At 33.2% G+C, this 121896-nt stretch overlaps 2 protein-coding genes and 1 long non-coding RNA gene across 4 annotated transcripts; all 3 read right to left on the bottom strand.

Annotated features, from left to right (window-relative positions):
- Nucleotides 1-21525: 21525 nt before the first annotated feature.
- Nucleotides 21526-75059, bottom strand: LOC118203428 (uncharacterized). 2 transcript variants are annotated; one of them, XM_035375705.2, is made up of 9 exons: nt 74522-75059; nt 68102-68384; nt 60738-60872; nt 54069-54344; nt 46525-46830; nt 39212-39335; nt 36014-36267; nt 35751-35846; nt 21526-27347 (listed from the first exon to the last, which is right to left on the bottom strand). In XM_035375705.2, the coding sequence occupies exons 1-9, from the start codon at nt 74897-74899 to the stop codon at nt 27049-27051; spliced, it is 2151 nt and encodes a 716-aa protein (XP_035231596.1). In that variant the 5' UTR covers nt 74900-75059; the 3' UTR covers nt 21526-27048. The 2 variants fall into 2 exon arrangements, with proteins under 2 accessions (XP_035231596.1, XP_035231597.1); XM_035375706.2 differs by lacking the exon at nt 74522-75059 and adding an exon at nt 72134-72284.
- Nucleotides 75060-88848: 13789 nt separating this feature from the next.
- LOC146999171 (uncharacterized) lies at nt 88849-109668 on the bottom strand. Its single transcript, XR_015041628.1, has 3 exons — nt 109503-109668; nt 95085-95172; nt 88849-89383 (listed from the first exon to the last, which is right to left on the bottom strand). It is a non-coding gene; the product is annotated as an uncharacterized LOC146999171 (long non-coding RNA).
- A 3202-nt stretch (nt 109669-112870) lies between these two features.
- On the bottom strand, nt 112871-114178 carry LOC118187651 (uncharacterized protein F54H12.2-like). Its single transcript, XM_085811814.1, has 2 exons — nt 113626-114178; nt 112871-113538 (listed from the first exon to the last, which is right to left on the bottom strand). Exons 1-2 carry the CDS (start codon nt 114176-114178, stop codon nt 112871-112873), a joined length of 1221 nt encoding a protein of 406 aa, XP_085667940.1.
- Nucleotides 114179-121896: the final 7718 nt, after the last annotated feature.

The raw sequence follows: 121896 nt of genomic DNA, 5'->3' as shown, positions 1-121896 counted from the left end.
TAAGAATAAGTGGTTTTTAGAGCTGAAGATACGTCTGGATTGTCTCAGATATTAAAGTCTCCTTCGGCTTGTTAAATTCATCTTCACTTTTTTGTCCACAAAAACTTTTGTTTGCTCTGGGTCAGATTATGAAGAGGTCTCGCTATGGAAGAGAGGTACTTCAGAAATCTCCTGTAATACGTGCAAAGCCCCAGGAAATTTTTTAGCTGATGGGTATTTTCGGGGCGTCTCCAATTTTTAACTGCTGACACTTTTCTGGATCCGTACACATACCTTCGGCCGAGAGGACATGTGGAAGTAAGTCAATTCCTGTCTGAATAATTTATATTTAGCACGATTTAACTTTAGTTTGGCTTCTTTTCTTCAAAACATTTGCCGACGTTTATGTCATCCAGTATATCAGACAGGCTTTCTAGGAAAGACGTTTTAACACGGTCTCTATGAGGAGGTGTTCCAATGTTGCCGGTGCATTACATATCCAAACGGCATCACCTTGAACTACCAAAGTCCTTGTCCGGTCGTAAAAGCCGTCTTTTCTCGGTAATCACGATGTATCTCTACCTGCCAATATCCACTATCTTAATCAAGCGCCGAGAACAACTTGCATCCAAAACAGTGTCCAGAATGTCATTAATTCTAGCAAGAGGTTAACCGTCTTTCTTCGTAACCTTGTTCAGCCGGTGCTAGTCAACGCAAAATCTAGTTGAATAGCCTTTCTTTCTGACTAGGACGATGGCAGGTGCCCTTGGACTTGTCGAAGGCTCGATGACGTCACTTTCTTCCATGTCCTTTAGAAATTTCCCTACTTCTTCCTGTTTAGCAATCGGTAGATGTCTTGTAGGCTGCATTATTGGTGGATGATGCCCGATATCAATTCTATACTGTATCAGAATAGGAGCGGAAGAAAACAACTTGAAATTCTTGAACGATACGTTCGGCAGTACTTCTCTCATCATCGCTTAAATGTGCATTCCGTAATAACTCGGATGTAATGCTTTCTGAAGACTAGGATTCTGGAGGGTTACAGTTTCGTTTAAAGCTGGTCACTGGAGTATACATACTGTAGCCACATCACCTTTCTTAAAATTTTCGCTTTATCACTGACGTTGGCAACTCTCAACAGGATAACTATATTCCATAAGTCGACGAATGCTGAGACTACTAGTATTCCTCGAGGGGTGTTACAGTTCTTAGGATATTCCATTACACCGTACGGAAATTTTTGTTTTCAGCTATAGTTTCAGGAAGTAAAAATTCTGCTCTAGCTGGTACGGTAGTATCCTTTTGAGCTATGATTTTATGGAGAAGTTTAACTGCATCATCATTTATTCCGAATACGGCTATGCCCTCAAAGGCAAGATAAAGTTCATTAACGTCCAAGGGAAAATTGTATTTCATTAGAAAATCTAATACAAGTATGAAAGGATCTGTAACATCTGCCAAATGTGCCATGTGATGGTAGGCGGCATTTTCAGACATGTTGTTAAAGTTTAATTTTCTGTCGATGTCGATCATTCCCCCGGATAGTGATTTAACGCAAGAAGGCGTCCAGATGAGTTTACCTTCCAACTGTTGAGCGAAATCTTTTCGGCTGATGGTAACGGTGGCTCCTGTATCGATGATCATATTATAGGGAACTGCATTGATATGTCCCATGATGAAGAATCCATCGCTGCCGACACTCTTTAGAGAAATATGAAGCGCTTTAAAATGGGGCTTCTCATTATTTGACAACCTTCGCCCCACGAGATGGCCGTTAATGAGTTTTCCCTCCTTCTTGCAGGGAACGGTCTTAACTTCCGTGCCCTTGGGTGTTCCGCAGTTCCTTCGTAAGTGGCCATTAGCAAAGCAGTTCAAGTAATGTAGGGCCGGTTTCTTGTCACTCCTACCGTATCAAGGCACTGACTTGTCTGTTCAAACCGGACAGACGAGCGATCACTTGATCCATTGGCTCTTGGATTTGAGCAGCTCTGACTGCGTCTCTACCGAGTTACTTGCTGGGCTGTCTCGAACTTCACGGCGTACACTAGAGTTCTTTTTAAATCCTTGACATCCGCCATTCGCAGAGCTTTCTGTATTTCAGGATCCCGGATGCCATCGATGAAGTACTGAGGGAAAAGGATTTCCCTTGTATCTGCCGGAACTCCGAAAAGGCGAGATAAGACAGCCTTTCATCAACCGCGGAAAGTTCCTGGAGTGTTTCCGTGGCCTTTTGTTCACGGGATTTTAACTGAAGTCTACTATAATCTTTTAAACACTTCTCCCCAAAGTGCAGCTCCAACGCGCTGCCCAGAACTTCGAAATCTACCCTTTTATTTTCGGGAAGAGTCTGAAGGATATCCGCTGCGTCTGCTCTCAGAGAAGCGGTGAGATGACAGGCCTTAGCTTAAGAATCTCATCCATTCGCGTCCGCCACAATAGAAAATTGTGTCTTATACACTTGTCAGGAGGCCTAACCATTATATGAGGATAGCTTCAGAGAGGGACGAGAAGGCATGAGTACAAATTTGAAACCATCAGAATTGCTTCCTGCTATCGCTATGCATTTCTTTAAGATGTCAACTCCTTTGGCGACGGCAGCAGAAACCTTATCATATGTTTGCTGTCTGACTTGTTGGTGGACTGCAGAAACACTTTCTTCGGTTTTCTACTCCACAGAAGAAACTTTTTCTTGATCTTCTCCAACTTTGTCTTCAGCCGTCTCTATTCTGCCTTCCATAGACTCGATTTTGTTTTCTATTAAGGCAGTAATTTCTCTTTTCATTTCGTCTTGACCAGCTTCAATCTCTTCTTTAACCCCTTAAACACCAGCGCCGGGAGAACGAAGCACAGTCACCGAACCCGCTGAAATGAATCGTCGTCACCAGCCCGCGTATTTTCAGCAGTTAAGCCTATTTTACAAAAAAAAAAAAAAAATCGTATAAAATCAGCATTTTTATATTATAATTTCACTTTTGAAGTTGCGTATTAAATGTACTACTTGTTTTTAATGTGTATTAATATAAAGAATATCACATTAATAGAAATAAATTAAACAGGCAAAATGCTAAAATCATAACTATACACACAGAAAAAAATACTATAAACATAAAAAAGAGGACAAATACGAAATTAAAATAAAAAAAAAAACTAAACAAGAATTACCTGTAGGTAATTAAATTCCAATTTAAAAATTCTGCTGTGTGTGAAATAATTCAAAACAAGGATCGACACACAGTCCTACATTGCATATTTTGCACTCAAAATACGTTGTTTGCTTTCGCTTTTTCTTGGTTTTAGGGTATACAACGCATCTTCTCCTACTTTTATTACTTTTTCCGTCAACGTAAATTTTCGGAAATTGTCTTCCAGTTAGACGGAAAGGTGGAGTGTCCGGTGATTTTGAACAAATTTTTAAGTTTTTAAGTAAGCCATAGCTAACGAAATGAAACTGAATACAACCCCAACACATGTCCCAAAATTTCTTCAAAACACACTCAGAAATATTTTATCCTCAAACCCTGTGTGACATCAGATTTATATTAGAAAACTTCCTGTTTTTCTAAATCGAAAACAGTGTCCACGATGACCGGAAAGTGATCAAGGAAAGATCCCCACTAGCGAGATATCCGTTACTGATCATTATCTACGGAATCATTATTATCGTTACTGATATCCGTTACTGATTATATATAATGACCTATTAAATCGAGTAAGAAAAATAAAAACGCTGGCTCTTGCCTGAGAAATGCGAGCGAGTAAGACCCATTACGCGTCGAGAAAGCTGGTAGTCTTTCCCCTTCTGTAATAATAATATAATGTTACTTTTAATTAACCAAGAAAGCTAAGTTTCAAAATAAATAGAAGAAAAAAAAACCCTAACGAAATAAACAAAAACACCTGTGCCTCTTTAATTCACAGGCGCACTTATAAAGAGCTGTGATCCCAGTTTGTTTATTTCCTTAAATCTATCAAATCCAGAAGCACAAAACATAAACTAATGCCGGTACATGAAGGTCAAATGCCGTATGAATCAGCCCATGTGAAAACAGTTACCACTTAGCTCCATCTACTGGCTTTTAAAAATTCAAATAAATCGTTCCATTTTAATGTTACGTATACGTGACGCTGGGCTGATAAGAGTGGAATCGTTGCGTCGCGTATACGCGACGCTGGTCCTGAACGTGTTAACGGAATTTACTGCCCCTTCTATCTTTTCTAGGCTCGCTTTCATCTCTTCTTTGACCGATTCTTGTCGCGCTTTCATGTCTTTTTTGAATGCAGCAAAGGCTACCACAACCTGTCTTAGTTGCTCATCCGTCGCTCTTGTCAACGGCATTCGATCCCACTTCTGACATCAAAAACTGCTGCGTGTGTACGGGGTACGGTTTCGCAATAGACTGGATGCACGCAGGCCCGATGATAGGGTAATAAAATTTATTTTATATAAAAAAAAGCTTCAGAGTTTTAGAACTTTCCACAGAAATACTTGCACCGGTGTCCATAGTATCATAAAGTAAAATCAGCAGTCACACTTCAAACTACTAAGAACGTTACACAACGCAAGCAAAGCGCAATTTTCGATACTCCGAAGTCGCTCTCAACTAACAATTCCGAGCAGATGCTCTCTTCGGCCTTATATAGTTTTCAGCCGGCCGCCGCGATATTTTTAGTATTTTCTAGTTCTCGAAATTACTAGAAGGCAGGCACAGTACGGTTACAGAGTAAATATTGACGAAATACATATATTCAATTGCAATACCTATTACGGTGATACAGGGTCCAGGTTAGAATGTCAGCAAAACCGTTGCCAGCTATGCGATATCCCGCCAATTTAGCGAGGTAGCCATTTACTAAATGTTAAGTAGACTTTTCCCTGTATTCTTACCTTTCCGGCAAGCTTCGCTCCTTTATATTTTCATGTTATATTACACAAAAGAAATAAAACAATTTCACATAAAATTTCACTAAAATTAACTATCTATGTAGAGAATTCGTAAAAATACGTTGCTAAAAACACTTCTACTGTCAAAAAGTTTTTTAACTTACGAAGCAGTGGAGTAGCTAGGGTGGGGCAAAGTGGGCCATCTGTCCACGGGCGCAGCATGCAGGGGGCGCCAAATTGATGGTACGAAATTTTAGAATGAAGTGTTTTCCATCCGTGGCACGCAGAGACGGGCGCAAAATCTTTAGTTGTCCCCGGGCGCTGAAATCCCTAGCTACGCCTCTGCTACGAAGTTACATAAATTTAATGGTGAACAGTGGCGTAGCTAGGGTGTGGCAAGGGGGGACATTTGTCCTCGGGCGCAGCATTCAGGGGGCGCCAAATTGATGTTATTAAATTTTAGAATGAAATGTTTTCCGTTCTTGGAACAGAGAATGTGTATGTGTATTTTAATTACGGCAAAGCACACTAGGGCTATCTGCCTAAGGGGAGGGATGCCTTTCGTGGAGGACTTTCTAAGGGAAACTGGCTCGTATACACGTTACACATGGGGAAAACCACGAAAACACCCATGCAGCCAGCCCGTTCGCGGGATTCGAACCTCGGACCGAACTACCAGTGTTCAGCGACTTTACCGCTCGGCCGCTGGTGGGCCTTGGAACAGAGAAACGTCTTCAGTTGTACCCGGGCGCTGAAAACCCTAGCTACGCCTCTGATGGTGAAAACCACAATTGTTCTTTTCATCAGTATCTTTAGATCGCACAGATTGAAATCACACTAATAGACACTGTATTTTTACCTGAAAGTTAAATACCTTGCCAACTATCTTTATGAAAGAAATGAGTCACACCTTTTAAGAACTGATAAATTCAAAATCCATATTCTTATATTCAATGATTTTTCTATACAACTGTAAGATTTTAAATAAAGGACACTACTGAACATGAATAAATAAATAGGAATAACTATTGTTTAAATTTGTTGTCGTTGATAATTTGAAATGAAAAATGAGCATGCCCTCGCCGGGACGCATATAAGCATTTAGTACCGCGCCACCCACATAGGGGACAATCCCTCCTCGTGATTGGATATGGCTTCCGATGACATCATTTCCTCTACGCTTAAGAACGCCTTCACTTTGCTTGGGCTCCAGGGTACACCTTCATACAGTTTGTTTGTATTTTGGTACAAACAACTTTTGGTAGCATTTTTGTACAAAACTTTTGGTAGCAGTACCAAAAGGATTTATTACGTGCGTTGTATTTTTGTTGCTATGAGATTACAACACTATAGAGTGTTAAATTTAATATAAAAAATGTTGCGATTTTTTCCTCTAGAGATAAAAAGTATTATTTCTTCTTGTGTTAACTCCGTAAATGTATATTAAGTGCACAGATTTTTAATAAATGTATTATTAATTTAAAACCCTTCATAGTAAAGCTGTTTTGATTATTAATTCGTTATTTCATGTTCATTATATGTCCATTCTCTGCAGCTAACATAGTACACGGTAAATTCACAATGTTTATAAATCAGTGTGAAAAGGTAAAATTTGCTAAGTTAGACTAATATAGATTTAGAACAGAGAAATAAAGATAGCTACTTTAAATTGAATAATATTACTTTATGGATATTGCTCATTTTTTTCAATGTGTAACAACTTTTGCACCTTTGCATAAAGATAGTGTTTGTCAGAAAAGGAAATTTCTTTTCTTATACACGTGTATTAAATTCAGCCACAATGCTGAATGCACCTTTTCTTTCATTTAAAGCAACAGAATATTAGAAATCTAAAGACATGGACATTAACATGGAAATAACATTCACAAAGGAAATATTTTCTGCGATATGAAAGGAACAGAATGCAACAAAATCGCAATAACTATAATATACCTACTAGCACATAATGCCTTTACAGTTGAATTGAGAACGTCACGTTTTCGTTTTCGCACTAAATTCATGAACTCAGTTATTTATATAATCTAAGTGCTTAAGAATGCTTCTGATATTAACAACATCTTTGAATTTTTTTTTTAATTTTATTGTTCCATGAAACAGGAAACCATCTGCAGAGCGGTGCAACTAATTTTTTTTTTTTTTTTTTCCAAAGAAAACAAACGATAATTTTCACGCTTCCGTGTAACTCATGCGTGTCATGAATGACACGCACGAAAACAAAACCGTAAGAAACCTGCCTTAAGTTCATTACGCTGAGAGAAAATGATGTCATTCATTCGAAAGTATGCCCAATCACAAGTACGGAGTTTTTCCCTATGCGCATGGAGGCCCACCAGCGTCCGAGCAGTAAGGTCGCTGACCACTGGCAGTTCGGTCCGAGGTTCGAATCCGCGAACGTGCCGACTGCATGGGTTTTTCGTGGTTTTTCCCATTTGTAACGTGTATACGAACCAGTTTCACTTAGAAAGTCCTCCACGAAGGCATCCCTCCACTTAGGCAGATAGCCCTCGAGGCTTTGCCGAAATTAAATAACCTAACCTAACCTATTTTCAAACTAAGTTAAAAATTTTTCCTCCCCGATTGACTATTCCGATTATCTGATTCTCCCTATGCGCATGGCGCGGTACAGAATGCTTATATGCCGCCAGGACTCGAGCTTTGGACCCCTAGAATACACGGCGAATGTGCTAGTGTTACAACACGAAAGTATGCTGGAAGGAGGGAGAAAATACCTTATAAATTATTAATTTTAAACTTCACAATACATTATATTTTTTATAAATTACAACATTATCCCATAAAAATTACGTAGCAAAATTTCAGAATATTTTCTTTAATTTTGAGAACTGTTTATATATTCCATCTGTAAACTTTGCAATATGGAAAAGGTATAAAATAAAAATTAGTTTTAAATTTTATACATTTGTGATGGGAATGAGATGCAGTTTTCAGAATTATGCACACCATTATTCAATAACTATAAAATTTTATTCTGCATCCTTTAGCACTTTTCTAAATCAAAATAACTGTCATAGTACAAAAAATTTATATCGTAATACTTTTGAGTTCAAAATAACTGTACATTCATATCAGAAGCAAATTCAACATTTTAAAAATCACATTTGCATCATCAAGTATACTTCAAAGAAAACATTTAAGTTTTTCTTATACTGAAAACATAACCTGGTGTTATACAGACGCTCTGCAAAATCAATCCATACAACATAAATACAGTATGTCTCTAAGAAAACTTAGCTATGGTGTTAGCTTTTACATATATAAAACAATACAATTATCTTCCCAAAACAGCACTGTTTCAGAAATTTTAATAATCTGCAAAATTCAACCTTTATTTGATTATAATTGCAGGGGGTTTACTGAACGGCATGTCATGCCCCTTCATACAGAAGCAATTTATGACCTTTGAGCTTTCAGCCTCCTTTATTATTTATCTTATTGCATTTATAATGTAACTTGATTTAGGATCCGAATGCTGGTAAAACTGGTTGCTTAAGGACTTTTACACAGGGTTGCCACTCACACAGAAGAATAAAATTCCAGCTTTTTCAGGTGTGTTTTAAGAGAATTCTAGTCTATCCGCGTAGTGCGCGTTGGCTGTGTTGAGAAGTGAATTAATTATGGTACCATTTGAAAGCACAAAATTAGCCAATTACATATGACTTATATATATATATATATAATCTCCAAAGCTGTTATTGCTATTATAACTATAATAAGAATTGTTTCCTCCACTGGAGACTGAGATGATCTGGGCAAAAAAAAAAAAAAAAAGTCTTTTTTTGCAGACATTTTGCAGCTAAACTAAAGAAAGAAGTCTATTTAATTATATTTTTATATAAATTCAGGTATTTTATGTTTATTTAGCAGCATACATAAGCAAAAAGTATTAAGTGCATTAAATTCCGTGATAGTAAACTGCATCATACTGCTAGAATAGTTTCAGGCGATGCCAAAGAAAATTGCTTGAAATCTGAAATATTATTAACTAATAATAAATATATTTAGTAGGAAAATACCACATTAAATGACACGAATAACATTAAAACAGAGTTAATTACTTAAAGATCAAAATTTGAATTACAATTATGGGATTCTCACTTGTGTATTTCTCAGTTACGGTAGAAAGTGAACAATCTTAAGAACTGCTAAGCGAATAATCCCTTAAGTTCGTGTGATAAGAAGCAACAAGATGGAAGGGTAACTAACCCTTTATTATTTCAATAAGATTTAACAGAACTCCGTCTTGGATTGCCCAATAAAAAAAAGTCGACACTTCGGCTTGAACTTAAGAGGCTAAGAAATAAACTAAAACTAATTTAAACTAAAAAGAGATGTAGTCGAAGCTATCAAGATTCTAACCGAGCTGGCTCCTTAAACACGAGATAACTGCGAAGCTATCAAGGGCCTGAGTACGACCCAGCGTAATAACAGCACTGAGAGAGAGTAGCCCAAAAGGCAGACGCGCGCAAATCAGAAACTCTGATTCTGTCTCACTCAGTAAGTAGAACTTCGCGGTTAAATATCGCTCTTCCTCATTATGTATTCAGAATGATTCTAAGACTACGTTCTGGTCGGAAGTAGTAAGTTAAAGTTAAGAATTTGACAGGAAAGGAACTTTAACTTAAAATTTAACTGTTAATAAAATTAACATAATCCTTACACAATAATCAACGATATTTTGGCGAATACAGCTATATTAAATGGTTAACCTAGACAACTGGTAACTATTTTTTTTATTTTACTGCAAAATGACAAATAAGGGATTTAACGATTCTGTGGTAAAATCCTATAACACGGTAGGGCCTTGGCACGATTTTTAAAATTGTCACCAACACTAAAATGACCCGTTTGCTGCTCATTATAATGTCGCCAAATCCCGTGTGTAGCGCATATTAGGATTAACCCTTTGCACTCGAGCGGTGCCGATTTGAAGTGTCAACTCGAGCAGCGCTGCTGCTGCGCCCGAGTTATTTGAAGTCTTAAATTGAGCGATGCTGCTACGACGCTATGGTCTTTTGTATCTCGATCTCCTTATTTACAGTGTGCGATCAGATATTTTTTTGGAAGTACTTTCGTAGACTAAGCTCCGCTGACGTTGTAGCCAAATTTTAGCTCAGTTTAGTGAGTCTCAGCGTAGCATTCGCTTGAAACAGTCTTGGCAGTAAATATAGCAACTAAAATGTGTTTGAGCTCTAAAAATACGGATCAGATCAGCTCGAGTTCGGACGAATTCGATTTTGCCACTTTAGATGATGAACTTACATCGATTTCCGATGGATTACGCCGCGAAACGAACGAATCCAGTGGATAAGACAGTGATGCAGTAAAAGGTGTGAGACGACAGAAAATTAGAATTATAAAGAGCTACAGTAAAGTTGAGAGTGATGTTCAAAGAGAAGCTGAAAGTGAAACTGTGGAAAGTGCAAGCAGTTCAACATGGGTACTTCGCGGAGACTACGACGAAGTGCCGCCACACGTACAATTTATACCTGGCCAAAACCCCATAGCAACACGAATAGTTTTTAACATAAAACTACCAATAGATTTTTTTTAAACTGTTTTTCACTAATGACCTCGTCCAAAAATTTATTTTTGAAACAAATATATATGCAAAAAGCAAATTGGAAGGGAAGACGCTATCTGCAAATTCGATTTGGTGAACCTGGCGTGATGTGACCAACAAAGAGTTCTGGGCATTTCTTGCTGTTATAATCAATATGAGGACGATGCCGTTGGCCAATTAGCAAGAATATTGGTCGAAAAATGTCGTCAGTTATATTTCTTTCTATTCGGATACATTTACAAGTGACAGATTTATCCAAATCTTCTTCTGGATGCTTCATCTGGAAACTATTCCAACACGCAACACCAATCCACGAACGTGTAAGCCCAGTTTCCATTAGTGCAATGCGAATGCGTAGCGTCATTGTTAGAAAGGCATACACAGACGGACGGCCGTTTACATTATTGCGTTGGATTTACGCGTACGGAAGTTCGGCGGTTGAATTCATTTGTTGCAACCAGATGTCTCTGTATTTAACTTACGGGATGCATATTTCACAAGTGCACATCAGCGTAGCCACTGAGAGAGGGGTTTGGAAATTTGGTTTTTAAAGTGTAAGATTCAGAATACATATTGTGTTTGATCTAATTATATCCATTGTTAATATTAAAAGTTATATGTAAATAAATCGAATATATTCGTTGTGAATAAGGTAAATTCATTCTGTTTGATGAGTATTCCTTGTGAAAACAGTACATTTTAGAGTGAGCAGTTATTAAATGTGAAATTTAACACACTAAATGAATACGAATGCAAATTAGCAAGGTTTACTTTGAATAACATTCTGCATTGGCTATTATTATAGAACATCTTTTTCATATAAACTGCAATAAGAAGTGCTGACTTCTGTTTACATATATAATTGGTGTAAATATTTTTCTCACATGCATACTTTTATTTAAAGATAGCATTTGAGCTCAGATGTTTATCACATATTTCTTTCTTCATTTTATTTACCACTTATTAAGTAATATATCACATGGATACTTCTGCGGAGTATCCAACATGTGTTTGTATTTATTTAAAATTTTTTCAACCAGGTAGTGAAATCTTCACAGTTGCTTATATTTGATCTACCATCGCAATGAAAATTTTCAGAATAAATCAACGATGTTTTTGTACAAAAAATTGCGTGACAAAATATTTTCAACCATCTCGCTTGAATCTTAAAAAGCACGCGAAAGGTCATGTGACATAACAGAAATATTACTGTGTAGCCACCGAGGGAGTGGCTTCTAGGATTACCAATGAATTCCCATTGGTCCATCCTAGAAGCCACTCCCTCGGTGGCTACACAGATGTGCACATGTGAAATATGCTTACGGGATTCGGACATTTACGATAAATTTGATGTCACTGGAAAAATTTATTTCTGCTTATGAACTGTGAAAATAAAGTACATTAAGAATTTTTTGATAAGTAAGGTAATAATGTACATTATGAACATCTCTAATTGCATAGAAGCTGAAGGAACTTTTAAAAATTTCTTTTCGTTTCTAGAAGCCCTAAATATTAACAAAATAATATATAATTAAAACTAAAATGTACTGTTACTGCAAAAATAAATAAATAAATAAATAAATAAATAAAATAAATAAATAAATAAATTAAATAAATAAATAAATAAATAAAATAAAATAAAAATAAATAAATAAAAAATAAAAATGGTTGGTACTTTAAAAATACAGAGCAACTGCAAAGAAAGATTCACAATATTTGCACCAAATTTGCCATGCACCAAATCAGCCATACATGTGACTGCCACGTGAGACTGTATATTTTTTAAATATGCCCACATTTTGGGAGAAAACAGATAGCACATAAAATTTTAGCATCGATTTCTTCAGAGTCATAACTGGATAATTTATTAGAAATCTCATTTGTTTTAAAATGCATTAAGCACAGTTATATTATATGCATAATCCATAAAATATTATTTTAAATTTATTAATTCTACATTCATATCTTTTTATTGAAGAAGTTATAAAGATAAGCTTTTTTCTCTTCATATATGTATACATACATAAGGTAAAGAAAATGGAAATATTTAATTAATTAATTCCTCTGCTTCAGCTGGAGAGGACTGAATTTTAAAGCAATTATTATAAGTTTTTAAAAAAAAATTTAGGGCATTAAGAATGTCTCACATTAATTGGAGTTGAAAGTTTAGAGCTGGAAACATCACAGAGTCTCAGCAAATGTATGTACATTCACATAAAAGTGAAAAAAAAAAAATAATAATATATTAAACTTAATTTTTTGGTCTGTTCTTCAGCTTCTAAGACATTTCTTACAAAAACATAATTTTTTAAAGTGGCGTTCCAACTGAAGTTAGACGGACTGATAAAAATATATCCAAGTGAAAGATGTGCTTACAAATATATGTTAGCCAATAAGGCATATTTATAAATAGAGAAATACAAATTTAACATACTTATTAATGCAGTAAAATATTTAAAAGGATATCAAATTTAATTTATAAATAACGTTATTAGTTTTTACCAGTTTCAAAAGAAAAAAAAATCTTTAATGCCTTATCTGATTTGCTATAACAGTTTGATATAGTCAGACGTTCATTTTTATTAAAGTAAATGTGTATGCAGAACTAAAAAATAATTATAACGACAAATCTTGCTATTTCATGGTCTTGAAATTAAACATTTTGCACCAGATTTTCTTGACAGTAATCACTGCTCTCTGAGAACTACTGCTGTAGTTGCAGTGGTAGTTTACCCCAACGCTTTCGCAGACATACGTATAGAAGTTGATCATTGTTGAACTCCATCCGTACGTCATCCGTCACCGCACATCGACTGGATTGCAGATGGCAATCGAAGTGAATTCGTTCATTGACTGGAGAAACGCATGTGCAGAAGTGGAAACGGGCCTTAATATTTATCAAACTTCGTTGTTTTTGACATATAAATGAATAAACTGGTGAAATTTTATTATTTGTATATGTTTGTTTGCTTATAAATATTTTTTAAGTAGTTGTAAAGTGTTTGCCGAATTTAGCCGAAATCATCTCGAGTTGCTGGTTCGCGCAAGTGAAAAAGACCTCGAGTGCAAAGGGTTAAACCGATTTTGCTTTATACGAGAATGGGAAGATATTTTCTTTCGTTCAACATGCACTGCACATGGGAGTATCTCGATTATTGAGGTTACTGGAAACTTGCTTTGCCTTTCTAAAAGACAATCTGATTGGAACTGTGAAAATTAGCTCTACACCAGCTGCCCAAATGACGTTCACGCGACATTTAATTCGCCAAGAAAGGGATCGCTTACAATGTTGGTGCAAAAATTGCTCTTTTTTAGGGGGAGAGGGGATCGCCGTATGAAATTGCCTGACTTTTACAGATTTTTGACTAATATATTTAAGTTCTCTGACTTTTTTGGTCAATTTTCGAATTCCCTGACATTTCCTGTTTTACAGGTAGCGTGGCAACCCTGTTTACAGCTTAAAACAATTATAACAAAATAATTTTTGTCTGGTAGACGGGAATTACTACAAAAATGGAATGCATGATTTAATGTAACTCCTCCCTGTAAAGATTACATTTTAAACTTTCATATACTGTATATATTTTTAGTGAATAAAAATATTAAGTACCACCCTGCACAAGCAACTAATTCCCTTTGACAAGATCTTTATATATGGGGAGAGAACATTAATGTTCTTGAAATCTTATTTTATACACAGTATATAAGTCTAGAAGTCCCCCCCTCCAAAAAAAATCCAGTTTTGCAGCATACTAAATAACTTATTAATAAATCAATAAATATAAAAAAAATTAAATATTAAAGTAAGAAAGAAACTTTAGATGACATATTATGGCTTTTGAAAATCAAAAAATATACACTAACTTGGCAAGTATTCAACATTTTTTTATCACAACATGATACTCTACAGATTGAATAAAAACTTGCATGTCTATAATAAAGCAGAATTTTCTAATTAAAAGGTCATTAAAATTTAGTAGTTGTTAAGATTTGAACTTTTAATAAATTCATCAAAAATTTTTGTTACTCATAAATAACTTAAATTGGATTAAAATTAGCTAATAACCATAAAAAACATTAGCCACAGCTGAAATTAAAATCATTAATTGATCAGTCTACGGGAAAGTTCTGTCCGTTTCTATGACAACAATTTTCGACACGCAAGCACACGTTTATTTGGCGCATGTTCGGCTCTCTATTTTTATTGCTTAATGTATACTGATTCACGTTAGTCTCAAGTGTGAAGCGATAGTGTACTTATGGATACTGGCAAAGTTCATTCACGCAACTGTATTTTATATGAATTTCAACAAGGAAGAAATGCTAGAAGCATGTAGAAATTTATTGAAAGTGTTTTGTGAACAGTTTCCGATACGACATGCAGAAGATGGTTTGAAAAATTTGAAACAAGTGATTTTGACCTTTCTGATAAGCCATGTTCTAGGCGACCATCTTTGATCTACGACGATGTTGTTACGACCATGTTGGAGCATGATCCTTTTCTGACTTAACCGGAGATCGCAGAAAGGCTTAATTCAGCTCAGCAAACCATTTTGGGCCATATTCGGAAGATAGGATTGGTGCAGAAATATTCCAGATGGGTGCCACATGAATTAAGTCAGAAGAATTTGGATGATTGAATCGTCATATGCATATCTCTGCTTGCTTGGAACAAAAATCAAGCCCTTCTTGAACCGGATGATAACTGGGGATATCACCGTAGAACCGGATGATAACTGGGGTTGAAAAGTGGATTACCTACAAAAACATTATAAGGAAAAGGGCATATTGTGAACCTGGAAAACCTAGCCCTTCCACCACTAAACCAAATTTGATCTGAATAAGAGAATGTTGTGTATATGGTGGGACATTTGAGGACCAATAACTGAACGAAAATCTCAATTTGGAGAAGTATTGTCAGCAACTGGATAATTTAAAGACAACAGTCCAAGAAACGAAACCTGTGATGTTCAATAGGAAGGACATCATACTGCATCATGATAATGCCAGGCCACATGCTATTTTGGGGACTTGTCAAAAAATTGCAGAACTAAGCTGGGAAATTCCGTCGCATCCACCATATTTCCCGGACTTAGCACCCTCCGACTATCACTTATTTTTGTCCTTACAAAATTTTTGAAAGGCAAAAATTTCAAAAATAAAGAATATATCAAAGAAGCATTGGTTCAATTTTTCGCATCAAAAGATACAACATTTTCCAGAAATGATATGTACAAATTGCCCTCACGCTGGCAAGAAGTCATTAATAATAATGCCAATTACCGTAATTTCCGGAAGAAACGCCGCGGAATTTACGTGTTTAAAACTTAAATTTTCAGCGGGTGCGGCGTTTAGGTGCACTAAAAATAAAATGTTTTCTATGATGGTCATTGCACATAGTTTGGATGGCCTTGTCATTGTGCATAGACTGGTGCTGTTCCCACACAAAAGACCACTCAGTTGCTTTTTGCGAACGTTATTTTGTTTACATTCTTTCCCTTGAACGGACCTACATGCCTTATTCACCCTAAACGAGAGAACAATAACATTCTTCCCCCTTTCAAATCAACATTCTCATCAGTTTAAATAGTTTCTCTCCTCAGCCATTCGATGAATCTTCCAGGATCCATCCTCTCCCCACCCCTGCCTTTTCTGCAATTTTTTTCAAAGGCAGACACGACTCCACCTGCCTCGCAATAAGGAACTCTGACGTTTTTCCCCTTCAGCATGAATCGATTTTTCTTGGCATTCTGCCAGATACAGATCCCATCAGTTTGGGTACAAGTACTTGTTGGATAGTTTTTAAGTAAGAAAGGAGCGGAAAAATTTTGAAAATGTCACCTAAACGGCACAGAAGCTATACTGCTGGTTTTAAGCTTAATGTAATTACATGTGCTGAACAAATTGGAAATCGAGCAGCAGCTCGAGAGTTTGAAGTGGACGAGAGATGTATTCGACGTTGGAGAACTGAAAAAGAACTTCTTAAAAATATGCCACAACAGAAACGACCCAAAAGAAGTGGTACTGTAAGGTGGCCGAATCTAGAGGACGACCTTGCAAACTGGATAAAGGAGCAACGAGGAAAGGGAATGGCAATTTCGACTGTAAAAATTCGCTTACAAGCAAAGTTTATAGCAAAACAGATCAACATAAATGATTTCAAAGGAGTGTAGCAGATTTATTAAAAGAAAAAATATTTCTGTGCGTACTAGAACAACAGTCAGGCAACAATTACCAATGGACTGGCAGGATAAAAAGGCATCTTTTCTAAAATATGTGACAGATATTATTGTTAAAAAAAAATCTTCGGTCACAGATAATAAATATGGATGAAACGCCGTTAGCTTTCGACTCTCCTGCAAACAGAACTGTTGATGAAACTGGTGCAAAAATTGTATCTTTGCTTACGACGGGGCATGAAAGAAAGTCATTTACATGTGTGTTAGCTTGTGCCGCAAATAGTGGCAAGTTAAAGGCCAATGATCATTTTTAAACGAAAGACTATTCCAAACAGTGGCGGCTCGTAATAAGCACTGTGGAACTGCAGCACCCCTATTTCCACTTATTATTATTTTTAATATTTAATACAGCGGGCCCTTTAGTCTTTAATTCTTTCTTTATATTTTTATAATACATATAATCCTTAAGCTTAATGTCAATAGCCATCCCCCACACAAAAAAAAAAAAAAAAAAAAAAAAAAAAAAAAATACAAAAATACAAAAGTCTTTGTTTGGAACTGCACACTTCACAGTTCCAGCGACGTAGTGTTTGGCTGTTCTGCACATGCGCACACAGAAAGCAGCAAGCGAGCCGGGTAGAGAGAAGAGTACTGTCGCTCTTGCAGTGCCGAAAGTCTGGCATCTTGTTGGAAACGTGATTTCTTTTTACTCCGGGCGTGTGGCTTTCCTCCAAAAGGTGGAACTTCATCATACGGACCATAAACAGAGTTCATAAAAATTTGCAACTTTTAAAAAACTGCCTTACTAAAATTCATTCAACATCAAATGCAGATCAAACTATTGCAAAAGCAAAAGGAATTTTAAAATATATAAATGATGATAATTTCAAGTTTTGCTTAGAGCTTTTTTATCAGATTCCTCATATTGAAATAATATACAACTAAATGCAATCCAGATAAATTAGTGTGTTTAAAGTTAATGAATATATAACAAATTTCAAAACTGCTATTTTAGAATTAAGAAACTCAAAGTACTGTGAGAATTTTTCAAAGACACTGATGGCAGAAGCTAAGGAAATTTGTAACTTTATACTATGTATTGATATAATGCACAGATATTCTTCTACTAAACACTTAGCAGTTGCTAAATAGTTTAACAAGAAATGCTGCACTAGTTTTAGGAATGAACATTCTACAGAAGAAATAGTACTGACCACTGAAGCATATCCAATGACTGACAAAGAAAAGCTTGAAACTGAACTAAAAGTATTCTACTGTAGGTCTGATATCCTTAATACTGCAAATTAATCGAGCTTCTGAAATTTATCTTCTAAAATAATCTAGGTAATGTTCTTAGTGAAATTACGAAACTGATAAAAATTCTCTTGAGAGTTCTCATGACTACATCAGAGGCAGAATGCTGCTTTTCAACATTGAAAAGAACGAAAACTTTTCTAAGAAGCACTAAGAATTCGAAAAGACTAAATGCGCTGGAATTGCTTTCAATAAAGAAAAATTTCCTCAGTTGTCATCCAGAGATCAAGGAGAAAATTATTGATCTTTTCGCACAAATTAAAACAAGAAGAATGGATTTCATTTTTAAATGAATAGACAAAGATTGAACTGTAACAATTTTGGTTAAAGTAATTAAGAAATGTTTAATTTTTTTCCTGTAAGATTTCATGAAGTTTCAAAATAAATTTGCTTTTTATACATGTTTGTTTCCTTTTACACAATTTTAAAACAAAGGCTAAATTTTTTTGGAACAGCACCCCCATTAATTTTAGCCACAAGCCGCCACTGATTCCGAAGCGAGATTTTCCTAATGACGTAATTATTTGTGCAAATGAGAACGGCTGGATGTGCAAAACAATCATGCATGAGTGGCTACAAAAAGGTTGGCAGTGTCGTATGGGATCTTTTTTCCAACCAAAAGGGTTATTGATAATGGATTCCATGTGTGCTCATTTACTAGAGTCAGTGAAAACCAGATGTCAAAAATTGTCTACGACCGAAGCAATAATTTCTGGTGGTTTGACAAAAATCTTACAACCGTTACATTTGTCAGGTAATAAATCCTTCAAAGCTGAAGTCCGAAAGTGGTGGGAGTGTTGGATGAGTGAAGAATTGTATATGTATACCATGCATAGAGCATCTTATGAAGAAGTTGCAAAGTGGGTAGGAAGTGCATGGAAATCGGTAAAAACATCGTCAATAATAGCAGGGTTCAAAGAAGCTGAAATTATATCCTTAGATAAAGAGACTGTAAACCAAGAGGATGAATGTGACGATCTGGAAGACTTAGATCAGAATTTACTAAATCTTTTTAATTCAGATAGTGAAGAATCAGATTTTGATGGCTTCATATGATGTATAGTTTGCTGTAATTCCTTTTGTAAGTAAAATTTAAAATTTCCTTTTGTCATCCAAATTTAATATTTCGTTGTTGCAACATTTTTTATAATATAGGCTGAGTATTACAAATATGGACTTCTTTAGTGGGTAAATATAAGTATATATGTGAAGGTAAATATATTTTCCACATTTCTTACCTTTAATTTATTTTTGAGTTATGGTTTCATTTCATGCATTTTACCTTAACTGGTATGTCATATATCAGGACTTAGGTTGAGATTTTGCATCTATATGGCCCACGACGATGTCACGCGCAATTTAATCTATTACGGTGTTTACGCTGATGCAGCGTTTCTGTGTAATTTTAATTTTTTTCCGCCATTTTTCTCGAGTGTGGCATTTACGCTGATGTGGCCTTTTTTCCAGAAATTACGGTATATTATTTAATAAAGTTTATTGACGGTAAGAAAAATTTGTATTTTGTTTTATTCCAAAAACAGACAGAACTTTCCGGAAGACCGAATAATTAAATTTAAACAATAATTCCAAGAGCTTAGGGGAGAAAAAATATTAAGAAATAAGTAGATGCAAATCTACAGGTAATATGTTTAAAAATGAACTTAGCTGTAAAAGAATGACTAGAAGTGATAATACGAAGAATGTAAGCATAAAAAATAAACACACAAACAATGAATAGGATGCTAGGCTATGTATAGCCAATGTAAAAAATAAGTGAGTTATCATCTGCCATTGCAGAATTGTGAAACCAACAAGTTCATTAAAACAACAAGTCTGTCAATACAATAAATCATATTAACTGTACAAAGACATTTACTTCATAATGGTATCTATAACATAAAATTAAAATAAAGGAGAGTGAAAAATCAGATCACACAAAACAAACATGAAAAACAATAAATAACTATTTAGATATAAAATGTAATACAAAAAGTAAATATACATTAGTATGACTAGAATAAAGTTCAATAAAATAATAGGTTACTAGAAGTCAAAGAATACAGTAATCAAACAAAAATAAAAAATGATTTGATATAAATCACAAAGAAATTGCACCACTATCATACAAAAACATATGCTGCAGGAATCATAAAAACATATGTTTACATATGTGTATGCATATATATATATACATATATCCATATACATATGATCTTAAATTCACTTAAGGTGAATTCGAGTTATTCTACTACTTGCGCAATTGCTGCAAAGTAAGTTAATAATAATTTATTTACTAAAGAATATTGATTATATTATCTCCTAAGATTAATTTTAGTAGAACTATCTTAAAAGAGTGAATCCATACTTAGTTCAATTTCGAAAAATGTTTTAAAGTAACTTAAATGTAAATTGTTAAAAATGTTTAACGGGGACTTGAATTAAATCATGAATAACAAAATTTCAATTGTAAAAAGAAATAAATTAAAAGTAAGTAATTAAATTAAATGCAAGTAATCATTGTCATTGATCGGAAATTAGTTGACTTTTCAAGGGGAACAAACCAACTCCCGTTCAATGAACAATAATTAAGAAATAAATACAAAGGTGTTTTGTCCTTTACTTAAGCAATAAGGCGATGCCAAACCGGCAATTCAAGCTAGGCCAAACATTTCCGTGAATAGAAGGGATTAAGAACCAATGCAGAGAACCAAAGAACTCAGTCTGATTAAGCATTTTAGCTAATTCAATTTTGAGTGTAAAGCAATTTCTGCTACTGCAGAAATAATAATATAATTTATTTCTTTTTACAATTGAAATTTTGTTATTCATGGTTTAATTCAAGTCCTCGTTAAACATTTTTAACAATTTACATTCAAGTTACTTTAAAACATTTTTCCAAATTGACCTTACTAAGTATGGATTCACTCTTTTCAGATAATTCTACTAAAATTAATCTTAGGAGATAATATAATCAATATTCTTTAGTAAATAAATTATATATATATATATGCATATATTTATATATATAATTATTTTAAAAAACTCAATTACTTTAATAAAATTTGGAAATAAATCCATTCATAAATATTTTAAATATACATGTGACTTGCTGAAGAAGGAGTCTTTAATATAGAATTAAAAACAGTTAAAATTATGCAAGTATAAGAAATGAATCAATTCAAAAATTTTAACAATTATTATAGGCAAAATGTACAGAGCCGTAGATAGGGTTTTCAGTGCCTGGGAACATATGAAGACTTTGTACCCCTCCTGTTTGCCAAGAATAGAAAATATTTCATTATAAAATTTTGTAACATAAATTCGGTGTGAACTTGATGTATCATAAATTCGATGCCAACTAGGGACAAATATCCGCTTTTGCCCTTCCCTTATTTACACCACTGACAATGTAATCGGACATACTAAAAAGCTGTGATGATGCAATTAATAATTATCAGAAAAAAGTGCAAAAACTAGAGAAACTTATTTTGATTTCAACATAGCAATATCATAAAAGATATCAATAAAACTTTAAGGATAAAAGAAAAGCACTGTAAGAGAAAAGCTTATGGCACTTTTAAAACAAACTTTATTTGGTTTTAACAAAATTCATACATATCTGCAAGAACATGATATGCAATGAAATAACAGAAATTCTGTTCAGAATTTTTTATAACACAAGACTTTTATATTGAAACTAAGCATGAATGAAATCGAACTCTTCTGTAACAAGCTGTCAAATAGAATATTGCCTTGAAAGACAATAAAAGAAAACATGGTTAGAAAGAAATGCTTAATTTCAAATGGAAGTAATGCAATTTGAGATTAAGAATATGAATCCTTCTTGATTTACTACAGCAATAAAACATGAATGATGAAAAATACTGTCTTTCAACATACAAAAGAACTGCAACACAGATTAATCAGTATGTAGAACAAGTTATATGCAATTTTTTAATCTTTTATTACGAATTTTTTATTCATTTGTAACTGGTTTTTCAGTTCTGTTTTATATGTTAATGTAGATATTCAATGCTGTTCTTCTAATCTGATCAGCAGCAGAGCAAATCATATGATAAATTTAACCTGTTTTGTAATAATTATTAATTTGTGGTGTTGCGTGGCCCCAATCTGCCCGCAACAATAGTAGTGACTGCTATGAACTCTAAAATACACAAACTTTTAAGAAGGGTTTAACTCCCTTTGTATTCCACTTTAGCAGTTACAGATGCGTTCACTTGACGCTCACAAACTATGCCAACCCAGCGGTTAAATAAAAATAAGAAAGTACAACTAAAAATGAATAATAACAAGTCACTACCTACGAGGCTCTCTAATCGTGACTAACTTAACCGCGTTCTAAGATACAGCTGAGATTTCAGCAAACTTTCTGAATAAAAAGTTGAAAGATTCAACTAACTGCCGAAGCAAGCACACAGGCCGAAACGTGCGGTTCTTAAATTTCTACCTAGCAACCTTCCCGCTCGTGAATCAAAAAAGCACACCTACAAACTCGTTTCCTTTCTATTTAACTTAAATTACTTCCGCTGAAAATTTGAATACTTTGCGCGTTCTACTAAAATTTACATACTCTGGCATTGGCAATTCCAGGGGAAAGTAAGGCTTGACAGGAAAGATAGCTTAAAATAAATGTTAGTTAAAATAAATATAAACCCTACAAATTACCATCATAACTTTTATTCTATTCGCATCCAAAATACTACAATGATCACAAATTTGCAGCAGAAACCAGGTATTAGATTTCTAAATGTATGTCTAATTTCTACTCCTTTGATGAAATAAATAAATCAGCAGTACCCTAATTTTGCAGCCACACACCCTTTTTATACAATTTTACATATATGCTGAGCTTGTACTTTTGCTTTTTTTTAGCCAATTTTAACTTATTTTATGCAAATGTTTGATCAGACACTTTTTATTTGGTTTTTATGGCTCTTTACATATTCTATGTCAACATGTTCATTCAAATTTTAATTCTTCATTGATTCTATTACCATCACAGTTTAGATTTTATATTTGGTTTTTCAGTTTCTCTCTATATATATACATATATACAAAATCAGAGAGTCCAATTTTATTACTGAAAATGATATATACAATTTAGCATCAAACAGATATTTATTAATGCTAAATAATTAATTAAAGAATTAAAATTTATTTGAAATTTAATATTATAACAAAAAACATCAAAAACAAGCAACAAAAGATATTGTTACACTTTTTATTTCCACCTAGGAAAAGATTCCCCATGGTAGTTCTAACAGACTAGACAATACAGATCACATATATTAAATGCATAATAAATTTATATCCCTATTCTTATCTTAGATTTAACTAGTTCTATGGTACTCAAGAACAAATATTGCAAAAAAAATTATATATAATGTAGAGAATAAGAGATTAAAAATTACAATAAAGATACAATAAAAGAGGATTCGAGTCGTGGTAATAATTCATATGAATATAATTCTTGCATTAATTTTATTCTATTAAAAACATAATATCAGCTGTAGATTAGACATATGAATCACATATGATTAAACACTCACACACATAATATATAGAGAGAACAGATATATAAATTCTTTGAAGAATTTAAATGTATTAAAAGTAATAAGGAAAAACAAAGAAAAGAATTAAAAAAATACACCATTTTGGCTGTAATCATTATTTATAGGAAACTTATTTTTTTTAGTTATTTATAGGAAACATTTTATAGAAGCTCATCTGGCTGGGGAAAAAAACTTGTATGAAAATTAAAATATATGACATAAAATGAAAAACTCATAATTTAAAGCTACTTACAAGATTTTCCTAATTTAAAAAGTATATACTAAGAGTTCAATAATTAATAACATTAAATCACATTAAATTTTTTTCCCTTCATTTGAAAAAAAAAGTATTTATCAAACTATATTATTATTTCTTTTCTTTTTTTTCTTTTTTTTTTTTTAAATTTTTGCTACTTTAACTATCATTGAAAGCCTGAAAAGATCATTTTATTTATTTAATTTACACACTTTCAAAAATAAACCTCTCAGATCCTAACAGAAATCATGGCAACTTTTTCTAATGAAGTAAACAATTTATTATGTGGAAATACTGAAAACTGCTTAATCATACAATGTGGTTCAATTTGTCAGTTTTTCATATACTGTGTTTAATACAAAATCTCTGCAATTTAAAGTAAATCATATAAATCTGATTGATGAACAACATTTAAATTAAAAACAGCTGGGCATTACTCTGTTGAAAATCTGCACAGAACTTTTGGAGTCCTAAAAGCAACATGATCTATGACAGATCAGATACCTTGTCCATAACATTAACAGTAGATCAGCACATGATTTTTTTATGTTTGTGCAATAGATACTACAAAGTAACTACGTAAAAGTAAATGTTACTAAAAAAATCATTAGGAATTTAAAACATTGTATTATATTTAAAGACAATCTAAGTTATGTCCACTATTTATAGGATTTTTCCCCCCCTGTCCGCACTTATATTAGTACTATATGGCAGGCATTTACTAACAATAGATATTGAAAAATTAAAATTTTTCAGGAAATGCCCAACTATACAGCTTTCAGCTAACTGGAAAGCTCAACCAGAATACTTTAGAATTTTTTTAATTCTTCCCTGTCAAAAAAGTAAGCCAGCATATACAGGATACTGTTTCCATACAGTACGATTTAGTGCTAATAATGGATAAGCATCACATTACAAAAAAATCTCAAGATCTTCACCATGATTTTATGTAAACCCATTTGGCTACTGAAAAGCCAGTTTAGTTTTTTAAAGAAGGATATACGTTATACTGCTATTTATCTGTTTGTCCCTTGAAAAATTGATTGAAATTTGGGAACTTCTCTCTGAAGTTCCCAAATTTAAAGCTCTGAAGAGCAGCATGGAGTGTAATACAGTACAAAGTCCATAATCCGGGCTCGTTGGGACTTCGGCAACTCCGAATTAGGGGTTTTTCCGGATTATAGATCATCAATTTAAATCTCGTAAGATGGCATGCAGAAATTATACAATTAAAACTATGAAACCGTAGTTTATGAAATAAAGAGCAATTATGATCTAAAGGGTATTAAAATTTACAAAAAAAAAAGCTTAATATTTATTTGTTTACTTTATTAAACATTCATCACTTTGTCATGATCGTCACTTTTAGCATAACGAACCCTTTTTCTGTTAGTCATTGCAAGTGGGGTGTTGGAATCCACACAATATTCAAAAAGTTCCTTTTTCTTATGTCACATACAGTTGACTTTCCATGCCATACTCCTTGCATAATTTTGAGACAAATATGCCTTTATCCATTTTTTGTAGCAATTCCACTTTTTGTTTGATGGACATCGAAACATGCTTTCGCTTTGTAGATCCTTTGGCAGCTCCAAAATTTGAAACTCTTTTTGACATAATCGAAAGTTCAAGCTTACTTTTTATAAAATTGCTCTAACATTCTGCAAAAAATAATAAGGCGGATCCAATTAGAAGATTAAGGAACAGTGCAATCTGCACCATTAACTGAAATGCCTTAGATAATTTTAGCCTAACTTATACCATCTGTTATACATTAAACGGGCATGTGTAAATGCATTATACACATGCATAAATGCATTATGCACATGTGTAAACACACATATCTGCATGCGTAAATGCATTATACGTTTATGCATGCACATAAAGTTTGTAGCTTTGAGGTCCCGGATTATGGACGTCTGGATTAGAGACTTTGTACTGTACTTTCAAAATAATGGGATCTTGGGATCAAGACAAGTGTTCACATGCAGTTTTATATGAAAAGAGATAATACAATGTGAAAATTAATGACAAGTACTTGAAGTCTTTTATACGCTATATCCATAGCTTGTATTTGTTGATTATGTAACTACATAAAAGAACGACCTGTTCAATTATACTTCTGCTAGAACGATTGCTACAAGTTTGGTGGCATCTCTGGTAACTTTTGTGGTTCAACAAGATTTCATTGTTGGATAAGATATTTTAACTTTCAACAAAAAAGGCCTACAAAATAACTCATTTTACATATGAAATGTACTTTCCCTTCCTTGTAATCTTACATAATTTTAAATGTAATGAAAAAAAATTTTGATATTCAAACTGAAAATAAAATCAGATGACTTTATAATTTTAGACCAGAAGTTTCTTCTTCCATTTACTTGGCTTTCCTATTGAGAATTGCACTTTTTAATTTGTTCAACTATCTAAAATTTTTACTTCATTTGGCATTTCCCGAACCTTCTGGATAGTCAAGCTTTTACTGCAGTAAATAATAAGATAAATTAGTATCTAGATGTATTTTAAGAATTCATGATGCAATTTGCTTTCAAGTTTTTTAGTTATTAAAATTCTTCAAGACATTTTCTATGGCATCTTTAATGAAAAGATATAGGTATGAAAGTAGAATCTCTCATTTTAAACCTGCATTGTTCAAAAGTTAACTATAAAAATAAAAACAGCTGATGGCTTAGTTATATAAATATTAAGGGTATATCAGCAATTTAATTTTCTTAATTTATTATCTATTATTTACAGTTTCTGTCTTTCATTTTATTTAAGCATAGAATTTAACATTTAAAACATTGATAAAAAAGTCAAACAAATCTAATAACTACTTACATAAAAGCCACAGCATATTCATGTGACAAGACTAAAACTGATAGTTTCCATACATAAAATTTAATTTTATTTATTCTGCATAACAGCATAATTTAAAGGAAATCAAACTATTTTTCACACAAATTTCATTATTTTGAAATAATACCAGAATCTATGTACATTTTACAGAATTCCAAAAGAGTTAACGTATTTATTTTACACAAGACTATTATAGCAACAGCTGCAAAAACGAACAATGAAATGATAAATAGAAGACGACTAGAAATATGCATTACCTGAAACAATAATAGGAATAGTCATTACCTTTACAAGCTTGGAATATTATATGTGATTCTCTTAACAAGAAAATCACTTATATTTCCAAATACAGCAAAAGTAGTAACAACTATCTATTTCAGAGATTTTCTGCATTATTCATTTTATAAATACATGCCATTGACTAAGTAATCTGCATCATGAGCAAGACCTCTACCTTTACGTGACATTCTCCGACGTATTGTTTTCATGCGACAAGCAAGAAGAATAAACAGTAAAACTGTTGCTGTTAGTCCCATAACTAAAGCAAGAATTGCACTGTTAGTTTCTCGAGTGTGAGTTCTAGTTGACTGGTATAGTTCTGTCACTGACATTTTAAAATCTAAAACAGTTCTTTGTATACCTTTAGAATGCGAGGTGGGTTTGACTATAATGAGGGAATCATCTTCAGCAGAATTCTTTCCTAAAAAATATTAAAGCAAATAAATTAGAAAAAAAAATTAGCCAATATTTCTTCTTAATAGCATATTTTATATTACATGAAAATTTACCATCTTTGCAGATAAAAATATAGCGAAAATACGTAATGCTGCTATTACAATTTTTATAAAAAAAATCTGATGTGTACACCTCATGACTTCCTTGTATGGAGTATTAAATTATATTCATTTTTTCTTGCATTTCATTTAAACTTATTGGATTGAATTAAATCTACTTTGTCGATAGCACATAAACCATAACAGAATAAATGCACTCTAAAATTCACTATATTTGTTTACCATAGCGACATTCTGACACTAGGTTCACTTAACAGCATTATATTTCGTTCATATTATAACTCAGAATGCACAAAATTTATATCATTTGAAGAATTATCTAATCATGCCACATGTTCTATTCAAATACTCTAATATATCTAGAATGATGTATAAAAGAAATTAAGCAAACAAAACAAAAAAGAAACAGTTTTTCACAGATGACTGAGTATTTCTCATTTAATTAATTCAGTTCTCACTTCGCGAGAAGGCAAAAATACATAAAAACTCAAAATATCTATATTAAAAATTACGAAGTAAATCTCAAACACTTATTTCCTCGAAAAAATTCCAGAAACGATTAAGCATGATTTAATTCGCAATAATAAATGAAGGTGTTATCTTTGTTGTTGTGAAGATTAGTCTCTCTAGATTGGCAACAAATCTACTATTCTGCTGTTTCAAATTGAAACAAATATGTCCGCCATGTTATTTAAAACTTAACGCTTAACCGCACTTAAACAGCTTTTAGACTGTTGATAATTGTACAAATATTGCTTGCAGATTTACTAAAGGCATAAAAACCTTAACCAGAAGATAAGAACAATATAATTTAATCTTTTTTAAACCAAAAATGCACAATTTACAATCATATAAGAGTAAAGAAACTGAGATCACTGAGCCGGGTAACAAAGTGGATAAATATATATATATATATATTTATATACGTTTGGTGCGGCCGATTACAACCAAAATACGAGGTGCACATTCACATGTTATAGCAGTCCTGTATATAAAATTTAAACGTTCTGAGGCTACTCATTTTTGAGTTATGCGAGATACGCACGTACATACGTTCGTACAGACGCCACAAAAAATTCTCTTCAGAATTTATTTTAAAGCAGTTTTATAATTTTTTTTTTTTTTTTTTGAAAGAAAAGAGTAAACTCATACATTAAAATAACGAATATAGAAAAAAATATTCAGGAAATAAGAGACTTTTATTAAATTAGGGTAAAGAATGGTTCAAACTGTTCATTTATATTTTGAATGATAAGATGAGGCACATAAAGTACGCAGAATTAGGCAAGCATTGGCGAACAGCATGAATTTTGAACAGGCATCTTAAAAGCTTGAATTTAAAATGTTGTTGGTCAGATAAACTGTAACCAGCTGGCTCTAAGCATACCACAATCAGTTGGGGGAAAAATTGTGGCTAAATGTAAATTCTACAGGAACATATATATTGTGTACTCAAATTCTGAGCACAGGTTACCATCCCAATGATTCACTGAATTCAGGTGTAGATTGCAACTATTGTACATGACACAATCTGCAATAATACACACATGAATAACTAAAATCTTTATTCCAACTAAAACCTTTCTTGCAGTAGTACTGGGAAAATTGTATCAGATTTTAATGTATTTAGAAAGTTTTAGAAATAAGATCTATGCATTAGATGGGTAGTAAATTGTGCATTTCTAACCTCACATCAGAAAATAAAGAGCTTGAACTGGAAAAGAGAAAACAATGCGTGAAATGAAGACAAATAAAATTTCTTACTCCATATATATGAATTCAGTTACACTTTACAGCAATTCACAGTATTGCTAGATTTGGAACTATTATCATTTAAGCAAAATATGTCAAACAAACCACAATCATAAACGGAGTCATACATGTGTATTTGCTTTGGCACTCTTTTTTGGGAAGGGGGGAATCTTATTACATGTATATAAAAATATTCTGAAACCATATAAACATTCTTCAGGGTTCGTACACATTTCCTTACATGAAAATTAAGGACTTTTAAGGACCATCAAAGAAAAAATTAAGGACCTATCAGCAAAAAAAAAAAAAAAAAAATAGAATAAAGCAATTATCCATACAATCGACTTCATGCTTGTAATTTCACTTTAAGAAACTAACAGAAGTGTGTATTATGCACTATTATTAAATTCAATTTAATACTTACCATAAAACAATTTTGAAAATTAAACTAACTCCCTACAAGTTATGAAGTAGAATAACATTAAATTAGGAACATAATTTCTTTAAAAACATGTATAAGTGTATTTTACACTAATAAAAGTCACTATTTTAGAGATTTACATGATTATTATTTAACTTATTTGATATTTATTTAAACACAGTCAGCTACTATTATAATCACAATGTAAGAATATTTTGCAGATTAAAATAACTGATTCTTGCGGCATTTATCATTCATTAACTGCTCAGCAATGAATCCCAAATAAACTTTACTTTTATCATTATAACAATTTGTATCATAAAAATTAAATTTATAACAATTTTCTGCTTTACTTATTTTTGAATATTCTAGTTTCAAAATTTTAAAGTGCTGAAGGCAATCATTTACAAGTTTTAAAATATCTTCAGCAAAAAAGGGAATAAGTGGTTTATCACTTTGATAATATTCAAGGAAAGGCAATAATATTTTCGACAGAGAGAGAAAAAAAATTTAATTTTATAAGAAATGTTTTATCTTTACTTGCCTCCAAAATATTTGAGAAGGATTTCGATGAATTTTTTTTAAACTTCCCCATTTCAACTTCTTTAATGTACAGTAGCAAGTCATCCCATATTTCAATGGCTCTTTCAACTGCTGGGACATTTTGCAACCATCGGTAAAAGCAGAACTTCACAGGTAGCTTTTTTAAGCTAGATATACTTAAAAAATCTTCACGTCTTGCAGGAGAATCTTTAAAAATCCAATATAAGGAGGATAAGAATGATGGAATGTCCCAGCCAGTGGATGACATCCTATGCTTGAAAGCATTGTTAAGCATGTGTAAACCGCATGTCTCTAATGTCAAGCATTGAATGTTATATTCCTTTGTCAAGTCCTGTTGCAATTAATCATAAAATTTCCAGTTTACTGCAGGACCATCCATCGATATTTGTAAGAGTTTTGACAAGTCTAGTTTTTCAACACATTCATAAAATTTGGATAAAATAATTTCACTTGTTGCATGCCCTATAAATGCAGAAGTAAGGTACTGAGTTCTGACCTTATTTTCGTGATGCCAGTACCTCACATAAATATCTAGTTGCTTCTTTTGATTTGTCAGATTAAGAGTCTCATCAAATAGTAATGTAAAAAACTCAGCATTTTTACAATGCTTTAGTAACAAAGTTTTAAAATAAGGGCCAAGACCAAACTAACAGATATAAGCACATTCCTTTTCACCACATGAAAACTATTTTGTAATGGAACTATCCGGGAACATTTTAGTGAATAACGGCCCAATATCATCGCACGATTTAAAATAATAGTGGCTTTTGATGCACTAGCCCACAATATTTCTGCATCTGTAACTTCAGATTTGAAAAGAAAAGAATTGATTTTATTATTTTCTACACTTATTGATGTTGAATTAGCAGTTACATCTTTTCCTGAAGTAGATGGTTCGTCTAACTTCATGATACTGACAAAATTCATGATACTGTTAGAAGAAACTCGGCAGTTGAGAAGGGAAAGATGTTTTGCAGCTAAAAGGGGCATTACATGCAAGGCATTAGTAAAATTAAGTATCGCATATATATGTGTGTATATATATATATATATAATTTATTTCCTAAACAGTATTGATTAATTATATTATCTCCTAAGTTTAATTAAAGTAGAATTATTTTAAAAGTGTGCATCCATACTGGTAAGTTATATTTTGAAAGATGTTTTGAAGTAATTTGAAAGCAAAATGTTAATAATGTTTTAACGGGGACTGAAGAAATCTATATATATAATAAGAAATGTATACTGAAAATATACATTATTCTTAATCTCAGTTTGGTGCTAAATAAAATATCTCATTATTGAAGAAATAATTATTTTAGCATAAATTTGTGTGATTAGTAACTTGACTCCATAGCTGCGTATCTGCTTGGCATAATCTCATACTGAAACATTTGTTAATTTTACAACAACTAATATTTTATATCCTTGATACCGAAATCGCAAATCATTATTTATTGTATTTTGCTTTCATCACCGCATGTTTATCAACGGATGACAACTTAAGTGATGACTCATGCAGCGACGCGAAATAACAGAGTATTATATGATTACAGATTTAAGTTTAATGCGGTAAAATGTTGACAAGGGGAGATTTAACAGAAATTTCTTTCCTTATGCTAAAAATAGATTTTGTTAATGATACTCATAAGACAAATGATTATATTTAGTGCTATTTGAATTAAGAATAACTGATTTGTTATTCACATAAAACCAGAACCAGCGCCAGAGCTCGCATGACCGTATTAGGCGGCAGAATTTAGGGAAGTTAAACAGAAGTTTTTCATTGCGATGACAATGCCCCAATCATCAATCAATTAATGGAGGGCGAAATTTGTAGTATGGTTCTAAATCCAGAAAATACAGCTACCGATAGTGAAGAAAGTAACAGAGAGGTTAATGAACGAGAAAAAATTTTGATTGACAAGTTATTCGGAATTCTCAACACAGTAATTACAGGACTTGAACAATGGCACTTAATAACTCAACAAGAAATTATATGTCTATAGTATTAGTCTAAAGTATCAGCAGAGAAAACAAATCAAACACCTTACATTGAAAGAAATGTTTAATAAAGTAAACATATAAATATTAAGCTCTTTTCTTTTGTAAATTTTGATACCCTTTAAATCATAAATGCTTCATTATTTCATAAATCACGATTTCATATTTTCAATTTTATAATTTCTACGTGCCATCTTACTAGATTTAAAATTATCTAATATCCGTAAAAATCTCAAATCTAGGATCGCCGAAGTTCCAACCTCGGACTTTGTACTGTATAAATATATATATATATAATACGGAATGTATATTCTCAGTTAAACTTCTACCCAATAACTTTAGTAATTCATGAAAGTGAATTTTGCGTCTAGATAATTCAGGAAAATTAGTTTCAATTAGTTGTTTTCAGCTTTAAAAAAATTAAAAATTTTTTAATTAGTTAGTTGTTTTCAACTAATAAGTGTATCGCCATTAGCAAAAATAATGCATTACTATCAACAGCATAGGATTAAACCAAATACTTAATTGTGTATTGAAGCTTCAAAACGTATTTCCGAACTTCACTTTTTCTCGGCTAGCGTTACCGAATTTGCCCTTGGCGACAGAGAATAAACTCCATAGAAGGTGATAAAAAATTAATTTATGGCTTAATTGAAACAAACACAGAAATTAAGCTAAGCAAAACCGTGTAAAAACAAACTGAAATGATAAAACAAAACTTAATTTTCATGTGAATTTTCAGCGCTGATTCTCCCATTATAGAAATTTCAATTTGTTTCAGACAAAGACCACATTTAGCTTTATAAGGATTGTCATCCATCAATATCCAGTCTTTGTAGTCAACTTGATGAAGCCACAGTTTATTGAAAATGCACTTTCCAGGCATCTCGTTCCTATTAGCGTCGGAAAGGTCGTGGCCTTCCAGGTTGGGATTGCTCTAATTTTGGCAAATATTTTCAGAATCCCCCCCCGCTTTTTTTTTCTTCTTGAGCACCTTCATCATCACTTTTGCCTCTTAAAGAACTTCTGGCTTCACGCTTTCGTCACAATCTGCCTAAATTTATGGATAACACCTGTTTCGAAAGATTGGGTGAATAGCCAATCAGACACCAATACTTTCGTTCGGGTAGCTAATTTTTTTTTTTTTTTTTTTTTTTTATTGTTTGCAACGCAAATCCGCCAACAGATTGGTTAAGAGCCGTGCAATTTTAATTCCATATTCACGAGAAATCGCAATTCACACATAGAATGGCAATCATTAGAAATGATAAGAAATCTCAAATGAGCAAAATTAAGGACCGTTTATTAATTTTGGCCAAAATTAAGGACTTTTAAGGACCAAAAATCATTTTTGAAAAAATTAAGGACTTTTAAGGACCGTACGAACCCTGTTCTTAGACAATAAGTGAAACATTCAAATGACAAGACGATAATGCAGTAGAACAGAACAGTAAAACACATAAGAGAAAAAGCATTATTTCAAATTTAGAATAGTCAATCTCAATAAATACATTTGGAAAGAGATGTCCCATACACATATGTTATAATCCTCAGCATCCCATATGATGCAGAAGAGGGCTTTTAATTGCTTAGAAACAAAACAGTCAAAATTCTAAGCTAAAAGTTGAGAGTGTTAAAAAAAAATTGTATGGAACATAATCCTCTGACACATAATGCTGTAAGGGGTGACTACATTCCATTCTGAAATACTAATCCGCTTTTTACAATGCATTCCTGAAAAAAATTCCTATTTCTGAACATTTGAATATGCTACAGCAATATATCAGAAATGTTTACTAACAGTTTAATAGATATACCAAAAAGTCCACTATGCCAATATTTTTCATAATAATGTATTGGTTATTTTAGATATAATGATAACTTTAATTAATTTAAAGCTATTTTAAAACATCCTGTTAAATTAATAATAAATTTGACAGTTAACATGCCATAATGAGAATTAAAAGCAGAATTAAAGCAACATAACCATATCATTAACAAGCTATTGCATCACCACCATATGACTAATTAAATTAATTTAAAACAATTATGAAAAATGAGAAAAATTAGATATTAAATTTGATATGATAACAAATTGATGATTATAAAAACAATCACAGATAATCTCTTTTATTCTGATGCTAAACATATTTATAAATATTGACACTTCACACAATAATAAGAGAGGAACTATTGCTAAATATCAAGTTATTAGCTAAACATTAAGTCATAAAATTTGTAAGTTTGCTTTCAGAACAAACTTTATTAAGACTAATTAATGATGATTATGAAAACAGAAATTATGCACTTAGTTAAAAAGAAAAAAAAAAAAAAAAAAAAAAAGCACTGTGAAAGAAATGTAGATTAAAATTTACATTTCTAGAAATAATATTAACAAATGATTTTACATAACACAGTTTTGATATCAAAAATATCAAATTTAAAAAAACTGAAAGGTTTCAGATTTTAAATTACGTTTAAAGGGGTGTTTTTTTACCGTTTTGCGTGTTACTTTTATTTATTAAATACCATGTTCTTTGCACTTAAACCATAAAATTCAGTTCAACATAAAATAAATTTAAAATTCAACATAAATTTAAAATTTAAAATTAAATTAAAAATGCAAAATAATTTTAAAATGAGCATATCTTTAGAATTTCCGATACACAGTTCTGCACGCTGGAGATAAAAAGGTCCCCCCCCCTCGGTACGGTGTTGCCATTGCTCACTTTTAAATCATAGAGTTTATTAATCAAAAATTCGTTAAAGTTTTACAAAATATGAAATCAATAATAAAACAAATTTAAAATTTGGGCTTTCAGATGCCCATATTCGCAATAGGATTACGTCATTCAAAATTGGATGGCTCTAGGTACCATTATTTATCAACAATGTAAGAAGCATATATACATTTATGCAGATTCTTCATTATTTAATATACATTTATGCAAATTCTTCATTATTTAATTTCTTCAAATATAATGCAGGACTTTAACATTTGGTGGCAACATTTTGAAAAGTGATATGCCATTTATAGTGATTCAATGCAAAATCACAAAACGAAAACAATAATCCTTCAGGAACAAAGCCCCTTTGGAACAAAACAAAACAAAACAAAACAAAAAAACTACTTTTTAAAACAGCAACAATACAATTATTAAATGCACTGTCACAGTAACAACATAATTTTATTTGCTTTGAAGGCATAAAAAATTACTGTTCTAATCAAAATCTGATACTGCATTTAAAAAATGAAAGCTTCTTCACAAGCTAAAAAAGACTTCCATTCAAAAATAAGATCATGAACATTTGATAACTTTATTTTTATTGCCTGTTAACTTTCACATATTAAAATATTTGACTACAGATAAACAGTATTACTTGTAGTCAGTTTCCTTTTCAATTTATTCAGTGCATTATATATTACAATACTTGATTATCTTACTTGATTATACAAATTATTTACAACTATTCATGAACTTATGATATAACAAAATAATAAATCAGTATATTGCTATAGTAATTCTACAAGACAAAAATATGACACAGAATGTTAGTAAAAACTTACTCTCTGATGTTTTCTCTTTAATCTTTTTATGAATATGAGGCATAGGTGTATTTATTATATGTTTCAAATTCTGTTCATGGCTATGATGATTATCTTCTAAGGACAAAATTGGGGGAAGGAGGAGGAAAAAGAAATTCATTTAAACAAATATTGTAATACACATTACAGTTCAAAGAGAAAATAAAACAACAGAATTTATTTTATATGGAAATAAAAGAGAAACAATATACAGTCTACTCATATTAGCAAAACTAAATGCAAACCTGTTTGAATTGGTAGCTGATTAACAATACTAGCTCTAATGAGGTCATCATTACTATACATAACATCATCCATATTTGGAGCTGGTTCATAATTTTTTGGTTTGACTTCAGGATAATTTGCATATGACCTCTGCAAAGATTCATCATAATTTAAATAGGGCTGTTGCCTTTGTAAAGGAAATCTTCGAGACTTGTAGTCTTCAAGTTCAGACGATCTACTTTGTTGAACAGCAGGCATAACATCTAAAGGTTTACTGTAAATGAAAAGAATAACATGAAAACAGAAATAGAGTAGTTACACTGTAGGATCTAGTTTGTTTTGCTATCATAAAATGTAAGTAGATCTACCTAAACGTTTATCCTTGTGACTTCTTGCAAAGGCTTGAAGATAAACACAACAAGGGAAGGATATTAAAGAACCCATTTATTGAACTTAAACAGACCCCATGGACTTATAAGCTCACGGACACCAACCACTTCCAATGAGAACTTAAAAGAGATGTAATATTAAATTTAGAGGTAAGAGTACACGACTACATAATTCAGGTTAATCTAACAGCCTGACTCAGAACTTAGGCTGGCAGGATAGTAATTCCGCTGACAGAATGCATAACCGATATCTAAGGTTAGCAGCTGGAAGAATGAGCAATGTGCAATCACAATAGTGAAATCATGCTCTTAAACTTTTTGCCCTAAGAGTTTAAATACTCTCATTCACTCTAACCCATTTACATTCTGACGAGGAAACGCTAGGGGAATAAAAAAAAAAAAAAAAAGAAAAGGTTTACAAATTAAAATAACTATAAGTCAAAATAAATGAAACCCTACAACACAACAAATAAAATATTAATTTTTTTGGTAAATTCTATCAGACACCAACTGAAAATGTGAGTTATGTGTCAAATATTGTTTCCTAATAAATTACTACTACTATACTATGAATTAAACGGGTGCCAACTAGTGTCTCTTTAATTGAAAAGTAATTTTTTTTTTTACATCAAATATTCCTTCAGAAACTTCATTAAAGTGACACGAATTATCCACTAAAGTTTCTGAAATTTCTCCTCAATACATTTATTAATTTTTTCAGGGCAAAACTACATCACAAGCATCTTATTATTTTAAGAATAATTTCTAAATAGGTTAAATTTAGTGATATTATTGAAATAAAATATTATAACAAGAAAAATTTGTGCTCTGTATTAAATGTAAGATACAAAAATATTAAACTAAAAAATTATGTAAAATTTTAAATTTACTGATATAAATTTCAAAATATATTTTAAAAAAAAGCAAGAAGATTTGCAATTAACTTGCACATTAAACTGCTAAAAAGTTAAATTTCAAGCTATTCCAACAATGGTAATTCTCAAACTCAAGCTAAAAATGGAATGATTAAACAGAAATTTGGTAATGCAACAAAGAAATCACTGTCATTTAGTCAGATGGTGCAAAGGAATAAGAGACAAATTACAAACAGATGCAACATTAATATATCAATAAGCATAACTTCATGTACATTTAATTATTTACAACACAAGTATATAAAACTGAAAATAAGCTGGTGTGCAAAACTTAAGCAACAATGTAAAAATTTAGCAGATAGCCATGAAATTGCAGAAAAGGAAGTCTGGAGATCAGTACAATGAACACATAAGTCAGTAGAAACGTCATGCATGTGCAAATATCAGGAACGAAACGTCAGAGGCAATGTGAGCATACACAAAACGCGTGATACCGGCGCGCGCAGCTCAAGAGTAGAATAAAAGGAAGGACGGAGACGCAATTCAACATATTCGCTGCAAGTGCCAGTGAGTCAGTTCGTGAAATATGGCTAGAAGAAATCACTTGGACGACTTCACACGTGGAAGAATGATCTGAAAGCTGGAGGAGGGGCATACTGTCACCAGTGTAGCTGCAGAGTTCGGAATCAACAAAAGTGTTGTTTTGCGCACTTGGAAAGCATTCCAAACCATAGGTACAGCTGTTAGAAAGGTTGGTGGTCGCCACCCAAGGACAACAACTGCAGGGGATGACTGATATATTGTCTTGCAGGTGAAAAGAGGCCAACAGCAGTTAGCAAGCGCCATTGCTTAGCAACTCTGTACAGCAACGGGGCAACAAGTGTTGCGGTTTACTGTGGCCAGACGCCTTCATAAAGGGGGCCTATTCGCCCGCCGTCCTGAACGCTGCCTCCCGTTGAAAGTTGGCCACCGATGCCACCATTTACAGTAGTGCAGAGAGCACAAAAACTGGACAACTGATCAATGGAGTCGTGTTCTCTTTACGGATGAGAGTCGGTTCAGGATGAGAGTATGTTGAGAATCCAGAAGGGATTTTCAACATATTTTGATTTGGAGAGAGGTCGGGACCCGGTTTTATCCCAGTAACATCAAGGAAAGACACCGTAACAGTGGTCCTGGAGTTCTTGTCTGGGGAGGCATTATGCTGAACGGGCAAACTGAGCTCCACGTTTTCGACAGGGGGTCTGTAACCAGGGATCACCATTGTGAGGAGGTACTCCTTCCCCATGTGCGTCTGATCCGAGGAGCCATTGGCCCAGACTTCATTTTTATGGATGACAATGCACGGCCACATTGGACTCTTGCTGTTGAGGAGCTACTGGAAAGTGAAGATATCACTCGAATGGATTGGCCAGCGTACTCCCCAGATTTAAATCACATTGAACATGTGTGGGATGCTTTGGGGAGACACACTGCAGCACGTTTACATCCTCTGGAGAACACACAACAACTCAAACAGATGCTGATTGAGGAATGGGCATTCCTACCGCAAGAAAAGTTGCACCAGCTGGTTCTGAGTATGTGGAGACGGTGCAAAGCAACCATTGCAGTGAGGGGAGGGCATATCCCGTATCAAGGAACATCTGCTTGTTGTTCTTCCTCTTGGATAGACAAACATGAGTCACGATATTATGCGTTCAATAAAGCTTGTTTTAGTTTGATTCCATAACGTATGCATTGTATTCCTTTTTCAGCTCCGATGCTTTCATCATCCTTTACGTACATAATACTCTCCTTCATTTCTGCATTTCATGTCTCTCAGTTGATTTCTCGTGGAGTTATGGCAAAAAACCCTGCTGTTGCTTAAGTTTTGCACACCAGTGTATATACCAAATAGAATAATAATTCTTATCTTAAAAAGAAAGAATAAGAAGAAGATAAAAAAAAACCTTACTGTACTATATGATGCTTGGGTGAAGCATACTGATCAGCAGCTCTGGAAATTTGCTGGGTGTAAATGTCTTTATCAGGATAGCCATTTTGCTTATTGAGTGAATGAAGCCCAGGTTGTGGGAAGTCTTTAATGGGAAATGAAATGATTACATAATGTAACACTTAAAACAATAATTAGCTACATGTTTTTAAAGATGAATTAGAATCCGTTAAGCACACATAAAAATAAGTCAGTTGTTTTTGCCATCAAAATATGAGTAAAAAACTATAATTGCAATAAATGGTTTAATAATCTACTTGATTATTATAAAATAAATAACTTTGTCCTGTTTAATAGAAGAAAGGAAATTTTTTTAAAAAAAATCGAAGTAAAAATTAGCATAAATAACGCTTATTTGTACTAAATTTCAAGTTGAATTTCTTTATTTGTTTAGTATGCTTACTCATTAAATGGGAGGGAAGATTGATAAGTAAGGTCTCCAACTATATAAAATAAGCCTGTAATAAAATAAATGATGAAAAATTCTATCAAAATTAGAAAAAAATATTTTTCTTGAATATTATACATTTATTTTCAGTCCCCATCATATGTCCCCTCCCCATTTGTTGCTACAACTTTTTCTACATGTGATCTACTTTTTCATTCCATTCACGAAAAAAATTTGCGATTTCCTTTGAAGCTACTTTCACATAGCAACTTGACTTTACAACCCACCTTTCGGTTCAGGGATTGATTAGAAATTGAACAGTGCTTTTACAATAGATTTGATATCAACTCTGAATTTCATAACATCACTAAAAAGGACTATACAGTCAAAAGTCGTTAATTCGGACACCCATAATCCGGAATGATCTATAATCCAGACCTCAAAGCTAAAAACTTTCTGCGCATGCGCTGCATTGACACATGCGCATAGGCGTTTACGCATGTGCGTAAGACCTTTACGACTGCGCATATGCATGTGCGCAAGCGCAGAATACGTTTTCACGTGCGCGTTTTATGTATAACGGACGGTATAAGCTAAAATTATCTAATTATCTATTTCAGTTAATGTTGATGATTGCGTTGTTCCTTAATTTTCGAATTGGATCTAGTTTATTATTTTTTGCAGACTGTAAGAGCAATTTTATAAAAGTAAACTTGAACTTTCGATTATGTCAAATAGAATTTCTGATGCTGGAGCTCCCAAAGGATCTACAAAACGAAAGTATGTTTCGATGTCCATCAAACAAAAAGTAGAACTGCTGCAAAAAATGGATAAAGACATGAAGAAGGTGACAGAGAGGTTAGTGAAAATGAAAAAATTTCGATTGACAAGTTAGTCGGTATTCTCGGCACAGCAATTATGGGACATGAACAGCGGAACTTTGTAACTGAACAAGAAATTATGTCTGTTTATAAAATTAAAGAGAAAGTATTATCACATAAAACGAAGCAAGTTAAACAACTTACATTGAAAGAAATGTTTAATAAAGTAAACAAATAAATATTAAGCTTTTTTTTTGTAAATTTTGATACCCTTTAGATCATAACTGTTCTTTATTTCATAAATTACGATTTCATATTTTAAATTTTAGAATTTCTGCATGCCATCTTACGAGATTTAAACTGATGATCTATAATTCGGAAAAATCGATAATCCGGAATCGCCAAAGTCCCGATGAGTCCGGATTAACGACTTTTGACTGTATTGATTTTTGCTCAGCAAATACAATCCTCTCATCTTTACTACAGCTTCTGGCACACAGAATTCACTGGTGGACACTTTTCAAAATCATACAGCAATCACCATAAACTGCTATCCAATGTCCACAAATTCTGATTGGCTTGCAAACTTTGCTCAAATTCTTTGCTGCTTATCACTGCTTTGCATGTGACTCAAAGTCAGACAACAATATTATTGACTTATAAGTACTACAACTTAAGAATATTAAATAATGAAATGAGACAGAGCTTATTTACAGCTGACATAAGCAGGTACACTGTGCGAAAAAAAATAAAAGACATTTCTATATCCCCCTTTTTACTGGGCCAATTGACAAAATTCAAATTGTGTTCTTCATGTCCCGAAAGCGCGACTTAAGATATATATTAGATTTAAATATAGCTCTGTTCTTATTTTAAGTAGTGTTTATTTTTTGAATTTCATTTTAATTGTTTAAGTTGCATGGTTTCCTTCAAATAACTGTTTTTAAAATGTTTACTTACTCATTTGAACTGCGTAGTTTAAATAAAAGATGCATCGTTTATTTTAATTAGTTTTCTTTATAATTTATTTTTTGTCATACTTATTATTTTAGGTAATTTTTTAATTTTTAGACTTCTTTTTGTGTGTGTGTTGCATTATCTCTTCATATAATTGTTTTAAAATTTCCTATTTCTTCATTCAAACTGAGCATTTTAAATACATTTATTAATATTAATTTTCCAGAATTTGATTTTATTTATTTGAATTGCGTTTCTTTCGGAAGAATACTTTGTGACCCAGATGACGATGCATTTGAAAACTGTATATATTAAAAGAGAAAATACAGCAAAGCACAGTTAACACACCTTTCAATGTTCCACTCAGAAATGAGATATAAATAAGAAAGATGTATAACCGACATTTTAACTTAGGATGACTTGCATACTTTGCTTTAAACAGCTTTATCATTGTGTTCATTGCTTTACACAATTTTATCATCTTACATTTAGTTTCTTAAAATGTTATTCATATTTTAGTCAAATATTTTATTTTTGACTAAATTATGAATAACATTTTATATTTTTGAAATTGCAAAAATCAAATAGCATAAGATTAAAAGGTTTTAAATTTAAAAAAAAAAATACTAAATTTTATGCAAAAAAATTATTTTTTTCTTCTTAATGGCTTGTTCTTTTTCTTCAGACATTCTGCAAGTATATTAAAAAGCATCCAACTTTTTGAAACATGTTGGTATTTCTGACATTCATTTTAAATTTGCCTTCCATTTCATAAAGGCCCACAAACGGCCGAGCGGTAAAGTCACTGAACACTGGCAGTTCGCTCCAGGGTTTGAATCCCAGCGAACGAGCCGGTTTCATGAGCGTTCTCGTGGTTTTTCTCATGTGTAACGTGTATGCCAGCTGGTTTCGCTTAGAAAGTTCTTCACGAAGGCATCCCTCCTTTCAAACAGATAGACCTGCTTTCCCGTAACTTAATAATCCAACTCAATACATTTTATCAGTATTTAGTCAGAGCCTTTATCAGTCTTTAGAGGCTAAGCATTTTGAAGGCATGAGATGAAAGTAAAGACTGGTTTCATCAAGAGGGAAAACATCTTTAGGTGACATCCACATACAGCACTGGATAAATTCCTGAATCTTCAAATAATTCAACTAAGAAATCATGGGATTCTCCATTTATGATGATATGATGATTTATAACGTAATTTAAATTTATACAACCATATAGTTGAAAACCAGTTGCTCTTCCCTTTAATCTGCAACAATATCCTTTTTGTCTTTTCTGTTAGCACAAGCTCAATTGATGGTATTTGCTAGTGTACACGTCCAAGTGTTTTCTTTTTGAACACCCAAATTCCTTGAAGTATTCTGAAAGTATATTCAAAAGCATCCATCTTTTCGAAACACCTTGGTATTTCTGACAGCCAAATTCCCTGTCAAACTTTTGCTTACTTTTCTCCCTAATTTTCTTCTTTCCTTCTACAGGGGTGTTTGTGGGACCCTAAAAAATCCCGTGAAACTTTTACGGACTTACTACCGACATTTTGGAGTTTCGAGAAGGGGGGGGGGAGAGAAATGAAAAATTACAATTATGAAGTATTGAATGACCTAATTATAAAAGTTCAATGAATTACTTTTTTTGCATAAATTTTCAAACATATAAACTACTACATTTTATGTAAATATTTTAAATTACCTGAATTAATTCTTTAAAAAAAAATTATCTAATTTCTGCTGCTTTTTTTATTTTCTGATGTTTGTGGGCTTGTCTTTCTTTTGTGGTGAACTTCATAATTGCAGGAAGGTTGACTTTTATTTTCCTCATTTACAGTTGAAGAAATTTCCTCGAGAACTGCACATGCAGAGGTAAAAGCAGTTTGCTTTTCTGCTAATGTAGAAGGTTTTTCAGAGACTTTTATAGGTGACTCATCTGAAATACATGTTTTTAAGTCCTCTTGATATGTTTTCCAACTTCTGTTCATATTCAGTAAGAGATCTTTGTGAATTGGATCAGTCATTGGATTTTTTGAGCCATACTTTTCACATGAGGTTTCTTTAGAAGCCATTAAATCATATTTAATAGTCTGTACTGCATCTAGGGAATCAATCTTAAGAGAGGTTCTATAGTCAGTGACAAGTGTATCCATTAAGTTGAATGCACTTTCCACTAATGGGCCATGGAAGCAGCTAAGGCAGGCTTTGACCAATTTAGCCAATGTAGGATACTTATAATCATTTGTGAAATAATCTTTTAAATTAAAAACTTTAGACCAATATTTATCAATTGTACACTTGACTTGATTTCCACTTTCATCAGATGTGTAGAGCATTTCTTTGGTGATATCAATATCACTCTGGTATAACCTTATTTCAGATTCTACTTTTGACTTTTCATTATCACTAAAAATATGGGACATAAAAGTTGATAATTTTTCAAAAGCTAATATTGTACTGGTTTTACCTCTTAGCTCTGGATCTAATGCTGTAAAACTAATTAGATATGAATTTTTAAGGGGTAATTTCTGTTTCATATGCTGTGCTGTATTAGTATGAGATTTCATCAGAGAAATTTGGAATTCTTTTGCTATTGGATGATTTTTTGATAATTTCTTCAGGAGAGTGGAAGCTTCTGCACCAGTAAATATTACTTTGTTAGGTAGATGGAATTCTGGATTTGTGACATCAACCTTTAATAAATCATTATAAGATGTGCACTCTATGTTTTCTGGCTTCATAAAAAAAGAGAAAAATTTTGCCATCAATTTATAAATACTGGAATGTATTAAATGAAGCATTGGTTTTTTTGTTTCAAATAATTTAATATATGTGTTGAACTCTGGTAATACTGCTGAATATAATGCCATATGCAATAAAGTTTTGTTTTGCATAACAAATAACCCATTTAGTATTCTTTTTTTTCCGAGCTAAAGCATCCTTTGTGAGTTGTTGGGAATGCAAGCAAGACTACACCCCTTCAACAATTTTTTTGAGCTGCAGAAATATTTCTTTTATTGTATACAGTAAAACCCCTGAGCACAAACACCCCTACTTCTACATTTATTTCCAGTGCTCACCACAAGAAAATTAAGATTTTTCGATTGTTACACTTCCAAAAATTTTGCATTCTTGTCATTTTTTAAAAAATATCAATTACATCAACTGAGTTTCAGTCGAAGACAGCTTTTCATTTTCTAGGCATTTTAACTATAAATAAAATTTAAAGCAAAGTAAGATTTTTTGTTAAATGACAAAGAAATAAAAGTCCAGCAATTTTATTCTGTAATCATATTAAAGATCATGTTTTTATACAATCTATAACATGAGAGAAAATTAGCTACTTAAAACATTCTTTCTAAGAGGATTAATGTAAAAATTTATATTTACATACAGTCAAAAGTCGTTAATCCGGACTCGTCGGGACTTCGGCGATTCCGAATTATCGATTTTTCTGCATTATAGATCATCAGTTTAAATCTGATAAGATGGCATGCAGAAATTATAAAATTAAAAATATGAAAATGTAATTTATGAAATAAAGAACAATTATAATCTAAAAGGTATCAAAAGTTACAAAAAAAAAAAAAAAAAAAAACTTAATATTTATTTGTTTACTTTATTAAACATTTCTTTCAATTAAATTGTTTCGTTTTATGTGCTAATACTTTCTCTTTAATTCTATAAACAGACATAATTTCTTGTTCAGTTACAAAGTTCCGCTGTTCAAGTCCTATAATTGCTGTGTCGAGAATACCGACTAATTTGTCGATCGAAATTTTTTCGTTTTCAATAACCTCTGTGTCACTTTCTTCACTATCGGAAGCAAATTATAATGACGAGGAATTTGATTTAAATCATATCAAAGCTTGGAATACATCAAAATGAAATACTACATTTAGTAAGGAATTATAAGCCAAATAAAATGAAAACATCCCTGAAGATAAGGATAGTGCTGACAGATCAACTTCCAATTCATTGCCCGCCGCAGAACAGCGTGAAATTGTTAAACAGATTTCGGAATGGTTAGGTTATTTTTTGCAGCAATTCCACTTTTGTTTAATGGACTTCGAAACACACTTTCACTTTGTAGATCCTTTACATATATTAGTAAATATATATTGGAAATTCTATTTGACATAATCGAAAGTTCAAGCTTACTTTTATAAAATTGCTCTAACAGTCTGCAAAAAATAACAAGCCGGATCTAATTCGAAGATTAAGGAACAACGCAATCTGCAACATTAACTGAATTAGATAATTTTAGCTTAGCTTATACCGTCCGTTATACATTATACATGCATGCGTAAACGTATTTTGTGCATGTGCACACGCATATTCGCAGCCATAAAGGTCTTACGTAAAGGTACATAAAAGTGAAAGCGACGCATGCGCAGAAAGTTTGTAGCTTTGAGGTCCGGATTATAGATCATTCTGAATCGTTCGAATTAACGACTTTTGACTGTATATATTTTTGAAAGCTGGGACAGTTTGGGTCATCCAAACTGTCAATGTCCTGTTTGCTTAAAATCATTGTGAAAATAAACATCAAACATTCTTTCTCAGCTTTAGACAATTCAATTTAAATGCAGTTAAAGTAGCAGACGATAACATGGCAAAGGTAAAAATTCACTCCTATCAAAATTTTAAAAAAAGGGGGGGGAATCATTCATCATTTATAGTAATTCAACGCAAAATCGCAAAACGAAAACAATAGTCTTTCATGGACAAAGCCCCTTTGGACTAAAAAGTTAAAAATTTGAATGTCATCTATAATTTTAAAAAAATAGCTTTTCATATAATATTAAAATATTTATTACACATCATTGAAGGAAAAAAATTCATATAATTAATTCTCCGTAAAAATTTATTTGAAATTTAAGGTTAAAAATAGCTGTGAAAATTCACTGTAACAAAAATCGATAAACCACATTTGGCATTATTATTGCTAAAAAAAAGATGCCAAATTTCAAAACGTGAAAATATGTAAATTTGTGTATATCTTGGAAAATTTTGAATAAAAAACTCTAACTTTTTTATGATGCTCAATGAGAAAATTCTCATCTTATAAAACCTAAACCTGCAATACACGATAATATTTAAATGCTTACCATCAACTGAATATGCACCATCTTGTACACCATCTTGGCCTGGCCAGTACGGTATGTCATCTTGTCTGTAGTTTCCATATCCTTTTACACTATCATATTCTGGTGATAATGGGTTAGGTAAGTACTGATCATCCATCCTTTGATAATTACTCTCATATGGATTATATCGCTGATCCAAAGAAGCAGAATGTTGAGGATATTGATCATAATCATTTGACCAGTGGTTCAGGCTTTGCACATGTGGATCATTAGCAGCAACAAATTGGCTGTGCTTATGTATGAAAGGTGATCCAAGCCCATCTGATTCTGCAAAATACAATATTTTATTTGTATTTTAATTTAAAAAATTGTGTCTTATATTAGAAAAGGTGAAGAGAAAAAATGCATGTGCCATGAATGCAATCAAGAAGGGTTGCCATAATACTGTGACATTGGAGGTAAATAAAATTACCTTCCTTTGACCTTTTATCTTTCTTTTGATGGTTTTTAATTCAAGAGGTATTTGATCCTGGAATATGTCTAACAAAACTGAAACTGTTTTCTGTTACGTACTAGAATCCCCCCCCCCATTGAACACTCTTTTTCCCCAGAATGTCAGTCTAGTTAGAGTACACAGAGAAATTACTGGAATGAGTGAAAGTCTTAGTTTATAGATTAAGTTAGAAATTGTAAGTAGACTGAACTGTCAAAAGTCATGAAATACAAATTATCTTTTACAAACTTCAATAAACAGTATATGAAACTAATTTTGTTTTAAGTTTATTTAACGAGCAGCAACCAATAATTTATACAGCATTTGCTCTGCGTAACATTTACTATATTTTATAAAATTTAATTTTAAATGTGGTAAAACTAATACAATTATTATTTATTAAATATAATTCAATTTTTAGAGTTTATTCAATTTAATAAAAGTACTATTTATCAAGCATACTTTATTTTTAACATCATAACAATTTTAATTAACTGGTTATGGCGTTGGTACAATTCAAGCTTAAGAAATTGCACTTTGTTGCCAAATGTTGTAAATAAACATCAATGAAAATGAAACTGATGACAGTAAATGATAAATCGAAACTCATTGATTATCTGTATAACACAAGTTATTTAATATACACAAAAATTTTAATCTGTATAACAAAGTTATTTAATATAAACAAAACTCACTGATTATCTGCATAACACAAATTATTTAATATACACATAAGAAGGAATTTAACAAATTCATATTCATTATAGTATTTTTTACAATTATGTCAATAATTTATTTAAAATAACAGAACTTATTTAATATATACATTAATAATCATATTTGAATTCATTATAAGCCCAGAAGGGCCATTAATATTGTTTTGGAATGGCGTATTACTTTTCATATTGTTACCACCAAATATTATCACCCTGTATTATATTTAAAGAAATTAAGTAATGAAGAATCTGTATAAATGTATGTATGTTTCTCACACTGTGATAAAACAACATTACCTAAAGCCATCAAATTTTGAATAACATAATCCTTCACCCAAATATGGGCACCTGAAAACTATGTTTGGAATTTGGAATTTGTTTTGTTATCTATTTCATATTTAGTAAAACTTTAACGAATTTTTTATTAACAAACTCAATGACTGCAAAGCAAGCAATGGCAACACTGTACAGGGGGAAAAAAAGACATTTTTATCTTCAGCATGCGAGACTGTGTATCGAAATTTCTAAAGCTATGCTTTTTTTAAATTATTTTGTGATACAGCTGTAAATTGAATTTTATGAAGTGCGAAGAATATGATATTTAATGAATAAAGGTAACACATAAAACATAAAAAAAAAGCCCTTTTTGGCATAATGTCTGAAGACTTTCAGATGTTTTTGTCCTAATTTTGTAAGCCGTTTATTTAAAATAACAGCATAATTCAAGAGAACTTTTTTAATATACACATTAATTATTGTATTTAATACAATTATGTAAGCAATGTAGTTAAAATATTATGTAAGCAAACATGACGATTTTCTTTTTATTAAAAAGAAACATACATAAACATACTGGAAAATGTATTTTTTATAGAGTCTTTCAGTTGCCACAGTTAAGTAATTGCTGCTAATAATTGCCTTAAACATCATTTTACCTTCTTTTCCATCGATGGACGATTAAAATAGTAAGCATAATGAGTATTTTACAATTTAAAAAATCGATGTATTGGCACAATGCTATCACAAAAAACTAGTTAGAGCCTTAATCATTTGCTTCTGGTACATGCACATATTGGTAATTTTTGTTTATCACACATGTGGAATTCGATAACTGTTTGTTTTTTGCCAATGCAGTTCTCACCAAGGCCATTACAGAACACAAATTAGTTATTTAATTTAATTAATAATTTATTGTTATAAATTTAAATCTTCAGTATTCATTCTTAATCAGAATTTGAAATTACTCACAGAAGGCTTGGCGACCGCGAAACATTGAATTAATACTTTGTCTTTCATGCATACAATAAAGTATTTCTTCTAATTTGCAACTATTTCTCAATATGTATGAATATATCCTTGGAACAAAGAATAAACCTCTGAAAAGTTTATGAAAAGGAAAGAAATAGGAAATGGCAACTATCTAGGTAAAGTCAGTCTGGATAATGATATGAAACATATCTTTCCCCAAAAAAACAGTATCTAGAAGGATGTCATTTGACTGGAACTTTCTTGATTTGTTAATTATTATAAGAATATATTTACAAATAAGAATACATACTGAATTTAGAACATGCAGAAATTATATTGTGGTAAAATCTCTGGGTATCTTGTGTTTATTTTCAATGTCATTTTTAACATCACTGAAATACATTAGAAACTCCAATATAATGGAATATAAAATGAAAAATTCATGTGATAAAAACTATAAGGATCATTTTTCTGTTCTTGAATTCACTGTCAATAAACACAGTGCTCCAGTGGATTGGCTCATGACTCCAAAATCAACTCAAACCTGAAGAAAATTTAAAGCCCATACTGCAGTTGGCATTTAAAAGAATTACATTACAGTAAACCTTGCCGAGCATGGATTTGCAGAACATGATTTTGTACATACATGATTTTGTCTTAATTACTTCCATTTAATTAGTCTAATGCTAGAATTTTGTTGTTCATACGTGGTATATGATAAAAGGGGGCATCAAAGAATTAATTGAGAATTATGAATGACAAATGATGAATGAAGAATTGGATGATCTAATAATGCCAGTGAATAGTGAAAGTAGTAATTATTAAAAAATGATGACCAAGAAATGAATGAAGAACTGGATGATCTTATGCAGCAGCTTACTAGAAACAGCTACAGAGAAGACAACAAAGCACCTTTAACTTACATCTTTACAAAGTTTAATGAATAGTTAAAAAGGCACACAAACTGGCTTAGCAAAAGAAGATTGGTCCAAATGAAGAAAGAATAGGATACTTTATGATATTCACTGAAAAACTATGTGCTCTTTACTGCAAATCATTTTAAAGAGTTACATCCAAGCAAAAATCATCAGCTTTTTAAAGAAATAATTGTATCATGTACCAACTTATTAAATAGTAATTAAAATCCTTTCAGTTAACATTTCTTTCATTTTTCCATTTGATTGAAACAATATTTAAGTTTGTTTAAATTATAAATACTATCTTAGTTCGAACAATACCTAACACACTTTTCCCACAGTGAGTTAACTTTACACAATGTGTATTTGGCGTAAACTCAACATATTAATGACGTAGCCCTTTTGTTCAACAATGCCTTACTACAGAGGTGGCCAACCTGCGGCTCTTTGAAGGATTATTTGTGGCTCTCAATAAATGTACCCGAATTCCCTCTTCAATTTTGTGTCATTATATTTTTAAAAATTATTATTGTTCCGTATGTGTTTCAAAATGTCTTTTAAATTACTGACAACAAATATGAAAGACTAAGTGCAACATTGTAACAAATTTCATTTCCTTCCAAGTTAAGAATGATATGACTCATCGAAAAATGCATGAACAAACATAAACAGTGGCGTGACAGTTCTGTTCGTCGGATTTTCTTCCCCTTCGACTGCCTCATGAATTATGAGAAAAGTATGGGAGTCAAGGCTTTGTCCGGTCGATTGCTTCTTGACAAATGACGATCTACGTAATCGACCGACTTCAGACCAATTTTCAATTTGTAAACTTTCATTGCAACAGACAGTTGACATTGTGCTCTGGAGGAAACAATTTATATCACTCTTGCTATGGATATAATTTGTAATCTGGAATTTTTGGTAAGTTAACTATAATTTGTTTCGTAGCATGTAACACGTGTTGATTATTGTTTTAAAAACACAAAACTTGTATTTTGTAGATTTCATTATTTATTTCCAGTTCTTTTAAAAATATGATGACAGAGAATGAAAATAAAAAAAAAGGACAGAGAATGAAAATAAAAAAAGAAGTTTTAATAATGAATGAGAGGAGAATTTCTTTTTTATTGATAATTACGGAAAAGCATTATGTGTTATTCGCAGTTCTATGGTCAAAAATCATAAAGCTAGCAATTTACGTCAACATTATGAAACCAATCATCCTCAGTTTTTTAATCAGTATCCACCAAATTCCAAATTAAGATCATATAAGCTTGCTTCTTTAAAATCAAATTAAATATACAACATTCGATTTTGATGAACTTTAGCAATCAAGCTAATAATGTAGCTGAAGACAGTTTTGTTATTGCCTGGAATATTGCTCATGCAAAACGCCCGTGTGAAGAGAGAGAGTTTATTAAAAAAAAACTTGGAAGATGTACTTAAAGTTTTAGATCCAAATAATGCAGCATTGCACAAAGTTGTTTCACATATTCCCATCTCGAGACACACAACTGAACTACGCATAACTGCAATTAATACATCTCTTGAATATAATTTTTTAAATGATTTCAAGAACTGTATTGCATTCAGTTTAGCCCTTGATGAATCGACAGATATTACAGATCTTCTGCAATTGGCAGTTTTCATATGTTTTGTTTCACCTGACTTCGCTGTTAAAGAAAAATTATTAGATTTAGTAGCACTTCAAGAGTCAACCAGGGGTGTCGATATTAAAAATGCATTAGATTCCATAATGAAAACATTTGATGTGCCTCTTAACAAACTTGTAAGCATTGCACCTGATGGAGCTCCGGCAATGCTGGGTAAAAAAAAATCGGTCTTATTGGGCTTTTAAGAGATGATTCTCAAATTCCACAATTCATACCGATTCACTTATTAATTTACTGAGAACATCTCGTTACAAAATATTTAAAATATCCTAATGTTATGAAAACAATGTTACACATTCTAAATTACATTTGTACCAATGCAAAAAGTCATCAACAATTCAAAAATTTCCTTGAAGAATTAAAGGACGAAGAACTTTAATTCTTCACATTAATTTCTTTTCCATTGTTAGATAGTTATCTAGCTACAACATATTAAATCGATTTGTAGATTTGTTTGATCCAATAACTGCATTTCTAAAAGAAAAGGAAATAACCTATTCAGAATTAGATGATGACGAGTGGTTAGACTTAATGTTTTTGACTGATATCATGGAACATTTGCAAACACTGAATTTACAATTTCAGGGGAAAGATAAAATAATATCTGACCTCTCACAGTGTATATTTAGTTTTCAAACTAAATTACAACTTTTTGAAAAGGACATTAAAAATAAAACACTTTGTCATTTTTCTCAAATTAAAAAAATTTATTCCAATATTAAACAACAAAAACTTAACGAGTATATAAAAAAGCTAGAAGAAATATTGACAGAATTCCAAAATAGATTTCAAGACTTGAAATATTTTAAATCGTCTCTTGATTTTTTTTTAATCCATTTGAAATTAACATACTTCAAGGTGAGTTTTCTATTTTCAATATAATTATGACCCAAAAAGCATCTGAAGAATTAGAATTTATAGAGTTGCAATGAATTTTGGAAATATGTACCAGAATCAAAGTATCCTGAATTAAAAAAGGCTGCTTGTCGAATTATTTCAATATTCGGAACAAAGTATTAATGTGAATCATTTTATTCCACTTTAAAATTCGTGAAATACAAACGCTGATCAGTATTAATTAACCAGCATCTCAAAGAATTATGAAGAAGTGCTGTCACCAATTATTCACCAAATTTTAAAGAATTATAAAGAGAAGTAAAATAAATGTGTTTAATTTTTAATATTTAAATTCAATACACATATTTTGTACTTTATTTATATGTTTTCAATAAGTATAATTTCTGTAAAAAAAAATGGTAATACCTTTTTTGCATACCTTTTAAATACGTATTTAATTGCGGCTCGCGAAAAATTACAAATTTTGAAAAATGGCTCGGACTATCAAGGAGCTTGGCCACCCCTTGCTTACTGTACACAACAATACATACAGCTTAAGTCCCTGTTACAAATTCCAGCAATGATTTTTTAATTGATGCATACAGGAATAAAAAAAAAAAAGCATATATTTGTATGCAAATAATTATAAACTTCTTTTTTTTTTCACTACAACATTCAGCTACAATACCTCATGGTATTCTGATTATGATAAAATTTGTTATCTTGGAGAAAAATTATTAGAAAGAATCTTCATCATGAACTGTATATGCTCATCAGTCAATCTGGTTATTCTCTTACAAGTTACTAATTATCATCTATTGGAGGGAAGAGAATTTGTCACATATACATGTACTCTGAAACAAAGCAATTATTCATATTGGAAAAAATTTGTAACTGAGATATTTATTCTTTTGACAAATACGACTAAAAGTTAATCAAATTTGTGTCTTTAGATCATCAAATATGATTTATAACAGTGTAAATTAAGATTGGTGTTTTCAAAGCTCTGGAAATTTAGGTATACCATTTATATTTCATCAATTTTTCTCAATGCTACAATGCAGTGTTTGAAAATAATCCCCATTTAATTGCATACAACTTTTAAAATGATCCACGGAAACTTTTACCTCAAGGCAAAAATGCAGCTATATCAGTCAAACAATTGATCTGGACTAAACAATATTATACAGGACAGCTGTATAAACATAACAAGACTTGTCTTGGCTGATAGCACTGTCTGCAAGTGTTCTAGAATTAAATTAGATCTCATTTCCTGGAACTCTGGAAACACCCAACATAATTAACTCTTTGTAGATTTTCTGAAGCATTACTCATGTTCATTTTTGATCATGAAAATAAATTAAAACAATGTAAAATTGGATTCTAAGTCAAACTACCATCAATGTGAAACCCCTGATACAAGAAATACTATAAGAATAATTTAGTTTTCTGTTGCATTAAAAAATATATAAATTATGATTCAACTTCTATTTATTTCTGGTCTAACCAAGAAAAAATTTAAATCAATCACAAAAAGTTTAACATGTATAATAAGACAATTTCGAAACATTTGTATTATTCTTTCCTTCCTCCAATTTTACCTTAAAATGCTAAATTTTAGAATGAAAGTTAAATGCCAAAACTGTACAATTGGTTTGAATTCTAAAAACTTGCAATTTACCATCAACATGATGATAATAATCTGGCCTAGATCCCTGCAGTTCTGAAGATCTATCATGCCAAGGAACTTTAGCTTCTTCCTTGTGCATTAAATCTTCTTTGCTTTCTCTGGGTTTTTGCTTATCATGAGGGGGAGAAATTGGACTATTTTGAGGGTTGGTAAGCATAGTTGATGGTTGAAGCCCTCTGATCTCGGCAGCTGAGTTAGGAGCTTTATTTTCAGAATGATGAGATAAGTCAAATTTCTGGACCTTACCTGAAACATCTTTTGAAATTCCTGCAGAAGATAAGAATAAAACCCAAACATTTATTTACAAATTAAAAAATTCATAAAAAAGATGGAATTTTTTTTTTACTATGCATATGTTTCTATGTATCAAACTATACTTAAAATATTTTTAAAAGAATGCCAATTTAAAAAAATTCTCAAATAAAAAGAACAAAAAGAATATTTCAATAATTTCAATATAAATTGAAAATAAAATTTTCAGCAGTAGTTATCATATTGTAAATCAGCCTAATTGCAAGTAAAAGCATTATAAATAATGATCTAGAAAAGCTGAAGGAAATGATGTACTATATAATTTACTGCTTTTAGTTAGTTATTTCTTACCTGGAGCCAATAAAACTGGTTATTGTTTTAATCATTAATTCCTTTTCACACATACTTTTTTATACAGTATTTTTTTATTTTAAAGTACTTAATAAGAATTAAAGATGGGATTTGATCCTGATAACATGTTTGGCTAAAATCAGTTTAAGCTGTAAGAGCTCTTCTTTTTTTCTTTCCTTGTTTTATTTATTTATTTTCAAAAATGTGTTTCTTATTCAAATTATGAGAACAAAATTTCTTTTACTTAAATTTGTAAAGCTTTCTTTTATATGTAGACTGTTATTTTCAAATCTTCTTGGAGTGGGTTCTGGCTAATAGTAATCTGTATATCTGTGAGTAAGTGAGCCATGTATGAGACTAAAACAATAATAATAATGTTCTAATTATTACAAAAATCTAATAAATAGTAAAGCTTAATCTATTGAACATCAAAATTCTTACAGTAGTCAGCATTGCCATCAACTCTAGCCATAGCAAAGTTAACATTTTTACTAATATTACCCTTAATTTAGATGTTACAAAGCTAATTTCAAAATCTTCATCTGATATTTTGTAGTGGTGGCTCTGTATGCTAATTCACTAGTAAAATGCTTATTCACTAAAAAAATATGTAATTGGAATTCAGTGAGATCTGTTTTGAAATAGCATCTAGGTATTGATAAATTTTCCAATTTAGAAATGTCCTTATGCCAGGTCTCCCATTTAACTTTCAAATCCTCATTTAGTTCTTCATCCCATCCTACACCTATCTCCCATATTTTGTACTGATCTGGGCACTGATCTGCACTGATAGGGTGTAAACATATACATTTAAAATTTTCTTCGTGATTAACACTTCAAATTCTATTTTCTCAGGATCACTGCACTTTTGTATTTGGGTTCTTAATACTCTGAATAAATTTTCCTCTGGATCATGATTTTCAAAAGTATAAACAATAAAATTCTCTTTTCTTATAATTGGAAGTTTTATCTCATATGCTAATGATTTCATGATAAAGGAACCCACTGAAGCATTATTAAATAATACTCTTATTATTTTCGATCTACAAGGCATTACAATTCTCAAGGGGCTTGTTTATAACAAAACTGAATTTGAGTCTTTTATTTGTTTGTAACATGATACAGATGAAACTATCATTTAAGACTTATTGTCATTTTCTTTTGTTATCAACACTTTCATTGGGTGCAGTGGCATAGCTAGGGTGGGGCAAAGGGGGACAGACGTCCCCCTTTGCCATTCAGGGTTCACTAAATTGATGTTACAAAATTTTAGAATAAAATGTTTTCCATCCTTGGCATACAGAAAAGGGCACAAAATCTTCAGTTGTCCCTGGGCATTGAAAACCCTAGCTACGCCTCTGATTGGGTGAACTTTTGGTTTATATATATATATACACTGAAGTGACAAAAGTCATGGGATAGCAATATGCAAATATACAGATGGCAGTAGTATCGCGTAGAAAATGTGTAAATGCGAAGTGCTTTGGCAGGGCTTTCATTTGTGTTCAAGTTATTCACGTGAAGAGGCTTTGACGTGATTATTGCTGCACGACGAGAATTAACAGACAATGAACGCGGAATGGTAGTTGGAGCTAGACGCATGGGTCATTCCATTTTGGATATCGTTAGGGAATTCAACATTCCGAGATCCACAGTGTCAAGAGTGTGCCGAGAGTATCTAATTTCAGGCATAACATCCCACCATGGACAGCACAGTGGCCGACCACCTGCACTTAACGACCGAGACCAGCAACGTCTGCGTAAAGTTGTCAATGTTCACAGACAAGAAACACTGCATCAAATAACCGCAGAAATCAATGTGGGATGTATGAGGGATGTGTCCAATAGCACAGTGCGGCGAAATTTGTCTTCCTTGGGCTATGCCAGCAGAAGACCGACTCGAGTGCCTTTACTGACAGCATGACATCGCCTGCAGCGACTCTCGTGGGCTCGTGAGCATATCGGTTGGTCCCTAAATGAATGGAAATCCGTGGCTTGATCAGATGAGTCACGATTTCAGTTGGTAAGAGCTGATGGTAGGGTTCGAGTGTGGCGCAGACCCCACGAAGCCATGGACCCAAGTTGTCAACAAGGCACTGTTCAAGCTGGTAGTGGTTCCATAGTGGTCTGGGCTGTTTTTACATGGCATGGACTCGGTCCTCTGGTGCAAATGAACCAATCATTGACTGTAAATGGATACCTTCAGCTACTTGGAGATCACTTACAGCCATTCATGGACTTCATGTACTCAAACAACGATGGGATTTTTATGGATGACAATGCACCATGTCACCGGGTCACAATGGTTCGCGATTGGGTAGAAGTAACATTCTGGACAATTCCAGCGAATGATTTGGCCACCTAGATCGCCCAACATGAATCCCATCGAAAATTTACGGGACATCATCGAGAGGTCAGTTTGTGCCCAAAACCCTGCACCGTCAACACTTTCACAATTATGGACGTCTATAGAGGCAGCATGGCTCAATATTTCTGCAGGGGACTTCCAACGACTTGTTGAGTCCATGCCACGCCGAGTTGCTGCACTTCACCGGGCAAAAGAAGGACGGACAAAATATTAGGAGGTATCCTTCCATGACTTTTGTCACTTCAGTGTATATATATATTTAAAGCAAATACTCTCATGATGATTATTAGAAGTACATTACCTACATGAATTTAATTTTGATCTACAATTAACATTCAAATGGGATTTTTTGTAGCATTTAAAGCAAAGACCTTTGAACCTTTAGCTTGTTTGGTTTTTTCTGCGGGTGAAAGAACTTCACATGAAATGAATTGTGGCTCATGTTGTAGAATACAAAGTTAACTTTTACATTCATTGAAAATGCAGCTGTAAATTAATTAATATGCTTAAATTATTTTTTACTTATTTCATCCTTAAAATAATAGCTAGAAACTGTCATATTTTTAGATTTCTTCAAATAGTGTAATAAGCAGAAAGCTTCACAGTTTTCTATTTCAATTTTTAAGAATTCAACTAATTCTAAAATATCAAATTTTGTTTTTGATTTCTGTTTTCTATGGTATATTAAAGCTATCTCTTCCAGAACCAATTTCATTGAAATAGACACAATAAATGACCGTACCTTTCCGTAACTGCATTTAAAGTTTCCAGGGATCTAATATTAGTTTCTACTTCATTCTATAATTTTTGAAGAGCTGCAATATATCACATGCACTTCACTGGATCCAAGCTTAGTAGCTTCATCATATGACTGTTAATTATGATGTTGTTTCTGCTGACACACTCTTTTAGCAAAGTGATGTTTTTATTTCAATTTTCACTTGTTAAGAGTAAATCCTTTAATTGCATTCAGCAATTCCCCCTAAAAAACATTCCAAGTATGAAAATTTTTCAACATTAGATAAAGTTTTGTTTTCTTTCAGAGTTACAGGAGTCGGGCATAAAAAAAAAGCCATGGTATGTGGCTTTAAAAATGAATAAAAAATTATATAACATGAAAAATTATGATGAGTGATTTATTTATATGCTGCGTTTGCTATTTGTATTTTCTTTATCTTTAACTAAATAAAAAAAATGATATGTTTATTAAAACTTCCAGAAAGACTGGCAACATCTCCACCAACTTTCATGTTATGCAGAATTTCATAATCAGATCAAGATTGAAATGCAACTTTTTTTTTCAAAATCTTAATTTTGAATACAGTCAAAAGTCGTTAATTCGGACACCCATAATCCGGAATGATCTATAATCCAGACCTCAAAGCTAAAAACTTTCTGCGCATGCGCCGCGTTGGCCCATGCGCACAGGCGTTTTACGTGTGCGCGAAAGACCTTCACTACTGCGCATATGCGTGTGCGCAAGTGCAGAATACGTTTTCGCCTGCGCGTTTAATGTATAACGGGTGGTGTAAGCTAAAATTATCTAATTATCTATTTCAGTTAATGTTAATGATTGCGTTGTTCTTTAATCTTCGAATTGGATCCCGTTTATTATTTTTTGCAGACTGTAAGAGCAATTTTATAAAAGTAAACTTGAACTTTTGATTATGTCCAATAGAATTTCCGATGCTGGAACTTCCAAAGGATCTACAAAATGAAAGTATGTTTCGATGTCCAACAAACAAAAAGTGGAATTGCTGCAAAAAATGGATAAAGACATGAAGAATGTGACAGAGAGGTTGGTGAAAACGAAAAAATTTCGATTGACAAGTTAGTCGGTATTCTCGGCACAGCAATTAACGGGACTTGAACAGCGGAACTTTGTAACTGAACAAGAAATTATGTCTGTTTATAGAATTAAAGGGAAAGTATTATCACATAAAACGAAGCAACTTAAACAACTTACATTGAAAGAAATGTTTAATAAAGTAAACAAATAAATATTAAGCTTTTTTTTTTTTTTTTTTTTTTTTTTTTTTGTAAATTTTGATACCCTTTAGATCATAATTGTCCTTTATTTCATAAATTACGGTTTCATATTTTTAATTTTAGAATTTCTGCATGCCATCTTACAAGATTTAAACTGATGATCTATAATCCGGAAAAATCAATAATCCAGAATCACCGAAGTCCCGACGAGTCCGGATTAATGACTTTTGACCGTATTGGCTTTTAGTATTCAAGTAGATTATTTTTATGATTTTACAACAGAAATTTTACCCACTAATTTGGCTATTTAAATGTGAATTCTGTTTTTTGTATATGTTCAACTATCCAGAATTTTCATGTATTCGTAATTCAGCATTTTCCAAGCTTTCCAAAAAATCAAGCTTTTACTGTAAATATCTGTTTGATTTATTTAGTATTTAAACCACATAATTATTCTACAGAGTATGATAACTAAACTCGTTTACCTCAATCTACAATCTCATTGATTGAAAAAGCAATTATGAGACCTTTCTGAATTTTAGAACAAAAAAAGAAGTTCTTATTTTAGAGTGAATATGGCAATTATACTACATTATATAATAATACTTATAGATGTGTAAACATTTTGCTGTATAATGACAAAAAGGATAATAATGCAGGGACATAATAATTGTATAATGACAAAAAGGATAAGTAATTGAAATATAAGCAACATACAAATGTATTTAATGGAATTAAAAAGAAATAAAACTATTATTATTTATTATTTAATTTTAATTTATAAATATATTAAATACAAAAAAATCAGAATTTTTTAACCGTTCTTTTCTCTCATCTGATGTAAATCATTGCCTACATGCATATTTCTAAAACACTCTGCGAATATTCAATTTGTCAAGTCTCATCAACTGTCTATTGAACTGCTACCATTAAATGGAATAATAAGAGCACTAAAATGTATTCGATTATCTACATTGTTTAAGAATTATTTAAAATAAATTATTTCTGTTGTACTGAAAATTTCAATTATAATACTTACAAATTAAATCATGAATTCCATTACAAAGACAGAAGTGAAATATAAAAAATACGTGAGATGCACAGCAGATCGAAAATACAATGAAATAATGAAGACACAAGGGAAAGTGGGAGCAAAATATCTAAATTAAATTAATACAGTACATAAGCAAACTAAATTTTAAATGAAGCAGAACATCTCTTTTCTGGCTTCATTTAAAGGAAAATAAAATTTTTAATTGCTAAACTTATCTAATCCCTTAAATCCTGGAACAGATGATTAATTAGAATATCCCCAGAAATTAAATGAACAGTAGGTAAATTTAGAACACTTTTCCTTTTATATTCTGTAAAATTTGATCATCTAAAAATAGATGAGAAAATAAAGAATTAAAAACAGATGATATTTTTGCATTTTTGTACAAGTTCATAACAGAAGTAATACTCCTGCATATGGCACTACTGAATAATCACATGAACTAATCCCCCAATGAACAAGAGGGCAGAAAAACACAGGAGCAAATCTGAATAAATAATCCTTCACAAACAAAACAGATAGCTTTCAAATCATGAGCTTAAAATAATAAATATTAAATATTATTAAAAATGCAGGTGCTCTGTAAAGTTAATTCTATAAAGTTACATTTACAAAATAATAATAATAATCTGTACATATAAGTCACCTTTTATTGGACATTTCAGCTCATTGCTTTCATCACTTCCATCAGGACACTGAGGTATTCCATCACAAACATTATAAATTGCGATACATTCACTGTTATTTAAGCACTGGAACTGATAATGGTGGCATCTGCTTTCTACAAAGAAATGTTGCATTTGCATATATTCAAAATTTCATAACAAGATAAAACATATTTTTGACATTATAATTTAAAAAACTGCTGAATTTCTTTTAATGGTTGCAGCAATGTAAATGTAGTTATTTCACTTTAATGACTTAAATAGGAAATGTATGGAATATAAATTGTGCTTTTCAAAACTTGATTAAACAATATAAATTTCAATGAATATCACAGATACTTTTGAAGAAAAGTAAAAGATTATTTCAGCAATCATATGGAGCTAAAAATGAAAATCAAACATCTATTCTTAGCCAACTCTTTTATTCAAATACTTAAACCTAAAATTATTATAATCTGTTAGGAAGAATTAATTTAGTCTTAGAATAAACTTTAGTACATTAAACTAAGCATAATTTATATCATTACTTAAAGATTAGTGATAAACTTAACTGTTGTAATGATTATTTAAAACAATCAGTGTTGTCAATTTTGCACATAATAAAACAGTTCCGACATGCATATGATAATTAGCAATTTATTAAGTTACATTCTTTTATTATTTTGTTGTCAAAACAGTGACTCCACATGTTTCCCATGCTATTTTTGAATGTTTTATGTCATCCCAAAAAGAGAAGAAATATATATATAAAGGAAATAAAATCAAATACGATGTCTTTCAGTGTTTTAAGAAAGATTCACTGAAAAATATTTTGTAACATCGTGGTAATTTCTTTTAAAATATACAGTCTAAAAATAAAGGTCTCTTACTATTCTTTCTCTCTTCTGTCAACAGCTTACTTACAGATAATGTGTCCCAATTCAGGAAATAATAGATGCCAACTTGATCCACACTTACGCTTCTTGGCATTTCACTCGACGACTCGATCGAGGTTATTGTACTCTGATCACCATTTTTAGACCATTCATAGATCCAACTTCTCCTCTTCACAAAAAACTGGACGATTTTTACTCCTGGAGTCTTCCACTTCTTTCTTGCACTCAACATAATGGATCTTTCTTTCTGCACTCATTTCATCAGAGCATCAAAATTTATTATTATGTAAAGTGCTAGGTGCCTGTCTGGCTACTGGATAATAAAGCCCTTGTATGGTTGACATGTAATAAGGCCCCTGTTTAGCTGATGAATAGCTAGGGCTTATTTTAGGGATAGGGCTTATATTAGAAGAACCCTAAAAAATCATGCTAGGGCTTACTTTTTTATTAGGTCTCATTTTCAAAGAAACATGGTACATATACACACGCAGTCTTTATTAAATATGTATACACAACATAAAGACATGATTTAAATATTTTTGAGCAGTTGTTTCGAGGCATGATTTCACTTTGGGAAATAAATCAAATAAGATATGGTTTCAAACTAAGTTAATTTTTATCTATGACACTTTTAGAAAATACAAAAATTATAATTTAATAATTTTTTTACAACTCTCTTTGAACAAAGCAACTTCTCAAACTACTGAAGATTCTTTTGCAGCAAAAAATTGGCTCAGAATGGTAATTACCCTTGATGTTGCGAGAGAAACATTGTGGCCATAATAAGGTAAAGACAAAATGTCACAAAAATAATATAGCCATAAGATTCTGGATTCAAAATGACCTGCAGACAAAATAACCACTTGCAGTAAATACAATTTTGGTTTCCAAAATTACAGATTTCTAGAAGGTCGTGCAAAGTTTTGATGTTCTCTGTTCAACAAACATCAGCATTATCTGCTTAACATTTAGACCTTAAGTTTACTTTATATTAAGTTATTTTAACTTAAATAAGTAAAAAATATCACAATTTGATGCATTTATTTAAGCTAAATACACAATGGCTGGCTGAAAAGTTTTGAGACTGCTATTATTTCTCTTCTAAATACCTCACATGGCAACTGGCATTGAATTTCTTGAAAACAGTACATTGATGTGTTTAAAACTGCAATTTGATTAACATACAATATTTGATTACAGTGAACAGAGTTTAAACAGGTCTTAGCCCAATACTGTTGCCTGTTTGCTAACTTTAAATTAAATGCACTGCTCTTACTTCTTAATGATACTAGTATTCATGTTTTTCAAATATGTATCACCAAGAAAATGTTTTTAAAGTATGTCATTTCTTTTTTTTTTTTTTTTTATCTTAGTTTATTTAAATAACTAACCTAAGAGACATATTTCTTATTTTTAGAAAGATTTTACCACAATGTTGCTCTATGACAATGAAAATCCAAATCGACTTGGGAAAAGGCCACTATGAAATACCTGAAATGCTACAATATATATATAACAATGAAATGTTTAGCCATGCCTTAGTGATGATAGAGGCCATGAAAGATTTAAAACACCCATTACGGCAGGTATAGATGCATTGCAGCTATAGATGTCAACAATGTATGTCTAGGAAAAAACATGCAAAGAAAAACTTTGCCTGGAGCTGTGAGGAAGAAAAGGCCAGACTTGCTGAAGAAACATTTTTCCCTCCATTCACAATACCCGGCAGCAGCTTGGTATTGTGAGAGTGGCAGCACTGTTTGAAAGCAGTCTGTTTAATTATACTCTGCATATAGCCTCAGCTAGTAAAATATAATTTCTTGTCATTTTCCACACTGTAAAATGAAATTGTATAGGTAGAGTTTCTCTTCAAATAAGGAAGCAAAAAACACCCCATCTGTACGGCTTTTTAAAGAAGATGAAATCAGAGTTTATTTCATGATTTTAAATTATTTATAAAATGCTGTGACAATTATAGTTCAATGTGAAGGACTCAGGGCTTGTAACAGTCATTTCATTCTGATTAATAAAATCAATCTTAAAACCTTTCAATCAACATATATAATTAACGAAAAATAAGAATAGCTTACAAATATATTTTTAAAAAAGTACATTTTTTTTATTTTGAAGAAAGAGGTTCATTTCACCAATTGTTCAACTTTCTGCTGTTTTCAATGTTGAACTCTTCTGCCACATCAAGCATTGTTCTCAAAGCCGCATTTCTCCATTAAAATTTCTTTGTATACTCTCATATTGTTTCTAGCATTCTCTTATCTCGTTAGTGATGCTTTTGTGGTTTTATTTTTTTTCCATTGGTATGCTTGAAAAATAATGCTTCCCCCTCTCATCCCTTGAAATTGTACATTATACCAAATATTCAGGGCTTAAATTCGGACAGAGCCCAGCTGAGCTTAGTTTTTGAAAAAATTTTTCAGTCAGAGCCCCAAATAAGATGAGATCCAATATTTTATTTCTTTTATTTGATTATTTATCATGAATTTAATAACTTATTAAATTTTTATTTATAGCTTTATATTTTATTGTTCATTTAATTATTAGTAATTTTATTTATCTACGAGGGTCAGTCAAAAAGTTAGTTGCACTGCCTATGAAAAGAAAACAGGAGCAAAATTTTACAATAACTTTATTTATATCTTAAAGTTCCATTCATAATCTACTTTTCAATGTAATTACCTCCATTGTTTAAGCATTTGTTGAGGTGTGGTACAAGTTTTTCGATGCCTTCTGCAAAGAAATCCCGTCCAATGTCCGATAACCATTCTTGGCTTCCAGCTTTCAATTCGGCACCCGAATGGTACCATCGCTTTGAAAGTTCTTGTTTCTTGGGACCAAACACATGGAAGTCAGGAGGTGAAAGGTCTGGGCTATAAGGAGGGTGATTTCACACTTCCCAGCTAAACTTTTTCAGATGGTCACATGTTTGTTTTGCTGCATGCGGTCTTGCATTGTCATGCAGGAGCACAATGCTGTTCGACAGTTTACCTGGCCGTCAATTTTTAAGTGATTGTCGCAATCATTTTAGTATTTCACAATAAGAAAAAGCATTAATTGTGGCACCCTTCGGCATGAACTCTGTATGCACCACGCCTTCTCTGTCAAAAAACAGCGTCATCATCAGCTTTCCTGCAGATAGAACAGTTCGACACTTTGTTCGTGTTGGGGAACTGCAATGTTCCACTCGAGCGAGCTGCGTTTAGTTTCAGGTGAGAAGTGGTGAATCCAAGTTTCATCTACAGTTACCATTTTCTCCAAAAGGTCATTTCCCTCCATTTGGTAATGTTGCAGAAATGCAAATGCACTTTCAAAATGCTTTACTTTATGTTCCTCCGTCAATAGATGTGGCACCCATCGAGCACAAACTTTACAAAATTTAAGGTGATCGGCAATAATTTTATGCACCCTTCCATGAGAAATATCCAGTTCATTTAAGATTTCGTCTATCATTATGTGTCTGTTTGCAAGAATGCATTCATTCCCGTGAGCAGCGATTTTCAAATTTGTCGCAGTTGATGGTTTTCCCTCACGCTCAGCGTCGTCAATATCTGTACGTCCATTCTCAAACATGTTGAACCATTTAGCAATAGCTCGACGTGACATTGCATTTTCACCATACATTTCATGCAACTGCCCATAAATTTCAGTGCAGTTGCACCTTTTTGCCCCCCCCCCAAAACGAATCACTGCACGCATTTCCAATTTGGACGCTATTTGCAGCTGTCGAGACATGTTTGCAACTGATTATCAGAAAAACTAAACTTGCCTTGGGGAAGCCGCTACGTCATGGAATAAAGATACATGTCTGAAGTGTTGCCACACGGTGTCATCCAAATAGTCTTAGATGGAACATATTTACGCAGTAGTGCAACAAACTTTCTGACTGACCTACCTATTTTTGTCCTTCTTCTTGATGGCCTTCCATTGGGCTCCAGCACTTCTGATTTTAGAAATTAAGCTCTGGGTTCATTTACAGTTTTAATGGTCTATGAAAATTAATTTGCTTACAATTTTAATAATTAATGGAACTCTATCATTAAACAAAAATCATAATGAGAGCTATTTTTGAGTTATTCCAAGACAACATAATTTGCATGTTACTTACGGTATCAGCATAATACAATTAATGATATAGCAAGCAGCATAACAGAGGAACACTGAATATGGGAAAACTGAACACATACAGTACAAAGTCCGCGATCCGGATGTCCATTATCCGGAATGATCTACAATCCGGACCTCAAAGCCACAAACTTTTTTTTTGTATCCTTTACGCATGCGCATAATGTGTTTATGCATGCATGTTTTATGTATAATGGATGGTATAAGCTAGGCTAAAATTATCTTTCCCGATTCTAAGGCATTTCAGTTAATGGTGCAGATTATGCTGTTCCTTAATCTTCTAATTGGATCCAGCTTATTATTTTTTGCAGACTGTTAGAGCAATTTTATAAAAATTAAGCTTGAACTTTTGATTATGTCAAAAAGAGTTTCCAATTCTGGAGCTGCCAAAGGATCTACAAAGCGAAAGCATATTTCGATGTCCATCAAACAAAAAGTGGAATTGCTGCAAAAGATTGATAAAGGCATGTCCGTCTCAAAATTATGCGAGGAATATGACATTGGAAAGTCAACTGTATATGCCATAAGCAAAAAGAAAAAGGAACTTTTTGAATTTTTTGTGGATTCCGACACCCCACTTGCAATGAATAACAGAAAAAGGGTTTGTTATGCTAAAAGTGACGATCATGACAAAACAATGATTGAATGAGTCAGACAGCATAGCAGCGAGGGCATGCCATTGATGGGTCCAATGCTAATGGCTCAAGCGAAAATATTTCATGAAGAAATGAACTTAATCATATTCGACAGGTCAATTTAAAATTGCCATCGTATAAGACAATTAAAAATTTCAGGTGAAATATATTCACCAGGTTGGTTAACCAAATTTAAAAATTGCCATCATATAAGACAATTAAAAATTTCAGGTGAAAAAGCTTCAGCTGATACTGAAGCTGCTGAACAATTTGCAGATGAATTCATTGAACTCATTACTAGTGAACAATTATCTCCAGAACAAATTTACAACACTGATGAAACTGGTCTTTTCTGGCAACATGTACTGCAAAATACCTTGGCAACCTCTACAGAAAGGGCTCCAACTGATGTCAAAGATTCCAAAGCAAGACTACAATTTTAGCGTGCGCAAATGCTGCAGGAACGCACAAGTGCAAACTTTTCGTAATTAGAAAACATGCACGACCTTGAGCACTTAAAGGAGTAAAGATTTTCCCCGTTATATATCGCACAAATAAAAGAGCATGGATGACACAAGCGTTGATAAATGATTGGTTTAAAAACCATTTTAAACCTGAGGCTCCGTGACATTTGAATTCGGTTGGTTTACCTGATGACTCAAAAATAGTCCTGATTGTTGACAACTGCTTGGCGCAAACTTCAATTAAAGTTTTAGGGAAGGATAATGTATCCGTATTATTCTTCCCTCCAAATTGTACGTCTATCATTCAGCCTATGAATATGAGAATAATGCACTTGCTGACATGCAAATATAAAGTAGCATTTTAAAAATCTATGTTAAATTTCTTGAAAAATGGCAAGACTATTCAAGACTTTTTGAAATTTTTTAGCATAAAATCTGCTGTGTGGAGCATCGCAAGATAGCGGGAGGATGTGTCTCCAGATACATTAAAAAATGCTTGGCATAATTTATGGCCAGCTACCATATTTCATGGTGAGGACTATGAAGAAGATAGCCATGAATTTGAAGGTTTTTGGACATTGCAAACTAAAGGTGAAATTTTCCAGTTATTGGATTTTGTAAAGAAATGTGGAGAAGCAGTAATAAATGAAGATGATATAACAGAAGTTTTTCATTGCGACGGCAATGCACCAATCATCAATTAATGGATGGCGAAATCTGTGATATGGTTCTAAATCCAGAAAATACCACTACCAATAGTGAAGAAAATGATAGAGGTTATTGAAAATGAAAAAGTTTCGATTGACAAGTTAGTCGGTATTCTCAACAGATCAATTACAGGACTTGAACAGTGGAACTTTGTAACTGAGCAAGAAATTATGTCTGTTTATAGAATTAAAGGGAAAGTATAAGCACCAAAAAAAAAAAAAAAAAAAAAACCGAAGCAACTTAAACAACTTACATTGAAAGAAATGTTTAATAAAGTAAAGAAATAAATACTAAGGTTTTTTTTTTTTTTTTTTTTTGTAGATTTTGATACTTTTTAGATCATAATTGCTCTTTATTTCATAAATTACGATTTTATATTTTTAATTGTATAATTTCTGCATGTCATCTTACCAGATTTAAATTGATGATCTAATATCTGGAAAAATCCCAAATCTAGAATTGCCAAGGTCCTGACAAGTCCAGATTATGGACTTTGTACTGTACTAGATATACATTTTGAAATCACCTGTTTTGTCTGATTTCTCTGAAGCAGTAGGTAAAGCTGGTGTTACTGTAAAAGAATTTTGTTCAACAGGTACAGAAGTTGAAGAGAGCCTACCACCATTGACATCGGTATTACGTAACTGAGCAAGCTCCTCTTCATGTTTAACTTGATTTCCCCACTGACTAAGATCATAGGAATGTTGAGAAACTTTTAGTACAGAGCTTACAAAAAAATTATGAGTAGTGAACTTGCATAGAAAGGCAGATGGTGGGCCACAGTTGAACATGTAACAACTACGCACAGTCTGAAAGAGAATATCACACAAACATGAAATTTCATACATACACATATATATCTTCATACAATTGATTTAAAGGCATTGTGTGTGTGCATTATTCTGAAAATTTGATGAAAATTTGGCGCATGTGGCTAAACTCTTCTTCATAAGAAATATATAGCAGAGTTATAGATTTGTAAATAAATGAATAAAAGGATTGTAACTATGATACTAAAAAAAAAAAAAAAAAAAAAAAAAATCCCCACCCCCTTATTTTCACATATACACAGTCTAACCTAAAAATATATTTATGAAGACAGTTTATTATTTATCCCTTAATTGTTACATTCAAAGATAATATATTTACTTATTTTTACTTCTGGTACAAACTTTTACACCATTTAATTATTCCTCTAGTAGAACAACTTTAACATTTTCAGTGCATATAGCTATTTTACATTAAACCCTACATTATGTTTAATGCTTTTAGGAATGGAAATTAGAAATGCAACATTTAGTATCCTATGATGCTACTTCATATGCAGGAAAATAAAAGAAAAACTGCTACCATAAGTTAACTTAATATATTCTGGATTCTGTTTTGTAATAATATAAAATTTAATTTTTTTTAATTTTAAAACACTTTTGTATGGACCTTTATGCTACAAATAATAAACATAAATTTTTACATTAAAATCTCAGTTTTTAACAAGCAATGCTATCACTTTGGTATGTACTCTTTTTTGTTGTATTTCAAGTTCCAATGGTGTTCTGTAATCAAATAATAAATATTTTTTATCTTAAACTTATTTTAAAATATGTGTTTGTGAAATTTGCCTGCAATGAAAGAAACTGTGGTAAAATTGTGGCAGAATGCAGTGTTCTGCAGGAAAAATCACTAAACGAAATAACTGCTTTGAAGCTGTTCTCAAAACGTTAACTACAAAATTCCCACTATAACAAGCAAAACTAAAACTTACTTGTAAATAAGTTTATTGATTGACTTTCAAGATAAATACCTAATCATAATGTAAAATATGAGTGTAATAGCATGTATGTAATAAATATTTTTTTTTTTTTTTTGGAATTATACATCATCACTTTTTTCTTTTAAAAACTTCCAAAGTGTGTGAGGTACTTGCAACAATACATAAGTCCTTAAACGTTAGTCAGAGAGCATATTGTCACCATTTATCCTGCATATTAAATGTGTGTTAATGGCACCTTCTAATTAGTATTTGAACTAGCTCTTCAAATACTAATTAGACATTGGAAGACAGGAAGTATTAGACAGGAAGTATTTGACAGAAAGTATTTGACACATTAAGTAATTGAAAGAAAGATGTTTCAAAATATGTTTCATTACATATGAACAGAATACTTTTATTTTTATAAAAAGTGTAACATCCTACAACTATGAACAGTAACTGTGAACAGCTATTCGCATTCAAATAGGAAGAGAAATACGCCAAATTAAACTGTTACAATTACATTACAGAGACTGTAAAAAATTGCCTAATTATTGCTGATGCCAAAAATAATTATAGTAGCCCTAAAGCAAGAAAAGAAGCATAATACTAAATAAATATCTAAAATTATTATTTTAATTTAGATGAAACATTAATTTCATATAATACATTTTTTATTGTTATAATTTATTAAAAAAAAGGTTAAACATAATTGAATGGAAGCATAACTATCTCGGATTATTATTTTAATTTGGCTGAAAGGTTAATTTCATATAATGTACTTTTTATTACAGTACCAAGTCCGAAATCCGGACATCCATTATCCAGAATGATTCAAACCTCAAAGCCACAAACATTTTTTTGTTGTTGTTGTTGTTTTTTGTATGCTTTATGCATGTGCATTTGATTTTTGCTTCCATAAAAAACATATGGAGATTTTCACTTAAACATTCCGATTTTTAATTTCACTTAGGCACTAAATAAAATACCTTGTTATGGAAAAACAATCATATAAGCATAAATTTGTGAGATTAATAATTTGGCTCCATAGCTGAGTGTCTGCTTGGCATATATCTCAAACCGAAACATTTGCCTATTTCATATCCCTGACGCCAACCTGACATTATATATTATATTTTCCTTTCATCACTGCATGTTTATCAATATATGACAGCTTCAGTAACAACTCATGCAGTGATGTGTAAACTTTTTTTATATTAATAACTGAATAACAAAAGTATGGCACCCTTTTATGCTAACATTATGCTTGGCGATGATTATAGATTTTTAAATGCTCTAAGAAATGTTAACGAGGAAAAATTCAACAAAAATTTCTTTTCACATGCCAAAAATAGATTTTGTTAATGAAACCCATAGGCCAAAAGATTACATTTAGTACTATTTTAATTAAGAATAACTGATATGTTATTCACCATTAATCCAGAAGCGGCAGCAGAATATGTTCGCACCGGGCGGCAAGAATTTAAGGAAGACAAAATTTTTGGAATTTGGGGAAGCTCCGAGCAGCAAAATTAAGGAACGAGAAGTTTTTTTTATAATATGAGCCGAACAGTTGTCTACAATTAGGACTAATTTTGAGTTATCAGGTAAACCAACTGAATTCAAATGTTGTCGAGCCCTGGGTATAAAACAGATATGCATTTTCATTGCAATGACGATGCCCCAACCATCAATCAACGGCAAATGTTTCATAACCGGAAAACATGCACGACCTCAAACATTTAAAGGAGTAACGATTTTCCCCCGTTATTATATCGTTCAAATAAAAGAGCATGGATGACATAAGCGTTGATGAATGATTGGTTTGGAAATCATTTTATACCCAGGGCTCGGCAACATTTGAATTCAGTTGGTTTACCTGAGGACTGAAAATTAGTCCTAATTGTAGACAACTGTTCGGCTCATACTTCAATTAAAGTTTTGGTGAAAGATAATGTATCTGTATTATTCTTCCCTCCAAGTTGTATGTCTGTCATTCAGCCTATGGACATCGGAATAGTGCGCGCACTAAAATGCAAATATAAAGTAGCATTTTTAAAATGTATATTAAATTTCTTGAAAAATGGCAAGACGATTCAAGAATTTTTTAAATATTTTAGCATAAAAATTTGCTGCGTGGAGCATCACAAGATCATGGAAGGATATTTCTCCAGATACGTTAAAAAATGCTTGCCATAACTTTTGGCCAGCTACCATATTTCATGGTGAAGACAATGAAGATGATAGCCGCGAATTTGAAGATTTTCGGATATTGCAAACTAAAGGTGAATTTTTCCAGTTAATGGATTTTTGTAAAGAAATGTGGAGAAGTAGTAATAAATGAAGATGCACGGTAATAAATGAAGATGATATAACAGAAGTTTTTCATTGCGATGACAATGCCCCAATCATCAATCAACAGACGGCGAAATCGGTAGTATGGTTCTAGATCCAGAAAATACCGCTACTGATAGTGAAGAAAGTGACAGAGAGGTTCTTGAAAACAAAAATAGTTCGATTCGCAAGTTAGTGAGTATTCTCGACACAGCAATTACAGGACTTGAACAATGGAACTTTGTAACTGAACAAGAAATTATGTCTCTTTATAGAATTAAAGAAAAAGTATTAGCACAAAAAAAGAAGCAACTTAAACAACTTACATTGTAAGAAATGTTTAATAAAGTAAATAAATAAATGTTAAGCTTTTTTTTTTTTGTAAATTTTGATACCCTTTAGATTATAATTGCTCTTTACTTCATAAATTACAATTTCATATTTTAATTGTATAATTTCTGTATGCCATCTTACCAGATTTAAATTGATGATCTAATATCCGGAAAAATCCCAAATCCGGAATCGTCGAAGTCCCGATGAGTCCGGATTAAAGACTTTGTACTGTATTATTATTCAAACAATCGATGCCATTTTACAAGATGTTTATAAAGTCTCTATACATTTTTGAGAAATATGAGTCCAGATTTCGGAATTTGTACTGTATTATTATAAGGCAATGCCTGAACATACCTGAAAGAAAGTGTAATAGTAATTAACTATCTCAGATTATTAATTTAACTTGATGAAAGGTTAATTTCATATAATAGACTTTGTTATTATTTTAATTCATAAAAAAAAAGGTTAAACATAAATGAAATTAAACGGGAGGCATAAAATTGGGTAAAAATATATTTATGGCTCCTCCTTTGTGAAAACTGGCGATTTTTGGAGGTACATGAATACCGAGTTGGTGCAATTCTTGTTACTTTGTGTAGCGGCGATTTTTAATCGCCGCTACACAAAGTAGTTCGGTCAAACCATCAAAACTAGTCCTGTGAAAATATAATGCTGACTTTTCTTGTTTGACTTCTAAATTATTACTTGTTTGACGTGTTATTGTATCTAAATTTCTGGAACAAAGTACCACTGCTCAATCCTCTCAGTCGCTCACAAGTCAATGAAGGCAAATTAATACAAAGAGAAATTCTTATATAGTGCGTTATATAATTACAGTAATCAGTGATTACTGATCTCTAAGATTCATCATGAAACATTTTACAGAAAGTTACATACATTTAAGTTGATTAGATGTCCCAAGATAAGACAATCAAAGATTTATGCACTGTAACTCTGATTCAGCCAGCAAAATCGGATTTTATAAATAGTCAACATGAATTTTGGGTACTTTTCTGTTTTGCCAGTGCAAATCTCGCCAAGCAGATTTTATTGGCGACAACATACAGTATACACATAAAAACAGTTAGCAAATGTTAGTTCTAAGAATTTTTTATTTTCAAGGTATAAATATTTTAATATTGTTTAAAATTTTGTAAAAAGCCAATAAATAAAGACAATAAATTTGTAAAAATACATTAATTTAAGAATTTACTATGCTTTCATGATTCAACATCCTAATTCATTTTAACGTAACCCCAAGTGATCTCATGTCGCGTAAACTATGCTACAAAAATCTAATTCTCACAATAATTATCCACATTAATTTCAAGTTAAATTTTAATTTGGAATGCAAGTTTAAATGCAGGAATTATTTCAATTCGTATCAATAGCTTACTCAGAAATTATGTAAAATGGCAGTGCTTTACTTTGCTAGTACATTCTCATTAGAATTGATGAATTTAAACCTTGATTTTGCCTTTTCTACATTTTTGCCTTCGGGTGAGCGATTTGACTGCATCCTAATTGACTTAATTACTCGAATGGCCTTAGGGCATAAAATTGAACTATCTTGTAAACACTCTATGTAACTGTATGCCAGTATTGAAAGAAACAATCAATCTGATAAGAAATGGCTGCGACGTTTTTTGAAAATGAGGCGTAAAAGATTACAAGTGAGGATATTCCATTTGGCATCAGTTGTACCATTATTTGCGACTTTATCGCCTGTGCCAGCAAAACAGAAAAGTACCGAATTTTGCTACAGGAATAATTGGTATAAGAAATAAGAAAATAAGTAATATAAGAAAATAATTGGTAAAATCCTAATATAATAATTTTATGAGATTAAAACATAAATATATTTAATAATCAAATACATGAGCAATGGTTGACACTTTTAAAGAGTAATTGTGGCTAAAGTGCAGAATCACCCACTTACTTGATTGGCATTTGTTTGGTGCTTTTTACAAGAGTAAGAAGAATTGGAGTTTTGTCAATTTTCTTTGACTGAAAATAGGTCGATGTGTACATGGATAAAGTCAAAGGAGTGCACAATGCCATTTTTGTGCAATTTTGGGATTTTTTTTTATGTGAAAATAGGTCGATGTGTACATGGATACTGAGTATGTGCAATTCTTAAAAATGCACCAAGCAGTGGGCGATTCTGCACTTTCCACGTAATTGTTTTCAGTTTTTCATTAATTCAGGTTTTTTTTTTTTATATGAAGTACTGAGAGAGTTGCAGCTGTTGCATCTCACATAAAATGCATTTCAAATTAGTCCCCTTGTTTTGGACTGATATTAGAAAATATTCAGCTACTAAGTTGCATAAAATAAAGTTTTATCCCCTGTTATATCGTAATGAACACGGAAGATTCAAAACAAATAAATAAAATAAAAAAGAAACAGAAAAGAGTATAAATATATAGAACTATTCGACATTCTTTTCAAAGGATTACTCCGATTGCGACCATTGTTGAAAACTTAGGAAAGACAAAAAGGTAAATATAACAATAAATTAATAACCTTTTCTTCATAAACAACAGCATTACAACTTGGAGTCTCCAAACACCATGATAAACAATCATGATTCGTTGGAAGAACAGTTTCATTTAAATACTTTGCACCAAGAGTCCGCGATTCTCCAGTACGAATAATTGTATTTCCATTAGTGTGAAATTTACTTTCCACATCATGATCTAATTGACGATTGTATCGCGAAACATTCTCAGAAATCGTGCGATCATTATAGTCAATATTACGAACTAGTAAATTTGAATAATTTTTATTTTGCACTTCCGAAATACCAGACAAAAAAGAACTGACAACATTTATACTGACAGCCGTGAAAATCAACGAAATCGACAACAAAGTATGGTAGTTTCGTTCACGATAGAATGACATGGTTTTAGATTATTCCTGTAAAAAAAAATTCTCTTTCTGTAGCAAAATAACACATAATGCCTAGCAGATTATTATTAAGATTACTATTTAATTATTCACCGGGTTATTGATGTTTACTACTCAAAATAAAGAATCGTGTTTTTCTCTAAAGTAGTTGAAGTATTTTCTAAGATCTAATAATATGCAGTAGATGACAAGTGCTCAATTCAGAACTAATTTTAACCAAGATATCATCTGTATTATAATAAATTATTTGCTTTAAACCTAGGGTATATATAATGAATATTAATATCTGCTTAATTTTTGGAGATGAGTGCTTAATTTTTGGAGGTGAGTGCTTTTCCCCCTCCACCACGGGACTGTCCCAAATTTTGATAAAAGCGACAAATTTCTCTTGTTTTTAATAAAAGTATAAATATGTTTTAATGAGCAATAGCATTTCTAGATGACAGATGTATTTTTCCAGCATATCAGAGAGTCGCCATTAACTTTTCATACGTAAGGAAAGTAGTGTACTACACCGAACTCTAGTAGCAAAGACTGTGTTGTGTAGACGCGTACAAGCCTTTGAAACCGATCCTTTACACAATCCGAAAAATTTCTGGTATTGAAATGAGGGATTAGAAAGGATATCGGCGCAACATAATATGAACATGGTGCTAGTGTCTTAAAATTCTGCTAAAATGATCTTTGTCTGTTCATGAAATATGGTACAGGTTGGAGGGTATTATTGGGACAGCAGTTTTGACGAGGACGTTTGGCTCCTTCAGTGTTATATCTGATAACCGTCCAGTTTATTAGTCAAATTTTCGAAGATCTATGTGCAGGGCGTGGCATACGCCACTTAAAGATGATCCAAACCCAACTAAGGATAACTAGTCTAAGGCTCCTCTAGGTATATAGGAGGCCGCCTTACCCTAGTCTGGACACTGTCGAGATGGAAGAACGGGTCGTTATTTGCAATTTACTCAACAGAGAACGAGTCTCGTGTCATCGTCTCGATGATTACAGAGATCGACGCGTCGGAAATTTTTCCGTCACTTGTGTAGCTGCAATTTAAAAGGCACTCATACGACTTCCAACATTCCTAAATAATAATAGATCCCGGCAAACTATTTTCTTTGATAATCTTCAACAGGCACTCTTTCGATCGCTCTTCAATCACGCGGAAAAAACACTTGCTCGATCCCTTTTCAATACCTCCAAACACCCATTTACCTTCCATAATACTTTCTTTTTCCAAACTAACTTTTATCAGTTTCAACCACACTTCCGGGCCCTCGAAGTACTTTATTCTCTCTAAAGCACACCTCCACACATACACACACACACACACACACACACATATATATATATATATATATACAAAACATCTTCCAATCTATCATAGCGTGGTCAGTCACATGCAACTCGCCAATAATCAACTGATTCGTGCATTTCTGACCCCAGAAATATGATAGTTATAAAACCTCACTCACAGGCTTTCGTTCCTTGGAAAACCAAGAGCCCTTTCTCACACTCCTTTTGATCTCGTGCTTGAAATGACCGGACGCACGACACCGCCATTCATACGAATCTGCCGCATCCCTTCTTTCAACTAATTTCATACTATTTTTGTACTTAGGCTATTCGCACATATTCGAAATTAAAGCATAATTTATGTACCATTCTGTCACGCACTTGAAACCGAAACAAACAATTAAAATCCATACATTCAGCTCTTTCAACGCTAGCCATTTTCCTTTATGAAAAGCACAGTAAAAAATTTTCAAAATTAGGTGCATTTGAGTAAAAATTTTACATTATGCAATTAAAATATAAAATGAGCAAAATTTCAGGCGCATATCTTGTTTCTTGTTTTTACTATTTCTATCATTATCATATTTTTCAAACAAGGAGCTCACATGTGTTGAAAAAAATTCTGCACAATGTTCCTATTAAAAAGTTTATGCTCATTTTTTCTCTAATAAGTATGTTTGTGTACTTTTATCATGCATTACAAGTGAAATTGAAAAAAAATAATAAATATCAAATTTTATATGTGGCACTCAACACACTTTTGTTCTGCAGTGTTGCCTCTGCTATAATTTTATGAAACACTGCGTTTCTGAATATTCAAAAAAATGAATATCAGTTGTATAGGCTGCTTCTTTATGAAAGACAAACTAAATGCAGATTCTGCCAAATTGGGAAATAATAGTGCTAGGAATGCATTTTTTTCTACATATATCAACCATTCAACTTACTTTCTTTGTTTTCAGCATTCATCTTTACTAATACATATATTTCTGTCACTGAACTTGATTTAGTATTAAACTATTATTTTAATTCTCAGGTATGCGTACATGGAATTAGTTTCATTAGTTAAAAAGATTATTAGTAAGTAAGATACTTGCAATGGTATATTGCTAAAAATATATAAGCATGCAGGAAAAGAATTGTTTTAAAGGACATAAATTATATCTTAATAGACAAATCAACATAATCAACAAACCAATCAATAATATAATTTGTTATTTCAGAATTTTCAGCAACAATACATTTTCTTATCTTTCTTTTTAATTTTCCAAAGCTACAAAACAGAAAATAAATACATGACTGTTTCAAAATTTAAATACTCAATAAATAAAAGTGTGGAGAATAAAATATGATTTTAAAGGAATAATGTTTAACATTTATAAGAACTGTTCAAATAAACTATCACTAACAGCAACACATGCATCGCAACCACAATGAGGTAACTGGCATATACTTTGAAAGGTGGCTGGCATGTACTTCTACAGCAATGGTGCTAATTTGGTGCCAAGGTCGGACTAGGGTTTTAAAAATTTATAGTTAACTATCACAAATTCTGCAAAAGTGTGCCTTGTGGTATATAAAAAATTTCTTCAAATTTTGTACATGCCAAACAGATCTCCTTTTGTGAACTAGTTTTGGCTAGACTGTATCAAATAATATAACAAAACCGTTTGCATCATACAGGCAATCAGTCTCTTAAAAATTTGTTGCTCTATGCATGAACTATCTTCTCTGTAAATACTTCTGTTTAATAGTTCCTAACGTAGAGTAAACTTGGAAAGATTTGTTATGCACTGCTAAGTAACTTTTGCTGTATTTAATATTACTATTACATTAGTGTTTATAGAGTATAAACTCTGAAGGGAAATATGATACCTTGTGTTTTTAAGAAATTATTGTGTACTTTGCTATTAACGCAATTGGTACAGTCTATAAACAAGCTATTCTTTTTTTTTTTTTAAATTACAATTTTAAGTTTTTAAATTATTGAATATAGTTCTGTTTGGATCATAATTATACTTACAAATTAACACTGCATTATTTAGATTATAACAAAGGACTGAACAGCTATTTGCCTAAGAGGAAGAATGCCTTTTTGGAATACTTTTTATAAGATAAGTTCCTCGCTTCCATGTTACAATGGAAAAAACCACAAAACTCTCATACAATCAATCCATTTACTGGGATTTGAAACTGGGTTGAACTAACAACACTCCTTAGTTTTACCAATTGCCTATTGTGAACTATTTCCATTGCAGGAAAATATTGCTAATACACATTAAATATGGATCCCACCAGTCACTGAGAAGTTATGACCACTGAACACTGGTAGTTCAACCCAGGTTTGAACACACTCAAATGATCTAGCTGCATGGTTGTTTTTCTCCATGTGTATAAATGAATATGAGCTAGTTGAAAATTATGAATATGAGCTAGTTTCCCTTAGAAAGTTCTCTACAAAGGTATCCTTGTGTACTTGTGCCATATTAAAATAACCTAACCTTAAATTTGAATGCAGTTTTCCCATTTATGGTAAATCACACATTTTAAGGTATTTTTTAAAAATTTCTTGAAGTATAGAGAAAATTACTCATTATCTGTAATATGTGTTATTGACCGTTTCGTATTCCTAGACATCCATACACTGTAAGGTCATTAGGCCTTTAACTGTAATAACTCATTTGCATCATTGGAGAGAAACATTATATCTATTGCAAAGATTCATCCACTACCACTTGTCTTTCTATATTCTCCTTTTTCTATATAACACACATATACTTCTAAGTTTTTGTGCTTTTGTTCTCACTATATACACAGTCATCTGTTTTCAAGTAAGGAAACATCTGAGAATATTATAAACTTGCTATTAAAATTCTAAAAACAAAAAGAAGAAAGAGGTGCATGATGTCTTTAAAGCAAGCTACATTACAGTCTATGCATGCAGAAGGCTTGCCCTGCTTCCTCAGTTGCTTTTAATATGGCATAAGAAGCATTCCAAGGTCTCAAAGATTTTTGTTATATTAATTCTGCAAAGTAAGATTCATGATTATAGTAAAACGTGCCTCTTCGATTTTTATTCCAACACTTAACGAAGCTCTACAATCTTTCTAAATTTTATATGTGAGCAGCTGTTGTTAGATCAAGAAAATGAAATTTATTGTCCACAGAAAAATATCTGTAAGCTGGTATTTACCAGTTCTTGTCTTTTATATTCTCACCAGAAGTTTGAATAAATTGTCACTCCCTCTTGTAGATGGTCGACAACTTTTGGCATGAGTGTGGATGGTTTTCTATTTAGAAACTGAGCGAGAAAGAATTTTTCAATTTTTTGGCATAACTTGTCATTTATACAGCATTATGGAAGAATCATGCCAGTTTTGGTTTTTTGCTGTATGAACAGATTTTCTGCTATGTTCAAAATTTTTTCAGGGCCACCTATTCACATATTTGGTTGGCGGATCATATGCAGAGAATACATCTCTCTCGTAAAAATGTTTCAGTGAATAGTCAAATTTTTGTAGTGTTTCTTTCACTTTATGCTGTTACAAACAGTATTCTGAAACCACTAAACCAGCTGTTAAAACATATACAACTTTTCTTTCATTAGCAAATTTTCAAGCTGCATCTCTAAATTCTTTCACTGATGTGAAATTTTATTGAATGTCCATTTTTGCATATTCGAATGTGATGTAAAATATGTGCATTTCTTGAAAGAAAGATATAGCAAGCATCTTCCTCATTTCTCAGTAAATTAAGAATTTTAAGATTAAAATATAAATAAAATTCATTAACATATCGAATACTGAGAGCTCTTCTTGTGATGAAAGAATTCTGAGTGATTATGAATATTAACATTTGTATGGGAAGAAATATGATCACATGGTCTCCTCGAAGCTCTTCTCATTATAAGCAAGCTGTAAATCATCATTGTTGGGGCTGCCAGATGTTTCAGAATAGTTTACATTGTCGATTCCTCAAAAATCTTGACAACTTTAAAAAACAGGATCCATAATAATAAGGAAGAAAGAATATCACATCCATATGAAAGCTTGGTTTAATTTATTTGATTATAGCACATAAGGGCTATCAACCTAAAACGATGGATGTCTTTGTGAAGGACTTTCTGGGGGAAACTGGTTCGTATCTACACTAGAAAAGCCTGGAATCCATCTTTGAAGTCATTTTTAAGCCTTAAATAGATATTAGCTTTCTATGAAAATACCTTGGCAGCTTCACTACGGCTCATTCATATTAAAATTTGAGTGTATTTCACAGGATAAAAATTTGTTATTTAAATTTAGTGTGGGTGCAATATATTTTTCAAAACTATTCAGAACAAACTTATATACACATTAAAAATTCTGAACATGCAAAAACTAAAAAAAAACATTTCCAGTAGATCATTTGTTTAAATATATATATGATAGTTTTTCATCCAAAGATTATGTAAATAATTTATATTTAAACAGATTCCTTTCAGATATGCAATAAAATAATACAAGTTGTATGGATCTTAAGTTTTACTAACGTTTATTTTATTTTAAATCTTTACTATCACTTCTTATTTTCTACTTCCGGCTAGAATTATAAGCGTTAAGGTTTTTATGCAAAGTTTGTCTGGCGAACGCCAAGTATTTAAGTTGTGGCTTTTTGCCAAACGAGAGAGAGGAAGCAGTTGAGTCAAAGCAGGCCGCTTACCTTAGAAGTTACGCAGTTGCTGCTTGCCTTCCAGGCCAGAGGTTTTAATCCTCTTGATAAATTTTAAAACGTATTGTAGTGTTCACAGTTCTCTGTACTACATACGCTTCCTGTTAATATAAGGCCAATCTTCCACGTTTATTAGTTTAAAGTTAAATTAGAGTTTAGTTTTATTTTTATACTTTTACGTTAGACCCCAAGTAGCGGGTCAGTGTATTCCGAAGTACGGAAGTTATTGTATATAGAGAAAAATAAAGGGTTTTGTATACCCTTCATGTGTATCCTGTCTACTTACCACAATTAGTGAACATAGCTTTAGTAAGCTCTCTGTTCCGAGTCAGGTCCTTGTATGTTCCCGAAGAAGGTGAGAAGGAACATTGAACCTGATAGTGGCACCCAACGAAGAAGAATAACCATGGCCGAGTTTCAAGAAGAACCTGTGCTGCCTTCAGAAACGACTCAGAATCCAGAAATGCCAGCTGCCGCCCTGGAAGGATTTGGTTACATCGTCCAGACCATGCGCGCTTCGATGAAACCAGAAGCAACATTTAATGGAAACTCACCGGTAACCAGTTTTTTGGAAAAATTGGATGACCACTTCATGCTCTACCCCGTGCACGAGTTTCAAAAAGTTACCTTAGCTACCAGCGCTTTGAGGGGCCAAGCGCTTAACTGGTTCAAATGTATAGGCAGAAGTCTCTTGGGTCAAGCAGGAAGTCCCACCTATACTTACGAAAATTTCAAGACTGCCCTACTAAAAGTCTTCCCTGTTGTAAGGGATCGTGCGAAATTAGAAACGGAACTTTTTAGTATATATCAACAAAGAATCGAAAACCTCTCAAGCTTTATTTTAAGAAAAATTCACGTCTTCAAACTCTTGTATGGAAACCGTCCGGATCCTGAAATAATTCAAGTGATTTTGCCGAGGTTACTGCCCCAAGTGCAAGACTTTATTGAATTAAGAAATCCGACTACATTGAAAACGTTATTTGAGCTAGCAATCCAGTTTGAAAGTAGAAGAACGGCGGACGTCGAAAGAAGACGCCAATATCAACAGCGAAACCAATTTGGTACGCCAAGACTACAGCAAACTCAAACACACGGCTACGGAGGCAAAGCGAATCAGTGGGCAAGGAAACCCGAGCATTCAAAAACAGCCGGCGAACGTCGACAGTTCAATAGCAACCCAGGAAAAAAGTTTCAAGGCCAGTGGAAAAAGAAGGAAAGCACGGAAAGGAAAAATAATTTAAACTAAAACGGATTTCTGCTGACGGGAGGGTGCGGAAATCCGAAGGCCAAGAAAACCCTCTTCCTACAAGTTAAATACAGTAATGGTGAAAAATTTGACTCTTCCGAAGATTGAAGTCTTGGTGAATAATATCCCAGCCACCGCACTCCTGGATACAGGCGCGCAGTGTTCCTGTGTGGCAGAAGATTTTTTCAGGAAGTCTTTTCGGAAATACCGCATATATAATTCGGATAGTACGACAGTGTTAGCGGCGCAAGGAGAAAAATGTAAGTGTATAGGTAAATTACCGCTGTATGTCCGTATCAAGGACGAACAAGTAAAGGTGATGTTTTTCATAGTAAAGAATCTACAAGCACATATTATTTTAGGAATAGATTTTCTTTCAGAGGCACAAGCAATGCTGTATTTTAATGAAGCGTCCCTTAAGCTGACAATGAAACCAGTTCGTGGAGAAAAGGCTGAACCGCCGATGTTAAATCTTGACCACCTGCCTAATGAAGAACAGCGAAGAATCCGAGAAGTGGTAAGTGAATTTGCTTCGTTATTTAGTGATATTCCAGGATTTACTCAGGTTACTAACCATAGTATTGACACCGGAGATTCAATGCCAGTTCGCCACAAAGCATACCGGTATGATAAGAATAAGGAAAAAATTATAGAATGGCATATCACCGATATACTACGTAAAAAGATCATAACGCCCATCTCAAGTAGTTATGCTAGCCCGGTGGTTTTATGTAAGAAAAATAATGACTATCCTTTGACACATCCAAAAAGGTGGAGATTCGCAATTGACTACCGTAAATTAAACTCCATAACTAAATATCCGGTATATCCGTTACCTATTATTGAAGAAATTCTAAGGAACATAACATCCACCAAATATATGACGACTTTAGACTTAACGACTGGTTATTTTCAAATAGGGGTTAGGCCTGAGGACGTGCCTAAGACTGCTTTTATAACCAAGTCTGGCACTTATGCATTGTTGCGTATGCCGTTTTGGCCTTTCAGGGGCACCGGCAACATTTCAGCGATGTATGGACATTGTGTTAAGACCTGTTCTTGGAAAGTCCACATTTATCTATTTAGACGATATCATTATTACTAGTGATAATCTCGACCAACATGTACAGGATTTAAGACAGGTGTTTCCTTTATTAAATGAGGCCGGTCTAAAAGTTAATGTCGAAAAGTGCAAATTTGCAGCCCCTGAATTAAAATATTTAGGTTACAAAATATCTCAGAAAGGAAAAGAGACAGACGAATCAAAAATAATCGCTGTACAAAAGTATCCGACTCCAAACACGGCAAAGAAGCTCTCTTCTTTTCTAGGACTTTGTTCATATTATAGGTCCTTTATAAAAGATTTTGCGGCTATCGCTGAGCCATTGTTAAAATTAAAAAGGAAAAAGGCAAGATTCTCGTGGACGGCCGAAGCCAATAGTGCTTTCGAAAAATTAAAACAAGCATTAACGCAAGCCCCTGTGTTGAAATTTCCTGAAAAGGATGAGAATTTAGAAATTTCAGCGGATGCTTCGGATTATGCGGTAGGAGCGGTACTTTCGCAAAATCAGCAGCCCGTGGCATTTTTTAGCCGAACTTTAAATCAAACACAAAGAAACTATTCCGCGACCGAGAGAGAGGCACTTGAAGTTCTGTTAGCAGTGCAAAAGTTCCGAGTCTATTTTGGAAAGGCGCCGATAACAGTGTACTCTGATCATGCGGCGGTAACTAGATTGTACTCAGGGAAAAATTTATCCCCAAGGTTAATAAGATGGGCACTCAAGCTGCAAGAATATAATCTGGTAATCAAGCATACCCCTGGAAAGGAAAATATCGTAGCAGATGCCCTATCAAGAATTAAAATAGACGAACAAGGTAATACCATAAAGGTGGCAATGCTTACAGCATGTACAATAAATTCCCGAGAAACTGTAATAACCGAACTGGATAAGGATCCTGAGTTTGGAAGCATTTATGAGTATTTGAAGGATCCTGAAAATTTTAGCCACCAAGATATTGTGGCGATAAGAAATAGGGCGGCCCATTACGAACTAATAGATGGTCTATTATTTTATACAAAAACTACGAATTCCAACAACGAATTTCGACCTGTTATCCCAGCTAGTCTTAGATTAAATATCCTGCAGGAGCTCCATGACAGCCCTTTAGCTTCTCATGCTGGTATTCGAAAAACTATCCAACGCGTACGCGAGGCAGTCTACTTTCCTGAACTGCAAAAGTTAACAAGGGCGTATGTCCAGTCCTGCCCAACATGTCAAGCAGTTAATTATATTAATTTCCGCCCGGCCGGGTTTCTAAATAGTATTAAATCCGAATTTCCAAATGAAATAATTGGCATCGGTTTATTGGGCCCTTTCCCAAAAAGTCAGTTAAATAAAAGTCGCTATCTCCTTGTTATGGTTGATCATTTTAGTAAATGGACCGAAATTGTTCCCTTAAAACGAGCCTCCGCGAAATTAGTTACTGATTCTATTTTAAATAAATATATTTTAAAATACGGGACGCCCCTAAAAGTTATATCGGATAATGGTCCTCAATTTGTAAGTAATATATTTGAAGACATGTGCCAAAAACTGGGCATACGTCATTTAAAAATGGTCCCATATCGGCCGCAATCAAATATAGCGGAACGGGTCACTAGAAATATAGTGAAAATTATCCGTAGTTATGTTAAAAATTTTCATAAAAGCTGGGATAACTATGTCAATGAATTTGCTTTCGCCCTTAGGACCGCAAAACATGATACAACGGGCAAAACTCCTGCTGAGTTATTTCTAGGCAGAAAGATTATAACACCGTTAGATAAATTATTTTATGTGTAACAAAGAGCCCCAGAATTTAAAATGGGTGATATAGAAAAACTAATTAAGGAAGCAAAGAAGAATACGGAAGTAGCACAAAGAAAACAGAAGCTCTATTATGATTTGAAACGACGGGGAGTAACTTATAAAGTAGGGGATGGAAGTTTTAAAAATTAAGCATTCACTTTCTTCAGCATCAGAAGATAAAACTGCCAAATTTTTCCACGATTTGAAGGACCATATGTTATAGAAAAAATAACTCACGCTGTAGTAGTGTTAAAAGCCAGAAATGGTGAAACCTGTTCCGCAAACATTGATCAAATCAAGCCCTACTTCGATCGTAATAAAATGCAAATATTTTCAGATCTTTTGCAGGATCCGGCACGGCAGACACCGCAGGCACAAGCTCCAGAGGTGGAAAAACGACAAGTACAAGGGCAAGCCAATAAGAGGCAGGAGCAAGTGAAAAGAAAATTGCCCCGCGGAAAAATTGAAGGGAGCAAGAAAAAGAAGCCGTTCCACCGTCCAGAAAAGAGAGTTCACGAACACCCCCAGAATAAGGCTCCTATATACCAGGCTGAATCATCAGGCATTCGCGATCCCAAGTGGGAGATTTAATGGCGGCTGTGTAGTTACGGTGCAACAATTTTTTGTGTTTTTTTGTGTAAAATGGGCGGATGTGCAGCTATTAATTGTTCAAATCATTCACGGAAAGGTCATACATTGGTAAAATTTCCTAAAAATGAAGAAAGAAGAAAAATATGGGTAAATAATTGCCGAAGAGACAATTGGAAACCTGGTCCAGGCGCTGAACTTTGCTTAGTAAGTATAATGTTAATTACGCCTTCATTTAGAGTTTATATCTTCTCTGATGTTTATAATGTGCAAGTAAAGTGAAATTCTTGTGTACAATAACCTGAGTATCTGCTAATTTCTGTAATAATAGCTATAATTAAATTAGTCTAGGGTTAATGTACCCGTCGCCAAACATCGCCAATGTTGAAATACTGAATTTGAATGTGGAAAAGAAATTTCTCTTCTAATATAAAGCGCAGATTTTGTTTTCCTGTGCTAATTGTGGAATTTATACTAATGTAACATGAAAATCATTAGCATATTGAAATTTATTAAAAAATAAATAATAATTTGGAAAGTCAAGATAAAATCTGAATGTTTGCTAAAGATATATGTAACATTATACTATAGTTGCAATATCGTTGGAATGATATATAATTTTTTTCTTTATTTTATAATCACTGTTGTTAAAAAGTTAGATGAGTTGCTTATGCACGGTGCCCACTACTGTTTCTTGGTTAAAATAACTTCCAGAATTTTGACATTGACATCTGAAGTCAATAGAATAAATTGAATAGTATGAGACAAAATATATATAATCTGACTTCAATAATTGCAAGTACCATATATTTATAATCACAGTATTATACAATTTGGCAATTTTAAAAAGATAATAAGAGTAAAGATTTAGAAATGAATGCAGAACATTCAAATAAGCACAGAAAACTTGTGAAACTGCATGTGTACTTTTCAAAAATAATTGTAGTGTTTTTAATGCATGTGCAGTGTTTTTAATGCATGTGTAGTGTTTAATGCATGCATAACAATCAAATAAATCTGCCTGTAATGATGAATTTCAAAGGCCAAGCCAAAATTCTTTCATGAATTTGATACTTCTAAAGAATGTGATCTCCTCAAATTAAATCCTCATGACATTGATAAACAGTTATTACTGATCTGTGTTACAAAACAGATTTTTATACATGATAAATAATATTTTCTGAAGCGTTATTTTGTGTTGTCATCTCTAAATAAAAAATTGCCTACAAATTCAGAAAGCTACTGAACTACGTTCTAGAGTTTTTAATAACTTTAATTGGATATGTCTGTGCCAATGTAATTTAAAAAATAGTCGTTTAAACTGGCCTTGATGCTTTTTAAAATGCATGTTGGCATTGTGCTCCGAAATTAGGGCTATGTTTTGAATGATTAGAGAATTAAAAATTAAATATTTCAGTTAGAGCAATAAACATTACTACAATTATAACAAGAATCATAGTCTGCTCTAATTATAAATGTATTTATCGGCCTAGTATCTTAAAAGTTGGATGTAGTGAACACTTATTTTCTTATCTATTGTAAGAGCACTATAGCAAGAAATATAAAGTTTTATTTTAGTTGTTTTTAATGTTATAGCAAAACACTACTTCATTTAATTTTTGGATAATGTTCTAAAGAACACCTTAAATTATAGGCAAAAAATAAATATTGGATAATTAAATTCTGTCCAAGCTTACAAGATGCTGCTGCTGATATGTTAGACATGGTTTGTTTATTGTTTCACTTTTTTATAATACTGGGCCTAATTTAATTACCTGCATATTTATTTATTGCCTATACTTACTTACAGTTCATGCTTGCTGCCTTTGGCACAACCTCACTGTGTGGTTTGTTTTTTTGTACTTTTATTTATTTTGTGTACTTTTTTTTTATTACTTTATGTATTTACAGGATCATTTTGAGGAATCTCAATTTGAGTCACTATGCAAAGATAGAAAAAAACTAAGAAAAACTGCAGTACCAACACTCTTTAGCATTCCAAATCCACCACCATCTGTAACTGACAAGAGGATAAGAGAAGTAAGATGTCCTAAGCCAAATACTGAAGTGGTAAATTATTTAATATTCTCCAAAAAAATTGTTGAAAAAATCATTGTTATTACAAATATATTAATTCATCCAACCATTGTTTAAAAAAATAATCACAGCATAACATGTTTACTATTTCTTTTTGAATTTAGTAAACTCTACCTGCTTCAAATGAAGAGTTGTTAAAAAAAATAGAATTCCTTGAGCAACAGCTTCAAGAAAAAGATGCAAAATTGACATCATTTTTGTCCGATGAGCAAGTAGGAGCCCTTGCTGTGCAGTCAAAAAGGAACTGGTCAGAAAAGTCCATTATAAAAGGACTGAAGATGCGATTTGCTTTGGGCAAACATGGATATAATTACCTCAGAAGTACTGGATATCCAGCACCATCGTACAGTACCTTGAACAGGAGGATTAGGGAAATAAAAATAAATTTCGGCATTTTAGAAAATTTGTTTTTTTTCCTCAAGACAAAAGTTCATTCATTGGATGCTCTTGATAGGAACTGCTGCCTTTTAGTTGACGAAATGGAAATAGCTTCATATCAAGATTTTGATACATCGTCTAAGTCATTCATTGGAAATGTTACGTTAGGAAAACCTGCAGTTGCTAAGCATTACACTATTGTAATGCTTAGAGGCCTTAAAACATCATGGAAACAGATTGTTGCCAATGAATTACCAGGGCCTTCAACATCAGGTTCTGACATGAAAGATCTAATTCATAGAACTGTAGTAGCAGCTACAGAAATAGGTTTAACTGTAAGAGCCTCTGTTTCAGATATGGGAAGCAATAACAGAGCAATGTGGTCGTCATTGGATGTATCTGTCTCTAGGACAGATAGGAAGACAAATTACAATATTGGAGGACCTGATGTTTTCATTCACAGTATTGCAGATGTACCACATCTCATTAAAAACATGAGAAATGCATTTCTTTCAAGTATTATGATATTACCAGAGGAATTTCGCCAGCAGCATGCCTTGCCATCGAGGATAGTATCTTCAGTGTATGTGAAACGACTCTGGTCAAGTGAGATAGAATCAGATGCTGTCCTGAGATCTCTACATCACTTGAACAGAGTTCATCTCTTCCCAACACACTTTTCCTCGATGAATGTGGCATCTGCTGTACAATTGTTTTCTGTAAAAACAGCTGCTGCTATTGAAAAAGCAGTTATTTTACACCAAGTTGCAAAAGAAGCATTAACTTCTGCATGATGGCTGAGACTTGTAGCAGAATGGTTTACAATTATGACTGCAAGGCATCCAAAAAAAGGCATCACTATCAAAAATCAAGATGAGAAATTTAATATTTTATTGAAATTCATTCATGTGACTGAAACTGTTCAGTTTGGAAAAGCATGGAAGCCATTTCAAACTGGCATTATTATGAGCACATTGAGTGTTGTGAAACTCTCAAAAGAATTATTTTCCGAGGGGTTTACATTTTTCTTACCAGGCAGGTTGACACAAGATGCGCTGGAAAATGCCTTTTCACAGATTAGACGAAAGTCGGGTGCAAAGCCTACTGCTTTGCAAGCCAAGAGAGCACTGAAATTAGTGTGCCTATCACAGTTCATTTCGGATATCAATAATCCAAATTATTGTTCTGAAAGTGACCACAGCCTCTTTGATGCTTCTGAATTAGAGGTTGCTATCAGAAAGGAGGTCTTGCATCCTATCTTTAATTCTGTAGTGCCATCTACCTCTTCTGCAGTGGCAGTGAAACGTCGCTTGCCCCCAGCTGTGGAAGAAAATGATATACATTACATCGCAGGAGCCATATATAATAAGTTGTTGAAAAAAAAAAGCATATGTGAAAATTGTAAAACAGCTATGACAATTTCAGAGGACATGCTGGAACCTGACATACCCGAGCATCGCACAATTCTTACAAAACACAGCAATAAAGGTGGACTGAAGGTCATCTCTTCAGGAATGTATCGAATATGTAGGGAAGCTGAACGAGAATTTCAAAAATGTAAAGATGTACTCCTTCGTTTACAATCAGCCATCACGAAAGAATAATTGATAAATGTACGCATGTGGCCATGCCAGAATGCTGTAATCTTAAGAAAGTAATTATTGATAATTTTTTTATTACTAGATGCAAAGGCCTTACACAGCATCTTATCAACAAAAGAGCCCATAACGTTTCATATTCATCAGCATCGGCCAATAAGAAACAAAAAGTAAAATAATTTTAGGAGGTATGTATGTTTTATATTAAATAATTTATGTGTTTTATGTAATATGTATTACTTTTTCCTAGGCTACGAGTATATAAATTTCTGTGTTTGATGTTATATATGTTACTTTCTGCTAGGCTATGAGTATATTATTATGGTATTATTTTCTTGTTTCTAATATATAGAAATATAGCATATTTTCCAGTATAAAATTTCAGTTAAGTTTTACTTAAAAGTATGGGAAAGCAGATTTGTTTCATGCATGATCTTTATAATACTGGTATGAAATAAATGAATTTTAATCTGTAAACAATTTTTTGTTAATATTGAAATGTGTTTCTTTGGATACATTTTTAGGCACTTGTGGATCATGTCAGACAACATGCAATAGAGAAAAGTTGTCCATGTGCATAAATTTTCCCATTGTGTTACTTCATTTTATCTAAATTTCAAGGATAATTCTTTTCATTTTTATATGGCATGTTATCAGTATAAAGGCTAGTGAAAATAAATTGGTATGTGTATCTGTTTTTGAAGTGTAATGCTTAAATAAAAAGATGGTGTGTGTTTCTTCATTTAAACAAAATTTCAAGGATAGTATTTTTCAGCATTGTACTGTTTGTTATTTCTCAATGTAAAGGGTAACAAGGGGGAAAAAACTGGTATGGTACATCTGTTTTTTAAGCATGATAATTTTATTTATTTCTTTAGTGATGCATATATATAGAGAGAAGGTATTTGGTCCAACTGAAGTTATAATAAATCTAATTTTACTAGATCTCTTTCTCCCGTCAGGTGTAGAAAATTTTCAAATGCAGAAAGTTTGTTTGCAGAATTAATTCATTTCTGATAAACTTATTATCATTAATTTTTTATATAACATGTTATTAAGTTACACATTTGACTACTGTGTAATAAACTTGTATTTAGGGCAAAAAATTAACTATTTTGCAGCTGGTGACTAATATCATTTTGGTGAAAATCATCCAAAACACAGAATGCTGTACTTTCTTCTTCCATATATGTTATGAAATATTTCACACATTTAAAAGAAAGTGTTTCTTCAGAGTCTTGCACAATTATTATGAAAAAAGTTAAAAGTAATATTCTAAGAATATTACTTTTAACTTTTTTCATAATTTTTGTATTTCAGGAACATGAAACTGTTATTTTGATATACTTAAATAATAAAAGTGTGTATCTGAATCAATTAATGGATACAAATATTTTACAGTTATTTTTAGAAGATATTTGCCATATCGCTTCTAATAATTCATAAAGTATGTTAAAATATAGGTAAATAATTTGGTGCAGAATTCAAATTTAGGGTTTGAAATATAGTGAATCATGAGACTAAATGATTTTTATTGTCATGATTTGCCTGGGCTTAAGAATGTACTTTTCGCCCGGTGGAAATTGTCATCAAACTGTCCTGAACAGGCTTTTTGTTGATAATAACTTCCAGGCTTATCAGTACCTCCATTTGAGTGGAGGGTATACAAATATAGTACCCAATTTAAATTACATTGTGATTATAATAATATTGTGGTATTAAATAAGTGATTATAATTACAATTTAGATAATTGCATTGTAATTATATTACATTGTATCTGTGAACTCTTAATTTCATTACTTTATGCAATTATGTTGTAAGTGCATAATCTAATTGCAATAATATAATCTATTCACAATTACAAAATAATTATAAATGCAGTTACATCTTAAATAGAGGCCATTTTAATACTTTTAAATTTTTGCAAGATAACTTCCCATTAAGGTTCATTTGGAGGAAACTATGCAAATACTAAAAAAGAAATTATGCTAAATTTACATATTTTGTACAGTAGTTTCTTGTTATAATGCTGTTCAATATATCTTCAATACTTTTGTAAATTTAACGACATTCATTGCAATCACTGTGGTGCTTTAAAAAGAAGTTTCTTAGTTATGCTTTCTAATAAGAATGTGTTAAAAATTAAGTATTATGTATAATAACTAGCAATTAAAAAACCTTGACTGCATGAAAATGCTGTTGCTGTGTAAAATAGAAAATAAGCTTATGAAAGATAGAAATAAGCTATTTTATGACTATTAGAAATTTTGAATATTAGAAAATAAGTTATTTTATGCTTTGAAATGAATTACGTGGGGTTAAGTCGTCCTTTTACAATTTAAGAATGTGGTTAACACACATTCTTAAATTGGACAGGTTTTATCTAAATTATTAGTATAAAATATATAAACTAGGAATTATTTTGTAACATAACTCAAATTACAAAATTCATTCTATATACGTTCAAATTTATTATCTTTTATGGAATAACTGTTTTTTAATTTAGGTAAAAATTGGATTTTTAGAAGTATTACAAATACAATGCAACACAAAGGTGATCTGATTGGAGAGGAAGGACTTTTTATTACGGTTTCTAGTTCGTATTTATATTACATTTGGTGAAAATCATCCAAAACACAGAATGCTGTACTTTCTTCTTCCATATATGTTATGAAATATTTCACACATTTAAAAGAAAGTGTTTCTTCAGAGTCTTGCACAATTATTTCCATATACCTCAGACTAAAATGACAACATATTCTTAAGTTATTTTTTTAGTATGAATTTAGTGTTTTTATGGAAATTTTTGTTAAAATGTCATTAAGATAAATTTATTTGCACACTCTACGCTTTAACTATTTCCCCATTTGACACTATTGAAAGTTTTTATTCATATCTTATTTATTTTAGTCTGCTAACAAAACTGAAACATCTAAAGAATAAGTTATTTTGAATATGTTTACAAAATATACGCGAAATTTTTATTTAAGTGAAAACGTCTATATACTATTCGAGAATTAATAAATTATCCGAAAAGTTTATGTGCGCTGAATGCCGCGCGTCTATAAAATAAATCTTTAAAAAAACAGCAGACATTCAGCCAGCGTGTGCGATAAACGCGCCAAAATTGGTAGCGCGGTCCCTCCCTCGCCAAGAGAGAAAAGTTAGTGATTCAGCCTGGTTTAGAGGAGCCTTACCCCAGAATGAAGAAGGGAGAAGGACGACGTATGTGGAGAGAACCAGGAGAAATGACGGCAACTATAACCCGGCTCTAAAACGGAAGATCTACTCATCCGACAGGACTCTCCGCAGTAAATGTCGCCGAACTGCGGAAGGGCCATCAGCGGCGGAGGAAAGGTTACAAGGAAAATTTGAACGGCCAGCAACGAGGTCCAAGCAGGCACACGAAAGAAGTTTCCCGGTTCCCCCAAGACCAGCTGCCATCAAACGGCCAAGACCACAAGCAGAGGAGAAAAAGAAGGTATTCAAGGGTGGCCGAACTGGTGAAAAAAGGAAGCTTCCAGAGGAAAGTACTGAAGGGCGAGCCCGTACAAGAAGGAGGATAAATCAAACTACTATCTGCAATACCTTTAAAGACTGGGCCCAGAAAAGGATGTCCGAATATCACAAAGATAAGTAAAATTTTATGTTACTTTGCAAACTTAAGTTAATCTTTCATTATTCATTATTTCATTAGTTACTTTTATTCTTTATTCATATTTCATACTTACTTATTTCATTATTATTCTTATTCTATTACAATATTTCATTCATACTTACTTAATTATTACTTTCATTCTTATTATTATTACATACTAATCTTTTCATTCTTACATTTTATTGATACTTATTACTATCATTCTTCTTATTTCATTCTTACTGCAAGTGGCAGATTTCAAGAAGTTTTACTTCATGCGAGGTCTACCTTTATCGCCAAAAGGGCGAGAAATCAGTTGTTACCGATTTTGATATTATGTTTTTCAATTACTCGCGCGTAAAACTAAGGTTGATGTATAATAGCGTTGTGTAAAGACTTAAATATTGTAAAAAGTTATTGTATAAATTTTATTTAAAACATTCTAGCAAGAAAGAAGTTTAGTCTGAAAGACTTTTTGAAATGTAGTATTTCAATGTAGAAAGAATTGGCATTTGCTTTGAAAAGAATAGAAGTTAACAATGTACTACTAATGTATGTTTTCAAATGTATAAAATTAACGGCATGTTAATATGTTCTTATATACAATGTGAACTGTTATTTTAAATGTTAAGAAATACCGTGATATAGTAAAAGTGAATGTTAATTTTTTTTTATTCGTGTGACTGTAAAAAGACTAAAGCATGGCGAATATGTGTTAAAGATTGAATGATGTAGTTAGGCTCTCTGACGCTACAGTTTAGAGTTAGCCACTTTCAGAATAGTACCTCAGGGTTTAGAGTTGAAATTAGGGTGTGTTAAGAGGTCTTTTTATGTTGAATTTTAACACGTTAGTGTTTTGATTGTAGGAGGAAGTGTGGAACACGTAGACAGAAACACATTCGTGTTTGGTGTTCTTTTACAACACATGTCAGAGAGCACGGGGAGAGATAATTAAAATAGTCATGAATGAAATAAGAATGTTAAGAGAAGTATAATTATATATGTTACTTGCCATTTCATTGTGTAACATTTCATTAAACTAGTTTTCCTTCCAGATCTCTGGAAGGAACCAGAATTGAATAAAAGCTCCTGTTTAGATGCAGTACAGATGAAAAAAAAAGTGTGTATCCTGGGAGCTGCTATCGTAAAAAAAAAAATTCCTTTCTTTTAAATTTCTAGTTTCTAGCGAAAAATATTTGTAAAAGATTGGCCTCGCTTTAGATTCTAGAGCTAAAAGTTTTCAACAAGGTCGTTTTAGACCTCAGTTTCAAACTAATTAACTCTGGCGGGAAGTATGTAAGGATCTTAAGTTTTACTAACGTTTATTTTATTTTAAATCTTTACTATCACTTCTTATTTTCTACTTCCGGCTAGAATTATAAGCGTTAAGGTTTTTATGCAAAGTTTGTCTGGCGAACGCCAAGTATTTAAGTTGTGGCTTTTTGCCAAACGAGAGAGAGGAAGCAGTTGAGTCAAAGCAGGCCGCTTACCTTAGAAGTTACGCAGTTGCTGTTTGCCTTCCAGGCCAGAGGTTTTAATCCTCTTGATAAATTTTAAAACGTATTGTAGTGTTCACAGTTCTCTGTACTACATACGCTTCCTGTTAATATAAGGCCAATCTTCCACGTTTATTAGTTTAAAGTTAAATTAGAGTTTGGTTTTATTTTTATACTTTTACGTTAGACCCCAAGTAGCGGGTCAGTGTATTCCGAAGTACGGAAGTTATTGTATATAGAGAAAAATAAAGGGTTTTGTATACCCTTCATGTGTATCCTGTCTACTTACCACAATTAGTGAACATAGCTTTAGTAAGCTCTCTGTTCCGAGTCAGGTCCTTGTATGTTCCCGAAGAAGGTGAGAAGGAACATTGAACCTGATAAAGTTGTCACATTTATTACAAAATGTTCGTAATTTTAAATTAATTAATTATTCATTTAATTAATATATAGAGAAACAAATATTAATTTTTTTCTAATACAATGATGAAATTAAAGCACAAAACATTAATTATTAGATGAAATGTATTGGAAATATTAACAGAAATCTCATAAGTTTCTCAGTGATTTAAAATAAACACAAGAGTATATTGGAAAGCTATACATGTTAAAATTTGGTATGTATTTAGTTAGCATCTGTAGTATTTTCAGAAAAATTTCCCCTGCTTCTGAAATTCATATTGCACAAGCATGTTTCAATTTATGCGCAGAAATTTACTGAGCGTAAGAGGCGTATCTTTGATATGACATCATCTCACACGTAGTTCGGATGTCACGTGACCTCCCTGCGCGTTTGGGGATTTAGCGCTGACCGAAAAGAACGGATTCTGCGTACGCGAAGTGCCTGTAGTGAATCTTTTCTTAAAAAAAGGCGGGTTACTACCTTGGAGCAGTTTAGCAATTTTTAAGCGTTGGCGACTTTCAAAAGTTTAGAAAGCAAAATGGGTTCCTTTTCTTATATATATTAAAAGAAGAAACACATTTCCTTTTATTAAAGACCTCTTTAAATTGAAGGGGCCGTCACTCGAAGCCATGTATATATAAAAAAGGACAGATTTTTATGTTCACAATATTTATCGTTTTCCTGAACGGTTGGAATAGTTTAAATCTTGTTTACATTTTTTGTACTTCTTAGAATACGTTTAGCTTCAAAGATGTGTTTTGCACAATCAAAACTTTAATTCATTCCTCTGTGAAAATTGTCTGAAAAAGAATAAAAATTAAACAGAGGATTTCTGTGTAGAAAATTTAGGCATGAAATAAGTTAAAAACGATTAAATCAACTATTAAATGAATAATCAATCATATAATACTGGTTATTAACAATTTTGTACGCCTGTTTATTTTTTTATGAAAATACTTGGCATTTTCAGGACACATAAAGTATTTCAAAGAAGTTTGAAATATTAATACAAACACATTAATAAATTAAATTGAAATAAATAATGGGATGTAATTTAAAAGACAGAAATAATTTAGTGTAAGGGATTTAGATTTAAAAATTTACACAACAAATGATTTATCAGAGATTTTATAAGGTTACTGTGGCGACTCTGTAAACATGTGTTGTAATCGCCAACCGCGCGCCGTTATCACTAACTGTAACCGAAGGTGATTTCGGCGACACACAGTCTGTCGCGGTTGGTCGCTCGCTTTCCTCCAATGTGATTGTCTGTCGACTGTAGCAATTAAGTTTTAATATTGTGATGTGATTAAATGATTTTGCTATCAAAAATTGGCTCTTATGGCATGTTATGAACTCATCATTAAAAGCACTGGCAAATTCCAATACGCATAGTTTGTTGTTGCACACAGCCGCAACCACGTGCAACAAATGGTGACTTCAGGACGGTGAGGCTTAAGCCAAATGAATCGTCGAAATTTATAGTACAGCAGGAATTTTGTGCTTAAACAAGACCTTGTGATAATGTGCGATCATATTACAGCCACGTGGATTACCTGTTTATATTTGTGATCATCTTTCAGACATGCGGATTACCTTCATCTTCCATTAGTGATAGTGTTCCAACATCAAGCGAGTGGATAACTTCTGTACATCAAGGTGATATTTTCTACCTTTTATTCCGCACATGGATTCGTATGTATTCGTCAAGCGGGTGAGTTTTTTCCTATAATCATTTGAACCCAGGTCCTAACATTAATTATTTTGTGTTTCTTCACGTGTACTGCAACAATATTCTTGAACTCTTTTTTTGTTATCTGTATTTATTCATATTTATTATGGCTACTAGCGATCCTCTAGCCACTGATGACAAACAAATGGCTCGCGTTGCTGTGAAACCTGCCCCATTTTGCCGTAGTGACCCCAACCTTTGGTTTTTTTCAATTAGATGCACAATTCAAGCTCGGGGGTATAACACGCGACGACACGAAATTTTATACTGCAATTTCCGCCCTCGACACTGAGGTTCTTCAGTCAGTACGCGAGATTGTTCTGAAACACCCCACGGATAATAAATACGAGGAATTGAAAAATAAATTAATTTCAGTTTATGAGGAGTCTGAAAACACCAAAGTAAAGCAGTTATTACAAGATTTGCAACTTCGTGATATGCGCCCATCCCAGTTATTGTCAAAAATGCAGGAGCTTGCGGGTGACCATTTTAAGTCCAATGTTTTACAATCATTGTGGCTCAATCGTCTCCCGAACAATATCCAAGTTATTCTTGCCTCCAGTAACGAGAACCTACCCCAACTGGCCTAAAGGCAGACAAAATTCATGATGTTCTCCAACCACAAGCAATCAGTCAAGTTCAAGATCCCAGTGTTGATATTTCATCTCTTCAACAACAAATCCAGGAATTATCATTGCAGGTCGCAGCCTTACAGACACAATCTCAGTATCGTCCGCGCGGTAGATCAAAGTCCCGGAACCGAAATAATAGGGAATACCAACGCGCTCATTCTGGTACTCAATCAGATGTTTGTTTTTATCACAGCCGATTCGGTGATAAAGCGCGCAAGTGTACACCTCCATGCAAATTTCAGAAGACCTCTTTAAACTAAAGGGGCCGTCACTCGAAGCCATGAGTGTCAACGGCCCGTGCATTAGTCGATTGTTCGTAACAGACAAACCATCAGGCAGACGTTTTCTTGTTGATACAGGTGCTGACATTTCGGTTCTACCTACCATTTTTGCAGAATCTAAATGGCCGCCTGAAAATTTAATTTATTTGCAGCTAACGGGTCAAAAATTGCAACATATGGAGAAATATTAATGTCTTTGGATCTAGGATTGCGTCGCAAATTTCAATGGCCATTTGTCATCGCTGCGGTTTCGCACCCAATAATAGGTGCAGACTTTCTGCAAAAATTTTCTCTGTTGGTCGACATTAAAAATCGACGCTTACTCGACTCCACCACACAATTGTCCGCGGTAGGCAGCATTGGAAATGCCACTAATTTTGGAATTAAATTAATTTCCGGTAATTCTCCTTCCACAAACTAGAGCAATACCCTAACGTCATCCGCTCAGTAACTGGCAAACCGATTGCTGACCACGGTATTGTACACGTCATAGAGACTACTGGACCACCAATCTTTGCCAAAGCACGGCGGTTGCCTCCAGAGAAATTAAAGGCTGCAAAAGAAGAATTTAAATGCATGCTTGAGCAAGGAATCTGTCGGCCATCTAAAAGTTCATGGGCCAGTCTACTCCACATGGTCCCTAAGAAAAACGGCGACTGTCGTCCTTGTGGGGATTATCGACGTCTTAATTCAGTTACTTTGCCTGATAGATATCCGGTTCCTCATATTCAGGACTGCATGCAAGTCTTGGAAGGCAAAAATATTTTTTCTACGTTAGATTTGACTCGTGCTTACCATCAGATCCCTGTCAATCCACCTGATGTACCAAAAACTGCTGTAATAACACCTTTTGGATTATTCGAATTTCCTGTCATGACTTTCGGGTTATGTAACGCTGCGCAAACGTTTCAGCGCTTCATTAATGAAGTCCTTCGAGATTTAGATTTTTGTGTCCCATATTTCGATGACATTCTGGTAGCCTCGACAACTGAAACCCAGCACCTTGAACACCTTTGCATAGTCCTTGGCCGATTTCAGTCTTATGGTGTAGTCATTAATCCATCAAAATGTGTTTTCGGGAAATCTAAAGTGTCATTTCTTGGCCACGAAGTTTCTTCGGAGGGCGTTCACCCACTTAGTGACAGAGTCAATGCAATTCAAAATTTCCCAGAGCCAAAAACTGTTCAGGAGCTGCGTCGTTTTCTGGCCATGTTAAATTTTTATCGTCGCTTTCTTCCTCATGCCGCTGAAAAGCAGGCACCTTTGCTCACATATTTGGTTGGGAGTAAAAAGAAAGATACGCGGCCAATTATTTGGTCTGATGATGCCCGTACAGTACTGATGTCTGATGATGCCCGTACAATGTAAGAATGACTTAGCGTCGGCAACAGCTCTTAGCTATCTTTCTAAGCACCCTTTAGCATTAATGGTTGACGCGTCTAATACGGCCATGGACGCGGTTTTTCAGCAATTGGTAGACGGAGCATGGAAGCCTCTGGCTTTCTTCTCGAAAAAAATTTCTGCAGCGCAATCAAAATACAGCACGTACGACCGCGAACTTCTTAGTGCGTATGAGGCTGTTAAACATTTTCGTCATATGGTAGAAGGTCGTGTGTTTTCTATATATACCGACCACAAGCCGCTAATTTTCGCTTTTCGACAAAAGCCTGACAAGGCTTCTCCCAGGCAAATGCGTCATCTTGATTACATAGCGCAGTTTACAACCGATTTTAGGCATGTAGAAGGCCCTCAAAATACAGTTGCTGCTGCTCTGTCCAGAATTGAAGAGGTTCAGTTGTCATCAACAACAGATTTCTCCGCCATTGCTGAATGCCAGAAACAGGACCCAGAATTGCAACATCTTTTGTCTGCCAAGTCTTCTCATGGAATTAATTTAGTACCTATGCAGTTAGAACCAGATCTTTCACTGTACTGCGATGTGCAAGGTAATGTGGTGCGGCCATACATTTCACTGAAATTCCGGCATGGTATTTTTAGCGGCCTCCATAATTTATCCCATCCTGGCATCCGTGCTTCTCTCACGTTAATTCAACAGCATTTTGTATGGCCTGGTATGCAGAAGGACATCGCTGCATGGGCGAGGTCATGTACAGACTGTCAAATAAAAAATTCACAGGCACACTCGAACTCCATGTCAACGCTTTGAGTTACCATCTGCTTGCTTTAGCCACGTACATATCGATTTGGTTGGAGCCTTACCCCCATCACTAGGTTATACATATCTTCTTATGTGTGTCGACAGATACACACGTTGGCCAGAGGCTATCTTTATTGTAGATATGTCAGTCGACACTGTGGCAAAAACCTTTTTTTCTGTATGGATTTCACTGTTTGGGGTACCCGAGTACGTTACCACGGACCAAGGACAGCAGTTCGAATCTCAATTATTTACTGCATTAACAAAATTCTTGGGAACTAAAAAAGTCCGTACATCACCGTACCACCCGAATTCCAATGGACTCGTCGAGAGGTTCCATCGCTCTCTTAAACAGGCCATTAGATGACATACTGCTATTCACTGGGTTGATGTCCTTCCTACTGTGTTGTTAGGACTCAGAACGGCTATCAAAGAGGACCTGGGTTCTTCAAGTGCTGAAATGGTTTATGGTACCAATTTACGTTTACCGGGAGATTTTAATCCCGAAAAAACTCACCCAATGTCCAGCCCCATGCATTCCTCAAACAATTGCGTGAAACCATGGCTGCTTTATACCCTAAGCCCACAAGCATACACTCTTCAAGACCTGTGTTTGTGCCTAAAGAACTCGCTACATCCTCACATGTGTTCTTACGGTGTGATGCATTAAAAAAGTCCTTGGAGCCTACCTATACAGTCCCACACCTAGTTCTAAGTCGTACATCCAAGAACTATCGGATACTAATCGGCGACAAAGAGACAGTGGTGAGCCTTGATCGTCTCAAACCAGCCTTTATCTTAGCACCACAAACTGTCGAGACTGGTACATCAGTTCCACCTCCTTCGAAGGCACCTTCATCTATTGGGTCTATATCAACATCTGCTACTACGTCAGTTCCTGTGCCTGATTCCTAGAAAACAAGTGCTCCTCAGTATACACGTTAGCAGATAAAAAGTGGAGGTTCTGCCACACGGGGTGTGAGGTGTGGGCGTGGTCAATGACGTCACACAGAAGGCGGGGCCAAAGGCAACGTCATCACACTAGGAGGCGTGGTCACGAGTGGAGTTGAGGTGTTGGTAGATTGCTGATTGAGTTGTAGACCTCCTGCTTTTCATTTAAAGTTAGTTTTTTTTAATTGGCAACGGGGTCATGGCGTCCTCTAGGGACGAAAAAAGAAAATAATTTATTTAGAAGTTTCTTTTATTAAGTGTTCTATGATTCTGTTGTATCATAAATTATAATACGACGTTTAGCTTAAGAGAGCTTCTCCTGACGCATGCGCCGTTCGCGTTTATCCGCGCGGTGATGATGACGTAACTGTTTATTACGTATGTATGTATATGTATATCTTTCTTACTTCTTCGCCCTTTTTCTCTGCTGTATGCAACTATGTTTAAGTTAATCTCTGTCATTAAAAATGTTCATTGATATTACAATCTATTTAGGCTCACTTATTTCTTCAATGGTTATGGCCCAGGAACGTTTCAACTGTGCCTAACTAGCAAAATACTTAGTTTAAAATGAACATTTTGAAGTTTTCGAGCATTGAACTCTTAAGCCTAATTCAGTGCAAGAACTGTTACTTCTAATCAACGGTAAGAACTGATCAGCGTTCAGTTAAGCCTATTTTTATAGCGCTCAATCTTGTTTCTTTTGGCTGTGAGAGACTGTATTACATTATGTCGCATTTGACTACTATAGAAAAGCTCGGAAAAGATAATTTTGACAGTTGGAAATTACAAATAGAAGCAGTATTGATTAAAAACGACCATTGGGATTATATAATCGGTAAAGTGCTAAAACCTGCTGAAGGAACCGAAGACGAAAAGAAATGGCTCCAAGCTGATCAAAAAGCTCGCGCAGATATAATTATTGCTATTAATCCTAGTGAACTGTGTCATATAAAGCATTGTGTGACATCAAATGCTGTGTGGAATAAACTCAAATCAGTATATGAATCGAAAGGACCTGCGAAGAAGGCTACATTATTAAAACAGCTTTTATTTAGAAAAATGGTGGAAAGCGAAACGATGTCTGAACATTTGAATAATTTCTTCGAAATAGTTGATAAGCTTAAACAAATGGAAATTGACATAGCTGATGATTTATTATCAATTCTTCTGCTCTATAGTATTCCAGAAAATTTTGAAAATTTTAGATGCGCCATCGAATCAAGAGATCAGTTACCTAGTCCCGAATCTTTGAAAATCAAAATGTTAGAAGAATGGGAAGCAAGAAAAGGGAAAACGTCTCAAGATTCACAGAATGCATACTATACTGATTATAAAAGACGAAATCAAGAACAGAAGAAAAATGAAAAATGGAAGGTAAATTCAAACAAAAATTTTCCAGCTGAAAGAAATTTTCGAAACTTGAAGTGTAATTACTGCTCGAAAATTGGGCACAAGGCATCTGAATGCAGAAAGAAAATAGCTGATAGAAAATATGCGCAATCAAATAAGGGAAATCAAGGTTCTATGATGGCTTCTAATTATGAAGAGCAGATTAGTTTAGCAGTAAACAATGCTTATCAGAAGACCTCCTCATGGTGCTTAGATAGTGGCTGTACATCTCACATGTGCAATGACAGAAGGTTATTTTCAGAATTTCACCCTCGAACGAATTCAACCATAAAGTTAGCAGTTAACAAAACAGCTAAACTTACAGGAATTGGAACTGTCCTTATAACAGTACCTAACGGAAATAAGACAATTAAACGTACGCTCAAAAATGTGTTATGAGTTCCGGAATTAAAATGTAATTTGCTGTCAACATCTAAAGCTACTGCAAATAATCGTTCAGTAATTTTTACAGAACGACATGCTAGAATAATAGAACCAAATGGATCTATACTAGTGCAGGCTATTCGTCATGGTGATCTTTATTATATACATCCAAGCACTGAAACAGCTGCAATAGCACAGGTAAGTGATTTTGTAAAGTGGCATCTTAAATTAGGTCATTTAAATGAGTCTGATTTGAAAAGACTTAAGTCTGATAACATGGTTAGAAATTTAAATTTTAATAACACTGAATCTCTAAAAGACTGCAAAGTCTGTATCAGAGGTAAACAAACTGTGCAACCTTTTCAAAAAGAATCAAAATTTCAAAGTGATGAATTACTGAACTTAATTCACTCAGATTTGTGTGGACCTATGAGAGTCCCATCCCATGCTGGTTTGCGTTATTTTGTTACTTTCATAGACGACAATGTTCTGGTGGTCAGAATTTTGACATATAAACTCCTTATTCGTGCAACATTGAAGGTAGCTATTCTTAATAAATACGGGTCACCAATTATGGTAGTACAATTTTTTGAGACAGATCGTTAAATAATTATAACAATTGAATAGAATAAATATTTTGTTTTTGGTTGCTATGGGTTACCAGATTGGCAGAGTTGAGTTGTAGTAGGCAAGTTGCCACATATCTATTTATCTATAATGTATATTAAACTTTTAATTGTTTAAGAATTGTATTTTTTAAAAACACTTATAACACCTTTTGAACTAATTCTAGATCATCGTATGTCTGATTTTTCCTAATCCAAGGATAGTGTAGTTAGGTAGTGACTATTTTTAATATATTTTTGAGTATTTTATTGCAGATTCAGCATTTTATTATTATTTGCATTATTTTCTTATTACGAATATATTCTATACATTATATTGCTGAAATTTTTTATTGTGGGGGGGGGCGCCGAAAAGGTATTTTGCCCCGGGCGCCAGTCATGCTTGCTACGCCACTGCCATACACTGACAATACTGAAAGAGAATTGTCATTTCATTAAGCTCCAGACTTTGAATGCTGTTTTCAACTTTGAATTAACAATTTATTTTATTAATTTGATCTGAAGTGTATGAAATTGGGAAAATTTATCTTATATTAAAATAAAAAAAGAAAAACAATATTTTTATTTGCATGCATATAAGACCTGGGCAGTTTGGAAACATACACTAAAGTTTTAGCATTTTCCTAAAATATGATTAAGTAAAAATAACCTCGACTTGACAATATTCTGATTTAATGAACAATTTCATGAATTATGTCACACTTGGATTACTATTACTTGTTTGAAATGATATTTTTTCGCCGACATAGATGCATTTCCGAATCCATGGCTTGTGTAGTTAGGTAGTGAGTGTTCTTAATATATTTTTGAGTATTTTATGGCAGATTCAGCATTTTATTATTATTTGCATTTTTTTCTTATTACGAATATATTCTATACATTATATACTGAAAGTTTTTTGTGGGGGGGCGCCAAAAAGGTATTTTGCCCCGGGCGCCAGTTATGCTCGCTACGCCACTGCGTTCGCGTTTATCCGCGCGGTGATGATGACGTAACTGTTTATTACGTATGTATGTATATGTATATCTTTCTTACTTCTTCGCCCTTTTTCTCTGCTGTATGCAACTATGTTTAAGTTAATCTCTGTCATTAAAAATGTTCATTGATATTACAATCTATTTAGGCTCACTTATTTCTTCAGATTCAAAATATAGGATCGAACCCTGAAACAAAATATCTGCTTTTCTGCAAACAAATAACTGTTAAAAATATTGGACAGAATAACATAATACTCATTAAAATTTCACACACATACACATGGGCTTTTATCGAAAGCCTCAGCTTTCTGACACCTGAGGGTCTCTCTTCACAGTTTCACAGGCATGGGGTTTTTTTTTTTTGAATTCCCAGGTGCCAGCCCCTTCCCACAACTCCACTGTGAAGTCATTGACCAATGATGACATTCAAAAAAATATTAATTTATTTTTCTTTATCAGCCTCTATTTTATAATGACCGTACGCTAGTGTATGAATACCATCCTCCAAAATATACCTTTTATCGTCGAATGGGGAGAGACTTAATTTATTCTGGCGAAGAGTAAAAATATGATGTTCTTCACTTGTAATTCTATATTGAATCTCACGTCTAGACTGCAGGTTTTGAAGGCAGTGCTTGTAATTCTCATGCAGGATTTTACTTCGCACGACGTGATGTGAAACGCCCTTTGCCGTCTTCTTCTCCCCCGTATCCGATAAAAAGGAATACATTTTTGCTCTCAGACCCACAAATTCATAAACCAATTTAGATTAAAATTCATCTTTCATACATCCAATTTTTTTCATGTTTTTCTGACTGTAAAGAGGATGATTAGGGGGATAGTCTGATGTATCATAAATGTCGCTGCGATGTTTCATATCCTCATATACATTCTTCGTACGAATTTCATATGTGAGAGAATCTGTGTCAGTGAATAACAATGACGCATTTTCTCCGTACTCCTTCTTTATAATATTGTAATGGAAGTTATACACCAGAATTTTATTTAATTCCAAAATCACAAAACCTACATAGATTGGTCGTTTCAAAGTGAAGGTGTTTTTCAATCTCTCTACTGCAACAAGATTCTCACTGAAAATTTGGAATCGTTTAAAACTGGGACATGCTACCAATTTTTCTGCCTTTTTCCGTTCATTCACAAGTTGCACGTTAACATGGTTTCTTATATTTTCCATAGTTTTACCATAGATGGAATTATTCAGTAAAGAAATCTTTCTCAAAAGCAGATTTTGAGTTCTTGCGTTGTTCTGTATTAAAATCAATATATGGTTTTAGCCAGGCCTTCTGCTTAAATTTCAAAATCCTATGTACGGCAGTCAATCTCAAACCTTCCTTTAAATAAAATTATAAGTTCTTATAATACACAATATAATTTTGTTTATGCTTCAAATTGGGGATTAATTTAATTTGGCTACTGAAATTTTGATAGGGGAGGATGTTCTGAGAGAAAGGAGAAAGATCTTCTAAATTAATTTTTAACTTTTCAGGTGCGAGAGGATAATCATTATGAGCGTCGTGTAGTTCAAGAGGATACTCCAAATCAACTTCTAAAATATAACCTTCTGTTGAATTTTCACTAATGGAAAGAATCCATTCAGGGGTCACAGCTTCTGCAGAAATCCATTCAAATTCGCCATAGGGTAATGCTTGCGACATCGCCCATCCATACAGGTTATTTGCATCTAGATACATGATATAGCTCTCTGGTTTTGTTGAATCGTAATTTGCCATATAATGATTATTTGCCTGCGCCCACCGCTTTGTAATCACCCTCGTATCCCCTGTTCAATGAAATTCCCCCTCGTATCCCCTGTTCAATGAAAATATGCATATCTACATCGGTTAAAAGTTCTAGAGGCTCTCAATCATTTTTAAACACGCTTGCCAGGACAGACCGGGTAATGTCATTACATGAGCACAATCGATTTCATAAAATTGCAAACACAATTTCCTAAAATTTTCGAATACGTCTGCCAGTTGTAAAACGTCTGATTTCACGTACAAGTCGTAATATTTCCCCATTGTACGGATCTTGAAGCTGTTCCATACTGCCTGTGCATGTTCATAATCTGACGCTGAAATCTCCTCGTCCGTTAAACTATTGTGAAAGGCGGCAGGAGGTGGTAACGCCGTCTCTTCAAACATCTCAAAGGACTGGATGTAATCGTAAGGGTAAATGCCCTTTTTCAAGAGAAAGATCCCCTTCTCTTACATTTTCCTTTAAAATGTTGAATTTTTCTGCAGGCAGATTTTGTACCAGTTTTTCAAGAGATGTATTCAAAAACTGGAAACTGTCGATGAATTGTAAAGAAACTTTGATCTTATTGTGTTTCTTGCTAAGGGCAAAAGTGATATATTTTTCCATATTCGTAGCGATGACTTCAATTTGATGGTCTTCGATCTTTCCCAATCCCTGCATTATATGGTGAGCGTCATAATGCTTCAAATTATGGAAGACCACCGGTATCTTTTTCTGCAAGCGATATTTCAGATTGCATAAACTGTGTAATGCTCCTCTGTAATGTCCCGTCAAGTGATCGTGATCGCGATCCTTATAAAGAGGCTTCTTACACAGATTGCAAATCGTAGCCGTTAAAAAGTCCTGCTCTTGTTGTGGTGTCATAATTAATGGAACGATGTGAGTTAATGTTTCCGCAAGTTCATCTTTTTCACGGATGATATTTTGCAGAAAATTATCTACGGCATCTGATCCTCGATACACGTGAGCAGGTTTTAAACTTTTGCCATCGGGACCTATTATGATGTAAGCGTACCCGCAAGCTTCATGCTTCATAATGGGTTGTGTGTATGAGGTAGCATGACTCGGTTCCGACGTATGCACTTTTTTAACGATAGCCTCAAAGTCAGCATATATGATATACGGAATTGGCTGTTGGAAATGTTGATTTCTAAATGAAAGAAATTTATCTTCCTCCGAAGGCATTTTAATATGCTGCGGTGAGTGTTCTTTGCAGAAAGTCATGTGCTTTTTTAAATTTCGCTCCTCTGAAAATCTGTGGAGACAGCGATAGCAGTAAAAGGTGCATGCCTTACGACGTGTTAAATCTCCCATTAACCGCGAAAAGTTTCTAATGAGGCAATAATGACTGCCTCCTTCATTAGAAATGTAGAGCAAATTAATACAGTCCTCATTTTCTTGAGGGGATACGTAGAGGGGGAACACTTCATCATCTTCATATCCGAAGACGTTAATACGGATATTATTCAGTCTTTCAATGACTGATATTTTCGTGACTGGAACGGGGCACTGGATCTTGCCTAATTTAATATCTGCTTCATAGGGTATGTAATGACTGACACGTTCAGGGGCATTTTTCTGATTAATCTTCATTTTATGTGCTAGTAGACACCATATGAAGCATTTTAAGTCCATGTTCTGGATATTTAAAATGGCTTTTTTATCAGCCAGCTTTTTGGGAAGGGGAATGTAACTACTCGGGGCGAGCGGATGATATTTTGCCACACATAAATCTAATTGATTTATTTTATCGAGAATCCATCCCGATCCCCGCTGAGTAAATGCTTCGAAGGACTTTAGGATTTTTTGAAATCCCTCTTCCACATGACCTTCCACAGATTCCTCCATTAATTCAATAGCACATTTAGATCGGAAATGGGGGGCAATAGCATCTAATTCCCCATCCCGTGTTGTGCGTGTTAAATGAACTTTTGCCACGACATACCATTTAATAGCGGATTTGTCGGCTAATTCTTCTTGTAATTTTGATGTAATTTGGGGGTGCATCTCTTCAAAACATAACAAAAAGTCGGACGCATTTTCCTCAGAGGGTGTAAACGTATGTACACTAAATACGTTTAAAGCACCTTCTTTCCTCATTTTTTTTTCACGGGACGATAGAGCGCATCGACCTTCCTTTTAGCGTAATGAGCCGTGCGCACATGTTGTAGCAATTCACTCTTTTGAGTAAACGTTTGGTCGCAAATATTACAAGAGTGTTCTTTAGAAGGCTTGATATGGGTCAAAGCATCACGTTTCAAATGTTCATTTCTTGCAAATGCTTTCTGACAATTATCGCAAGTAAAACTTTTTTCTCCGGTATGAGTTTTCATATGTCTGGTTAAACTCTCCTTGCGGGTAAAGAATTTAGAACAGATGGTACAGACCTAGGAAAATTAAAGGGGAACCCTATAAGTATACATCTTTTCAAGGTTTATGTTACATATTATATAAATATGCGTTATGCAAAGTGTAATAAAAATTTCTCATCTACCCCAACTATTTCACATAACGCGCTTAAACATAATACAACATGCTTAACATAACAGATATACTAAACATAGTTTCCTCAAGGTTTAAATCCTTTCGCATTTAACTCAAAGATACGGAAAAACATGAAGTAAATAATACCCTGAAAGCGAGCAGTTAAGTGAGAATCTTTACAAATACGGAAACGATCGCTGATAATGATCAGGTAGAAACTCTTCACAAAAGGGTCACGTGTGCAAAGCTGGTTAAAGTCACAAAGCAAGATTGCCAATTGTATCGTTACTTAAAGGATAACAAATAGAATTCTTCTACCCTAAAACAAGAATATATTTTCAAAAGAAAGTGTGTATCTAAAATATTTAACTAACTACCGATATTTTTTCTTTTCTAACATTTAATGTATACATGGATTTACGTTGCATTTTAAGTACTGAGAAACATAGTTATTTCGGAATTTAAGATTCATTCATGTCTTAAGCGTATAACGGAGAAGGATTATTTTTAACATACTGCATTTTCTGATACCGTACCGCTACCTTTCTTAAAACACAACAACTTTACAAATTATATGCAATACATAAAACTGAAAATGTAATATAAAAATCACAACTATACACATGTAATTAAATATCAATACCTCTTCAAGAAACATTTATCAGAGTTAACTAAGTTCACGTTATAAGTTTAAACTTCGAATGAGGTAATAAAACTTCAAAATATACACTGATACTAAAAATTCACACCGTAAATCATGTAAAACATACCTAACAAACTGAAAAACTTAATCTGTAATAATCCATTTTAAAACTTTTCCCTCACATAAGAGGTTCTGAAGGAATGATACACCCTAAAATAATTTTTGCAAAATAAAATATTTTATAAAAAAAAAAAAAAAAACTTACATGTTCCGGAACCATACTGATTATCAGATCTCCAGCAACATCATTTTCAAAAGTTGACATTTTCAATTTAGAAAATATTAATCAGGAAGACTTGCTCTTTTCGAGATTGTCGAGCGAACTGACTTCTTCCATTTCTGACACAGCGTTTTATAGGGATTAAAGAATGTTCTCCAACATTCCAGATTTGTGTAATCTGAACCAGGATAACCCTTTCTTTCGAATACGATTTCAACTTCCATTAACCCTTATCATGATAACGTGAAGTCTACAACGCTTATCAAGAATCTTCCTTCACTTATGTATGTATTGTCAAACTTGGAATAGCAACAAAAACTTAAGATAATACATTCTTTCGCATATGATTATCAGAGTTTTAGAAATTTTCCATTACTCTATCATGATAAGTGGATGATGCTTTTAAGATTACCCTTATGCATATATGTAATGTCAAACTTAAGAATAACAACTCTTTCAAATAAGTTTTCAGTGATTATCAGAGTTTTCCATTAACCTATCTTACCATGATAACGTAATATACATACATATGACGCCGGACAGACTGTCCTTCCCAAACAAGACAAGACAAGAATGTATTACGATAAGTGTTGATGAATTATATTGGTGAAGATATATTTTTATGTATTAATTTTAAAAATATAAGAGATTCTTTAAGGCAGAAAAAATTGTTCATTTATTTTGTGATAGGTTTTTTGAATCGAAATGTTATGAAGATTATAAAAATGCATTAATATAAGTACAGCTATTCTATTTAAATTTCTGTGTTTGGTTGATGTTATGACTATTTTTTTCCTTATGTTTTTTAAAAAAAATATATTGAAATTTTAGTTTTAATTTTAAAGCAAACGTGTATATCAAATGTCAGTAAATGGATATTGCTGTTAATTTGACATTAACTAATGAAAGAAAATTCCAAGTATATTTTATGTATAATACAGAAATTTATTCTTTGAAAATAAATGTATTGAAAGGTAAAAACTTCTTTGTGAAATGAATGTTTTTCATAACATTTAAAAACGATGTAAAACAAATATTGATTGTAGAGAGAAGAAAGAGTCTATATGTAACCTTTAAAAAATAATAATTTTATTCATTTAATAAGATTCCCATTTTCGTGGAAAACGTATATGTTTTACAGATTTAACGTGCAATATTTATTTATTTTTTTTTTTTTCATATTAACATCATGATTCTGTAAATTTTCGTTTTTGATATAGTCCATTCCCCATGTTGATTTCAGTCAAGGCTTTTAAAAATTCGTTTTTAGCAGGAATATTAATCTTTTTCTTTTTGGTTGTAAAAAGGATATTGAATAAGTCTATAATATTTGAATGCTTAATTTTTTCCTTATGATAAAGTACCTCGCCTTTATCATTCCACTTAAGAATATCAGGATGTCGCTTTAAAATAGCTAATGCATTTTGTGCTTTTCTTCTCATTCGTAAAGGTACACTGTCTAAGATAACAGTAGAATAATCAGTTACAGTCATCTGTTTGTCGCCGTCTGTCACAGATGAGAGGGCTTCTTCCTCTTTCACTTTCTTGATCTCAGCTGAATCGTCTAAAGAATTTTGTGAATCGTCTTTAGGAGGTTTAAAGTGTGAATTATATTCCTTTAAGTTCAATTTCTTTTGTAAAAGTTCATAATAACGCACTAATTTCTCACGATCGTCAACTGAACTGTTTAAAATATGCATCATGGCTTTATCCAATTCACTTAACTGTTTATCAGAAATGGTATGCTTTGTCATCTCTTCTGGAACTAACACATATTTCTTAGTGAACTCCATTGATTAGTCCTGTAAGAACACTGAGAGCAGCAGGAATCAAAACGTTTAGAAAACCTCCTTTTTGTAAAATTAATTTTCGTTTCTTCACAAGAGAAATCTTACGATTTCCTAATTTTCGTAAAGTTGTTTTATGCTTACAGAGAGACTTCTTTTGTTGCTCTGACAATGGAACGTTTCCTTTGAGTATGTTTAAACTACATTCGCATATAGCTTTTATGCAATTGATATTAATTTTCTTTAATAGCTGTTTCCGTAACTTTAACGGACAAATGTTTAACAGCTGTAACTGTCTTAGCTGTTTCTTGACCAGCGTCATTTTATAAAATGATGATGCATTTTATAAAGCTGTTGTTTTTATTATTTTTTAATAATGTTTCATTTGATAAACATACTGTACTTGGTTAGGTAAAATTTGGGTGCGTAAACGTAATTCTTCCGGAGTTTCACTGCGCAGATCAATGAATAAATAAGAAAAAGGTTTCTTGGTTGCATCTTCATATACTTCTTGAAAAAACTTTAAATGACGCGGAAAGAGCTGTTTTCCTAAATGTACGATTTGACTGACATCTCTTCTGTTTTTACACAAAATCAAATAGTGTGCATTTAAAGTTACTTCACGCATTTCTTTTCCCTTGTGAAAAAAGTTTTGTGTGATAAAATAACGCATAAATTTAAATGATGACTTTCTTTTGTAAATAAGTTAGTCAGACGTTTATCATTCCCACATTCGCTCATCAAATCGTCTATGATGAATAATGTGTTGGAACCTAAATATTCTTGATATTTAAGTGGTAAACCTTCGACAAAAGTAACATTCGGTATATCATTATACAGAGGTTGGTAAATTCCATAAGACCATACTACTTTATCGGGAATCGTTGAAAACATTTCCTCTTTATACTTTAACAATTCTCGTACAAAATAGGTTTTCCCACATCCAGTGGGTCCCGAAATCACCATTGTGAAAGGATGTTGTAGCTTTGGAAATTCCATATTAAATGAGACAAGACACATAATGTATGAAGTTTAAATGTATTTATTTAAACTTTATACATTATATTTAAACTTTATACATACATTATATTATTTGATAGAAAGATCTTACATGAAATTTCTTGATTACAAAATTATATACTTTAATATCGTTAGATATATGTTGAGGTATGAAAGATAACAATATATCATTGAGAGATTGTCCACGACATTTACAATGTAAATAGTATATGCAATATTGACCACATACTGCCGTTACATTAGTTTGGAGAGTCATCGAATTAAAGTCCATCTGTGGAAATCATTCTGCATACTTGGCTATCGGTCCAGGAAAATAGGATGGGTCATGTCCATAGGAATCGAAAAATTCTAAATGCAGTGGGGATGAAATGTAAAAGGCTAACCAGTGACTACCGGATTCAGATGCACGATCTACATTAGCTATAAAGCAACTTGATATTTCTTGATCTCGATAGGCAGTCGATCACTTGCATAAACTCCCAGAAATGCTTTTCGTGTCTTTGCATTCTGAGAGAGTGCTCTGTTTATTTCAAGGCTGTCCATTGCTTAATTAGCAAAATCGCATAGTACATGACGAGATTTTGTTATTTCAATCACGTTTTGAAATTCTGCATAGACTAGCACCGAGAGAGTCACAGAGAGAGCTTTAGCAAATTTAATTTCTACTCGCAAATTCCCTTGATGCTGTAAGTTAAAATGAGATCCATCACACATATCTGGAGTTAAATCGAAAGCATATAACACATGTTCTCTCACAAATTCTTCTCGAGATAAATAGATATCTTTGTCGCGATTAAATCCAGAAAATAAACTGTGGTAAGCACGTACATAATGATTAGATTCGAAATCAAGGTCCATTGGTTTACATGGAACGGGTTGTCCATCGACATAAATCAATATAAAGTTGACATGATGATGGGCGAACAGAAAGGGATTCATTGAATATTGTCCATTCATTGCAGCATTTTCTACACAAGTAATAATGACTCGCTTGGGCATCAATCCTAAAAATACATTATCTTGCATAAAAGACCAACTTCCCTTAGATACTGAATATGTTTTGCATAATACTCGATCTATAGGGTATTTAGCAGAACTTTTTTCCAATGCTTTTACATGTCCGAGAGAGACTCCAGGGTTTACTTTTACTTTTCTGATAAACAAAGAGGCATGATCCAAGATCACTTTATAATCGGCATCTTTCTCAGTAGAAACTAGACAGAAAGCAGATTTACTACGCACCATTTTAATTTTCACATCAACTAAATTTAACATGAGTCGATTTTGTTGAAAAATGTCACAATGTAATTGTCCTATCAAATCCACACTTTGACTGTTTTTTATAAGTTCACCGCGAGCTTTTAGTCCAGCATCCGCACCTTGAGCTAAGACATCTATTTTATTAGGTGAAGTGTCTTGGAAAAATCCTTCGCAAGTGAGTAAACTTTTCTTTGCATCTTCCCCATAATTCAATAATGTTTCGATGAAGGCTCTATAGGGATAGGTATTTGTCGCAGATGAAATGTTTCTTTCATTTAAACTTACATCTACTTGCGAAAAGAGAGAATGTAAAAATAAATTTACAGGGGCAACCGGTTCTTTGTCTGTTAGATTGGATCCGTCTGCCTTAACTACTTTAACTTTCACGTGTATATAAGAAGCAGCTAGATCAATATAGTCTTCACCACTGCCAGAAATATTAAATTCGATAGGTCCTCCATCTTGTATATTTGCGAGAGGGTGATATTCCACAAACTGTCCTTTTTCTATAGCTGTTTGCGTAGGAGGAATGGTAAATAAATCTAATTCAGATTTGACGCAAACGGGAGAGTCTCGATGTATATACGAAGTCATACTTTTTTTAAGAGAAAATATCCTGTGCTTTCACCTTCTTTGATCGGTGAGAAACGGTACGCTTTTTCCTACGTTTCTGCTTTTTATTGACTCGTCCAGAACCAATCATGTTCTTCACTTTAGTAGCAGCTTTATCCGTTAATATATTTCCGGTTTCTTTCAGTCGACGCTTAGCAGCCTCTTTTACATCTTGTCCTTGTGATACATCATTTAACAAATTCAGTCCACTATGCCATACTTGTTTTCCAATTGCTTTGGCTCCTGATTTAATAAGAGGTACGGCAGCGCGAAAGAAGGATCTGAATAGACCCCCTAATCCGTATCCTCTCTGATAAAGATTACCTTGATAATAATTCAATCCATGTCCTGTTTGTTGTACATAATAATCTTCAAAAGATTTTTGACAACACTGATAAGGTACATACATTAAGACAAGTATTTTTGACGGAAATGAAGTTTCATGTATGACCTTCTTCGTTCAAATGGCGTAAATGCTCCCATATGCGTTCTTATATCGATTTCCAAAGTGTCTATCATTTTCCGATTCACAGGTAAATAATGAGGCCTATCAAATAGTGCACTCACCACTTCTCCATCGCTACCAGTTACTCTTACAATTCGAAGAAGAGGAGCTAAAACATCTCCTACGATTTGAGGTTCTACAATATCCGTATATATCATTAATACACGATAATGTGCACAGGGGTCGGCTGCAAAAGGACTTTCTACAACAGTTTCGGAACTATCATCTATAGATGTAATTTCCATAGGTTCAAAACCTAACATTTGTGCTAACCCATCATGTAAAATCACTTTAGCGTTATTTTTCACTTTGATTTTCACTCGTTTTGTTACTGGGTTATAATTAAATATTATTTTGTTTTGATGTTCTTTAATATAAATAGCTTTTAAAATATCAGGTACTGTTTCATAACATCCTGGATGTAATCTACGACCTAACATTTCACCATCTTTCTCTAAAACAAATCCAATTAAGTTATTGTCTGCATTCACATTGTGCCCTGTGTGCGGATATAGCAATTCAACCAAACCAACTTCCCACATACCTTTTAATTCAATGGGAACAGGTAAACGTGTTATAAAATGTGAAATTTTATTTTCGGGGAAATAATTCATAGAGCTATCGCTCGGAAGTGTTACGTAGAAACTCATTTTCACAAATGATTCGGATACAGTATTTTCTCACACTTTATATCGAGAGTAAATTAGAAGCTGGAATCCATTGATTGAATTTGTCGGGATAACCGCGATATTTTACAAAGTATTCTGTCTGATTTTTATGTATACGTTTCTTTAAAATTTTTTCAATGCGATATTCCTCTTTCAGTCTCACTTTCTGCAACTCTTGTGCATAAAACGTTCCTTTTACTGAGTCTCCAAGTAAATCTTTAATTCTATACACGGCTGGATGTCTTTTAACACACTCTGTCACCACAAATAGTTCTTCCGTCCAATTGGTTTCATAACCTTTTTCGAAAGTAAGCTTTAGTTTGGAAACACGTACCACATCTCCTACAGCGAATATACATTTAAAAACGTTAGAAGGATGATTTTCATACAAGGTAAACCATACATCACTCTCATTTTCTGAATTGACTTCTATGGGAGCTCGCTTTATACTTGAATGAAAAGTAGCATTATAACTTTCTATTAATTTGTCTAAGACATCTACATATTTATATGTATTTCGAGTCGTAAAGTATTTCCACATTTTTGTTTTCAAAGTGCGATTAAACCTTTCCACCATGGATGCTTTAGTAGTATTGAATGTACTGAAAAGTTTAACTTGATTTCTTTTTAAAAATTTTATAAACACTTTATTTTTAAATTCGGTGCCCTGATCCGTTTGAAGTAATTTTGGTTTAGGTTGACTCATTATTTTTTGAAACGCTTTCACAATATCTTCTTCTCTCTTTTGTTTCAGAGGAACAACCCATGCATATTTGGATAATATGTCAATACAGGTTAACATATATCGATAACCATCATTATGATCACGTAAATGTGAAACATCCACTAAATCAGCTTGCCATTGTTGATCTATAGAATACACGATTACTCTATTCATTAGAAATTTTCGGCGAATCGGCTTGTGAAGAGTGTACGCATCTACTCCCTCTAACCATGTTTGAATCTCTTTCCTGGAAACTTTACTTCTTGCAGCACGATGTAAAGCTTCAACACCACCAAAACTTGCAACATGAGCCGGATCCTGATACGATAAATTCATATTCATAACCTATTGAATTATTCTTCATATGGATAATGATAAGTTCCCACTGTCGTTAAGACGAGGCGTAAAATCAATAGGAATTTTATGAAATTCTGTAAAAATATAGATGGATGATAAAATAACACATAAAACAGTGTATAAACACACCGCAACGGTGGCTTCTCCTGGAGCAGGCATAATTGTAATTGATGAGCTGATTCAAATTCCATTTTCTTATATAGGCTTTTTTTACCTAAATCTGAATGTATCCCGTCAGCTTAGTGGTTAAAATCTTCAAACTACTGAGCTGGTGAGATATTTTGTTTCAGGGTTCGATCCTATATTTTGAATCATAGAACATTTAATAAAAGAAACTTCTAAATAAATTATTTTCTTTTTTCTTCCCTAGAGGACGCAATGACCCCGTTGCCAATTTTAAAAAAACTAACTTTAAATGAAAAGCAGGAGGTCTACAACTCAATCAGCAATCTACCAATACCTCAACTCCACTCGTGACCACGCCTCCTAGTGTGATGACGTTGCCTTTGGCCCCGCCTTCTGTGTGACGTCATTGACCACGCCCGCACCTCACACCCCGTGTGGCAGAACCCCCACTTTTTATCTACTCACGTTACGGACGTAGAATCCGATTTAACCCTCGGTACCTTTAATTCGTTGCCACTGGAGGGGGAGTACTGTGGCAACTCTGTAAACATGTGTTGTAATCGCCAACCGCGCGCCGTTATCACTAACTGTAACCGAAGGTGATTTCGGCGACACACAGTCTGTCTCGTCGTCGGTGCGGAAAAAAAAAACAGTGATGGGCGCTGCGATTACGAAAGCTGGATGCGGTGTCTAAACATAGCTCCGAGATTTTTTAAATAAAAGTTTCAGTAAATGTTTTCAACTCTCTAAAAAAGTTTAATGCACTTTTCCTATGCAATGTCTCATTCATCAAATTGAAAAAGGAAACTTCACTTCTTCGAAACTTCAGGTGTTTTGTTAGCTGTTCACTATCAACACGAAAAATCCAAAAGAGGCCCTGACACGGAATATTCAGATAAGTAACATTCTGTTCTCTATACAATATCTATTTCTCTATCACTAGAGTGCAATTAAATTTTTTATTTATTATTTTCATAAGATTCTAGCATTATACAATAGTTGTTAATAGTAGCAGGTCATGTGGTTCTTTTCTTCGTAACTATTCCGTAGAGACGCCACATTCCTTATCAGTAGTCCGTTCTTATCAGCAACTCACACTCTTCGGAGGCCCCCCCCCTTTTCGTGCTTAGGAATTTCTTGAGAGGGAAAAATGGGTATCTCTTGACCATCGATGAGTATAGATTGTGATTTTTGTAACTAAGATCCCCGACTTTTTTTTTTTTTTTCAGGTCTCAAACTTAGAATTATGAGCAAATAAAAATAGAGTGTGGCGGAATTTGTTAAACTTGTACTATAATAAATGACAACGGTTAAATTAATAAATTAATTTTATATTTAACTAATATTTAAGAAAAATAAACTGTATAATTTATTTTTGCTGAAATGCTCTCACACTGTGTATGGATTTATGATTTTGTCAGTTACTATTTTTATGAAATATACATGAATTTTTTGGGAACGGTAATATTTAATGTTACTTTAATTAAAATATTATGTACATCTCAGTGATGATATATGTCTTTTCTAGTTACGTCTCAAGATAAGGGCATACACATTACCATGTAGGAATTAATTTATTTTATTTTTTTTTTAAACTTAGCTAAAGTTTGCTTCTGAAAGACACGAATTTTTGCAGATGAACTCCTTAACTACACTCATGGACACAATCGTATATTAGGGTATTTTCTACTTCTTTTCCTTTTCTTTCTATAGGCACTTTTTTCCGCTCTATTATTTTTGAGCCATTTATTTTAAATTTTATTTTGTCCCATCTTTTCTTTCTGGCCTTTTGAACTCGTACAAAATGTACGAAGTTCCTTTTTACTCTCCTCAAATACGAAATTGCCCCTCTTTCTATATACCCATTCCGAGGTGGGACAGCGTTCGAGATAGACGTCTTATCGCTTCGCTCTCCGTTTCCTTGCGTTGCTACCACCCCCGCTACTGTACCGAGTTCATCGACCTCGCCTCACGGGCTCTAGGTTGTTTCTTCGGCTTTCGCCTCGCAAAAGCGTCGCCTTTACTCCACTACTGCACCCTTCGCTGGATAAAACAGGTCGTATTTTATTCTTTCTTCTGATTTTCTTTATTTACCGTGCTGATAAGGGTACCTTCGGGTACGGCCTCTAGTTAGGCCTTTTTCCAACTTATTTACCTCACATGACTAATCAATATGACACAACAAACATAATTGTAAATAATAACAACATAAACATGGAAAACTCACCTCCAAACTCAGAAAATCCTCACATGAGACATCTCGATGAACCCAACCCTCTCCAAATATTAAGTCACAAAATTACTTTATCCAATGACGTCGAAACTACCATATCCTTGGTGGAAGATATCCAAGATATCCGTAACGACACAAATGTGATTTTGTCCGCTAGTGATAAAAAAGAACTAAACTTTCTCCTTGTTAAAGCCATTAATCAACTGCGTATGCAGGAAAACGAGATGGCCAATGCAAAAATAAACGAATTACAAACCTCTAACGAAAAGCTCGCTAAGCAATTTGAAGAGATTAAAAACTTCTGCGACATACTTCAATCCACTAGTGGTTTCAAAGGACAAAGAAAAAGAAAATTGCGCCATAGACAAATGGATTCTGACTCCGATGAGGAGCCTTCCCTCAAAACCAGCAATCGATATAAACAATTAGAGAACCAAATAGACGACATGCATTTGGACAACGAAGATGAATCAGCCACTCAGCTCACTACCACCCCAAAAGACCAACCAAACAAAAGTGACACCATTCCCGCAAATAGAAAACCAAACTCCAGCCCCAAAACAAGCAGAATTGATAAAGTGCCAATTATTGTCGTAGATGACGTACCAAAAGTGGATAAATTCTTAAAAAACTTAAACAAGCAAACCGGAAAAGAGATAACTGGCATCTTAAAAGGACGCCGCCTTGAAATACAGCCTGCAGACTCTGACTCACATCGATTCATTCGCAAAATAGTCGAAGAAACTAAGCTTAAAGCCCACACCTACTTACTGCCCGAAGATAAAGGTTTAAAAGTCATAATAAGAGGCTTACCCATCACCATAGATCCCCAAACCATCACTCAAGAACTTCTTGACAAAGGATTTAAGGTTAGCTTTATAACACTATTAAGAAACAGAAAAGAAAACAAACCAATGCCGCTTTTCTTAGTATATATACCAAAATCAGAAGAAAATAAGGAAGTATTCAAAATCAAACGCATAGGTTATATGAACGTAACAATAGAATCATTACGAAAGAAACCTGGCCCTCCACAATGCTATAGATGCCAGGGATTTTTTCACAGTTCCCTGCTCTGCACCAGAGACTGGGTTTGCGTCCGTTGCAGAGGCAATCACAAACCTATAGATTGCACGCGTAGTCGCGACCAACCAGCCATATGTTATCACTGCAAAGGTCCTCACCCAGCCAACTTTTCAAATTGCCCAGCCAGACCAAAAAACAAACAAGTTCAGTTCCAACCCAGTCCTACACCAGCAACCAATCCCTGGACTAACAGAAAACAAGACTTTCCTCCGCTGACATCAAACAGTAATGAAAATATCGCTCAAACCTCCATTCAAAACGAAATTCTAACAGAAGAAACTACCAGCACCGCAGAATCCTCCCTGTCAGACCTCTTTGACTTCTCTACGCTAAAAACAATCTGGACAATAGTGATACAAGGACTCAAAAACATTAAAACCAAGAAATCACCTCTTGATAAAATAATCGCAGTAGTCGAAATCATTGAAAAAATAGGAAATCATCTTTAATGCTAATAAATTCAAGAACAGATGCAACATAAAAATCCTCTCTTGGAACGCTAACGGTCTTTACCATAAAAAAGATGAATTATCGAACCTCATTATTGAAATTGAACCTGACGTAATACTCATACAAGAGACTAACCTTAAACCAGCACTCAAAGTACTTTATGCTAATTATAACACCTACCGTACTGATCGTGAGACAGGAAGAGGCGGTGGCATCATCACATTTGTTAAAAGGAGCATAAAACACGCTCAAATTCCTAATTCCAGTACCACTTTCGAAAGTAACACAATAGAAATTGTAATAGAACATAAAAAATTCAAAATTTCGAATATATACATCCCACCAAATAATAATCCCAGCGCACAAGAATTGATTCACCTCCTTAATTCTAATACTTCTACCATTGTCGGAGAGGACTTCAACGCCAAACACCCCTGTTGGAACCGAGGACCTGCTAACAAAAAAGGAAATGACATATTTAAGCTCATTCAATCAAATAATTATAACATTCATGCTCCAGACGAGCCCACCCATTACGGGTACAATAGCGCCACCACAATTGACTTCTTCATCTCAAATAACATTACTAACAGATGCAATATTTCTGTAATTTCAGCCCTGTCTTCCGACCACAACCCCATTGTATTTGAAATCCCCATTAATAAATACCTTCCCTCACTTGACAGAAGTATAGGAGTTACAAATTGGATCAAATACTCTGAAATTCTGAATAACTCCATACAAGGTAACCCATGCATCAACAACACAGAAGATTTAGAATACGAAGTCTCAAAATTTACCAACAGCATCAATTCTGCTTTAAAGGAAGCCACCAATACTTTTTATGTGAACAAGCCTTTCCTTCCCCTGCCTGCCGATATAAGAAATAAGATTAAAGAGAAAAACCGGATCCGCAAAAGATGGCAAACCACCAGGGATCCACAACTCAAATACGAACTAAACTCTATGCAAAAAGAAATCAACAGACGAATCAAGAACTTTGAAAACCAAAAATGGACCAATTTCCTAAATAACCTTGCTATAGAGGACAATTCCCTATTTGACATTTCCCGCAAATTCAAGAAACCATATAAACCTATTCCACCTATCCATGGACCTAGTAGAACTTCATATACAGAAGAAGATAAAGCTAAATCTTTTGCGGATTATATGGAAAATACATTCACTCTTAATCCCACTCCGTACGACAATAACCATATTGAACGGGTCAACCAGGTGGTCAATAACTTCCTTAACACCCCTGCTCCGTACAACTTCACTTTCCTGACTACCCCAACCATCGTTGCCAACACCATCAGCGCCTTACAAACGAAGAAAGCCCCAGAGCACGATGGCATCTCGACCAAAGCCCTGAAGCATCTTCCGTTCAACGCTCTTACCTGCCTAACTAAAATTATCAACAACATTATCAAATTCGCTCATTTTCCTAACTCATGGAAGAAAGCTATAATAATTGTTTTTGCTAAACCGCAACAAAATCCAACTCTCCCACAGAACTATCGCCTATCAGTTTACTTAGCCACCTGTCTA

Source organism: Stegodyphus dumicola, chromosome 1 (assembly GCF_044657685.1).
Source record: "Stegodyphus dumicola isolate Sdum_Otavi_A_Nest chromosome 1, ASM4465768v1".
Classification (NCBI taxonomy): domain Eukaryota; kingdom Metazoa; phylum Arthropoda; class Arachnida; order Araneae; family Eresidae; genus Stegodyphus; species Stegodyphus dumicola.
Note: the sequence above shows the minus strand (reverse complement) of the source record. Positions and strands in the feature narration are given on the sequence as shown.

What these genes read in the sequence shown, in the direction of transcription:
- LOC118187651 (XM_085811814.1), bottom strand. Translation starts at nt 114,178, where the DNA reads ATGACTTCGTATATACATCGAGACTCTCCCGTTTGCGTCAAATCTGAA. An exon ending in TTTGATAGGACAATTACATT is followed by an intron (nt 113,539 to 113,625) that starts GTGACATTTTTC and finishes CTTTCTGTCTAG; the next exon opens with TTTCTACTGAGAAAGATGCC.
- LOC118203428 (XM_035375705.2), bottom strand. Translation starts at nt 74,899, where the DNA reads ATGTCATTCTATCGTGAACGAAACTACCATACTTTGTTGTCGATTTCG. An exon ending in CTGTTGTTTATGAAGAAAAG is followed by an intron (nt 68,385 to 74,521) that starts GTTATTAATTTA and finishes ATTCTCTTTCAG; the next exon opens with ACTGTGCGTAGTTGTTACAT. An exon ending in AGAGAAATCAGACAAAACAG is followed by an intron (nt 60,873 to 68,101) that starts GTGATTTCAAAA and finishes ATTTCTTTGTAG; the next exon opens with AAAGCAGATGCCACCATTAT.